At 44.7% G+C, this 120,063-nt stretch overlaps 2 protein-coding genes across 2 annotated transcripts; one reads left to right on the top strand and one right to left on the bottom strand.

Moving 5' to 3' along the window:
- Window positions 1–3,074: 3,074 nt before the first annotated feature.
- ZNF488 (zinc finger protein 488) lies at window positions 3,075–4,046 on the bottom strand. The gene has a single exon (XM_065920431.1). The coding sequence runs from the start codon at window positions 4,044–4,046 to the stop codon at window positions 3,075–3,077; it is 972 nt and encodes a 323-aa protein (XP_065776503.1).
- Window positions 4,047–17,293: 13,247 nt separating this feature from the next.
- Window positions 17,294–97,625, top strand: LOC136157243 (myb-like protein D). Its single transcript, XM_065919209.1, has 3 exons — window positions 17,294–17,550; window positions 43,108–43,602; window positions 95,762–97,625. The coding sequence occupies exons 1-3, from the start codon at window positions 17,294–17,296 to the stop codon at window positions 97,623–97,625; spliced, it is 2,616 nt and encodes an 871-aa protein (XP_065775281.1).
- Window positions 97,626–120,063: the final 22,438 nt, after the last annotated feature.

Here is a 120,063-nt window from a genome sequence, read left to right as displayed (position 1 = left end):
CACATCAGCTCTTGGTGGACCTCATTGCTCATTGCTATAAAGTGAGGGGATGGACCAGAAATGCAGAATTCCTTACAATTCTAAATTTCTATTTAGAAAATTTTTTTTATTTTAGTGTACTTATACCTGTCAAACTGATTTCAAAGAAATCATGGAGTAATCCAACAAGCCAGAGGAGGACAGCCGTGCATGCAGTTTAACAGATGTCAAAACCCTTGTGAGAAACTGGTTTGTCAGGGGTGAGGCCAGACCAGGCATCTTATTCATTCCTCCTACAAAGGTCTGTTGAACACTTGCTTTGGCCTCCATCGTTCTAGTTGCTGAGTGCTGGGGACACAGCAGTGAAAAACACAGCAAAAATTCTTTACATTCTAGTGATGGGAGATACAATAAACAAGATAATTCAGTAAAAACAGTATGCAAGAGAATGAAAAGTGCTCAAGAGAAGGGCAACGGAAAATGTTGGGGAGGGCAGGGTGCAAGTTGAACTTTTAGACAGGGAGTCGATGCCTGGTCCTAAGTCCCAGTTCTTCAATTGTCCACAATGCCACATGACCCAGCTGGGCTGAGCAGACACAAGGCAGGCTGGGAAGGATATGAGCACAAGTGGGGCAGTCTGGGTTATTCTCGTACTGCTTCTCCAGAACCCATAGTCTTAGGAAAATCAGTTGACCTCTTGGAGTTCAGTTTTTTCTGCTATAAAATGGGAATTAAGTATCTATCTCCAGGGCATATCATGTGAATTAAATGACATAATGTATGTTGCTGCACGATGTGGAGTCTCAGGTTCCAACCTCATGAGGTGTCCTTTCCTGACCCGCATGGGACAGTAGGGGAGGGAGACTCCCCAAAGCTTCAGTCTCCTTCTGGGCAGAACCTCTCTGTGGGCAAATTCCAGCTTCATGCAGTTTCCAAAGGGACTCAGCCTATAGGGCTCCTGGGCTCCAAGCCTCTCTGTAGAAATGGGGATGCTTCCTTGGTGCCTCTAGGGAACCCTGCTTCTTCCTTCCAGATGGAGAGGAAATGGTTCGGGAGGTACATCTTCGCTCCTCCAGCCCACTTTACATGTTACAGTCAGAGGCCCCCTGGAAGGGCTTCTCAGAGCCAGCCCTCCAGGACCCTAGCTCAAACTCCTTTCCTTCAATGCCTTCCTACCGTTGCATCTCCAAGAGTCGCATCCTCACTGTCTGCCCATCTGTGCCTTGTAGCAGCCTCAGACACCTATATCTCAGGACCACCTTCTCCCTAGCATTTCCTGCCCTTTCTGAATTACCAGTTCTTGCTGGACTCTGCAGCTCAGCTTACACCCCCACCCCTCAGGGTAGGGGTACCCCCACCCTTACCCATAGGTTTGACTCGGTCATGCCCCTTGATGTGACTGATGCCAGCACAGGCCTCTGTTCTGCATCTGTCATGCTGCACCTGAATCATCTCACATTCCAAACAAGGACCATGGGTTGAACTCATTGTGGCCCCACCAGGGCCTGGCACACAATCTGGCACAGCCCAGATACCCAGGGAGGTCAAAAAACGAATGAATATATGGGTGGCTATGGCAAGTGGATGGGAGGGTAGGTAGGAAGTGGGGGGAGTGGGAAAGAGAGGGATGGGGCAGGGTGGGCAGGAGGGACAAGCAGCTGCCTCGGGCAAGGTGGGAGCCAGACACGGAGATGGAGAGAGGTGGAGTCTGGGGGTGTTTAGATGGATGGCTGCCGGCCGAGACCCCCACCAGCTCCTTTCTATCCACAAGCCTGAGTTCTGCAACTGAGGCCTGCAGGTCAAATGAGCAGATCTTGAAAGTGAAGTGAAAACCAATTAAAAAAAAAAAAAAAAAAAAACAGCACTGACTTGAAAGAAATTCCAACAAATGGCTTTCACACAAACTAGCTTGTGTTATAGCAGAGTTTATGATCTGAATTTTGCATTATTAGGAATAAGGAAAAATGTGGACAAACAGCATAGGTACTGAAACAACATGCATTAGATAATAAATGGTATCCACAACTCTCCCAGTCCTCACAGTGCTTCAAGCCTTAAGGTTTTATAATCGCTTCCTGAGAACTAAGGGTGTGTGTGTGTGTGTGTTGTTTCATTTTCCCATTTTCACATATTCACAATGTGAATAACCATGGACCAGGTGTTGGTTGAATTATTGGTCCCAATTCCTCCAACCCTTGTAGGATTATACACTCACTCATGACTTCCCTATTGGCCCCCATGCACATCTCACCCCTTAACTTTGGGTTTGGCCATCAACTTGTTCTGGCCAAGCAGATGTTAGTGGAAGTGACCAAAGCAGAGGCTTGAAATGTGTTTGTGTATTTGGACTTGTCCTACTGTGCTCTTGGCATGACCATGAGAGAAGCATGATGTGGTAGCCCGTGAGTCCTGAGAGAAAAAACAACCTGGAACCAAGATCAGCCAAGCCCAGCTCAACCCCAGCCAACTCACAGACCCATGACTGAGAAACAGGGGGCCTGCACTGTTTCCCACTGAAATTGTCAGTTAACAACAGTTGACGAATCTGGACCATGAGAACTGCACTCTTTACTTAGTGATGACACTGCCTGGCATGTGCTGGCCATTTCCCACACATCTTCCCATATAATCCTGACAACATCCCTCAGACACAGGTGTCACCATCTCCACTTTACAGATAAGAATGCTGGGACTCAGACAGAGCAGTTTGCCCAAGCTCAGGGCTAGTATGTGAAAGGGCCAGGATTCCGACCCACATCTGTCTGCCTCCAAAGCCCACGTTATGTGCCAAACTTGCTTCCATGTGGAGCAAAAGTTACGCTGACAGGAGAAGAGCCCCCGCTCCTGCAAATGTCAGAAACGGTTGGTTCCTATTCTTCACCATATCCTGTGATTAGCAAAGTGCACTGTTTCACAACTTTACTTCCTTTAAAACACATCATGGGGACTGGTTGTCTTTTTCCAATTATGACTGAGCTGTTCATCCTCAAATGCCCAAGAAGACAGTCCTGCAGACAACTGTGACCAGCCTTTTCAGAGGAAGGCCCCGTGAGCCATCTTGGCCTCATGGCCAAGTGCTTGCTCCAAACCACCTGTTAACTGTGCGAAGTCATGTGCCGGGAGAGGTGGTGGCGCTCGCGGAAGTACTCGTGGCAAATGGGGCACGTGAGGGCCTCTGCTCTCAGCCTCTTAGAATGCAGGTCAGGCCCCGCACGCTCCTTTTTGTGGTGAGATCTCATGTGGAAAACCAGGTCGGAGGTCAGGCGGAAGGACAGGTTGCACTTGGCACACCAGTTCTGGGTGGACAGGCCCAGGGAGGTGAGCGTAGGGGGCAGCAGGGCCCAAGAGTTGGTGGAGGAGGAGGATGGGGGCGTGGGGATCTGGACCATGGTATGCTTGAGCCACAGCGTGGGGGCACCCAGGAAAGTGCCGCAGAGAGGAGCATTTGGTGGCACAGTTTGCAGGTTCCAGAAATCACCCAAAAGCTTGGAGTTGGAAAGTCGACCCCAGCAAGTGACATCAACCGTGTTGATGAGTCCCAGCAGCTCTCCCAGGGCATCTGCAGGTTCACCCACCTGAAAGACACAGGCTGGTCCCAGTCTCCCTGCTGGACCCCTGGCTGGCTTGCTGAAGGCACTTCTCTGCTCCCTGCGGGCTCCACTGGGCCACACAGAGACACAGGTGCTGCCGGTTAGGTCCCTGGGGATATCGAGGGTCAGCTGCTGGGGGCCAGGCTGGCCTGCAGGGCCACTGTGCTCCCTGTCCTGGGCCTGCCCGCCCCCGAGCCTCTTCTTGAGCCGAGGCACCTCTGTGAAGGCGCTCTGCCCCTGTTCCCACCAAGTCTTCCGGGGCATCAGCTTTCCCAGCCTGAGCTTGCCTGGGGCCACTGACAGTACCATCTCGGCACAGGCCTCATCCTGGCCACTGCCGCCCAGGACAGTCTCAGAGCCCAGGCGGTTCGTTTTCTCCAGTAGCACTGACTTCCGGCCCCAGCCCTGCTCAGATTCACTAAGCTGTCTTCTGTTTTCAGCTGAAGGGCTCCGCAGAACTCCCTTCCCAGTAGCCATGGGGGCCACAGGGCCTGAGCCAGCTGAGTAAGGTGGATCCTCCAGCAGCTGTCAGCCCCCGGAGTTTCTGGAGGGCTTGGCCAGGGGAGTGGCTGTGAGACTGAAGGACTCCCCTGGGGCCTGGGCCAGCACACTTGGTCCACGGGGCTCTGCAGAAAGACGAAGCAACAGGCCATGAAGTGTGCTCTTCACTCAGGGACATATCATAGCATGCAGGCTGTAGGAACTTATAGAATTCCCCTCACCTGGGACCTCAGTATCTTGGGCCAATTGCTGATAAGAGCATGAACTTGAAGGCAGACAAGAGTCCATGTGAGTCCAAACTCTGCCAATCTTTAGCTGTGTGATGTTAGATGAGCTACCCTTCTAATTAATCTTCTCAGCTAACTTGACCAGAAATAGTTTTTCCTCCTTTGCATCCAAAGCATCCTGACTACTACAGATGCAGCAACTCACCGTGACTCAGAGCACAACGTTTTCCCCACTAGGACTCCATCAGTGAGCAAGGACCTCATCCGTGAGGAAGGACCTCATCAGTGAGGAAGGACCCCAGCGCACAATGCTGCCACCCAGAGGCCAGACTCAGTACTGCCCTGCATCTATCAGCATGCAGGTAGGAGCTGCTGGGTTAACAGCGGCACAAGGCTTCCACCAGTCAGTTGTGACTTGGTTGACACTCTAACATCTCTGCACCCTGATATACATCAGTTTTTGTTCCTTGCTGCTCAGTGTGCTGATTTTTTTTTTTTTTTTTTTTTACAAATCATCACACACGCCAGGACACTTCAAACACTTGATGACAGGAAGTCTGCTGCACAGGTGACCAGAGGGTAAAAACTGGACAATAAACACCCAGGCAAGGCAGGTTGGGTCTGGAGCTGTTCCTGGCCCCTGCTCCCACACCTGGGGGCAGGCACCTTTCTACCAGGCCCTGACCCTGCCACAAGTGTGGGTCTCCCCTCTCCACTCTCCTGACTACACTTGTTCTTCACACATTCATCCACTTGCTTCTCCTCTGCTCACCTGTCAACTTTCAGAGGTATTCTTGTGCCAACCTACTTGCCACTAACAGGGGAATCAGCCTCTGCTTTGCCCACAAGGTGCTCATGGCTGCAGGGGAGACACACAATGGCCATATGTGATGGCACCTGGAAGGAGAGGGAGCCATCAGCCCTGCTGGGGAGACATCTATCCCTCTTCTTCCCTAATCAGCCCACCAGCAAGTTCTTGAAGCTTGCAGATTCATCTTTAAGTGTCTCCTCAGCTTGTGAGAGGTTTGCTGGAGCACACTCCACTGAATGTTCTGAGCTTTTATCATTAAGAAATATGTATCCTGAGCCCAGGAGGACCTGAGGAGTGGGCAGCTCTGATCCTTCCTCACAGGGACATCATTTGGGTTCAACTCAGCTTCTTCTTCTTCTTGGCCTGCCTCTTGCTCCACCTGTAAAAGGCATCACAGATACCTGCCCTCCTTATCACTATCTTGGTAACAGAAGTCTGTGACATGTGTTTTGTATATGTCACCTCCTTTCATCAATACACCTGGAGGGTCATCATCCTTGTTAATGAGTGAAGAGGACCCTGGTCCTGCAATATAAACATCCTGCCCAACGTCCCCTACAAAGAGGAGGCACAGCTGGGACTGAAACCCAGGTGTGTGCCCCCAAAGCCTGCTTGGTTGCACTGGCCATGTCGCCTTCCCAGAGTCCCCACTGATGAACAACCAAGTCAACTATGTGACCCAAATACCAAAGGGGGGTATATAGAAGGTTTAAGCTTCCTTTTCCAGTCTTCTCTCCAATTTTTCCCAAGCTTTTACCCAATCAAGAAGTCAGATTCTTTGTCTAACCTGTGAAGTTTGAACAGTTCATGAGGAAACACATGCCAGCCTTACCCTTCAGCCCACTCCAGTGTGACTCGGGTCTCCTGTTTGGTCATCCTGAAAGGACTTCCAAGATGGGCCACCAGGGGGAGCTGAGCCTCTCCAAATATCTTTTCCAAACTTGAGTCCTCAAAGGGGATGCCACTGACATCAGAATTAGTGCCGGCTACTTGAAGAGGCAGAGTGGCCATATCACCTCACCGCGTGACCCTGAGCTGTCCTTCCCGCCTCTCTCGGCTTCAATTTCCCATCAACTGGGGTTGGACTAAATCATCTCCACAGTCCTTTCCAGATCTAACCATGTGTGACTCCAGTTGGGATGAAGCCATTTCTTCCCCTTTGTCAAAGAATAAACAGTCTGCTTGAAGCCCTGTTGCTGAGCTTCCATAAGCTCACAAAGACACACACACACACATCCAGGCACACTCACACCCTCACATACACATACATTCACAATACATATACACCCACAATCTCACATGTATATACTCTCACGTACATACACACACTCAAACACATACACACTATTACACAATCAAATGCACATACACCCTCACACAAACTCCCCCTTTCTCTCTCACTCTCTGTCCCTCACTGTTTTCCAGATGACAGTTTAAACCCACCTGATATGTTTCCCACAGCTGGACAGGAGGCTGCCTTGCTGACCTATGTCTGGCTGCACCCCTGTACCCCTCTGCACACAGCCCCACTGCGTTGCCCTCACAGCTCAGGCAACATTGTCCAACCACAGCCATGTAGACCCCATTGACAGAACTTCCAGTGTTCTGAAAGACAGATGAGATGACTTTCTCAGCTATAAAATTTGGAACATGCCGTCTTCCTGCAGGCTGGAATGTTTGCTACCAGATATAAATATACATCTCACCATTTATTGACTACATAAATGTACATGCCAGAGATGCCAAGAGCTTAACACATCTTATATCATAGCATTTTCACAACAACTATTGCAGGTCTCAATCCAAATGTGTTCAGCTACAACCTACAGATTCCATATCAATAATAAACTCTGTGCTGCTCCAGCTTTTTGAGACTCTTATAGATCTGGATTCTGTCAACTACTGAATCCACCCCAAATCACTTGTCAGTGTTATCATCCAACTCTTACTAATGATAATGAGAACAAAGAGGAGAAGGAAGAAAAGGTGGAGACCAAGGTACTGAACTGATGAAGACCTTAGCATGCTGTCCACCCTCCCTGAGGGTCACCACTCTCACATGCACCAACACTGCCAGGTAAGGTCACTCAGGCAAGTGCAAAGAATGACCTACCAAACTCCCTCTGGGGACCCATCTAACCTCAGTTCACTGCATCTGTGACAATCACCATAAAGAAGTCTTTCAAATGAAAAATGATATGAGTCTGTTGTGGCTTGTTTGGGGTCAAGGGACCACAGGCACAGCCGCTCAGTGCTGCTTCTGTCCCTTTTTCCTACATGGACCTACCAATTCCCTTTGTAACTGGAAGGGGATTCTCTGTCCAGACAATCACTGAGCAAAGCAGAGCTGCCCCCTCCTCTTTCTCCTTCCACCGACACCAGCTGTTCTGGCAGCAAGTAGATCTATGCATCCCTTGATTTTTTTCCTCCCATCCAGTATTAAAGGAACTTTGCTGTCGTCCACACTCCTCAATAGTCTAAGTCCATTCCGGGCTCTTGATCCCTGACACTATTTACTCATCCTTGTCACTCTGCTGTGTATGTCCTGAGATGGGACTCTTCTTGCCTTCCTCGGTTCTTTCAGTCTGAGCTCAGCAAGACAAACCTCTGAGCCATACAGACATCATTCAGTGCTGGCTTCCCTCATAGCTCAGATGGTAAAGAATCTGCCTGCAGTGCAGGAGACCCGGGTTCGATCCCTTAGTCAGGAAGATCCCCTGGAGAAGGAAATGGCAACCCACTCCAGTATCCTTGCCTGGAAAGTCCCATGGACAGAGGAGCCTGGTGGGCTGCAGTCCATGGGGTCACAAAGAGCCGGGCACGACTGAGCGACTAACACTTGCACTTACACACCTGTGGTCTTCCTATTGAAACAATCTGACTTCAATCCCAGACTCTCCAACCTTTTCCCAGCCTTTAGATGAAGTAATGATCTTGGCAGACTTCTGAAACTGAGCCTCCCAAGTCAAGAGTTGGTCTGACCATGTCTATGCTCCCCTACCACTGGGAATACTTCTCCCTCAGGACTCAGTCCTTCTGGGCCATCATCCAGGGTTCTACTGACCAAAACATGAAGTTTTCTGAGAGGTGAAGCCTCACCTGCCCCATAATGTAAAAGCCCTTGCCTCTCTGTTTATTATCTACTGCTGGGGCCCTGGCTGCAGACTCCAATCATTCCTTCATCTGAGCAGCACTGGTCACATTCTAGCTTTCTGTTCAGGTTCTAACCAGGCTGTCCCAGGAACCTTCCAGCCTCACATTCACAGAGAATTTAAGTGTGTGGGTTTCTAGGTCAGAATGCCTGGGTCAAATACAGCTCTGCTCTTGCCAATCACGTGACCCTGGACAAGGTGCGGATCCTCTCCCTGCCTCTGTTGTCTCACTATGGACCACCTTAGTGCCCACTTCATGAGGTGGTTGTGAAGATTAAATGGATTAACATACGAGAGCCTGCCTCAATAAATGTGAAAGTGAAAATGTCAGTCACTCAGACATGTCCAACTCTTTGCCACCCTATATACTGTAGCCTGCCAGGCTCCTCTGTCCATGGAATTCTCCAGGCAAGAATACTGGAGTGTGTAGCCATGCCTTCTCCAGGGGATCTTCCCAACCCAGGGATCGAACCCGGGTCTCTTGCATTGCAGGCAGATTCTTCACCGTCTGAGCCACTGGGAAGCCCAGGTTTATCATCATACTCGTAATTTATTATCATACTAGTTCTGAAGGTTAAAGACAAGCTCAGTGCTGCCTTCCCTCCACTTATGCCCCGCCAGGGACCTGCACACAATAGTGTTTAATAAGGGACCAAATGGCCTGGGCAGTTTCCACCTTCCCCCTCCATTTACAGGAAAAAGAACTCTTTCTCAAGCAATGGAATGATAGCATGTTACTGATATCTGAACATACTCACCACCCCAAGCTAACCAGCCAGCCTCCAATTGTCCCAAGATGCAGCTCAGAAACTAGGTCTTATTCGGTGAAACCATCTCCACCAACAGTGCCTTTCTCCACAGCTTCCTCTTCAGCTAAAACAAATGAGAACAGAAAAAAGTCTTCTGTGCCCCAAGACTTTGGTTTCCTCAGACTCTGGAGATGCTTCTCATACTTTTTTGGAAGATTTCTAAGGATAATCATCTATCTACCTCTTCTATATGTGGATTGGGTGTTGCTGGGTTTTCCTAAAAGGGAAACATACATGTTTTCTAGACATCCTGTGGCCGCAGGACCCCGAGAAAATGAAAAACTGCAGACTTGTCCAGGCCTTCCTGGAGGCTGACTACTGGTGCCATGTGGTGGGAAAGAAGAGGACTTCCCAGCCAGCCCTCGAAGGCTCCACATTCAATTATGCCTACATCCCTCTAATAGCAATGCCTGCTATGATCAAGCAAAACCAAATGCAGGATTCCCAGGATGTAGCCAGCCCCTAGGCCCACTGTGAGGTCAGCTGCAGTCCTAACACAACTTGGCCAGTTCCAGTGGCAGTCTTCAGAGGAAAAGTCCATGGTTTGTACAATAGACTGCATAGTCAGACTCTACAAGAACATCATTGGCTAGAAAGAAGAAGAGATGCAGTCTATTGGAGAAGGAAAAGAAACACAAAAGCACTGCAGCTCAAGATTTTGCCTAGAATAAAAAAAATTATGTGATCATCTGTTTTAAAGAAAAGTTGTCACCTCAGGTTTTTTGAAAAAGAAATCTGCTAATCAAAGCAGACATGATGGCACTGGAAAAGCATCCCTTCCCTCTCCCTCCCCAAATTCTAATACCTGGGAAGTCAGAGGTTAAATGATGCAAAAGACAATTTAACTCTTCAGTCCAGAAAACAGTCTCCCAAATCAAAGTGTCATGCCTATACCTACGAAAGTGTCCAATGTTCTTTGACATAAAGTAGGAAAAAAGATTTTTTTCAGTAAACACACTGAAATCTTCTTCCATCACTTTAAATTTTTGTTCAATTCTGTGTGATTTATCTACTGACAAATTTCCTTTTGCATATCAACCAAAAGTTAAATAAGCTGAATTATCACTAAAAATCATAACAAACTCAAAGAGCAGGTTAAATTAATTATGAAAAACAAAAGCCTCAAATGTTGGGCAGTAATTAGCAGCTTTAAAACCAAGCAAGTTTCCTTTTTACAATTTTATATATATATATATATATATATATGTATATATATATATATATATATATAATGTATGTGTATGTGCCTGTTTGAACATACATGCCACAAAAATATCATCAAATAATGAAATCATGTCTGATTAAATTTTTAAGAAGCAAAAAACTGCTTTGCTATATAATATTTTCTATTTCATTTCTCAAAAATGAATCATTTGTTTTTCTGTATTTCTTCACTTAGTATCTTGGATATGAAAATGAGACCTTTCTACTGTAGTCTTACCTTATGTACACAAAAACATTACTCTCCAGTATCACAATAATTGTTATAAAAAGGCTGGATCATTCAACAGTAATTATGAAACCTAATTTCTGCACACCACCAGCATTGACAAGTATACACTTTATAAATTTATAGTTAACTTCCTGTTTCAACTCTCACCCAAATGTTTCCCTTGCAAAGCTCTGGCCTATTGTCTTCCCACAACTGCTCTCTGAATCCCACCCTCGCCCTCCCCACCAACCTGGCCTTGTACTGCCTGCACATAAGGATGGTATGGGCCCCCATATTCCCTTAATGTTCCTGCAAAATTTAGCTTCCTGGTGATGTCTGTGTCTATTACTAAAGGCCAAATACCAAGAAAAGCATTCAATCAATGCCTTGTTTCTAAAGCCGAGTATTTCTTTCAGCTCACCCTGAAAACTCAGAGATTTATAACTTGATCCTTTATGTATTTTCCCAAACTGACACTGAATAGGTTACATGCCTAGATCTTTGATATAATCAGTTGGAGAAAGGATCTGGAACAAATGCATCATTATTACCCTAGTACCAGAACAAACTCTGGTTAATAACGGAGTGGCAGAGGATGGGTGAATGGCTGAAAGGATGAATTAAAAGAATTGCAGCCCAGAAAGTCAACCTAGGAGAAAAAAATATATATAAAAATCCAAGGTGGAATTCTTGTTGGGGGAAGGAAATTGGGAAGAAGGGAGGAGGAGAGAGAGAAAGAAGAGAGAAAAGGAACGGCGGGGGACACAGGTAAAACAACAATGGACAAGAAAAGGTGAAACAGATGAGAGAAAAATTCAGAAAGAAGCAAGGAGACAAAAGACAGAGGCAGAGGGCAGGGAGTGGAGTGGGGAGAAAAGGAGCGATGGAGAAAGCTGGTGACAGAGCGAAGAACCGAGCAGTTAAAGGCAGGGCTGAGAACCTGCCCCAGGGTAAGGCCAGTAGAAATGAGATGACTCCCGACCCCCACGCCCATTCGTGGCCCCGTCCCGGGGGCAGGACAGCGCGTCTCACCTCGGCTCTCTCGCGGCGCTGGGGACGCGCTGGCAGCCCCGGCCGCCTCCAGGTCGGGGCAGTGACACGCGGCTCGGAACTTGGCGCGCGAGCCCCGGGGGCCGGCTGGTCCCCGCCTTCCCGGACTGCCCCGCCTCTGGGGCGGGGCCTCGGGGGCGGGGCTTCGGGCCCCTCCCACAGGGGGCAGAAGGGTTTCTGGGAAGGGCCCTTGAGTGGGCTGAGCCCTCAGAAAGGGGCGCCTAGGAGACCCGCTCCGCGGCACCGCTCGCCGCAGATCCGGACGCCGCGCCTCACGCCTTCACCTAGCCCTCTTGACTGGGCCTGGCCCGCCCGCGAGCCCCGCTCCGCATGTCTCGACCGGCCGTCCCGGCTGGCTCAGGTCTTGCCCCATGCCTCGCAAGCTCAGGACTGAGGAGAGTGCCCTGTCGGGCTTGCCTTTGGAGGTGGCACTTGGACCACGGCAGAGGCTGTACTTGATCTGTGTGCTGCGACTTCTACCCTCTTAGTTCTCCGAGACCCAGGCGACAGACACTCAGTACAGACGGTCAGTGCCAAGCCGCTGCAGATCCTCCGTGCGCTGCCCAGAGACCCCCATCAGCGTCATGGACTCTCCTTCCCTTCCAGGCTGAGCGGCCGTGCAAGCTCCATATTTGTTGCTTCCCCGAGAATCTCCCAGACTTCACTGGAGCTGACCCTCGGCCTCTCAGCCTTTTCTGAGCCACCTCAGTTCTGAAATGGCAGCGTTTTGCCGGATAACGGTGAGTTCTGTGACTTCACAGAATGCACAGATGTCAGGGAACTTAATTACCCACGGAGGGTGGGAGAGGCCAGGGCCTAAAGGGTTGGGGACAAGAGGAAATACCAAGAGATTGCATCCATGCCAGATCGTGGACTAAATAGGACATATCCCTGGTGTGAGGGTGAGAGGAGGTGGGAGTGGAGTCTCAGGTAACCTGAATGGTTGCAGTGGCATCCAGGTGTGTGGGGCACATTGTTTGAGCCCAGCAGAAGGGCAGAACAGATTAGATAGGGGAAGAGAGAATCCTTGAGGAACTAAAGGGAACCTTCCTTCCTTCAGTCACTCAATAGCTGTTCTGGATGCCCGTGAAAGTGTGGATTCATAAGGTGACTAAGCTCTGTGCTTTTTTTAGATTTGGGAGCATCTATTACACAAGGCAAGATTGTAAAGGAACAAAATTATGATGAGTCTGAGGTGGGCAAAGTGAAATTCAGAGCAGACATTGAAGTTCTGGTAACAGTCCCCAAAGCAAAACTTTTCTTCTGTGAAGAGAGCCCACTAATTAATATAAGCATGAGAAGTCAAATCTCTAATGTGCAGCTCAGTCAGCCTTCGTGGAATTACAGGACTTCTAGGACAACCTCGAAAATAATCTGTCCACCTAGAATTCTGTATCTAACCGAACTGTTAATCAAGAGTGGACGCAACACAAATATTTTCAGGTGTACAGAGCCTAGGTTGAACACCCTCACAACCTTGGTGAGAGAACTACTGAAGAATGTGTTTCAGAAGGAAGGACACGGAACCCAGAAGAAAGGAGAGAGTTTCAAGAAACAGTGACTGGAAGTCCAAGATCAAGATGTCAATAGGGTTGGTTTTTGATGAAACCTCCCTGAATTATAGGCAGCCTTCCGTCTGTGTCCCAAACACTGCCTTTTCACTGTGACTGTTTGAAGGCCATCTCTGGTGTCTCTTCCTTTTCTTATGAGGATACCAGACTTAGGCCCAACACTTAAGACCTCATTTAACCTTAATCACCTCCCTAAACACCCAACATCTAAATGCAGTCCCATTAAGGATTAGGGCCTGATAAATGCATTTGGCAGTAAGGACACAATTCAGTTCATGCTGCTGCTGCTGCTGAGTTGCATCAGTCGTGTCTGACTCTGTGCGATCCCATAGACGGCAGCCCACCAGGCTCCCCCATCCCTGGGATTCTCCAGGCCAGAACACTGGAGTGGGTGGCCATTTCCTTCTCCAATGCATGAAAGGAAAAGTGAAAGTGAAATCACTCAGTTGTGTCCGACTCTTAGCGACCCCATAGACTGCAACCTACCAGGCTCCTCCGTTCATAGCACTCAGTAAATATCAAAGAAGTTATCAGTACTTAAAAAACTTCCCACAAAGAAAATACCATAGGAGATATAGGAGATACCATATCAAACATTCATGAAGCAAATCATTGTGATCATGTTCAAAATCTTTCCAAAGACATTGTAAAACCCTCCCAAGTGCATTTTAGGAGGCTAGTCTTACCTAATAGCAAATCCAGATAAGAACAGCACAAAAATAGGAAATTACAGACTAGCCTCTCTCATGAGCATAGGCAAAAAAAAAATCTGAACTAATACTAAATTCAATCCAGCAGTTACAAAATATCATAGCCAATTTGAATCTATTAACAATATGTTAATGTTGTTTCAGCTGCATTAATTTAATTAGCCATATTAATAGATTACTGGAAAAATATGTTTCTCACAAAATATACAAAAAATTTTAGTTAAAATTCAGCATTCATTCATCTCTAGCACACCAAGAATATTAGTAAAATACCTTTATCTGATAAAGGATTTCTACCAAAAACTTTCAGTAAGTATCATTCTTAATGGTGATGTGTTAGAGGCATTCTCTTAAAAATCAAAAATGCCTCCATCATAGCTCTACTCTTTGGAGTAGTCAGGACAATGTTTTTTATTTTTGTGCTGACCCAGTGGATTTTATAGTTATATTTTTAAAATAAGAGAGCCTAGCAAGTTGAGTGACTATATCAATCAATAAGTACCTTAAAACTTAAACAACTTAAAACTCTATTTAAAGTACTGTTTACACTAGCAGCAAAAAATGTTATTTAGAGAAGGTATTTGACAAAAGAAGTGAAGATCTTCATAGGGAAATGAAAGGTATTGAGAAAGACCGAAGTAAATGAAGATATTCCCATGTTCACTGAGGAGTCCCAACTGCAGATTCAAATACCTCAAAATGAATCATAAACAAATATTAAGAGGGTTTTGGTGGAATGGAGAGTCAATTCTAAAATCAAGAGTTGATTCTAAAATGTGCATGAACAAACAAATGGCCAACAATTACCCTAAGAAAAATTCGATGGGTGATTTACCTTGTACTATCAAGGCTCGCTCTGGCTCTCTGTGTATGTTAGGCTAGGTATAATAATTGAACCCTGTGTGTATCAGATTATAACAAACCCTACCAAATCTTATCAGCTAAAAAGCACAAACTTTATTTCACTCATATATCTCACTGTTGCACAAATACCTGTCCATCCCAGATTCCCAAGAGGGAGCAGCACTTCTCACTTACTCAGCTACTAGGCTGTTAGTTCTGCTTAAGTCACACCTGGATTCTTAAAAATTCTGTTCAGAAGTGGCACATGTAACTTCTATTAATGTTTCCTCGGTGGAATCAAGTCCAAGTCTGCCATGAATATGGCAGGGAAGCAATCCTCTACAAGAGGAAGGGACAGTGAAAAACAGTAATACAATCATTCACATGATAATAATTCAGACAGTGTGGTATCAACACTTTGGATATAAACCAATAGATGGATAAAGGTAATAGAACAGAGAGCACAGAACCAGGCCCACAACTTATGGATTTTGAACACATCAGAGGTGATGTGTAAATCATGAAGGAAAAAATAGAACAGACAGCAAACGATGTGGGGACAATTTGCTCTATATATGGGAAACATGAAATCAGATCCGTACCAAGAATCATGCTTATAAATTAATTCCAGGTAGATTCAAGATGTCAGTGTGAAAGGCAAATCTTTAAAACTTTTAAGATTAAACCTCTTTCACCTTAACAAAGAAGAATTTCTTAAATAAGACACAAGCTGTGCAAAACTTAACAGCTTCTGAAAAGTGACAAATTCAACTACATTAAAATCGAGAACTTAAAAAAGAGTACATATGTACACATAGAATACAGATATATTTATATACACACACTTATTCAGGAATACATATATTTACATATATAAATCACTTTGTTGTACCCCTGAAACTACCACATTGCAAATCAACTATACTTCATTTTTATAAAAACCAAAAATTTGTTTTATTAAAAGGCATTAAATACAGTGAAAAAAGAGCCACACACTGAAGAAGATCTTTGCAACAATTGATAAAAGATTAGTATCCTAAACAAACATGGAATTTTAAGGAATCAATATGAAAGAGAAACAACTGAATTGGAGAATGGATACATGCAGAAACAGACATTTCACAAAGGACAGAAAATGAATGACCCAAAATCTGTTGAACAGAACATCAGTCCCTTCAGACTGAAACAGATGTTGAATCAATATAAAAATATATAAAAATATTACAATAGCAAGTGTCATGACAGATATGGAGCAAAGAAAACCTAATAAGCTGTAGGGAGAAGTATACTGGATTTCATCAATTCAAAATATCTTTTATTTAAGATATTCCATTATTTAAAACACCACTTGAACAACAACAAGAACTACAAAAATCTCCAACACAATGCATAAACATTTGTAGTTTTTGTATTTTTGTTATACATATTTGAAGATCTATATTTATTACAGAATGACTTGCAGCATATTTCTCTCTTCTTTTGTGCCAACAAAAGAAAATAAAATAAATTGGTAAAATTATTTCTAAAAATGTTTATATTCACAATCGGAGTTTTTGAAACACTTTTGACTCAGAGTTGTTTATGTCCAAGGTTAGTCTATGGAGTCACAAGTCACCCCTTTCTGATTTCTGGTCTCAGAAACTATGAGCATAATAAAAGCTGTGCTTGCTTGCTTAGTCATGTCTGACTGTGACCCCATGGACTATAGCCTGCCAGGCTTCTCTGTCCATGGGATTCTCCAGGCAAGAATACTGGAGTGGGTTGCCATGCCCTCCTCCAGGGGATCTTCCCAACCCAGGGATTGAACCCAGGTCTTTCACACTGCAGGTGGATTCTTTACTGCCTGAGCCACCAGAGAAACCCAAGAATACTGGTGTGGGTAATACATCCCGTCTCCAGGGGATCTTCCTGGCCCAGAATCAAAGCAGGGTCTCCTGCGTTGCAGGTTGAGCTATCAGGGAACCCCCGTAATAAAATAGCTCTTGTTTTATGTCACCCAGTTTGGGGTGATTTGTTAAACAACAGAAAATAACTGACATGTCCTTCATTCACAAGGTACTTTGACATCCTTGCAGTACCTTCTTCCCCTTCTTGATCCTTCCATCCACTGAGTCACAGGAATGACCACTGAAACACTCTACACTCCCACTTTCCAGACTTCCTCCCAACTGTGATGTCCTCATCTAAGCCATCTCAGCTGCCCTCTTTCAGTTGACAAAAGGGTAGCATTTCTCCAGGATTTTAATGGCCCCCTGAGAGGGATGAGGGACAGAGGTCTCGCCCTACTGCCCCTCCAAAGACCCCCTGTCTCCCCCCAGGATTGCCCACAAGCAGGACACTGAGTAGAACTGCAGGTCATAAAGTCACTATGCCAACCTTCCTGTCCATTATAAGGGTCATCGCAGGGAATTCTGCTTCCTTGGGGTGGGGGAAGGGCCCCAAAGCCATCCATCTTTGCCTCTTCACCCTCAGGGGAGATACCAGGGGAGGCTCACTGTGCACTGTGGTTAGAGGGCTAGAGGGGTGGAGGCCCCTGGGCAGCAGAGGTCATGGGGGCTGTGGCCTGAGGGGGCCTGGAGTGGCCCCGGTCCAACAGGACCGTAGGTATGGCCAGGTAAATGGAGAGCAGTGGGCCCTGGGTACCCGGCCCCGGGCTCTCCCTCTTGCTGTTGCTGCTCCCTCCACTGCTGAGCGCAGGGAGCTTCCAGCACGATGTCCTGAACTGGAGAAATTTTCGCCACCTTGACTTTGGCTGGAAAACCATTCACCGCTACCTCAGCCCAGACTGGGGAAGCCTCCACAGGAGCATCAGGAGCAAGGCGAGCAAGTTGCATGACTGTGATGGTGCCTTTGACCTCTATTTAGTCTTGGATGCGTGAGTAGCCCTCCCATCTAGCCCCCTGTGCTTCTCAAGACACCTCTGTCACCAAGGTCACTGACGGGAAGAAGGGGTTCCAGGGGTCCCCAGGCTCTGTGAGAGAGGAGGTGAGGACAGTCTTGGTCAGACCCAAGAATTAGATCTCTGTGGCCTCCTTATTCCTAGACAAAAAGAAAGCCCCAAGCATTTATTTCCTGGGATTTCTACTTCTGGAAAGGAAAAGGGGCACCATAAGGTTTCCCAGTGGCTCTGTCTCTCTTTCTTCAGCTTGGCCTGGATCTGTAAGGCACATGCCTGACCTTTAGCAGGTGATTGCTAGGCACTGCCTTCTCAGCAGTTGTGAGGAGCTCACAGTGCATCTTGGTTTTGTTTTCTTTCCAGAGAGATTACTGTGTCCTCTGTTAGGCATTCTTGTAGCGCTTCTGCTTGGAAAGTCCTTCGCTTTGCTGGTTCCAACTGTTTTGCTGCTTTCTTCAAAAGCTTGGAGAACCACGTTTTAATTTGTGTGCACTTTAAGAACAGTTTGGTTTGTCTGCTTGTGGCCCTGGGAAACTTGGCCTGTGCACTAGGTACCTTCTGACCCTCAAAGGAAACGGCGGGGTAAATCCTCAGGCTGGAGAGATTGCCTTGGTTCCATTTTCAACTCCTCTGTGAGACTGAGGATAAACTTTACTTATTTAGTAATAACAGTGGCTTGACTCTCAGTATCACTGAAACGTTTTACAGTTTCCAAAGCTCATCTCTGGCATCTGTCATCCTCAAGACAATCCTGGAAGACACAGTAGGAATGTATCTGCCTATGCAATCTCTTAGAAAAGAGAAATGGACTCCTAGAGGTTGGATGAGGTATGACAGAGGCTGGTGGCGGTAACAGGGCCAAATCCTGCTGGATTCTGCAAATGGGTGGAAGAGAAGATGGTGTCCAAGAAAGGGACCTACATACCCATTCCCCAGCCTCAGGCCATTAGAGTAAGAAGAGTAAACCCAGAGCACGTCTATAGTGGGCCAGGCAAGCCTTGTCTGAAACCACAGCAAATTCTTGAGTCCCAGAGAAGTAACCTTGACTCCCTGGGAACCATGCTCACTCAGTCCAGTTTTAGAAAGCCTTGGTACCTTCAAAGCCATCTTGATGAGAATATTTGGAGGATGAGGGCAGCCTTCCTCCTGTGGCTGCTTCCTGCTACTCTTGGGGAGAGTAGCACTCTCCCCAAGACCACTGAGGAGGCAGCTCCAGTTTTGCAGTCAAGCAGACTCCACTCATCAGTCATGCAACTTGGGCAAGTTGCCTCACCTCTCTGCCTCAGCATCCCCATCTGTACAATGGGATCTTCATACCTACCTCACCTGGTTGTGATGAGGATGAATGGGAGTTTGGTTTGGGAGTATGGTTTGGGAGTTTGGGAGTATAGTTTTCCTAGCATGTGTCAGATGAAGTCATGGAGGATGAGCATAAAATAAAGGGGAAGGCAGAGTCACACACCCTGGGAACTCCCCAGCACTGCAGGGGCTCCTGATCCAGCCCTGACTCCCTAGCTCACTCTCTCCCATGTGCCCTTTGTGGGGAGGTGGGATTCGGGTCAGACTTCTGTGGGTGGCACTCCCAAAGTTGTCTGGATCTTTCATCCATTGGTGAGCAGTCTTATTCGCTCTCTGTTCCCTTGCTCATCCACTCACTGAAATAATTACTGGAAAACTTCTATACACCAGTCACTGTTTTGGGCAGTGGAGATAAGGTAGCAAACACAACACAATTTGAAAAGTCCTTTTCCTCTTACAGCTTTCATTTTAGGAGGCAAGGCATAAATCAAAGAGGAGCTAGGATATTAGATGGGGATAAACACCAGGGGGAAAATCAGGACAGGAGAATGAGAAGTTTTGAGGGAGGGACTGTTCTAAAGAGGTACCCAGGAAAAACTATAGTGACAGACTGAGAAGGTGTCAAGAAGACTTGGATGACTTTTGAGTAGAGTAGGTGTGTGATTGGATCATGTTTAAGAGTCACAGATGAAGGGCATAAGAATAGAGCCTTCTAAGTGAGGGGTCTGGTGCAGGAATCCAGGGAGGAGATGATGGTGGTGTGGACCAATAGATATGGGTGGCAGTGATGAGTGGACAGATTCTAGAGCTATTTTGAAATCAGAGGCTACAGGATTCCAGAGTGTGGATGGTAGGCGGCTGGGGGAGCCAGGTGTGTTGCTAGATTGGAGATAGGGGTAGGAGAGGAAAGCAGTTTCTTCACCATGTCTTCTTCATAATGTGAATAAATATTATCTCCATTTTACACATGAGGCCAGGAGGCTGCTCAAGGCCTGGGGATGAATGACCTACCAAAGCCTCAATACAGAATACATGGATCCAGAATTTGAACTTCAGCGTCCTAGCCGTTGTCTTCAACAGTATGATTATAATGTATCTTGATGTGAATCTCTTTATTTTATTTCATTTGTACCTAAGATCCTTGGAATTATAGGATAATATGTTTTATCTAATTTTGGACATTTTTGGATGTTATTTCTTCAAATAATGTTTCTGTTTCTTTTTCTTTTTGCTTTATTAATTCACACAGTATGTATATTGTTCTGCATAAGTGTGTCCTGCAGGTCCTTTAGACTCTGACCACCTTTATTCAATCTTTTATCTTTATGCTCCTAACACTAGACAGTAGCAATTGTCCTGTCCTCCACTTTGCTTATTCCTTTCTCTGCCTAGTAAAATTTTTTATTGAGCCACCCTAATTATGATTTTTTCAATTTATTATTATACTTTTCTGCTCCAAAATTTCCTCCTTGATTTGTTAATAATTTGTTCTTCATGATATTTATTTTGCTCATTTATCACTATCCCGATTTCCTCTATTTCTTTGTCTTTCTTTTCCCACTGTCTGAGTATATTTAAGATGATTTTAAGTGTTTTTCCAGTAAATCTGATGCCTTGGCTTCTTCAGGAATGATTTCTGTAATTTTATTTACTTCCTTTGAATGAACAATGGTCTGGTTTCTTTGTATGTTTTACAATTATTTTTGTTGAAGATTAAGATTTTTATTACTATAATGTGGTACATCTAGAAAGCAGAATTCATCCTAGCTCACTGGGTTGTATTTGCTTTTATCTGTTAATATAGACTCATGGAATAGTCCATTTATTCTGAAACATTTCCAAACTACTTTTGCAAAGAATATTCCTTGTTGTGTGTGTGTGATCACTAGAGTTTCTGTTCCTGTAATTCTTATTCACTGAATGTATTGACAGAGACTTCCCAAATGCCAGGATCTGAAACAAACATGAAATCATTACAAAACTGTAAGAAGACATGGGAGTGGTGGGGAGAAGCCACCTCTTCCATTCTTTGTAGAATGCTTATTACTAGGACATTTCTTTAGCACTTAGCCAGACTACCACTGAGCCTAGGGACCAGCCTGAGGTGAAAACTGAAAGTCTTCTCAAGACTTTCCTGAGCATTCTCTTGAGCTGCCTGTTTCTAAAGTCACCTATGCCCACAGCTGATTTTAAACATCCTAATTGACACCGGTCAGGTAAGGCTGGCTTTACAAAATAACTTGTAAGTAAGGTCAACATTCCTCCCTCTGGATCAAAGACAGCATGGGACAAAGTCAGTGATCAAAACCAAAATTATCACCATGCCAGAGAAGGTGTGGGAGACATGTGATGAAATATGCAACAGAACTTTCCTACCATTTTGAAATGAACTATTTGTTGACTGCACATTTCCTTTATTGTTGAGTTTTGTTTTTTAGAACTCCTAGAAAGTTGATGCTGATAGTGTCTGGTTGTTTGTTCAATGTGTCCCTAGCGGAATGAGGGCTTAGATTTTTTAGAATCTGCCATTTTGATGACATCCTTCATGCTATAAGTTTTTGTTTGCAATTTTATTTTCACATTTGGGAGAAACTACTTGAACAGAAATTTTAAAGCAAACACTATTACTATTCACGGCAAAAGTCTTGAGGTTCCTAACCCTTTCCTCCCCATTTTTGATCTCACTTCCAAGAGTCAGCCACATGATCTCACTTCCAAGAAAAATCTTCCAGATTTTCCTTCTGATAATATGATCATGTTTCCAATGCTGTGCTTGTACTGACTACAGTTTCCTGCTTTTTGAGGTTTACACCTTCTCTACTGAGTTCTTACTAGGGGAGGAAGAAAATTTAGCTTTCTTTTAGGTCAGCTCTCCTACATGACCCTGCCCCAACCACTTCCAATGTCCCATCATAGTTATCTCAGTAGAATGTTTTGGTCTCAAGCATAATATCAAAGATATCCTCAAATTGCTGGTGAGCCTTGTCTCCATTCTCATTTCACAGTAGGGCATTAAGTCATTATTGAAACTTGGTTTGTCAGAAGCCCATGTGGTTGCTCGGTTCTAGAGTGCCTCCTTCCTAGGGACCTGAAACTCCCTGTCATATTTTCCACTGCCATAAACACTGGTGTTCTTCTACATTCTAGAATCTAAAGCCTCATTCAAAATAACCCCACACCGAAACCTTTTCCAGAGTAGGTGGGTGGGTTAAAGACTTAAGTTTCCTTTATATCTTCTTTGGAAAATCCTCTCCAGTGAGGGAGAACACAGTGGAGAAGAGTAATGAGAAGGAAAGCAGAATGTGGTGTGAATAGTTAGGAAAGGAGTTGCCTTGCATTAAAAGTATAGGAGCTCCCAAGAAAAAGTATGTATTGTGGGTAGGTTGATTGTCTCATGCTTTGTCACCCACAATTGTCACACACAGCAGTGTCTCCTAGGTTCGCTAAGTTGAGGGGGTAAATCATGGGGTTTACAGCTAGTTCTTATGGTTCACATCCATGGAAATTCCTTGATCTGTAAGCACTTCCATTTTCTCATCTGTAAAATGCAAATAATGATGATTTCATAGAAGTGTTTAGCACTGGAAATCATGCATGTATATACCTGGTATATACATACTCCATGAATAATAACTATAGTATTGTTAGAATTATATATCCTTAGTTTACTCACCATCTCTTAACAGTTTTAGATACAGTCAAGAGGAGTCAGAAGGAATAGTAGAGAGGAGAAAGATGCTCTTGGGTATATGGGAATTACACATTTAAACATGATATTCAGGGTGTTTATGGGCATGGTGATCACTGCAGGTAAAAATAAGGAGCTCCTGGTGGTTTTCTCAGACTCACAATCCATATCAAAGACATGAACCAACATTCACCAAGGAAGAGCCCAGAACACGGCAGCAGCCTCAGTTTCTCTACTACTTTGTGCAGAACCTTGACAAAACAATTAGCCAGAGAGACCCACATTTGCCCTTCATAACCTGGAGTGCAGCCTGCAGAGGTATGGGATTGCAAGGACCTTTGAGCCCTGGCCAGCGGGGCACATGGAAGTTCTTCCCACCTAGACATAAGGGGTCATGAGGCTCTCCAGCCTCTTCATTATCCATTCAGGTAACTGAAGTCAGAGCCAATGGCAGTGAGAAACTGAAAGTGGGGATAGGAAAGTCCTGCAACTTTCCCTGCTAGTGTGGTATCATGGCACCAGAATAGCAGTATCCTAGACCTAGTTCTGCCCCTCCCCATGAGTGTTCCCAGAAAAGACCTTCAGTGTTCAGAGTCACTCAGCTTTGCAGGCTGATAAGAAAGTAGTAAACTAAAATAATCTAAGTAGTACATCCTTCTTCTGCCTGAGGCCAGGGCTCTTATTGTTGTGTCAAAATTAGGGGACCAGGAATGCAAACATATTAGAATTGCTCAGACTTCTCCAACCAATGTATCCTCCCTTATTCCTTGTGTGTCAACCAACCTGGTTTGCTACCCAGAGTGTCTCATCCCCAGCATGAGTCAGGTTGGTCACCTTCCCCACCACCCACGCTGGTGAAAGTCACCACCAAGGTGACCCACTGAGGTTGCTAACAGAGTATGACAGCCTTCAGCTACACAGGGTGGGGAAGAGTTGCTCAAGCACCTTCTGGAAACTGGAGAGGCAGAAAATCTCCCCACCACAAGGAGATGCCTCATCCCTCTTAATCAGGTCTTCTTTGTTTTCAGGTCAAAGAGCGAAGGCAACACTTGGAATGAAGTTTGTGATTTAACAGAAAGGTTGCTGAAGAGGTTTACAAAGTATGGTTGGTGTTTTTCTCTGCCAGACAGAGTACACAGCTCTTTACAGTCAGTGAAAATGGGAGTCCTTTGGTTTCAGGAGCAGAGAACCCTAGGTGGTGTTCTGAGGCATAAAGAATTACCAATCACACTGATTTTACCAGGTCTCAATAGCTCAGTCGGTTAAGAGTCTGCCTGCACTGCAGGAGGCCTGGGTTTGTTTCCTGGGTTGGGAAGATCCCCTGGAGAAGGAAATGGCAACCCACTCCAGTATTCTTGCCTGGAGAATCCCATGGGCAGAGGAGCCTGGTAGGCTACAGTCCATGGGGTCGCAAGAGTCGGACACGGCTGAGCGACTGAGCACATGCACATCTTTCTTGACTCCTGCCTGGGAATCAGGTCACAATGTAGGGGACACACTCTGTCCTGAAGGACCTCACAGATTAGGAAACAGGCAAGTCACATACCTACACACGGAGTTAAAGGGTTCCAAGGACCAAAAGATAAGATCAAAGGAGTTACTTGCAACTTTAAGGAAAAAGCAAGTATTCTTAGATAAAGAAGAAGGCAAGCTTGACTTCCTAGAGACTGTGGACTGTTGAACTAGATCTTAAAGGATGAGGAAAGACAGGGTAACAGAAATCATCAAGGAGACTTCTTCTGTAGTGAGTGGTCTGTTTGGTTAGAAAGCAGAGTTGACTCAAGGGAAAGCTGAGAGATGAGGCTAAACAGGACAGTTTGGGAGGCTCATAGTGCCAGGTTTATGATTACCTGCTGTGAGCAATAGGGAGCTATAGGTTATTCTAGAGTGGGGATCTGACATGATCAAGGTTGTGCTCCAGGAGAAAAATCTGATAATTATGGATTAAATGAGATGGAACTTGAGCCAGGAGAAGTGGAGAACTCAGCTAGGTAGCAATTTCATGAAAAGATGAGTCAATAGACCAGAGGACAGTAGGGGAAAGAGAGAAGGATGTGTGTATGAATGGCTGCTGAGAGGTAGAAAAATTTCCCTGAGATAAAAGGCAAGCATGGAAGACAAGAGAGGAAGGAAGTGTGGTAAGGTTCGAAGAATTTTACATTAGAGGAGAGGTCCATGGAGAGGCCCTCATGCACAAGCGCATAAGTGTCTACTTTCTTGTGCATTCAGGAAGTGTATGCATGTTTCTGTGTGTGGGGGGGGGGGGAGAGAGAAAGAGGCTTTGGGGGCTTGAGGTGGGGGATATAGAAATGGAACAAGATGACATCTTAGCACCAACTTTCAGCAAGATCCTACATCTTACAGGCCTCTGAACCCTTCACAAAAGTATTGGAACTTTCAGGATTAGAGAAACGCACACCAAAGCAAAAGAGTTGGGATGAGTAGGACAGAAATTGACATGCACTGCTGCCTCTCTGGCTGCTCATTGATATTAATTTTGACCAGTGTTCATAGCTTCTTATGAGCCCTTGCTTCCTTCCCAGCCCTAAACTGAGGATTTCCCTCATCACCTACTCTTCAGTCAGTTATGTCCTTCTGCCACTCACCTCCGACAGGTAAGTGTCATTTTAAATCTCCAAGGTAGGCCTGGTGGGCAGGGCCACAGAGAGGCCCAAGAAGCTGAGGATCTCTGCTGGGTGCAGGCTGGGCCAGTCTGGGCTCTCGTGAGTGCCCACTCTGATCCCAGTCCTGATTCCTTGGCTCCCACTGACCCCTGACTGTACTGACACTAGTAGACTCCTGTGCTACTGGACCATCTCAACTCCCTCCAAGCCCTGCCCTCCACTCATCCTGTCCTATCAGCCCTCTTCACTTTTTTTAGAACTGGCTCACTGTGAGGACTCCTGGGATCTGGTGGAGCAGATGTGTGGATGCTTTGTGAACACTGGCCTGTGTTGGGCGCCTCCCCTGGGTGTCAGTCTCTGCTCTGGGCCATGGGGGAAGAGGGCAGGCAGAGTCAGAACCAGGAGGCAAGGGTGGGTATGCTGAAGTGCTGGAGCTTCACTGTGTGGGAGCTTGGCCCCTTGGTGGATCTGATACAAGGGAGCCCATGAGTGTGGTTCCAAACACCAGGCAGAACTGGATGTAGGAAGGAAGCGCAACACACCAGTATCCTAAGTGTGCCAAAAAGCCTGAAGGTGAAAAGACATGCTTCTAGTAGCAGGGAGGTAAAGATGTTCCTGATGCACTGAGCCCAGTTCAGTGGGTGAAATACCAAAGAGAGGTTAAGGTCATTTAGAAATAAGTGGATCCAGGATTTGTGGCACAGAGCCCTTTTCAGGACCTTGGAGAGAAGCCAAGCCACGAGCCGCAGATTAAATCCAACAGCAAGGTTTCAAAGGAGGAAGTGTGATGGTGTCAGTTCATGGAGACAGCACTCCCCAGGCCTGGCTCCCAGGATAAGCAGGGACCAGGCTTCCTGTTCAGTGAGCTGGGGAAGGCATGGTTTTGTGCATGTTTGAGTTTAGAAGAGAGAGAGCAGAGCTGATTGGACATGGGAGAAAGTCCATGGGGAGGGATACTGGCAGGTGGCAGAGAGGTGTCCAGTGAGGACTGGAAACACACCTCTGGGGGCGGAGCTGCCCATGGAGGAGAGGAGGACAACTGCCTCTTCCAAGGCATGGGGCTTGAGGCCCAAACCAAGAGAGGTTTGGTGAGGCTCATGGAGAGCCTCCATAGTCCTCTCTGGAAAGTGGAGAGAAATCATCCATAACAAGAGTGTTCAGGAAAGGGAACAGAGCTCAAGGGAGAGCAAAAGAAGTGAAATCCTGTGTGTGTATGTGTGTGTGGGTTTGGATGGGGAAGGGAATACATACCTAGGAAAACAGGTCAACATCAACCATGACCCTCATGCTTCCATCTCAGGAGGACCCGACAGAATCTTGCTGGGAGCTGGTCTCAGCCTGGGGTTGGGCATTTCCAAAGCTGCCTAGGCACTTAGGAGAATGTGGCAGGGAGCTGGGGTGGGTCTTGCTGTACAAGTGAGTCCAGAGTGACTCAGGGAGCCTGGTAAGAGGTGCAGCTCTAATGGGTCTGCAGAGGATTTGGGGGCAGGACTGGGGCCAGGGCTGATGCTTTCTGAGCCCTATCTACTAGGGCAAGCAGGCTGAGAGGGCACCGTCCACATAGGCCTTGCTCCGGTGCTGGAGAAACCAGACAGTACAGAGCTAGGGAGCCTCAGGTGTGCTGGTGGGGGTGCGTGAGAACTGGGAAGAGGTGCAGGAGCTCCTGTCATTATGAGTGGGATACTTTAAGAGCAGGAAGGATTGTTGAGGGTACTAGGAGCCTGGTGTCATGGTATGAGAAGAGCTGGAAGGGCAGCAGAAGAGAGAGCCACTCAGGTGAGAACTTTGCCTGATGATGTGAGTCCTAGGCAGGAGACTGTGAGCACTGAGAGTTCCAGCATATTTTGAGGTGTGAATGATAAAACTGAAATCTTCTAGGAAGTGCCAAGACATGTGTTTCTACTCAACTAGGCAAGGTCTGCTTTGGCCCGCCCTGGCAGTGGGCCCCAGGTCTCCTCTTCTCATGGGCTAGGTTGCATAGGTCTGGGGCTCTCATATTTCACTGCACATTGAGCATCTCCTCTGCCCGCAGTGAGAAGCCAGCCTTCAGGGACCACATCCTCCTTAGACTTGCTGCGACAGCTCAGCCCATCACACTGGATAAACCTGAACCTAAGCCTGCACTCCCTAGTGTATCCTACTCCTATCCCCTGCAATCTGCTTTAGCAGAGGACGACATCCCATTGTCATGGCAGCCTGGAGTCACTACTCTTTCCCCCTTCATGGACAGCCCTCAGGTCACTTTTCCAGCTTATGGTCTGTTTCTTCAGGAACAGATGAAGGCCAAGAGCCCTAGACTCTAGCAGAGAAGCTTGACTACTTCTGTTAGTACTGGTCCAGAGGGAGAAGTGGCTGGAAGGAACCAAGTCCACCTCAGGGGTCTGTGGCTGAAGAGGAGGGGACAGGGCAGGAATATTAGCAGAGTGACTTCGCCAAACTCAGCCTTGCTTGTTGGAGGATAATGTGCCCTCACCAGGGACCCCTTAGGTGCCAGCAATACCCCCAGTCATGTTGGGGGTGCCGGATCCACAGGTGCACATCCGTGGGTGCTCCCCTCTCACCATGGATGGTCAAGGCAGGGCCCTTGATGAGTCCCCTGAGGCCTGGATGCCCGAGACAGGGATGAGCACATTGAAAACCAAGTCCTACTTATGGGACAGAAAAGCAGCATCCTCCACACTCACTGAGTCGGGAATGAAGGGTTAGGGCTAGTCCCGTCAGTGGCAGAAACATGGGCAGAAGAGTCAGGACAGGGCCACTTGTGCTCCCTCAGGTCCAGGCAGGTCTGCACAGGGCAGAGTGGTCCCAGGACAGCTGAGGCTGTTTTATTGCCATCAATCCACTTTCTTCCTCTACCCTCTTTTCGAATTGTTTTCAGAAATGAACTAAAAAAAGGTCTTCAAAAACTTCGGGAGATAAGGCCCTCAGGAACCAGAAGATTGCAGGATGGATTGAGAAAGGTACGGACTCTATAGCTCAGAGGATTTATTCTGCTTTGTCAAGTTCTTAATGAATTATTGGATCATCTCACTGTACTCCCCCAACTTTCCTTTATTTTGTTTCAGGCAGGTGATGAGATTGCAAAAGTTTACGCTGCTAGTAAGTTGCCCGCTGACATCACTGTGCTCAGGTGGGACAGAGCCAGGCCCGGCCTCAGCAAGGGCTGGTGCAGACCCTCCTCGGCCAGCTCCTAGCGCTGACTCTTGGAGCAAGCTCCTTGACCTCTTTGTGCTGCAGGTTCCTCCTCCCCACAGTGAGGATGCAAAGCTCCTCCAGGGATGTTCCTGAGTACCACATGGGATCATACATTACATTCCTGGTTCTTACTAGATATCAAGTGCATGACCTACAGTTGAGCTGCATGAAAAAGAAAAGAAAAATTCCAGGGACAGTGAGCAGATGGAGTTCAGTTTAAGGAGCAGAGACATTGGCGTCCCCCTTATTGCCCACACACTGTCCACCACAGTTCTGGGTCTGCCTCCTTTCCCTTCAGCCTCTTCCCTCTGGTAGACTCTTATCCAGTAACTGTGTTTCCAGCAGTGGGAAAGGTTGTTCTTGATCCAGAACCATCTGCATGTAGACTGTAGCGTTGCAGCCCTCATCAGGAAAGAAGCATAGGCTGCTGGGGAAAGGCAGGGAGTTGGGCGGGGGCCACTGCCCAAGCCTCTGACAGTCAGTCTGGCTGCTCCTCCCTGAGCTGTAATGAGAGGCTTGTCCTTGCCAGAGAAATAGCTGCAGTTGCCGTTCAGGATAAACGCTGTCCACCTGCCCCTTGTGAGGGTCCACCAGGAAGTGCTCTGGGCCAGGCACTTCATCTGTCAAGTGAGTCCTAGACCAAGGCTCTTTCTCCCTCCAGGTGCTCTGGGTGGTGGGTACTCAGGTCAGAGTGGCCCCTCCCCAGGAGGAGATATGGGAGCAGCACTGTGGGCCTGACGGCCTGCGGCAGGTGCTTGCTGACCAGGCCACTCCCTGCTTGTTCTGCAGACAAGAAAGCTGCCAGCATGGTTTATGCTTTGACGGCTGGACAACTGGACCAATGGACAGTATGGGCTTCTCAGAGAGAAGTAAGTCCAGTCCATCATTTCCAACTTTGTGTTCCATCTAGTTGTATATTTTGTCCTCACAGTCTTTTTTCTATTAGGCCAGCAGGTTTAAGAATTTTAAGACCAAATTTTACGCCATAGGTATGAAAGACTCTCAGAGAAACCAGGTAATTCAGAACAGGTAACCAGGTGCCACTCTTGAGCCCAGCTGGGGAAAACTTTCAAAGGCAGCTGTCCCAGCATCTCCCAGTGAATGTCCCTCTACCCCAGCCCAAGTGTTTGGACAACAGGTAGTCACGGCAGATGAACAGCAGGTGTTGTGTAAACTATACCCCAGAGATGTGGGTGGAGGAGCTTTTCGCTCCCTGAGGGTGGGCTGGTGACAGATGCCAGGTTTGGAGTTCAACATGGCAGCAGGCAAGAGCCTATTTCCCGGGACAGAATGCTGTGTTCTCAACCCTTGGCTGTTTGCCAAGCCATCTTCTCTTCCTTGTAGTTGATTCAAATTGTGGGTGGAAAGACCCAGGCATATGAGGTACCCAAACCCAATGACATGGAAGGCTTTATTATATCGGTGAGTGTGGGATAAATGTGAGAAGGAGGTTGGGGTAGCTTCTCACCATGCTCATGCGTGTCTCTCTTCCTGACCCTACCACCCATTATACTCTCTTCCAGCTCGTGGGAAATTCCTGTAAGCAAGTTATGGGTGGAGACAGCTACTTTGCCTGTGTAGGAGGTACGTGCTGGGGTCACTGTTCCAGAGTAAATGACATTTGCGCATGCGTGGTGTGAATGTGCCTGAGTCTGAGTGTGGTGTGTGTCTTTGGTGTAAGTGTGAAGTGTGTGTGTGTGTTTGTGTGTATGTGTGCTGTGTGTGTGCATGGAGTGTTGTTACAGAAATATGTCAGGTATGTTATTGTGCATTGAGTATTTAAGTAAGTGTGTGTTTGTGTGAGTCATGTCTGCCATGGATTATGGTGTAAATATTGGGTGTAATTACCTTTTCTTCTGGTTTTATTGAGATATACTTGACACACAGCTCTGTATAAATTGAAGGTATATACACCACCAAATGTCTTCACATACTTGTGTTGGGAAATAATCACCCTAGTAAGATTAGTGTAATTACCTTTTTAAAATTCAAAACTAAAAAGTTTTACTTAGATATAAGAAAAATAAAGCACATATTAATAAGAAATATATTTTAAGTAATAAGAAAATTTATTTTTAAACTCTGAATAGAACACTAGCAAATGTAATCCAACAATATATAAAAAGGACAATACATCAAGACTAATTAAGGATCACCTCAGAAATGCAAGTTTGATTCAGTATTTGGAATATCAGTGTAATTTACCACATCAGCAAAATGGAGAAAGAAAATATGATTTTTTTCAATGGATAAATAAAAGAATTGGGCAAAGTTCAAGTCATAAGAGGACCATAGTCTGACAGAGGCAACCACACAGATTCTCACAGCCAACACTGTACCCGGTGATTCAATGAGGATGGCCTCTCTCTGAGGTCTCGAACTTGACAAGGATGCCCTCTCTCCCCTGGGAGGGTCCCTGCATCAGTGTGGGGAGGGTCCTGTGCCATCGTGTTTCTCTTAGAAGCCCTCTCTCTGAGTGAGCTCTGTGTGTGCCAGCTTGTGCCTCCACATCACTGGGATTTGTACAGCTGAGGCAGGTGGATAACACAAGCTCCCACTGGTAAACAGCTCCCAGCTGGATGCAGCTGGACGCAGACCCAGGAAACTGGTCCTAGTTGTGGTACTCCAAACTGCAAGAATACAATGCAGTAGGCTGTGGTCAGACAGAGCAGTGTTCATATCTGAGATCTGTTGCCCACAGGTACAAAACCAGGGCAAGTTGCTGAGTATCTGGCAGCTCCAATTTTCTCTTCAAGGAGTCTAAATAGCAAACATCCACTGTCACATCTGCAATGAGATGTAGATGCAGTGGGATTCACAGTGACTGGCACAGTATCTGGAAGCTGGTGGCCCTTACCAACAGGAGCTGGTACTAAGGCTTCTATCACTGACCCCTGACTCTGCCCCCACTCTCATGCTGAGCCCAGGTTGGGGAAGGAAATGGTTAAAGAACACCCAGGATGAAAACATCTTCAGCTGCACCCACTGTAGGTCATGCCTGACCCTGACTCCTCCTGTCTCTGACCCTGTGACCTGCAGTGCGAAGTGTAGATGTGAGGAGGGACCCACACACATGTGCAGGGTCTTTTCCTGCTTCTCTGGTGTCACTGCCAGCTGTGTAACAGCCTGACAGCTTCCATTCTGTGATCATGTCCCCAGGACACACACGGGCCTGCAGACCTCAGGGGAGGAGGCCTGTTGTCATTCATGCCCTGGGGTGGCCCAGCAGGGATGACAGGTGTCCACTGCACACCCTCTGCCAGGGAGGCCCAGCGGTGCTGCTCTAATGTTTACAACTGCCGTCATCTTGTCAAAAGCTGTCTCACAGCATGACTGTCACTGGAGGAAAGCTCAAGGCAGGAACCTAGCTAGACCTGAAACAAATAGAAGCTGTCATTCTGAATAAGTCAGTAGGCCGGGTGTGAGGAAGCCTGGAGGAGGGGAGCGTGATGCAGGTCACTTCTTCAGCCTCTCAGGACTAAGACTCTACTCCAAGACTAAGCAGAGGCCTCTGCTGGCCTCCCTGACTCCACGCTTGTGCTCCAGTCCCTCTGCACAGGGCCCGAGGGACTGAGAAGGCCACTACCCTTCCCACCTGACCACAGAAGCTGAGGCCCTCAAGCTGAATAACCAGACTCTCCAAGGATCAGCCTCTGCTATAAGCTCACCTGCTGCAGAGGCTATGGGGTCAGGGGACTGAACTTCCTGAAAAACCTCCCTCAGTTTTACAGGGTTCAGCTTACCACCCTTTTAGATGTTACTCTCTTGGTGCCTCAGTCCCAAAGCCTCTCCTGGTCAGCTGCTCACTCCAGCTTCCCACAGCTTTGATATTTTTCTGTCATTTGTCACTTACGTACCATGACTTCTGCTTCGTTGTGTCCATGGCTTTATTATTTCATTTTTATCATTCACCTCACTTTTTCCTACCTTTCATTATGGAAAATTTTCATAACTATAGCAAAGTGACAACAGATGTACTCCTCTCTCCACTACCTGGATTGACAGCATTTCTATTGTCATTTATCATGGGGTTACCTCACCTCCAAACCCTTCATTGTGCATGACTTTACCTGGTAACTGTTTTTGGTTGAGTTCTCTTTTTGAAATGCAGCAGACCAAAGTGTATCATTTGATGAGTTCTGACAAATGCACGCAGCACTCATGTAACCCCAAACCTCCTGAAGACTCAGAGCATTACATTTGCACCTAGAATGGCCCCTCAGCTCCCTTCCCAAGCAATCCCTCCTCCACCCTCTGGAGGCAGCTACTCCCTGATTTCTTCCCCTGCAGTCTAATTTGCTGCTTTAGAACCTCTCCTCAATGACTCACACGGATGAGCACAGGATCTGGCCCCGGGCACTCGCCACTGTGGTCTGGGGATTCACCCATCCTGTGTGTTGCTGGGTTTGCTCGGAATTTGACCCCAGAAGGCAGGCTGGAGGCGGCACCCTGTCACCCTTTTTCCTGTATGTGACCAGACCAGAGTGAGTGTCTGCAAGAAGCCCAGCAGCAAAGGCCATAGTAGGACACAGTGCAGAGCAGGACTTTCCTCTGAGGTCCAGCGTCCAGCTATGCATCGTGGTTGGAGACCCTCTGTGGGGGCGAGTGGGGCAGGAGGACCTGAGGCATGAAGGATGGACACGCTGTGCCAACAGGGACACTCCTGCAACCAGCCTGGGTAGAGGCTGCCCCTCCTCCAGGATAAGGTCCCCCCTTGTCCCATCCCACTATCTCCTGAGTTAACAATCACAAGGAGTTCCGCTTTTATATCTAAATTCCTACCTAAATATACTTTATAAAGATATTTTTACTTTAATGGGATCTTGCAGTACATAATGTTTTCCAACCTTCTGCACAGTATTCCATTGCATGAATGGACCAATTTATTTCATTAGTCTCCCTTGGTCAATATTCAGATTATTCCTAATAGGTATACTACAAGTCACATTGCAGGAACTGTCCTGATGGTTACTCCTCTTGGGTCAGAGTATCTCTGGGATCAAGACCAGAAGTAGAATTGATACCTTAAGGGGCCACCCAGCTCACTGTGGGCAGTGTCCAGTTTGTCTCAAAATAATTGTGCCAAGCTGCATGGGGTGCTCTGCCGTCTGCCCTCTCCAAGGCAGGTCACCTCTATCCGTGCACCCTAGTCAGTCTCATGCAGGTTGCATGCCCTCTTCAAGCTCCTCTCCATCTGGCTTTCTCAGGGAGCCTGCCTTCCCATAACTCTGTCTAGCGGCCCCAGGTGACCTGGTGTGTAACTTTTCTTCCAGAAAGAAACCTCTCTCCTCCAGAAAGGATCAGTATCCCTCAGGCTGTTGGTCCTTCTGCCTCTGGTGGGCAGCTGCACTGTGCATGGGAAATGAAACCTTGTGAGCTGATTTTAGTTCTTCTTGCAACTTCATTTTCGGGGCTAACTGTTAAGAGGAATTAGGATAAAGGGTGTTGGGAAACAGAAGAGGCTGCTGCCTGCACAAAGAAAACTTGTTTATTTTGAACTCTCTTCTGCTCAAAAATCTGAAACCGTCACCCTGCCTTCCACTTTGGAGACTTTCCAGAGTTTAGAAGCCCTCCTTTGAGAGCAGCGCTGCCTGGGACAGAAGGGCTCTGCTGCAAAGGTGAAGCAGCACCTGAGTGGGGCTGAAGGCAGCAGGAGATCCAAGGAGGAAGGAAGGGACCCAGGCAGAGGGCAGTGTGCACTGCTCCTGAAGATGCTGCCATGGTCTGTGCTCTGGGCTGTCAGCTGGCCCTGCCCTCAGCTGCTGCCCTCCCTCCTGTCACCTCAGTGGAGGAAGAGGCGGAGTCCAATCTTTACCATGAGGCTGGGACTGACCAGGTCCTCTCTGGTTCCAATTCAGTCCAATGAGCTGAAAATCCACGTATCAGAGTATCAGAGAGGATGTGTCCCTGGAGAGGAATGTGACAAATGTTTAGAATTAAGACAGGAATGGGCTTCCCTGGTGGCTCAGCTGGTAAAGAATCCATCTGCAATGCGGGAGACCTGGGTTTGATCCCTGGGTTGAGAAGATCCCCAGGAGAAGGGAACGGCTACCCACTCCAGTATTCTGACCTGGAGAATTCCATGGACTGTATAGTCCATGGGGTTGTAAAAAGTCGGACACGACTGAGCGACTTGCACTTCACTCCAAGACGGGAGCAGAGGTGGTGTAAGTAGGTGCTGAGTTAGGTACTTGAGCTCAGATTCTGGCCCTGTACCTGCAAGGGGGTAGGGGGTACCTCTTGCCCTATATTAGCTCCAATTTCTCTCTCTGTAAAATTGGGAGTAGTAGATCATGTGTACCTTGTGGATTCAGGAAATATAAAGGAATAAGTATAAAGATTGATAGGCACACTGTAGATGCTTACTTGTGGAAAGCATCATTTTGAATGAACACAGCAGGTAGTACCTTGCATGGATTTTCCCACTTCTGGTTCCTCTTGTCTTTTTGTTTGTGGCAGGAAGGCTACACTGTCTATTTTTGCCTCATCTAGAGCCTGACCTCTCCATATTCTGGCAGTTAAGGTTTCCTTTCTCTGCCTGTATCTACTTACAATATGGTTTATTAGTTTAGAGCTATGCTTCTTTGCAAAAAGTAATCCTAAAATGTAAATTGTAAGCAATCCTCTTTGAGACTGAGGGGCAGCTGCCCTGCTCAGGTGGACAAGTTGTGCTGGCAAAAGTGTATGTGCAAGACACAGTCCCAACTGCTTTTTCCAGGACAAGTACAGATTCCCATGTCTTGGTGAGCAGTGAAGGTGCTTGGACTTTTGTGTCATAGTTCAACCGACCATATGTGCATGGGTTTACTTTGGGGCTCTCTATACCTATGTGTCTCTTTCTGTATTGGTACCATACTGTTTTGGTTACTGCAGCTTTGGAGTATAGTCCGAAAATAGGAAACATAATACCTCCAGCTCTGTTCTTTCTCCAAAACTTTTTGTTTATTTGGTGTCAAGAAAGTATGCAGGCTTTAAACATGGGGTGCAATTTTTGGAGAACCCTTGAAAACCTAAAAAGCTTATCATCAAGCCAGCTTCAGCCCAGAGGCTGAGAATATATTTTCTGCAAGCAGAGAAATTGCAAACTTGGCCCTGATCTGATGGGAACTGCAGGGATACCTGAAGCAGGAGGAATCAGGACTGCCAGATAAAAGTCTGTGCTGACATTTCTGAGGAATGCTTCTCAAGTTAACTGACCTTGGGCAAATGAAGCACCTGGGATTGAAATTCACCAACTTTGGCCAGGAGGCAGAGGTGGAGGCTAATGACCTTGGGCTTAGAGCAAGAAGACTTGCATGTTATCCTGAACAATTCCCCAGGTTGTTATGCTTAGCTTCTTAGTTGGGTCCAACTCTTTGTAACACCGTGGACTGTAAACTTCCAGGCTCCTCTGTCCATGGGGATTCTCCAGGCAAGAATTCTGGAGTGGGTTGCCATGCCCTCCTTCAGAGAATCTTCCCAACCTAGGGATTGAACGCAGGTCTCCCACATTGCAGGTGGATTTTTTACCAACTGAGCCACCAGGGAAGCCGTCTTCTCTGGGTCCCCTGGTATTTGCCTCTGGGACCAGAAATTCCCAGCAGCCTGGAGAGATACGATGGCCCAGAACTTCACTTTAGCATATCAATGTCTGTCACCCTGACATAGGAAGTGCTTGGTGAACCCTGGGGGCATTGTGTGAGGAACATGAAGGGTCAGGAAGAGGGAAGGGAAGAGCAGTCATTGCATACTTCAGAACCACATCTAAGACAAGATTTTATCCTCCATGGGGGATTCTCCTCTGCAGGGCCCTTGCCCCTTTGCTTGCCTCACCCAGGTCCTGGCCTTGCTCCTGGGGTCTCCAGCCTACTATAGGCACAGAGAAGCACAGGGAGGAGTAATAGACCCCAAGTGCGAGAAAGTCCTTCAAGCACCAGGCTTGTGTGCTCAGCTGAAGCAAGGGTCAGATCTATCTTCAGCTTGCTTTATCTTGGTTCCTGTCCTTTGTGTAAGGGAGGGCCTGGTGGAGAGCACTGCCTGCAACTCCTAGGGAAGACTCTGGGACAAATGGGTCAGAAACCCATGACTGGGTTTGCCTCTGTGGTGGGGATGACACTGGGTGCCTTTAATGAGTTTGATGGGTCAGGGGAAGTAGTGAGAGGCCCCCTGAGTTCTCAAAGCCCAGCCCCGCTGCCTCAGAGTGGACCATCAGTGACAAAAGGTGAGCCCAGAGGACAAATGGGTTATTCAGACCCTGGTTCCTTAGGGGTGTCCCCTGGGAATGCAGTTATAAGGTGACCTGTAATAACTGTGAAATCAGAAGGAAGTCAGGACTCAACCACCTCTAACACAGAAATTTGGATGTTGCCCTTGCAGAATCCTACCATCTCGGATTTTATGCACCTGGACTGAGTCCAGACAGAATGAATGAATATACTTGCAGATATAAATTGGACAAAAACGAAGTCTACAGTAAGTAACCCACCTTGGTGCCTCTAAGTGACAAACTTTCCACACCACACTGCATTCCCTCAGCCAACCAAGCCGTCAGATCCCTTCCTTACCATTCGCTTAGACACTCTGAGGATAGAAATAGTGCGGATAAGTGGAGGCAGGGACCTGGCTAGGAAACCTGGCCACTTTGTCCTTCATCTCAGGCTGGGAAGTGATCAATCCCCAACAAGTCAAGAAAGTCTTAGATCAGGGCTTATCCCTGCAAAGGCTCATCCCTGCTTGGGGTGCTAGTTCTACCCTCACTGCTATGTTCTCCCACAATTTCCTTGGCCTTCACTCCCCTTGAGAGAAAGGACTTGAATCTTATGAGTCTGTTGGTGAGAAGTGCAGGCAACCCCAGGGCCCTGAGTCTGGGCAAGGTGCACAGAGCTCTCCAAGGAGAGTAGGGTCACCGGGATTGAGAAAGGATGCCAACGGCCAGACCTGGGCCCTGGAATCTTGACTCAGGCCCATTTTACATGTGTGATTTTGACCTAATGAATGTTCTGTTCTCAGCCTCTATTATCTGTACTGTAAAATGGGGTCAGTATGGTAGGTGCACTAACTAAACCCTACTGTATACATAAAACTACTATTTGGAAATATTCAGGCACTAGATGTTCCTCCACAATGGGGGGGTGGCCTGCAAAAGTACACAGAAGGGGCAGGAGATGTGCCCTCATCACTGAGGTCGGTCTGATTTCCCTCAGAGAGTGCCTGGGGACAGTTGGACTTCCTCTGCCTGCTCAACTCTCCCAGTTAACCCCCTGATACATTGATTGGATATGATTATATTATGTTCTGTGACTCCTCATTCCAGGGCTATCTGATAAACCCAGAGCGAGTCCTCTCCACCAGCACACTTCTGGACCATGTCTCCTTACATGGGTGCATAGAATGGGCAGGGCTCTGCCATTTCCACACACTCACACCACACAGGGTGTAAATGGCCTCAGGGGTTTAGATTTCCTTTGGTCGGTACTTTCTCAGGAGTGATTTGTACTGAGTCTTTGTATGGAAAACTTATGTGTATTGAGCACCTGCTGCATCAGGTTATGTCTAAGTGGCTTATATGCACTATCTCAGTTAATTCTCAAATGTGACCTAATTGTATGTAACTGATGCAGCAAGAGCTGGAAAGCAAACACAGGTGATCTGACTGCCTAGTCTGGGTCTTTGGCCTTGCTGATGACAGTTCTTGAAAAAGGTTGGGAACGACCTATCATCCAATAAACATGTTCAGACACTTCTGGGTTTGGTGGCTATACTATTTTCTCACCCACGGTGTCATCAGTTTCTCTCTGAGGTGGACCAGCACAGAGATCTCACATGGGAGAGCTTATCCCACAGTTCTGGGCTCCTCTGCTGACCGCCATGTTGGATATGGTTGGAAGCTGACCGGAAGTGGCAGATCAGCACTGTTTATTGCCATGAGCCCTGAGGATTCCCATGAGCGCCAATGAGGACTCATTTGGTAGTCGCTCTTTATATTTTACTCTGATTAAAACATCTGGGAAAACTTTTTAGTAAATACAGAAAAGCATAACAAAGATTAATTTTAAAACCAACATTCCTTTATGTTTTATATTATTTATCTTAAGTGCGTCATGATTTCACATATTAAGAAATCTTTATACATGCTGTTCTTGTGACCCTCGGTATATGAGGTGGCTGCCATTACCTCACTCTCCCTGCTGTGTGAACACTGTGGAGATTATACTACATTTCCTTGTGATTTTTTTTTCACTCTAATCCCAACCATTCTACCCCTCAGACACAAATCCTTCCCCTTAAATAAACTTAGTAATTAGTTTTTTAATATCAGTACCAATAAAGGGGGAAAACTTCATAGCTAATGTGAGAACTGAGTTATGGCCAAAAGCTGGTCACTGGGAAGGAAACCATCTGAGAGGGAAGGCCTGATCTGTGGCCACAGTCAACATGTGAGAATAGTTAGGGTTCAGGAGAGGGAAGCTACTCACTCTGCACTGTCAGAGGCTCCTGAGGGCCGTCTCCCAACCCCCATAAAATTTTAGAACAAACACAAACACAGAGGCCTTGTTCCCCCTCAGGCTTCCCTGTGTCCACAAATGGCACCACCACCCAACCAGATGTTCTGCTCACTAACCTGCATGTCGTCCTTGACTCCTGTTTATTCTCATCCCACATCCAGGCCACCTACAGGTCCTTCTGCCTCTGTGTCCAAACTCATCTGGACTTGGACAGCCCCTTGACACACTCACTGTACTTAGAATAAAGCCCACACCCCTTCCCAGGGTCCACGAGGCCCCCACCACTCATCTCTTTCTGTCAACAAGTTCAGCTAATTATGCCACAGGCCATGGCACAGGTGCCCACAGCCTGGACAGTCTTCCTCAGAACTTTCCTTGCCTTTCTCCTCCTCTGGTTTCAGCTCCAGGAACATTGTCTCAGAGACCTTACCTTTAATGAGAATTCTCAATAACATGCAAAAGTAGCAAAAATTGTATAGAGCCCTTGAAGCAGTCTTACCTACTTTCATTAATTATCAACCCTGACCAATCTGGTTTTGCTCATATTTTCACCATTGATTATTATAAAGCAAATCCCAGATATCCCATCATGTCCTGTGTAAATATTTCATTTTCTTTTTTGTTTGTTTGTTTTTTATTTTATTTTATTTTTTCAGTGGGTTTTGTCATACATTGATATGAATCAGCCATAGAGTTACACGTATTCCCCATCCCGATCCCTCCTCCCACCTCCCTCTCCACCCGATTCCTCCGGGTCTTCCCAGTGCACCAGGCCTGAGCACTTGACTCATGCATCCCACCTGGGCTGGTGATCTGTTTCACCATAGATAATATACATGCTGTTCTTTCGAAACATCCCACCCTCACCTTCTCCCACAGTGTTCAAAAGTCTGTTCTGTATTTCTGTGTCTCTTTGTCTGTTTTGCATATAGGGTTATTGTTAGCATCTTTCTAAATTCCATATATATGTGTTAGTATACTGTAATGTTCTTTATCTTTCTGGCTTACTTCACTCTGTAAAATGGGCTCCAGTTTCATCCATCTCATTAGAACTGATTCAAATGAATTCTTTTTAACGGCTGAGTAATATTCCATGGTGTATATGTACCACAGCTTCCTTATCCATTCGTCTGCTGATGGGCATCTAGGTTGCTTCCATGTCCAATATTTCATTTTCTTTTAAAGAGAAATTGTGTCTCTAAAAGGGTAAGCAGTTATTCCTTCCACTCCCTTCCCTATTCCTTCCCTTGATTATTGACATCATGGCACTTTTTTCTCTGGCATTCATTTTGTTGTTTGTTACTTTACTGTCTGTCTCCCTCTCCAGTCCCATAAATGTCAGGCCCTTGCGAGCAAAGCTTCTGCCTGCCTTGTTCCCATTAAACACCAGAGCCCCTGCATAGTGCCTGGTGCATGGTAGGTGTCAGAAGAAGGCAGAGAAGAGAAGCTGCTTCTGCCAGAGCAGTAGCTCTGCTTATCAAAGACAGGCAGAAAGGGAGGGGTGGATGGATGGACAAGTCCATTGACACTCTTTTCATATGATTGTCTTTTAGCTAAACCACCTGACTCAGTGACTGCAGAAAAATTAGTCTGCCTAGGACATGTTTTTCTTAAGGCTGGACAGTAAGTGTTTATGTTCCGGGGCCCTTTGGGCAGGTTTCCCCACTGTGAGGAGTCCAGCGTGTGGGATACCCCATTTACTGAGGGCAGCACATGTCTGTTTCCAGGAGGGCTCAGGCATCCTCCACCCCTGTCCTGGTTGATAATCCCCTGAGGTACTCAGGGATCCGCTGTGGGCTGTGACCCAGGCTCTGCTGAGGAGGGCAGGATGTGGGAGATGGTGTGTCCCAGGGATGGTACCTTTACTCCAGGGAGCTTTTCCAGATGAAGCCAACATGCTGTGTACATACAGAGTCGGGATGGGGACACATACAGCCATCCTTAGTCACTTAGTCCATGGTCATGAGGGCATCTAACCCCCTGCAGGGCTCCCCACTGCCTGGCCTGCCTTCATTTCAGAGGTCAATCTCATGTTGTCTGGGCATGAGCTTTCCTTGCCCATGCTACCTGCTCCCTGGAAGCTCCAAATGCCTGATGTTTGAAGTCATTACAATGAAGAGATCTGGGGAAAACAGATTGAGACAAGTGCAAGAACTGTCACTTGTCACCTTGTCACCATTTGCCCTTTTTGTGCCTCAGGGTGGTCGAAGTTGATTACTCTCTGGACAGGGAAACTACCTGGAGTGAGCGAAGCCTGAAAATTACCAGCAGGGACTGTGTGAGTGAATGTTGGGCTGCAAGAGAATCTGCTTGGGAGGAAGAGACAACCAGGGATGCAAGACAGGAGAATAACATCATTGGGAATGGGTCAGCAAGTAATCTGTGCAGACATGCACTTCAGGTAGCATTTTACAACCAGTTTGGTGCCTGAGTTCTTTATCAGGGAGCTGTCCCCACAACTCTGGTTTGTGAAATTCACTGGAATGCCTCTATGAGTGTCTCAGGGTACAGCTGGCTATCCGGGTCCTACAGAAACTGCCTTCTCTATGAACCAAGTATCGTTGAAGGTATGTGCAAGGAGCCGACTCAAGCTCTAAGCTACTCCAGAAATGGTTCTGAGTTTCTGCCCACCCTGGACCCACGTTGCCACCTCTCCTGGCCCAGGACTTTTGGTGGGTAACTCCAGGCTCCAGCCTGGATTCCAGCTGGAGTGAATGTAAGAGGCTGGGACACTGCATACTAGGAGACAGAATCCAGGCCCTCTGAGAACCCCAGGCCCTCCAAATTGGAGTCCCAAGCACGGGGGTCTGGAGGGTGGGAGCAGCTGTGGCCATGCCCAGGGTGTGTCTTCACTGAGTTGGTGCAGCAGCAGGTAGGGCTCTGAACCCACTCATTACCTTCACAACCCCAGCCTCCCAAGACTGGGGAACACAGGTGATCACTTTACAGAGGTCATCAGTCTCCCTTCTGCCTCTCCTCTTTTCTCATGTTTCTCTTTTGCCCCTCTCTGAAAACTGGCTCTGACCTCTGCAGGGGGTCTCTGCCCTCTATTCCTGGGGAACTGGCAGGGTGACAGGGAGGTTAGGGCTCAGCACAAGGAGACACAAGGAAGCACAAGGAAGAAAGTGCTGCTCCCAGGGGTTTGCTTTTCCCAACTCTACAGTGTCTAGGCTGCTTAGCCTGGGGCAGCCCTGCGTGGATGACAGAGTCTGTCGGCCTGGAGTGAGATTTCTCTGGGAGGAGGGATGCTTGTGCTAATGCCACTACCCCTGTGTCCAATCCCAGCTGGTGAGGGTTCCCTCAATGTGATGGTCCTTGTGTGTCCATTTCTTCTGGTCCCTGCACACCCTCCTGAGGATCTGAGCCTGAACCTCCACATTTCCCACCAGGAGTCCCTCCACCTAACTCCTGTCTGTCCATGGGCACATTGAGAAGAAAACTCTGGAGCTGCCTGTGGCTCCAGGCCCAGCAAGGGTCACTCTCAGCCTGACTGGGCCTCTCCTTTCAGCAGCCCTATTTCCTGGACAGGGGCTTTCTCTGTCCCCTTCCCTTCTGCTTCTCTCCAGCAGAGCTATTGATGTGGGGAAGAGCTGCACAGTGCAGGTCCATGTATGTAGCATTCGCACCCTTGGTTATGAACAAGAGAACAGAGCTCACTCCTTAAGGTCCCATGTAGACATGTTCTGTACTACTCTGGGCTTTCTAAAGCCTCTCTCTAATGCTTTCAAGTGCCTGCACTTCCTCACCACAGATGTGAGCTGGAACCTCAGAGAGTAGCTTTGTCCAAGGTTGCAGAGCTGGGAAGTAGGGAAGAGAAACTACGGGTAGGTGATCAGGTCTCCCGCCTCTTCTCTCGAACCCCCGCTTCTCAGGGGCCCCGCAGCCCTCTCTCACACATCTGTGTGTCATCTTGTGGTCCTTGAAAAATCCCAGTGCTCTCAACCAAAGCAGGTAGTGAGAGCTGGTCTGTCATCCCTTGGAGGGCTGGGCTTCTTTGACAGCACTCTGGGGAGAGCCTCTGAGCAGGGTCAGCAGTGAGGGTCTGTGGCCCAGGGCTCCACAGTGGCTCTCTGGGTACCAGTCATGATCTTCTAGCCCAACTCTGGTCCCTATAGATGAGGCACCCTGAGGAGAAGGGGAACTGTGGGGTCTAGTGTGGGAAGGGCATTTTGGGTGCATAAGAAGTGGTCACTCAGGCTAACCCGGGGACTTTGGCATGTGTGCTCTCTACAGTATGAGCCTACAGAGCCCACAACTATCCCAACAACTACCACAACGACTACAAAGCCTACCACAACGAGGAGGACAACAAAGAGGACAACCACAACCACACTGCCTACAACAAGGAGGACAACGACAACAACGAGGAGGACAACGACAACAACGACAACGACGACAACGACAACAACCACTACGACAACCACGACGACAACGACAACCACAACAACCACGACGACAACAACCACCACGACGACGACGACAACGACAACAAGGAGGACAACGCAAACAACAACAACAACAACCACCACAGTGCCTACAACTGTCACAACAAGGAGGACAACAACGACAACAAGGAAAACAACAACCACAACGAGGAGGACAACAACCACGACTACGACTACAACGACGACGACTACTATGACGACGACGACTACTCCCACAACAACAACGACTACGACGACGACAACAACCACAGTGCCTACCACTGTCACTACAACGACAACCACCACAACCACAGAAAGTACAACTGTCCCAGAGACTACAGTGTCCATTGTTGTCACCCAGAGCCCGGTTCCTCTCTTGTACCCTACACTTGTCCCATCCCTGGTCGTGATCCCGTTGCTGCTTATCTGTATCTGCTGCTACAAGAGGGTGAGTGAGCCCTGCCTGCACAGCCTCTGCACAGCCCTCACCAACCCCCTGAGGCATGTGCTGGCCCCAGAACCCTGCCTGTGGGAAGGTTTCTTTCAGCTCCAGGGCCCTCACACCAGCAAACAAGGTGCAGACTCTATCCTCCCATTCTGGACACAGACATAGCCTGGGCTTCTAGGGGGCCACCTGCCTCATGCTTTAACTTCACAGGGAAGGGGCCTATGAATTGTCCAGACCCCTGATACCAAGGCTGCCCCACAGCAGTCAGATTCCTGAAGGACTCAGGTAGACCAAAGCCCCAGAAGTCTCTGCTGTTGAGGGAAGAAGAGGGATCTACATGGGCACTGATGGCCCAAAGGGAGAAGGGTACTGGTCTGGAGAGTGCTAGCCTCAGAGGTGGCTGTGCCTTCCAAAGCAGCATGGATCCCTGTCCATCTCTGGTACTTTCTGTCACTCCTTCAGCAGTCATGCTAAGTCACCAGGATGTGCAGCTGCCACCTTTGCCCACAGGAGCTCACTGTCCAGTGTCTGGTCTGGTATTGGTACCTGGGGGACATTAAGGGTAAATGTCACCTTCAGAGGGTGTGTCAGGAACCCTGATAATGAAAAGAGTAGAGACTGGCCCTGGGGAGGGAGGGGAGACAGAGGGGATGGCCAATTGGATTTGCAAAGACACAGGCCACAGCGGGTGAAGAAGAGGAAAAAGCAGAGCTGAGAAAGGATAAGCAAAGCAGCATAGAAGCTAGCAGATTAGATTTCTGCAAGAGATGAGACGCGAGGAGAGAAAGCATAGGGAGATGCAGGGTGGACCATCATCCCTGAGGGCTGGGAGGCAGGGAGGGCTACAGGGGGATGGGAGAAGAGGGGAGGTTGGAGGGGTGTGGGAAGAGTTCTCTTGTCTTCCCATTATGTCAGGGCTGCTGATGAAAACTCCCATGTGCAGCTTTTACCAGGGACCAGGGGCCTTGATCTGGGCTTTCTCCACCTTGACCCTACATGGATGTATTGATTCCCCTTTGAAATCTGAGAAGTCTAAGGCTTAGGAAGATAGTCACAGGTCATGAGCACCTAAGAGATACCCTAAGGCCTGTTTTTTGACCATTTACTGTTGCAGAGCAGAATCCCAATGTCTGCATAGCTGAGTCAGACTTGTCCATGCCCTTTCCACATTAATTATGTCTCTTTAACATCCTAGGTAAACAAGGAGCCACCATCAGCCCAGAATCCAAAAAAAGTGAGTGATGTGTTTGGCTGATGTTGAGAGCGCACCTGATGCACACACTGCCCTGCACAGTGCGGCCCCCTGATGTGTATGGGGCTGTGCCCCCCGACCCTTCCAGCTCCCGCCTATCTGAGCAGAGAGAACTGGCAGAAAGAAGAGGGTGATGGGGGGCAGAGAGGGATGCAGATGAGAAATGGACTCACGATATGTCACCCGCAAAACACCATTCCCTTGTTCCCAACACCACCTGATATAGGGCCTTTATCAATGAATTAGCAATGTGGGGTAGCCTGTTTTAGAAACACCTATGATCCCTCCTGGAATCAATGAGCTGTTTGTCAGTTCTCAAAGGACTGTTTGTAGGATGGTACTTCCAGAACGCAGGTGAACTTTTGGAAAAGGATCCTCAGGTTTCAGGGACTTGGTCTCTCTCCCCGCGCTCTGATGTATGTTGTGCTCTGTTTCCCTGATCTTCTTTTCCATCTCATTTCAGGGTGGAGGTCTTGGCAGGGTTGGGCCTTAGGGACTGGGGACTAAGGAAGGAGAAGGGAGTTTTACCTGGCATTGAGCTGTGAGGGGGGCGCAGCCCAGATGAACACAGAGACAAAGGGTCAGGAGAAAATGCTGTGACTGACCTAGGGTGGGGACCCAAACCAGGGCCCATAAGAAGTAGAGGAGGGGCTCATGTCCCAAGAAAGGGAGACCTGGGTCTGAGATCTAGTGGCAAACAGGATCACTGCCAAGACTGGCATCGACACTGGCTGCAGTGGGGCCTGGGGAGGCTGGATCTGTCAGAGGTGGGTGAATGCAGTCCTGTAACCTGCTACTGCTACATCCCTGACAGCCTCCATCATATGGCACAGCCTCACACCCAGTTTACCCTACCAGGGAAGCCTCTGGGAACCAAGCGGACAGGATGAAGTTTGTTGCTATTTGGAGAAGAGCCATCTTTGTAAACCAAATGAGGTTGGTGTGCTTACATATGGAGGCCACTATCTTACTGTGCCAGGTGTTGCTCATTTGTCCTTGATTCTCCAACAAACATTTGCTGAGTGGCCAGTACTTGACAGGTGCCAGGGCAACAGATGACATGTGTCTGCATCCAGGAGCTGTCAGATGAGAAAGCCGACAATTATTTCTCTTTCTCACAGCCATGCCCTGTACAGACCACAGTGATTGTCTCCCGCTGTGACTGCCAAGAAGACAGAATAAGACAGATGGAGGTGAGAAGGACCCATAGGAAGGGAAGGATGACCCCCTCAAGGCTGGGGGTTTGGAGGAGTGGGGGAGCCAATCAACCCACATGGGCTTGGGCCTAAAAGACCTGGCTTGGATGGAGATGAGCTTTATGGGCTCTGGTCTCCCACCACTTGGTGACAGAGCAAATTCAGAAGCTCTTCTCATCCTAGTGGCTCAGGGTGAAACAAAGAGTTGAATGTTCAGGCACTCACTGCCTCCAGCTATCCCAGCACTAGGGTCTTCCCCTTGAACAGGTCCAGGATTCTGGATGTTGGTGGCTGACTCACAGCCGGTCAATTCCTAGTTCTCACAGAGATTGTCATCAGCTCTGACAATGTCCTGAGTTTCACCAGAGAGTGATTGGATGAGTGAAAAGAAACAGTGACAAAGAGCCACACACAAGTCAGGAAAAAAATAAAAAGAAACTTTTGAGCCAAGATCCTACCACCATTAAAATACCAGGAAGTGCCCACAGCTCCTGTCTGCTCAGTGAGAGAGGCAAAGGGCTTACTGCATGTTCTTGTGGCACCTGAGATGGGGTGACAGGAAACTCCAGGAGGTGGAAACCTGAGGACACTTCCTTCCCTTGGGTGACTGAGATCCTCACTGGCAGGAGGCTGAGAGATGACAGGGAGGGCCCCAGGTGGCAGGTGTGAGGAAGAAAGAACCACGATCTCTGGGTTCAGTTTTGCCCTCCTCCTCCTGGTCCTGCCTCTGTCCCTATGGGGTCTATTGCTTCCTTCTGGGAGCTCCAAATGGCAGCTGGAAGGCCAGCCCCACATCTTCCCTGACAGTCACTGTGGGGGCCCAGGAAATCCAGAGCTCACCTTCCAAGAGGGAGGAAGCCATCAGCCAGGGACTTATTCCCACTCAGAGGACCGGCTCCACATCCTACCTCCACCAGGTCCACTTTCTGGCCTGTTCTTTGTTTTCCTCATCTTTCTCTTTCTCCCCAGTATCAGGACCCTTCCCCCTGAGCAGGGAGTGGGTCTCTTCCCTGCCTTCTCCCTTTGTGCCCCCAAATGGAGGCCCTCTTCCCCCTCCTTCAATCTCCTGCCCGGTCCCCATGCCCACCATGTTTCTCCTTGAGGACCTCTCCTTGGCTACTGCATACCTCCTCCAACCTTTGACATTTTTCTTTTTTTCAAAAGCAGCCCCAACATTTCCTCCTACACCAAAAGTACTGATTTGTTCCAGAATCCAATACGGTCTGTGACCCATAGAGACCATCTCCCAACAAACACAAAAGGTTTTCCAGCCCCCTGCCCCAGGTGAAGGCTGCACTGCTGCCTCAGCCAGTGTGTGGGGACACAGCCCTGGGGACTTGTGGGAGATGGAGGCGATGCTGCTCATCTGGAGGCGGCGTCGGTGCCTGTAGCTTCCTTACAACCACATCTGCTTTTCAGGGAAAGCTGGATGTTTTTTATAACTTTCTTCAGCGCTGCAGTCTGGTGCCATGGATGTGGTGTCCACCCAGGGACATGGTAAGATGGGTACAGGGTGCTCCCCATGGGCTGGGATCTTTTTTTTGGTCTTGACAGTTACTGCCTGTGACTGTGGTTCAGACAGCCTTGTGGGGGCATCTGCTAAGAGGAAAGCCCAAGACATGGAGACCTGGACATCATGAGCCTCCAGATAATTCTCAACATGGTGCCCATGCATTTTCCCTGCATGGTCATCTCAAGGATGTCAGGACCTTTTTTCTCCAGAGTAATGCCCAGAACTTCCAATCCTGAGTAAAAAGGGCTATGAGGCCTATTGGCCTCCCATCCATCGTCCCTCCCCACTACCTACCCACCCCTGTGGGACTGCTGGCTGCACCCCACCCATGAGACCCTCCTGGGCTGGTTGCTCAGGTACCAGGAGTGGTGGAGGACATGGTGACACCCCCTCCCCAATATTATCTGGCCAACACTGACTGCATTTACCAGGTTGTAAAGATGCCTTCCTTGTGTCAGTGTCTGTGACAATGGAGAGAAGCCAATCATTCCAGTTGTCATCCTTGGAATTTACTAATGATGAATAATAATGGTGCATCCTTTCCGTGGGTCAGTTGCTAGACCAATAATGTTCAATGCTTTAATTCTCCCAGTAACTGTGCCAGTACCATTATCCCAACTTTACCAAGGGGGTACTGACCCACAGAGGCTGAGTGACTTGACCCAGGTCACAAAGGCTGGGAGGGGCATAGCTAGACTTGGACTCTGAGCCTGGCTTCACCCTTCTCACTGCTCTGCCCCCCTTTCAGTTCAGCATTCATGGTCTCATGATGGTTATTCCCAAGCCACCAGAGATCTGCCCTCCTCAAGACTGCAGATTCAAAGAGGTACTGCTCCTGGTTCACCTGGGAAGCACCTGGGCATCATACTTTTGGGTGTTCTCCTGCACAGACCTTTTGTACAGACTGGGCCAGGGGTCTGGAGGATATTCTGTTTCTAGGGTCTATAGTTAGGGCTGCACTGACTATATTCACTGAATCAGGCAAACACTGGCTCTTGGTGCCTGGTCAGGTGGGTGTTTAGAAGCTCTGGACAGGCGTGAAAGCCTCTGGACACTGTTGAGGACACACCTGAGGCATGCTCATGCCCAATAGAGATGTTGTCTGGTGACAGAGGTGTCAGGGTGCAGCTGGGCTCCTGGCTGTGAATCAGAATAGAGCTCTCAGTCCCAGCCTTGCTTACACAGAAGCCCCATTTTCCACTTATTTCTCAATAGCTCTCTAGAGACTTGAAAGTTATCATTGTATCAGTGAGTGCCTGCTTGGCCAGATGACAGTCTGTGACAGGGTGACATTTAAGCTAAGAAATAATTGATAAAAAGGAGTTGGTGAAGTGAAAATCCAAAGTTCTTCCCAACCGAGGAAACATTCAGTGCTTCTGCCCTGGGGCTGTTAGGCTTGGAGACCCAAAAGGCTGGAAATTGAGTGCTGTCCTCATCAATCCAAATGGTCAAGATATTCCCAGGTTAGCAATGTCACCCTGTGGTGTGTGGGGAACAGATGAGCACCAGCCCTGCAGATCAGAGCATCACAGGAGCACCAAATCCAGACTGCACATGGTCCACACATGCACTGAGTCCTCTGGTGGTGAATGAATGAATGGACATGTCCAGTCATATGTGTTTCTTTGTAGATGCTTTTGGAGAAGGCAATGGATACCCCACTCCAGTACTCTTGCCTGGAAAATCCCTTGGACAGAGGAGCCTGGAAGGCTGCAGTCCATGGGGTCGCTAATAGTTGGACACCACTGAGCAACTTCACTTTCATTTTTCACTTTCATGCATTGGAGAAGGAAATGGCAACCCACTCCAGTATTCTTGCTGGGAGAATCCCAGGGATGGGGGAGCCTGGTGGACTGCCGTCTATGGGGACTCACAGAGTCAGACATGACTAAAGTGACTTAGCAGCAGCAGTAGATGCTTTAGTCCGTTTCTCTGATGTGCAGAGGCATTTGGGGATCTAGTGAAATAAGGCACAGATACCTGTTTTGCAGGCACCGTGCAGGGATGAAGCAAGGTCCATGTGGCCTTTTCTGGAGTTACTGACTTCAGCCTGCTACTAAGTCTGCAAATTTAGTTTCTTAAATGTTCCAAGACCTACAATTTGTTTCTCAAAACAGGGATAAAATAATAAAATACCACTGAACCAACAATAATGCACTTATGAAGAATGTTAGGTCTATTTTTGGTGAGGGCAAGGGAGGATTCAGGTGAGTCTGAATAATCCAAAGTCCAGAGGTCCTGGAGTTCCATTGACAAATCTGATCCATGGCTAACTACTAAATGTTACATCTGGTGGTGGTTACCACTGTGGCATCCTTATAGACAGGGGTGACTCTGGCTCCCCATTCTAGCTCACACAAACTTCAGGAGAACAGCAGCATGTCTAAAATCTCCCACGCTCACTGATGCCCATGTCCTCTCATTGCTTGGAGCGGAGGATAATGGAGAAAGGGACCCACTCTCTGCCTCCCATTCTGGAGAAGAACTTGTGCTCTGGGTTCCCATCTTGTCCTACCCTCCCTCCTCACAGTGGGACAGGGAACCAACTTAGCTCCCACCCCAGAAAAGTCTTCCATCACCAAGCATTATATTCTAATTTGTGTATCTCAGCCTATGCTCCTGTAGGGCTTTTTCCTAAGAAATAAAAAAAGAGATATGGTGTGTGAAAGCACCTAGCATGAAAAAGAATATGGGGATGAAGGAAGAGAATCTTAAAAGCGAAGGAAATGGAAAAAACATGGTCTGAGTTAGACCATGTGTGGAAGGAGGTGGTAACCGGGAGACAGAGCACTGGCATTGTGCTTGGTGGAAACCATGGGGAGAGGTGAAGTGGTCAGCAGTTAGCAAGTCTCTTGGGCCCTCGAGGCCTGTAGCTATCACCTCCTCTTCCTCACACAATGACTAGCACGGGTGGTCTCCTCTCAGTATCATCACAGACTCTACTGCTGCTCAGGAAGAGGTTGAGGATGATAAGGGCCTACCCTTTCATGGCTCTTACTGTACCTCCCCCACATGCTTAATCAATTATTGCTTTGAGGGTGATGAGTCACAAGGATGATGAACAAAGGATGGATTTATGGGCCTCAGCCTTCCAGTATACTTCAGAAGGCTTCCTGCTAAGGTTCAGTTTGTGCTAAAGATACAATGGTCTCAAACCTGTGCCTTAAAATAAGTGCAAACAAGAAGGCAATTAATGAGGGGGATTTATTCTGCAGGAAATTGGTTCACATCGTGGTCCAGTCTTTTATTGAACTGGACCATGTGATCTAGTGGTCACTGTGACAGGCCTCTCCTCAGCCTGCAGGCCATCCAGGTCAGATGTCAGGAGCTCAACCTGGCCCACTCCCCTGTTTTCACAACACTCCAGGGACAGACAAGTAATGAAGGAATCTCAGAGATCAGACATCTTGTTAGAAAAGAAACATGCAAGGTTTATAAGATTGAGTAGGAATAGTCATTTTTGTTGGAAATGAAGTCAACGGATAGTTAAGGGAATTCATGGAAAAGATAGGGCTTAGGGTGATTCTTAAAAGGTGATTAGGAGTTCGCTAGGAAAACACGGTAAGGAAGGATATTCCAAAGAGAGATAATAGCCAATTATCTCTAGGTTATATAATAACTTAGAAATGGTAACCTAAGTTGTTCCAAGAAAGATTTTAACCCGATTGCCTTCATCCTGAGCAGCCCAGAGTTGGTGTCAGTTGGTCAGTGTGCTGAGGCTTCCCTTCTTGTCCCATCCAGGATCCTCAGCAGGGGACTAGTGAGACATGATGGCAAAGCTAGGAGCAACTGATACTGCAGATTATGCTGTCCCAAAGGGTCTATGGCCATTTCTACCCAAACCGAAAGATCTGTCTGTACTGCTGCCTTAACAGCCCATCACCCATCTGAGGGCACCATCGTCTACCCTTGCCCTGTGGGCCCAGAGCTCAGACTGAAGGCTGTGGTGAGGACTCATCCTTTGAGCACACAGTTACCAAGAGAGCCTGCTCAGTGCTGGGGCTGCTGTGGCAATCAGCACTTATCCTTCCACGGGCTCCCAGTGCACAGGGGAGCGGACAAGTTCAGTACCGAGCAAAGGGGATCCACAGTCAGAAAAACAGGGCCCCGTGGGAAAAGGGAGAGGAGGTTCCAATGTCTGAACAGAGTCTAGAAATAGGAGCACAGCCTGGAGGCCAACACCCAGAAAGAGGAATGGCACTAACAAAGGCTTGCCCTGGGAATCCTGAGTGGGTACTGAGCTTGATCTCCTGAGTCAAGGAAACCACAGCCTTCTGCTCCCAAGTCCAGCGGCTTCTCAGTGATATTCTGTTTCTACTCTTCTTCATATAGGGGAGGTGCATCGACTTTGCCTTAATGAATCATCAGTGCATGCCAATGCTCCATGACTCAGAGATCTACCTTCAACCCAGTGAAGAGTGCCTCCCCCTCAACATCTGCTGCTCACGTTGTCAGCATCCCCCACCGATATGCTCTCAGCCACCATCCAGGATGTTACCGTTGATCCCTCCCCCAGAGGTCTACAGAAGTACTATATCTCTCCCGCCCCCATAGCTCAACATCTAAAGAACTTAAAACTGAACATTAAGAGCCCCTTTTGTACCAATTAGACATATATATATATACACATATATAATATAATATATATCTTGTGTTTTGGATTATAGTCAAAAGGAGCTGGAATTAGTTTCTGATCAGCAGGAGAGTTCCTTACCTGGGGAGCACTGCTCCTCTGTATGAGACACAACTGTACTCTCCTACCAGGACAAGGCATCCTAGTGTCCTGTGGATGTAGACATGATGAGTCCCATTCCCACAAGACAGATCTCCATCTGTCACTAAGGGTTGAGATGCATGGGGTGTTAGACAAAATATGCTCTTTAAAGAAACCCCAAAATATCTGATATATGGAAATAGTCTGGTGTCCATTACTCGCTTGCTGTTACTTAATCTCCTGGGTGAGTTACTTAATCTCCCTGTACTTCAATTTCCTTACTGAAAAGATGTGGACAATGGTGTCTCTTCTAAAAAGAGGGCAACAGTAACTGCTGCAACATGCTCAGCACAAGGTCAGGTCACTTGTAAAGACTCAGGGGCCAAGTCTTTAAGATGTTCTCCCCTTCCCCAGGGAAGGAGACAATGATGAGCTCAGAGACATCAGGAAGTGTGTGGTGAGTGAAAAGATGTTAGAAAAAATCATGACTGGAACTTTAAGCGCTGGATACCATGACAAAGGGTTGGCATACATGAGAATTCTCTGAAAACTGTTAACCACATGTAAGTTAACAACAAAGGCCACCACCCATGTAATCTCCAAGATATCATCAGAAAAGGTCTTTATACCTACTTTGTCTTTCAAAAACATGAGTTCCCTTCCTGTACCTTAATTTTTCTCATAAAGTTAATTCCTAGTTTCCAATTTCCTATCAGCTCCTTTGATAATAGACGGACCTCCCAATTTTCCAGATTCCTTTTGAAGAAGCCTTTGAAGACATGAGCAGGTTTCCTTGCACTCTTACATGCTAGAGGACTATCAGTAGACAAGAATTCATTGTGAAGATCAAACAACATATTTGTCAAGATGAATCAACACCCTGGACCAAAGAGTCCAGGATGAGTAGAAGTGGCTACTACCTCAAATTCGCACATACCAGTGCAACAAATAAGGGACTGTTAAGAATCAAGTAAACATGAGATGATGAAAAGAAGTGACTAAAATTCTCTAAATAAATAGAGATCTATGAACTCTCTTATAAAAAATTCAATCCTCTTAAGGTAGTTTAGTGAAATGCAAGAAACATGGACAGACAATTACATGAAATTCAGGGGGAAAATGCATGAACAAAATGAGAAGTTCAACAAAGAAAATCAAAAGAATGACTGAACACTAGAGCTGAAAAATAAAACACTATTGAAGAATATAATAAAGTATTTCAACAAAAGCAAGCAGAAGAAAGAATCAGTGAACTAAAAGGTAGATCATTTGAAATTATCCTGTCACAGGAGTGAAAAGAAAAAAAAATTATTAAAAGGTGACAATATACTCTGGGACATCATCAGTAGAAACAATAGTGAATTATGGAAGTCTCATATGAGAAGAGAGAGAGAAAAGAAGGTATATTGGAGACAAAATGGTTGAAAACTTACCAAACATGGAATGAGAAATATACTCAGATTCATGAGGCCCAAAGAATCCCAAATAGCTTGAGCCTGCAATGGTTATAGGAAATCACATTGTGAGTAAATAGTCTGTGGTCAAAGACACAAGCAATTTTTAAAGTAACAAGAAAAAAAAAAGTCACTACATATAAGACACCATCATAACACTCAAGAGAGACTTCTCAATAGAAACTTTGCAGACCAGAAGAGAGGGATGATGTATTCAAACATAGAAAGAAAATAAAACTGTCAAGGAAGAATATCATATCCAGGAAATCTACTCTTCAGAAATGAAAGAGATATTGAAAACATACCAAAGAAACAATAACAAAACAAAGCTGAAAGTGTTCATCACCAGAAAATCTGCTGTATAAGAAATGCTGCTGGAATTTCATCAAGCACAAATAAATGACTAATAATTAGTATTGTGAAAATGTAAAAAGTTTGTAAAACTCACCAGTAATGGCCGATCCTGTAATATTGTCATGATAGTGCATAATTCACTCAGAATACCAGTTAACAGGTTAAAAAATATATTAAACAACCATAACTACAATGATTTCTTACTGGACACAAAACATAAAGTGTGTGAGTTGTCATATTGATAACCTAACATGAAGGAGGAAAAAATAAAGGACAAATTTAGGTATACTATCAGCTTAAAATAAGACATTATAAATATTAGATATTTTAGGTTTGCTTCATGATAACCACAAAGAAATAACCTCTGGTAGATATACCAAAGATGAAAGAGGACTCTTTGCATACCCCCTACTAAAAGTTATAAAATAACAAAAGACAGCACAATAAGAAGCTAGGAAAAATGAATTTAGAAAACAGTTGAAAAAATTAACAAAATGGCAATGGTAAGTACTTACATATCAATAATTACTTTAAACATAAAATAAATTCAATTAAAAACACATAAAATAGCTTAATGTATTAAAGCTTAATAAGCTTTTTTAATAGCTTAAAAAAGAGGTCCAGCAATATGCTGCCCATAAGAGAATTACTTTAGCCTTAAAGACACACAAGTACTAACAGTGATGGAATGGGAAAAGAGACTCTAGCAAATGGTAAGCAAAAGACAACATCAATACCTATACCTGATACTTATAGGGAACATAGACTTTAAGCTAAAAACGCTCTAGGGGAAAAGTTCATTGTATAATGATTAAAAAAAGTCAATCTATCAAGAAAACAGCAATTGCACACATTTATGCACCCAGCCTCAGAGCATCTAAGTATATAAAGCAGTTATTAACAAAGCACATGGAGAAATAAGGGCCTCCCCAGTGGCTTAGCAGTAAAGTATCCGCCTGCAATATAGAAGCTGCAGGTTCAGTCCCTGGGTCGGGAAGATCCCCTGGAGGGGGACATGGCAATCTACTCCAGTATTCTTGCCTGGAGAATCCCATGGACAGAGGAGCCTGGTAGGCTACAGTCCATAGGATTGCAAAGGGTCGGATACAACTGAAGCGACCCAACATGCATACAAGGAGAAATAAATAATACAGTAAAAGGTGGAGATTTTAACATCCACTTTAAACAATGGAAAATTCATCCAGATAGAGAATTGATAAGGAAGCAGCCGATTTGAACAAAACCAGACCTAAAAAGCCATATACATTATATTTCATCCAATAGCAGCAGACTACACAATTTTCTTGAGCACCTATGGGCCATTTTCTAAAGTAGATCATATTTTAGGCTCCAGGTAAATCTTGATAAATTTAAGGAGATCAAAATCATGGCATGTATTTTTTCCAAACACAGTGGTATGAAACTAGAAATGAATATCATGAAGAAAGCTGGAAAATTCTCAAACACGTGAAAATTACATACCACACATGTCTGTAACCAATGGATCAGAGAAGACTTTTTCAAAACAAAAATAGACAAATATCTTGAAAAATGAAAAAGTAAAGACAGTATATAAACAATCATGTGGTATGCATCAAAAACATTTCTAAGGATGACATTTATAGAAGTAAATTACTATTTTAAGGAAAAAGAAATAGTTCAGCCTAAGGAACTAAATAAGCACACAGTTAGTAGAATGCAAGTATGGTTCAACACACACCAAACAGTAAACATGATGTCACATTAATAGATTGAAAGAAGAAAGTCATGTGTCCATGTCAGTAGATGCAGAAAATGCATTTAAATGAATTCAACATCTATTACTAATAAAAACTCTCAACGCATATATGGAAGGACCATACCTCAACAAAAAAGTCCATATATGACAGTTCACCAATTAACATCAACCTTGATGTTGATCGAACCCAGATCTCTTGTATTGCCAGCAGATTCTTTACCACTGAGCCAGAAAATCTTAGAGACTCCACAAAATAACATTAGATATTATCAACAAATTCAGTAGAGTTGCAGAATAAAAAGATCATAGAAAAATTACTAGCATTTCTATGGAGTAACAGTGAAGGATCTGAAAAAAATAAAGATAGCAATCCCATGTACAATACCATCAATAAAATAATTAAAGATAAATTTAACCTATAGATGAAAGATCTGTATATTAGGAGTATAAGACATTGATAACTTAAACTGCAGAAGGCATAAATAAATGGAAAGATGTTTTATGTTCATGGATCAGACTAATCAATATTGGTAAATTGTCCAGACTCCCTAATGCTATGTATGCCGTCAGTGCAATCTCTGTCAAGATTGTTTTAAACATGGCATTGCATTCATCCCTGCCTTTCCCTGATCAACTCCACAAGTGAGTTCTTGAAGCTAGCACACCCATCTTGAAGCGTTTCTTCAGTTTGTGTGACGTTTGCTGTACCACACTCCACTGAGTGTTCTGAGTTTTTATCATTAAGAAATACGTGTCCTGAGCCCAGGAGGACCTGAGGAGTGGGCAGCTCTGCTCCTTCCTCATAAGGACATCATTTAGGTCAACTCAGCTTCTTCTTCTTGCCCTGCCTCCTGCCCCACCTGTAAGAGGCATCACAACTACGTACCCTTCTCACTATCTTGACAAAATGTGCTTGTGACACGTGTTTTGCATATTTCACCTCCTTCCATCTTCCATATGCCTGGCATCATCCTCCTTCACAGATGAGGAGGGCCCAGATCCTGCCTTACAAAGCATCTTGCCCAATGTCCTCTGCAAGGAGGAGGTGCAACTGGAATTGAAACTCAAGTGTGTGTCTCCAAAGCCTGCTTTGGTTGCACTGGCCATGTTACTGGTGATGGATGGCACTGGCCATCCCAGAGCCCTCAGTGATGAATAGCAAACCAACCATGTGACCCAAACATCAAATGAGGGCACTTTGAGAGTTTAAGCATCCTCTCCTACCTTAACTCTAACTTCTCCTGAGTGTTTATTTACTCCATGAAAAAGTCAGATTCTTTGTCTAACTTCCTTGCACTTCTAACAGCTCCTGAGGAAATATAGGACACCCAAATATGTGTCTTTGGGTCTCATAAGCTTTTTCATCCTGAAAGGACATCTAAACTGTACCACCGTAAGCATCTGAGTCTCTCCTAATATCATTTTGAAACTGATTCCTCAAAGGGGATGCCATTGACATCTAAGATTAATGTTGGCCAATGTTCCTTGAAGAGAGACAGAGGCAGACACATCACTGTACTGAGTGACCATGAACTGATCACTCACCTCTCTCAGCCTGAATTTTTCATCATTATGCTGAATTTGGGCTAAACTATATTCACAATCCTTTCCAGATCTACCAGTGTATAACTAGAGCTGAGATGAAGCTAGAGTAATTACTTTTTTTAAAACTCAAAGTTAAAATTAAAAAATAAGAAAATATATATTTTAAACCCTGAACATAACACTAGCAAATGAAATCCAGTCAAGTACGAAAAGGGCAATACATCAAGACTAATTAGGGTTCACCCTATAAATGCAAGTCTAATTCAGGTTTGTAGTATCGATATAATTTACCACATTGGCAAAATGGAGAAGGGAAACATGATTATCTCAAAAGAAGAAGAAAATAGTTGGAAACGGTTCAAGTTCAACATCACGATAGGAACAGGATAATAAAAGGCACCCACACAAAATGCACAACTAACATTACACTCAGTGCTCAATGGGGGTGGTGTCTCTCTGAGATTTGAAACTTGACCAGGAAGCCATCTCTGCCTTGAGAGGGTACATGCATCAGTGTGAGGAGGATCCTGTGTAGTTGCTTTTCTGATCGAAGTCCTCTCTCAGAAACATCAAGTGGTGTCTGATGAGGACAGGGCTGTAAGAAAAATCATGACTGGGACTTTCAACTCTAGGTACTAAGACGTGGGGTCCTACACATGAGCATTCTCTGTAAAAGGCTGCTGATCACATGGAGGTTCACATTCCAGGCTTACCAAGCACATAGTCTTTCAAGAACTAATTAGAAAAGGCTCTGGCATCTGTTACCGCCTTCAGAAAGGAGACTAAATCTCAAAAAGACCAATCACATCATAATGAGGGAAATACAAATGACGACCACAAAGAGATGCTAAATTGATCAGAAAATATATAAAATATGACAATATCAAGTGTCACGAGGAATGTGAAGCTAGGAAAATCTAGTAGGCTCTAGGGAGAAGTACACCAGATTTCCTCAATTCCAAAACACTGCATATCAGGTACTCCATTATTTTAAATACTACTCCAAAAATGCTCTTGATCACTTCTAATGTTTATTTTGCATGTTGAAAGATCTAGACTTATTAGAGAAGGATTTTAAACATATAACACTCTTCTTTTATGCACAAAAAATAAATTGGTTAAGGTGTTTCCGAAAAGCTTTAAATTCACATTCTTAGCTTTTTAATCATTTCTTATTTAGATTTGTGTATGCCCACATAGAACAGAGAGAAGCCATTGCCACTCAACCTTCTCTGATTTCTGGTCACAGAACCTAGGAGCATAATAAAATAGTTCTCATTTTTGTGGCTCAATTTGGGGTGATTTGCTACACAGAAGAAGATAACTGAAAATGTCCCACATTCACAAAGAACTTTGACATCCTTGCAGGCCTTCTTTCCCTTCTAGATCCTTCTATCTATCCACTGGGTCACATACAAGTGATCACTGCAGCACTCCAGGGTACCAATTTTTGACCCAACAGTGATGTCCTTATGTAAATCACCTCAGTTGCCTTCTTTTAGTTGACAAAAAGGCAGGGTTTTTGAAGGAATTATGGCCTCCTGAGAATGTTTGGGATAAAGAACAAATGGAAGCTTTGTCTTCCCCCTCCCATGCCTCCCTATGGGGATTGTCAGTAGGCAGGACACTGAGTAGACCTACGGGTCACAAAGTCACCATGCCAACCATCCTGGCCCTCATAAGGGACATCACAGCAAATTCTGCCTCCTTGGGGTGGAGGAGGATTGTGCAGATAGTGGCACCATCCCCCAAGGCCAGCCTCTTGCCTCTTCTGCACTCAGGGCAGATATCAGGGGGGCCTACAGCACCAGTACACCTTGGTGAAAGGGCTGGAGGAGTGGTGGTCCCTGGGAACCGGCAGAGATAGCAGATGCCATGGCCTGAGATGGCCTGAAGTGGCCAGGGTCCAGTGGGACCACGGCGGGTGCCAAAGAAAATGGGGAATGTTGGGGCTGGGATGCTGGGCTCCATGCTCTTTCTGATGCTCGGGCTGCAGCCTCTACCGCTAAGCCAAGGGAGATTCCTGCACCAACCCCCAAGCTCGAGAAGCTTCCACCTGGGCACCAGACATCACGGAAGCACCTGGGAGAAGCTGAAATCCTGCAAGGCTGCCTTTGACCTGTACTTCATAGTGGACGCGTGAGTGGCTCTCCTACCTGGCCCAGGTGCTCTTCAGGGAACCTCTGTCTACAGAACCACTTCATGGCAGTGGCAGGGCCACTTATGAGACAAGAATAGTCTTGATTAGACCCAAGGAACAGACCTCTATGTCCTCCTTGTTCCTGAGTTAGAAGGAGTGCCCTGGGCCTTCGTCCCTACTAGAACATTTATATTTTGGAAAGTAAACAAAACACCATAGGGTTTCTAGATGGTTGTCAGTCTCTCCATCAATTTGACCTGGATCTGTGACCTGCATGTCCCTTAATCAGCTGGAGGGGCAGCTGATTGCCAAGTGCTATCTTCTCAGCATTTGGGAGGAGCTCATTGTGATTTCTGGGTTTGTTTGGTTTCAGTTTTGTTATTTACCCCAGTGACTTCTATTTCTACTGCCTCCAGAGAGATTGACGTGTCATCTGTTAAAACATTCTCATGGTGTCACTACTTACAAGTCCTTTGATTTGCAGGTTCTAAATGTTTTGCTGCTTTCTTTAACAACTTGGACACCCACATGAATGCTTGTGTTCACTTTCTGAACAGTCTGGTCTGTCTGCCTATGACCTTGGGAAACCTGGGCTCTTATTAAGTATCTTCTGGCAAACAAGGAAGAAAGGGAGGGGCAGGTCCTCAGACTGGAGAGATTGCCTTGGTTCCATTGTCAACACCTCTGTCCCAACTCTGTGGGACTGATGATGTGTGTCTGTGTGTTCATCAGTCAGTTGTGTTCTCTAGGTTTCTCTGTCCGTGGATTTCTCCAGGGAAGAATAATAGAGTGAGTTGCCATTCCCTTCTTCAGGGGATCTTCCTGACCCAGGGATTGAACTTAGGTCTCCTGCATTGCAGGCAGATTCTTTACCATCTGAGCTACCAAGGAAGCCCAGGGCTGAGGATAAATTTTATTCACTCAGTAGTAACAATGATATGACTCTCAACATCACTGAAGCACTTTACAGTCCCCAAATTGCTTTAATGCACATCTGCTATCTTTAAAACATATGGAGGGAGAGTAGGGAATGTATTTGCATTTATAATCAACTGGAAAGAGGGCAGGCTCCTAGACATTGGATAAAGTAACCCAGAGGCTGGTGAGAGTAATAGGACTGAATCCTGAATTCTACAAATGGGAAAAGGAGCTGAGGGTCAGTGAGATGTAAGTCTAGAGTGTGGCTACAGTGGAATAGGCCAGGCTTATCTGAAAGCACAGCACTTTCCTCAGGCCCCACTGTCATTTTTTTTCATTTATTTTTATTAGTTGGAAGCTAATTACTTTACAATATTGTAGTGGTTTTTGTCATACATTGACATGAATCAGCCATGGATTTACATGTATTCCCCATCTCGGTCCCCCCTCCCACCTCCCTCTCTACCTGATCCCTCTGGGTCTTCCCAGTGCACCAGGCCCGAGCACTTGTCTTATGCATCCAACCTGGGCTGGTGATCTGTTTCACCATAGATAATATACATGTTTCGATGCTGTTCTCTCGAAACATCCCACCCTCGCCTTCTCCCACAGAGTCCAAAAGTCTGTACTGTACATCTGTGTCTCTTTTTCTGTTTTGCATATAGGGTTATCATTACCATCTTTTTAAATTCCATATATATGCATTAGTATACTGTATTGGTCTTTATCTTTCTGGCTTACTTCACTCTGTATAATGGGCTCCAGTTTCATCCATCTCATTAGAACTGATTCAAATGAATTCTTTCTAATGACTGAGTAATATTCCATGGTGTATATGTACCACAGCTTCCTTATCAATTCGTCAGCTGATGGGCATCTAGGTTGCTTCCATGTTCTGGCTGTTATAAACAGTGCTGCAATGAACATTGGGGTGCACGTGTCTCTTTCAGATCTGGTTTCCTCGGTGTGTATGCCCAGAAGTGGTATTGCTGGATCATATGGCAGTTCTATTTCCAGTTTTTTAAGAAATCTCCACACAGTTCTCCATAGTGGCTGTACTAGTTTGCATTCCCACCAACAGTGTAAGAGGGTTCCCTTTTCTCCACACCCTCTCCAGCGTTTATTGCTTGTAGACTTTTGGATAGCAGCCATCCTGACTGGCATGTAATGGTACCTCATTGTGGTTTCGATTTGCATTTCTCTAATAATGAGTGATGTTGAGCATCTTTTCATGTGTTTGTTAGCCACCTATATATCTTCTTTGGAGAAATGTCTGTTTAGTTCTTTGGCCCATTTTTTGATTGGGTCATTTATTTTTCTGGAATTGAGCTGGAGTTGCTTGTATATTTTTGAGATTAATCCTTTGTCTGTTGCTTCATTTGCTATTATTTTCTCCCAATCTGAGGGCTGTCTTTTCACCTTGCTTATAGTTTCCTTTGTTGTGCAAAAGCTTTTAAGTTTCATTAGGTCCCATTTGTTTAGTTTTGCTTTTATTTCCAATATTCTGGGAGGTGGGTCACAGAGGATCCTGCTGTGATTTATGTCGGAGAGTGTTTTGCCTATGTTCTCCTCTAGGAGTTTTTATAGTTTCTGGTCTTAATTTAGATCTTTAATCCATTTTGAGTTTATTTTTGTATGGTGTTAGAAACTGTTCTAGTTTCATTCTTTTACAAGTGGTTGACCAGTTTTCCCAGCACCACTTGTTAAAGAGGTTGTCTTTGTTCCATTGTATATATTTGCCTCCTTTGTTGAAGATAAGGTGCCCATAGGTTCGTGAATTTATCTCTGGGCTTTCTATTCTGTTCCATTGATCTATATTTCTGTCTTTGTGCCAGTACCATACTGTCTTGATGACTGTGGCTTTGTAATAGAGTCCTCCAGTTCCATTCTTCTTTCTCAGGATTACTTTGGCTATTCGAGGTTTTTTGTATTCCCATACAAATTGAGAAATTATTTGTTTTAATTCTGTGAAAAATACCATTGGTAGCTTAATAGGGATTGCATTGAATCTATAGATTGCTTTGGGTAGTATAGCCATTTTGACAATATTGATTCTTCCAATCCATGAACACAGTGTTTCTCCATCTGTTTGTGTCCTCTTTGATTTCTTTCATCAGTGTTTTATAGTTTTCTATGTACAGGTCTTTCGTTTCTTTAGGTAGATATACTCTTAAGTATTTTATTCTTTTTGCTGCAATGGTGAATGGTATTGTTTCATTAATTTCTGTTTTCTCATTGTTAGTGTATAGGAATGCAAAGGATTTCTGTGTGTTAATTTTATATCCTGCAACTTTACTATATTCGTTGATTAGCTCTAGTAATTTTCTGGTAGAGTCTTTAGGGTTTTCTATGTAGAGGATCATGTCATCTGCAAACAGCGAGAGTTTCACTTCTTCTTTTCCTATCTGGATTCCTTTTACTTCTTTTTCTGCTCTGATTGCTGTGGCCAAAACCTCCAAAACTATGTTGAATAGTAGTGGTGAGAGTGGGCACCCTTGTCTTGTTCCTGATTTTAGGGGAAATGGTTTCAATTTTTCACCATTGAGGGTAATGTTTGCTGTGGGTTTGTCATATATAGCTTTTATTATGTTGAGGCATGTTCCTTCTATTCCTGCTTTCTGGAGAGTTTTAATCATAAATGGGTGTTGAGTTTTGTCAAAGGCTTTCTCTGCATCTATTGAGATAATCATATGGTTTTTATCTTTCAATTTGTTAATGTGGTGTATTACATTGATTGATTTGCAGATATTAAAGAATCCTTGCATTCCTGGGATAAAGCCCACTTGGTCATGATGTATGATTTTTTTAATATGTTGTTGGATTCTGTTTGCTAGAATTTTGTTAAGGATTTTTGCATCTATGTTCATCAGTGATATTGGCCTGTAGTTTTCTTTTTTGTGGCATCTTTGTCTGGTTTTAGAATTAGGGTGATGGTGGCCTCATAGAATGAGTTTGGAAGTTTACCTTCTTCTGCAATTTTCTGGAAGAGTTTGAGTAAGATAGGTGTTAGCTCTTCTCTAAATTTTTGGTAGAATTCAGCTGTGAAGCCATCTGGTCCTGGGCTTTTGTTTGCTGGAAGATTTCTGATGACGGTTTCAATTTCCTTGCTTGTGGTGGGTCTGTTAAGATCTTCTCTTTCTTTCTGGTTCAGTTTTGGAAAGTTATACTTTTCTAAGAATTTGTCCATTTCTTCCAAGTTGTCCATTTTATTGACATAGAGCTGCTGGTAGTAGTCTCTTATGATCCTTTGTATTTCAGTGTTGTCTGTTGTGATCTCTCCATTTTCATTTCTAATTTTGTTAATTTGGTTCTTCTCCCTTTGTTTCTTAATGAGTCTTGCTAATGGTTTGTCAATTTTGTTTACTTTTTGAAAAAACCAGCTTTTAGCTTTGTTGATTTTTGTTATGGTCTCTTTAGTTTCTTTTGCATCTATTTCTGCCCTAGTTTTTAAGATTTCTTTCCTTCTACTAACCCTGGGGTTCTTCATTTCTTCCTTCTCTAATTGCTTTAGGTGTAGAGTTAGGTTATTTATTTGACTTTTTTCTTGTTTCTTGAGGTAAGCCTGTAATGCTATGAACCTTCCCCTTAGTACTGCTTTTACAGTGTCCCATAGGTTTTGGGTTGTTGTGTTTTCATTTTAATTCATTTCTATGCATATTTTGGTTTCTTTTTTTATTTCTTCTATGATTTGTTGGTTATTCAGAAGCGTGCTATTTAGCCTCCATATGGTTGAATTTTTAATAATTTTTTCCTATAATTGATATCTAATCTGACTGCACTGTAGTCAGAAAAGATGACTGGAATGATTTCAATTTTTTTGAATTTACCAAGACTAGATTTATGGCCCAGGATGTGATCTATTCTGGAGAAGGTTCCATGTGCACTTGAGAAAAAGGTGAAGTTGATTGTTTTGGGGTGAAATGTCCTATAGATATCAATTAGGTCTAGCTGGTCCATTGTGTCATTTAAAGTTTGTGTTTATCTGTTAATTTTCTGTTTAGTTGATCTATCCATAGTTGTGAGTGGGGTATTAAAGTCTCCCACTATTATTGTGTTACTATTAATTTCCTCTTTCATACTCATTAGCGTCTGCCTTACTTATTGCGGTGCTCCTATGTTGGATGCATATATATTTATAATTGTTATATCTTCTTGGATTGATCCTTTGATCATTATGTAGTGTCCTTATTTGTCTCTTTTCACATCCTTTATTTGAAAGTCTATTTTATCTGATATGAGTATTGCGACTCCTGCTTTTTTTTGGTCTCTGTTTGCATGAAATATTTTTTTCCAGCCCTTCACTTTTAGTCTGTATGTGTCCCTTGTTTTGAGGTGGGTCTCTTGTAGACAGCGTATATAGGGGTCTTGTTTTTGTATCCATTCAGCCAGACTTTGTCTTTTGGTTGGGGCATTCAACCCATTTACATTTAAGGTAATTATTGATAGGTATGGACCCATTGCCATTTACTTTGTTGTTTTGGATTCATGTTTATACAACCTTTCTGTGTTTCCTGTCTAGAGAAGATCCTTTAGCATTTGTTGAAGAGCTGGTTTGGTGGTGCTGAATTTTCTCAGCTTTTGCTTGTCTGTAAAGCTTTTGAACTTTTCATATCTGAATGAGATCCTTGCTGAGTACAGTAATCTAGGTTGTAGGTTATTCTCTTTCATTACTTTAAGTATATCCTGCCATTCCCTTCTGGCCTGGAGGGTTTCTATTGATAGATCAGCTGTTATCCTTATGGGAATCCCTTTGTGTGTTAATTGTTTTTTCTCCCTTGCTGCTTTTAATATTTGTTCTTTGTGTTTAATCTTTGTTCATTTGATTAATATGTGTCTTGGGGTGTTTCGCCTTGGGTTTATCCTGTTTGGGATTCTCTGGGTTTCTTGGACTTGGGTGGCTATTTCCTTCCCCATTTTAGGGAAGTTTTCAGCTATTATCTCCTCGAGTATTTTCCCATGGCCTTTCTTTTTGTCTTCTTCTTCTGGGACTCCTATGATTCGAATGTTGGAGGCCCCACTGTCTTAAGCGTCCTCAGTCTCCATCCTGGCACTAAAGTTACAGACAAAGGGAGCAAGTGGAAGAAGAACCAGGAATGGCCTGTAGCTTTCTCTGCTGGTGGGGTATCATGATGCCAGGACAGCAGTATCCCAGGCCATGTTCAGCCCCTCCAAGACAGTGGTCCCAGAAAAGGCCTTTAGTATCCAGAGTGGCTCAACTTTAAAGCTGATGAGAAGAAAATGGAAATAAAATGCTATAACACCCTCCCTGGCCTGAGGCCATGGTGCCTGTTGGATTGCCCATAAGTGAGGGGCATGAGAGCCAACATAGCAGAATTTTTTAATGCATCTTTCCTTATTCCCTTGTCTTGAAGCCTTAAGTAAAATGATTGACCCTCCTGGTTTGCCACCCGAAGTTCCTCATACCCCTGCCCATGGGTCTTGTTGGTCACCCTCCCTAGCACTCACAGTGATGAAAGTCACCATTAGGGTGACCCACTGAGGTCGCTGGGGTAGTGTGGCAGCCTTGCACTACCTGGGATGGGAAGGATTTGCTAAAGTTTCTACTGGAATCTGGGGAGGCAGAAACTCTACCCACTAGATGGATGCTCCTTATGTCTCTGACTCAGGTCTTCTTTGATTTCAGGTCACAGAAGGCAAAAGATATTTGGGAGGACATTTGCCAATTAGTGAATGAAATAAGGATGAAGTACACAAAGTATGGCTGTTTTCCTCTTCTGGGCTGGGTACATAGCTCTCTAGATTTGGTGGTCATAAAAGTCTCTATGCTCAGGAGCACAGAGCCTGGAGCAGGGGTGTTCTGAAGCAGAAAAAACAGATCAGTCTGGTTCTATCGGGTCTTAACAGTTTTCTTGGCTCCTGCCTGTGAGTCAGGCCACGTTGTAAGGGACACAGTCTGCCCTTGAGACCTCACAGATTAAGAAACAGGCAAACCAGTAACCAAACACAGAGTTAAACAGTGCCAAGGGTTAAAAGAAAAGTGCAAAAGAATTACTTCCAACTTTAAGGAAAAAGCAACTCTTCTTCTTTTTTGAAAGTCAAGTGTGATGTCCTAGGGGATCTGAAATTTTGGACTAGATTTGAAGAATGGGGAAAGACAGGTTAATGTGAACAAATGGCAGATTTCTTGTCAAATGAGTGGTCTGTTTGACTAGAGAGTACAGTTAACTATGGGGAAGGTTGAAAGGTGAACTGGGACAGGACAGCATGGGGCCAAAACCTTTAAGGCTCATGATGCCAAGGCAAGGGACTTAAAATTCCTGCTGTGAGCATTTGGGAGCTATAAGTTGATTCTTGAGCAAGTGTCTAATATGATGCATGATGTCCTCCAGGTACCAAAGTCTGCTAACAGTGGTTAAAATGATTTGTAACAAAAACCAAGAGCAGCAAGGAGCATAGCTAGGGACCTATGGTAGCAAATAAAATAAAAATAAAGTGGGTCAATGAACCACAAGACAGTGGAAGGAGAGAGAAGGAAGAGATGTGTGAAAGGCTGAAATGAGCTAGAATAATTTCTTTGAAAAGGCAGAGGAACCAGAGATCAAATTGCCAACATCCACTGGATCATCAAAAAAGCAAGAGTTCCAGAAAAACATCTATTTCTGCTTTCTTGACTATGCCAAAGCCTTCGACTGTGTGGATCACAATAAACTGTAGAAAATTCTGAAAGAGATGGAAATACCAGACCACCTGACCTGCCTCTTAAGAAACCTGTATACAGGTCAGGAAGCAACAGTTAGAACTGGACATGGAACAACAGATTGGTTCCAAATAGGAAAATGAATACATCAAGGCCATATATTGCCTGCTTATTTAACTTATATGCAGAGCACATCATGAGAAATGCTGGGCTGGAAGAAGCACAAGCTGGAATCAAGACTGCTGGGAGAAATATCAATAACCTCAGAGAATGCAGATGACACCACCCTTATGACAGAAAGTGAAGAAGAACTAAAGAGCCTCTTGATGAAAGTGAAAGAAGAGAGTGAAAAAGTTGGCTTAAAGCTCAACATTCGGAAAACTAAGATCGTGGCATCTGGTCCCATCACTTCATGGCAAATAGATGGGGAAACAGCGGCTGACTTTATTTTCTGGGTTCCAAAATCAGTGTGGGTGGTGATTGCAGCCATGAAATTAAAAGATGCTTGCTCCTTAGAAGGAAAGTTATGACCAACCTAGCTAGCATATTAAAAAGCAGAGACATTACTTTGTCAACAAAGGTCCATCTAGTCAAGGCTATGGTTTTTCCAGTAGTCATGCGTGGATGTGAGAGTTGGACTATAAAGAAAGCTGAGCACTGAAGAATTGATGCTTTTGAACTGTGGTTTTGGAGAAGACTCTTGAGTCCCTTGGACTGCAAGAAGATCCAACCAGTCCATCCTAAAGGAGATCAGTCCTGGGTGTTCATTGGAGGGACTGATGTTGAAGCTGAAACTCCAATAATTTGGCCACCTGATGCAGAGAGTTGACTCATTTGAAAAGACCCTGATGCTGGGAAATATTGAGGGCAGGAGGAGAAGGGGATGACAGAGGATTAGATGGTTGAATGGCATCACTGACACAATGGACATGGGTTTGCTTGAACTCCGGGAGTTGGTGATGAACAGGGAGGCCTGGCATACTGCAGTTCATGGGGTCGCAAAAAGTCGGACATGACTGAGCGACTGAACTGAACTGAACTGAATTTCTTTGATATAAACTGGAAATGGGGAAAGTGGGCAAGGAGGGAAAAGGAGTGAAGTTACAAAGAATGTTACAGTAGAAAAGAGGCCAGTTGAGAGGCTCATGCAGAAGTGGATAGGTGCCTATCTTCTGGTGCATGTGCCATGTGCATGCCTGTGAGAGAGAGAGAGAGAGAGAGAAGGAGATTTGGAGTGGGAGTGGGAGTATAGGGATGGAGCAAGAAGGTCCCACATCTCCATAGGCCTCAGAATTCTTCACTAAGTTATAGGAACCTCCAGGGTTCAGGAAATAACCCCAAAGCAAAAGAGTTGGAATGGGAGCAGAGAAACTGGCAAGCACCCCCTTCCTGGCTGCTCATTGGCTTCGTTTGCATACTTCTTCTCCAGTCCTAACCTGCGGATGTCCTTCATCACCTACTCCACACAGGGCAACATCATCATGAAGCTCACCTCAGACAGGCAAGTGCTATTTTAATCCGCCAAGGCAGACATGGTAGGAGGGGTCACAGGAAAAACCAGGGAACTGAGGTTTCCCTGAGACATCATAAGGACCCATTAGGTGCAGATTAGGCCATCCTGAACTGTCAGTGTCCACCCTGACCCCCAGTCCTGGCTCCCTCCCACTGATCTCTGGCTGAGCTGACATTGGTAGACCCCATGCTGCTAGATATCTCCACCTCCTCTAAGCCCAGCACTCCACTTGTCCTGTCCTCTCACCCATCTTCTCGTTCCTTAGAACTGGCTCACTCCGAGGACTCCTGGGACCTGGAGGAGTAGATGCGGGGCCCCTTGCGAGCACTGTCCTGTGTCGGCTCCTGCTCTGTGTCAGCCTCTGCTCTGGGCCATGGGGGAAGCGGGGAGGCAGAGGCAGAGCCAGGAGGCAGGGATGGGCATGCTGAAGTGCTAGAGCGTCACTGGATTGATCCCTTGGTGGATCTGAGCCAAGAGAGCCCATGAGTGTGGTTCTGAGTACCAGGCTGGGCTGGGGTCAGGAGGGAAGCATGGCACACCAGCATCCTATGTGTGCCCAGAGGTCTGGAGGTGGCAGAGAGGGAGCTCATGAGTAATCAGAGCTTAAGATGCTCATGGTGCAAATGACTGAAACCCAGAGAGTGTGGGGGTGTCAGTACATGGAGACAGCACTCCCTGGGCCTGGCTCCCAGGAGAAGCAGGGACTGGAGCTTCCTATTCAGTGAATTGGGGAAGGTATGGTTTTGTGTGTCCCTGTGGTCTGCATTTTGGAGAGAGACCTGAGTGAGCGTGAGCTGCAAGCAGCAAGTGAGTGGGGAGTTTCAGGCAAGTAGCAAAAAGAGAGACAGGGGCCTCTGGTAGAGGAGCTGCCCGTGGGGGAGAGGAGGACCGCTGACTCCTTTAGGCAGAGGATTCAGAGTCTGAACCAAGGGACCTGTGGGGGAGGCTCCTAAGGGGCTCCCAGTCCTCTCTGGAGAGTGGAGATGAGGCTGTCTTTCTCAAGGGAAAGTGTCAGAAGAGGAGTGGGGATGAGGAGACAGGAAAAGGGTGATGGAGTTTTAAGAAGTTAAGGGCTTCGTGGGGACACAAGCAGGCTAGTGTCCACTTCATGCATGGATCTGGGAGTCAAGACTGAGCAGGTGGCAGGGAGGGCAGTCCAAGAAAAAGGCTGGTGGATCAGAGTTCCAGCATATTTGCAGATGTTGTCAACGAAACAGAAATCCTTCCAAAAGTGACAGGACGAGTGGGATGGGCAGGGCCTGGTTTGGCCTCCAGTGGCCCTGGTCACAGACCTCCTCAGTTCCCATGCTAGGTCAGGCAGGGCAGGACCAGGGGCTCTCAGATTTCAGCTCATGGCAGAATCCCTTCCGCTTGAGTCAAGAGCCAGCCTTCAGGTGCCACGTTCTCTAAGACTTGCTGTGACAGGTCAGCCCATCACACAGGATAAACCTGAACCTAAGCCCCACCTCCTGGCCTGTCCCAGTCCCATCCCTTGTAACCTGCATTAACAGAAACCAACAGAGATACCTGTGGCAGCCTGGGGTCACTGCTCTTCAGCCCACATGGACACACCTCAGGCCTCTTCCCCATTTATGGTCTGTTTCTTCAGTAGCACATGGAGCCCAGGAGTCCTAGACTCTAATAGAGCAGATTGACTATTTCCGTTAGCATCAATTCAGTGAGGGACATGGCTTGGAGGGACCAAGTCCATTACAGGGGTCTGCGGCAGGGGAGGAGGGGTCAGGGCAAGAGTATCAGCAGAGTGACTCCCCAAACTCAGGCTTCCCTGTTGGAAGATAATGCTCTTACTAGGGACCCCTTAGGTGCCAGCAGTACCCACAGGTGGATATGGCACCATAGATAGTCAGAGCAGGGTCCTTGCTGAGTCTCTGAGGTTTGGATGCCTGAGACAGAGATGAGCATGTTGAAAGGTAGCCATATTCATGGGACCAGCAAAGCAGCATCTTCCATACTCACTGAGTAGGGGACAAAGAAGGATTAGGGTTAGTCCTGTCAGCATCAAAGACATCAGCAGAAGGGTCAGGACAGGACCACTTATATCCTCTCTGGTCCAGGCAGGTCTGGTGCCAGGACAGCTGGGACTGTTTTGTAGTCATCAATCTTTATTCCCTCTCTACCCTCTTTTCCGATATGTTTTTAGAACAAAAATACGTGATGGTCTTAAAAGACTTCAGAATATAGTGCCTACAGGAGCCACAAACATGCAGGAAGGATTGAAAAAGGTACAAGACAACTCTGAAATTTTATTCTGCTTAGTCAAGTTCTTAAGAGTATTATTGGTTCATCCGTCAACATTCTTTCAATTTTTTGCAGGCAAATAAACAGATTCAACATGCTACCTCAGGAAGTAAGTTGCCTGCTGACATCACTGTGCTCAGGTGGGACAGAGCCAGGCCCGGCCTCAGCGAGGGCTGGTGCAGACCCTCCTCGGCCAGCTCCTAGCGCTGACTCTTGGAGCGAGTTCCTTGCCCGTTCCATGCTGCAGGTTCCTCTGCCCTGCAGTGAGGATAAAAAGCTCCCCCAGGGATGTTTCTGAGAACCACAAGGGGTCATGCATTACATTCCTGGTTTTTACTAGATATCAAGTGCTTGGCCTACATTTGGGCTGCATGAAAAAGAAGAGAAATTCCAGGGACAGTGAGTGAGCAAGCAGAGTTCAGTTTAGGGAGCAGAGACCTTGGTGTCCCCCTGGCTGTCCACACTCTGTCCACCACGGTCCTGACTCTGCCTCCTTTCCCTGCAGCCTCTCCCCTTTGGTTGACTCTCGTCCTCTGTTGGTGTTTCCAACGGTGGGAAAGGCTGTGCTCCACCCAGAACCATCGGCATGTAGACTGTAGGTTTGCAGCCCTCATCAGGAAAGATGCAGAGACTGCTGGGGAAAGGCAGGGAGCTGGGCGGGGGCCGCTGCTCAAGCCTCTGACAGTCAGTCTGGCTGTTCCTCCCTGTGCTCCGCTGAGAGGCTTGTCCTTGCCAGGGAAGTAGCTGCAGTTGCCATTCAGGATAAAGGCTGCGTCACCTGCCCCTAGTGAGGGTCCACTAGGAAGTGCTCTGAACCAGTCTCAGGCTCCTAATCTTTCACATAAGTCCTAGGCTAAGTCCTCTGTCCCTCCAGGCGCTCTGGGTGGCTGTTCTGGGGTCAGGGTGGCCCCTCCCCAGGAGGAGGAGGTACAGGAGCAGAGCTGCAGGCCTGACAGCCTGAGGCAGGTCACTTCAGGTGCCTTGCTAACCAGGCCATCCCTTACTTCCTCTCTAGACAGGAATACTTCCAGCCTGATTATCACCCTAACTGCAGGGCCACTGCTACCAAGGACATTAGAGGACACAAAGAAGGAAGTGAGTCCTGTCCACCATTACCAGTTTTGTACTCCATGTGTTTGGGTATTTCCACTCAAAACTTTTTTTCTCTTAGGCTCAACAGGCTCGGGATATGGGGGCCAAGGTTTACTGCGTGGGTGTAAAAGACTATGAGAGAGATCAGGTAATTCAGAACAGATAACCAAGTGCCACGTTTGAGCCCAGCTGGGGAAAGTTTTCAAAGGCAGCTGTCCCAAGGTCACCCAGACAATGGCCCTCAACCCCAGCCCAAATGTTTGGACAACAGGTAGTCATGGCAGATGAATAGCAAGTGTTGTGTAAACCTACACATCAGAGGTGCGGGTGGAGTTTCCACTCTCTGAGGGTGGGGTTTCCACTCTCTGAGGGTGGGCTGCTGACAGACACCAGGGTGTGGCTCTTGGAGTCCAACATGGCAGGAGGCAAGAGTCTGTCTCCTAAGATGAGACTGCTGTGTTCTCAACTCCTGGCTGTGTGACAACCATCTCCTCTCTCTTATAGTTGAATGATATTGTAGAAAGAAAGGACCAAATGTATGGGACAGAGGAATTCAGTTCTTCAGAATCATTTGTTACGTCGGTGAGTGTGGGCTAAACATGAGAGGGGAGGTGGGCTGTCTTTTCCCCATGTCCCTGCTATCAATCTCCCTGACCCTGCCACCCCTCTCTCCAGCTCGTGAAAAATTCGTGTATGGAAGCCATGGCTGGGGACACACACTTTGTCTGTTTAGGAGGTAAGACCCAAGTCACAGATCTAAACAAAAGTGCGTGTGTGTGTGTGTGTGTGTGTGTGTATGTGATGCATTCAAGTGGTGTGGGTGTTCTGATTGTGGCATATGTGTATTAGTGTGTTTCTGCATGTCGCTTGATTGTATGTGTGGTGTCTGTGTGGTCTGAGTGGATTGTATATGGTATGTGTGTGCAGTGTGCATGCGAGTATTGTGTGAGTGTGTGATGTGTGTGTATATATGACATGATTGCATGGAAATCTGTCCAGCATGGAAGTGTGCATTGATATATACCTGTGTGACTGTATGACATGTGTATGCCAGGTGTTTTGTGTGGATGTGCGTAATTACTTTTATCTCAAAGATTGATTGAGAGTTTATTGACATAGTTCTGTATGATTTTAAAGTATACCACATAATGGTACAGACTTACATACATATATTGCAAAAAGGTGACCATAAATAAATTTAGTTTTTAAAATATAAAACCAAAAAGTTTCTTTAAAAAATTAAATATATATTGATGCTTAAAACTCTCAACAATACTTACCACATGAATTCAAACTACCCATAAAAACATAATACATCAAGATTAATTAGGGTTCACACCAGAAATGCAAGCCTGATTCAATATATAAAATATCAATGTGATTTTCCTCATCAGGAAAGATGGAGAAGAAAAATATGATTACTTTGGTGGATAAAAGAATTGGACATATTTCATGGTCAGTGTCATGCTAGTAACAGAGCCTAACAAAGGCATCCAAGGAAGTCATGTCTCCCCCGAGAGGGTCTCTCCATCAGTTTGGGATGATCCTGTGCAGTTGTGTTTCTATTAGAAGCCCTCTCTCTGAATGAGCTGTGTGCGTGCCAGTTTGTGCATCCATATCACTGGGATTTGTGGAGTTGAGGTACATGATAAGCACAAGCTCCCACTGGTAGCAACACCCAGCTGGATGCAGCTGGATACAGACCCAGGAAGCTGGTCCTGGCTGTGTGCTCTGAACTGTAAGACCACAGTGCAGAAGGCTGTGGTCAGAGAGAGCAGTGCTCATATCTGAGCTCTGCTGCTCATGGGTACAAAACCGGGGCAAATTATTGAGTGTCTACCAGCTCCAATTTCATCTCTAAGCAGTTGAAATAACAACACCCACCATCCACTATCAGTTCTGCAGTGGGACATAGAAGCAGTGGAGTTCACAATGACTGCACAGGATCTAGAAGCTGGTGGCCCTCACCAACAGGAACTGGTACTAAGACTTTCATCACTGACCCCTGATTCTTCCCCTACCTCTCCACTGGGCTCAGGTAGGGGAGGGAAATGGTTAAAGAACATCCAGGGTGAAAGCATCTCCAGCTGAGCCCACTGTGGGTGGAAGCTCTTTGACTTCTCCTGTCTCTGACCCTGTGACCTGTGCAAGGTGTGGACATGGAGAGAGACCCCACACATGTGCAGGGTCTTTTCTTGCACATCCCAGCTTGCAAGCAACCTGGGAGCTTCCATTCTGTGATCATGTCCCCAGGACACACACAGGCCTACAGACCTCAGGGGAGGATGCCTGTTGTCATTCATACTCTGTGGTGGCCCAGCAGGGGTGACAGGTGCCTGCTGCACACCCTCTGCCAGTGAGGCCCAGCGGTGCTGCTCTGACCTTTACAGTCACTGTCATCTTGTCGAAAGCTGCCACACAGCATGACTGTCACTGGGAGGGAAAGCTCAAGGCAGGAACCTGGACCCTAAATAAAGTAGAATCTGTCACTCTGTATAAGTCAGTGGGCTGAGTGTGAGGAAGCCTGGAGGGGGTGAGCATGAGACTTGTCACTTCTTCAGCCTCTCAGGCTCCCTCCAGGACTAAGTGGAGGCCTCTGCTGGCCTCCCTGCCTCCAGGCCTGTGCTCTAGCTCATCCTCTGCACAGGGCATTAGGGGCTGAGAAGGCCACTTCCCTAACCCACCTAACCCCTAACCCAGCTGAGGCCCCCATGCTGGATAACCAGACCCTCCAAGGACCAGCCTCTGCTCTTAAGTTCACCTGCTGCAGAGGCTGGTATGTAGGGGCCTGGGCTTTCTGGAAAACCTCGTTTAACTCTACAGGATCCAGACCACCCAGGTTTGAGACTTCACTCTCAGAGCACCTTAATCCGAAGGCATTCCTTGGCAGCTGGCTCCCCTGGTTTCCCACAGCCCTTGATCTCTCATTAGTTGCTTCTCACCTGGTATGAAGCATGACTTCTGCTTGGCTATGTCCATATCTTTATTTTTTTCATTCAGTAAATTCTTTTGCTTCAGATTTTATTATGGATCATTTCAAACCCCCAGCAAAGTAGAAACAATTGTTTAGTGGGCAATCCAATCTCCACCACCTGGATTTGCAATTGATATCTCACTGTATTCCCTTTCATATTAATCTGTCTAGCTCTCTTTCTATGTCTCTCTTTATCAGTCCATCTTATTTTTTGATACATTTCAAAATAAATTACAATCATCAGACTACTACACCACATATCTTTAATTGGTAAACAATTTTATGAAGATTTCTCTTTTTGAAATGCAGCAGAACTAAGTGTATCATTGGATGAGTTCTGACAAATGCACACAGCACCAAAGCCCACGAAGACTCAGAGCATCACATTTGCACCTACAGGGCCCCCTCAGCTCCCTTCCCAGGCAATCCCTCCCCCACCCCCCAGAGCCAGCTACTCCCTGATTTCTTCCTCTGCAGTCTAATTTGCTGCTTTAGCACCTCTCCCCAGTGACTCTCAAGGGATAAGCGTGGGCTCTGTTCTGGAGCACTAGGCACCGTGGTTTGAGGATTCATCCCTCCTGTGTGCTACCGGGTTTCCTCAGACCTTGACTCCGGGAAGGGGTGCTGGAGGCAACACCTGGTTATTCTTTTTACTCTTTGTGACCAGACCAGACTGGGTGTCCTCAAGAATACCAGCAGTGAAGGCCATAGTAGGCACCAGTGCAGAGCGGGGCTTCCCTCTGCGCTCCAGCGTCCAGTTCTGCATCATGGCTGGAGACCCTCTGTGGGGGTGAGTGGGGCAGGAGGACCTGCGGCATGAAGGATGGACACGCTGTGCCAACAGGGACACTCCTGCAACCAGCCTGGGTAGAGGCTGCCCCTCCTCCAGGATAAGGTCCCTCCTTATCCCATCCCATTGTCTCCAGAATTAACCACAAAGAGTTCATCTTTTATGCGAAAGTGTTAGTGGCTCAGTTGTGTCCAGCTCTTTGCAACCCCATGGATTGTACCCCACCAGGTTCCTCTGGCCAAGGAATTCTCCAGGTAAGAATACTGGAGTGGGTAGCCATTCCCTTCTCCAGGGTATCTTCCCAACCCAGGGATCTAACACAGGTCTCCTGCATTACAAGGTCAATTCTTTACCAACTGAGCCACTAGGGAAGCCCTTTTATATATACATTCCTACCTAACTATACTTTACAAAGATATTTTTACATTCATGGCATCTTGTAGGACACAGTGTTTTCCAACCTACTACACAGTATTTCATTTTATGGATGGACCAGTTTATTTCATTACTCTCCCTTGGTCAATATTCAGATTGTTGCTAATTGGTAGATACTAGAAGTTATACTATGGGACCATCTTGATAATTACCTCTCTGAGCTTGGGAAAGGACAAGAAGTTGACCTGCCACCATAAGGGAAAGCCAGGTCACAGTTGGTCAGTGTCGAGTTTCTCTCAAAGTGGCTATGCCAAGTAGCATGTGGTGCTCCAAGACCTGCCCTCCCCAGGGCAGGTCATGTCCATCTGTGTACCCTAGTCAGTCTCAAGCAAGTCAGATGCCCTCTTCCTGGGCATCTGCTCATCTTCATCTCCTGCTGATCTCCATCAGCCTTCTCAGGGAGAGGCCTGCCTTTCCAGCTCCTCTCATTGGAGCCTCCGGGTGGCCTGGTATATACATTTTCTTTCAGAGAGAAAGCTCTCCATTCCAGAAAGGATTAGTCTCCCTTTGAGAGCCTGTCAGTCCTTCTGCCACGTGAGAGCTGGTGGGCAGTGGACTGTATGTGGAAATGCAGCAAATGTAGCCCTGGAAGCTGATTTTAGACCTTCTTGTCACTTCATTTTCTTACTGTGGTTGACACTGTTGGAGGAATTGGGGTGCTGAGGTAGGGGTTTAGAAACAAAAGGAGCAGCTTTCTGCATAAAGCAAAAGTCCTTTACCTTTAAATCTCTTTTGCCGAAATATTAAAACCATCACCCTGTCTTCCACTTTGGAGACTTGCCAGAGTTCATAAGCCCTCCTTTGAAAGCAGCAGTGCCTGGGACAGAGGGACTCCACTGCAAAGGTGAAGCAGCACCTGGGCTGGGCTGAAGGCAGCAGGAGATCCAAGGAAGAAGGAAGGCATCCAGGCAGAGGCCAAAAGCCAGTATGGCCTGTGCCCTGGACTATCAGTTGGCCCTGACCTCTGCTGCTGCCCTCCCTCATCTTCCACATGGAGGAAAGGCTGGGCTCAATCTTCACCATGAGGCTGAGACCACTAGGTCCCTTATGGGGGTTTTTGCTTTAAAAAGTCTGTCATAACATGTTAGCAGGCTAGTGTCAGCCAACTGGCCAAGAATCTATTTACTTCTAAAGAGAATTTGCAAACCCCACCTTGATATGATGGGAGACTCAGGAACACCTAAAGCCGGAAGAATCAGGACTGCCAGGTCCAAGGCTGTGCTGGCATTTCTGAGGAATGTTTCTCAAGTTAACTGACCTTGGGTAAATCAAGGATATGCAATTGGAACTAGCCAAGCTGGGCCAGGATGCAGAGGTGGAGGCTAAAGACCATGGACTTGCAGTAGGATGACCTGCACTTATCCTCGCCAACTCCCCAGGGGCTGGCTCCCTACCTGCCCTCTCTGGATCCCCTGGTATTTGTTTCAGTTGCCAGGAAGCACCACTGGGGACCCAGTAGTCTGGCAAGGGGCTCTGGCCCAGAACTGCATATCAGTGTCTATCTGCCACCCTGGCCAAAGGAATTGCTTGGTGAATCTCTGTGGTGGGGGTAGAGCGTTGTGTGAGGCACATGAAGGGGCAGGAAGAAGGAGGAGAAGAATAGTCACTGCAGACTTCAGAGCCACAGCTAAGACAGGATTTCACCCTCCATGGGGGATTCTCCTCTGCAGGGTCTTTGTCTCAATGCTTGCCTCACCCAGGACCTGGTTTTGCTCCTGGAGTCACCACCCTACCATAGGCACAGAGAAATACAGGGAGGAGGAACAGATTCCCAAGTGTCAGAAAATCCCACAGGCACCAGGTTTGTGTGCCCAGCTCAGATGAGGGTCAGGACTGTCTTCAGCCAGTGTTGTCTTGGTTCCTCTGATTTTCAGAGGCCAGCACTGTCTATACCACTTAGGGAAGAGTGTGGCTTTTCAGGGTCTGGATTTACACCTGTGGAGGATATGAGACTGGGTGTCTTTTAGCTCAACTGTTCAGACGGGTTTGTAGCAGCACTCCAAGGTCTCAAACCCCAGCCCAGTAGCCTCAGAGTGGACACTCAGTGAGGATCTTGCATAAGAGGTAACCAGAGTTTGGTTCAGACAGAGCTGCTTTCTCATAGAAGTCACCTGGGAGTTCAGTTTTGGGTGAAATTCTGTAACTGTGAGGTCAGAGCGAAGACAGCACTGAGCCCCTCCTAAAACAAACCTTTGGATGTTACTCTTGCAGTAGCCTATGAAGTGACATTTTTTGCATCTGGCCTAGATCAAAAAAGGAAGGATGAAATTGTTTGCAGATATCATTTGGGCTCTGGCAAAGTCTATGGTAAGTAAGTCCCTTGATACCTCCAAGTAAGAAATAGGCCACAACACATTGCATTCCCTTCATCCAACAAAGCCTTCAAAGTTCTTACTGCCCTCTCACTGTAGACACTTTAATGATAGCAGCAAACTGACAAGAGGAGGGGGACTTGGCAGGAAGCCTGGTTAACTCTCCCTTCATATGGAAATCCTGAAAATAACCAATCCCTTAGCACCTTTTTTTTTTTTTCAGTTTTTTCTTCTTTTTTTTTTATTTCTTTCTTTTTTATTGAAGGATAATTGCTTTACAAAATTTTGTTGTTTTCTGTCAAACCTCAACATGAATCAGCCATAGGTATACAAATACCCCTTCCCTTTTGAACCTCCCTCCCATCTCCCTCCGCATCCCACTCCTCTAGGTTGATACAGAGCCCCTGTTTGAGTTTCCTGAGCCATACAGCAAACTTCTGTTGGCCATCTATTTTATGTATGGTAATGTAAGTTTCCATGTTACTCTCTCCACAGATCTCACCCTCTCCTCCCCTCTCCCCATGTCCATAAGTCTGTTCTCTATGTCTGTTTCTCCATTGCTGCCCTGTAAATAAATTGTTTGGAACCATTTTTCTAGATTCCATGTATGTGTGTTAGAATACGATATTTATCCTTCTCTTTCTGACTCACTTCACTGTGTATAATAGGTTCTAGGTTCATCCACCTCATCAGAACTGACTCAAATGCCTTCCTTTTTATGGCTGAGTAATATCCCATTGTGTACATTTACCACAACTTCTTTATCCATTCATCTGTCAATGGACATCTAGGTTGCTTCCATGTTCTAGCTATTGTACATAATGCTGCAATGAACAATGGGATACATGGGTCCTTTTCAACACTGGTTTCCTCAGGATATATGTCTAGGAGTGGGATTACTGGGTCATATGGTGGTTTTATTCCTAGTTTTTTATGGAATCTCCAAACCATCTTCGATAGTGACTGTATCAATTTACATTCCTATCAACAGTGCAAGAGCGTTCCCTTTTCTCCACACCCTCTTCAGAATTTATTGTTTGTAGACTTTTGGATGAAGGCCATTCTGACCAGTTTGAGGTGGTATCTCATTGCGGTTTTGATTTGCATTTCTCTAATAATGAGTGATGCTGAGCATCTTTTCATGTGTCTGTTAGCCATCTGTATGTCTTCTTTGGAGAAATGTCTGTTTAGGTCTTTTTCCCAGTTTTTGATTGGGTTGTTTGTTTTTCTGGTATTGAGTTGTATAAGCTGCTTATATATTTTGGAAATTAATCCTTTGTCAGTTGTTTCATTTGCTATTATTTTCTCCCATTCTGAGGGTTGTCTTTTCACCTTGCTTATATTTTCCTTTGCTGTGCAAAAGCTTTTAAGTTTAATCAGGTCCCACTTGTTTACTTTTGTTTTTATTTCCATTACTCTAGGAGGTGGGTCACAGAGGATCTTGCTTTGATTTATGTCATCCAGGGTTCTGCCTATGTTTTCCTCTAAGAGTTTTATAGTTTCTGGTCTTACATTTAGGTCGTTAATTCATTTTAAATTTATCTTTGTGTATGGTGTCAGGAAGTGTTCTAATTTCATTCTTTTACATGTAGCTGTCCAGTTTTCCCAGCACCATTTATTGAAGAGGCTGTCTTTGCCCCATTGTATACTCTTGCCTCCTTTGTCAAAAATAAGATACCCATAGGTGCATGGGTTTATTTCTGGGCTTTCTATCTTGTTCCATTGGTCTATATTTCTGCTTTTGTGCCAGTACCATACTGTCTTGATGACTGTAGCTTTGTAGTATAATCTGAAGTCAGGAAGGTTGATTCCTCCAGCTCCATTCTTCTTTCTCAAGACTGCTTTGGCTATTTGGGGTCTTTTGTGTTTCCATGTTAATTATGAATTTTTTTGTTCTAGTTCTGTGAAAAATGCCATGGGTAATTTGATAGGGATCACATTAAATCTGTAGATTGTATTTGATAGCATAGTCATTTTCACAATATTCTTCCTACCCGGGAACCTGGAATATCTCTCCATCTGTTTATGTCACCTTTAATTTCTTTCATCAGTGTCTTATAATTTTCTGTGTATGGTTCTTTTGTCTCCTTAGGTAAGTTTATTTCTAGATATTTGATTCTTTTTGTTGCAATGGTGAATGGGATTGATTCCTTAGTTTCCCTTTCTGATTTTTCATTGTTAGTATATAGATAGGCAAGTGATTTCTGTGTATTGATTTTGTATCTTGCAACTTTGCTAAATTCACTGATTATCCCTAGTAATTTTCTGATACGATCTTTAGGATTTTCTATGTACAGTATCATATCATCTGCAAACAGTGAGAGCTTTACTTCTTTTCCAATCTGGATTCCTTTTATTTCTTTTTCATCTCTGATTGCTGTAGCTAGGACTTCCAGAACTATGTTGAATAATAGTGGTGAAAGTGACACTCTTGTCTTATTCCTGATCTTAGGGGGAATGCTTTCAGTTTTTCACCATTTAGAATAATGTTCTTTATCACCTTCTTTGAAAAGATAAACATTATTGATAATCCTTTAGCCATGCTAATTAAGAAAAAAATAGACTTGAAATAAAAAAAGAAGTGAAAGAGAAGAAATCACAACTGGTATCACAGATATACAAAAAGTCATAAGGGAATACTACAATCAGTTATATGCCTACAAATTGAATGAAAAATAAATGCATAAACTCCTAGAAACTTATCATTTTCCAAGACTGAATCAGGAAGGAAATATGTAATCTGTACAGAAAGACCACTAGTATTGAAACTGAATATGTAATTTAAAAAAACTCCCAGCAAACAAAAGTCCAAGGAGAAAAGGCTTTAGAGGGGATTTCTACCAAACTTACACAAAAGAACTAATACCTATCCTTATCAAGCTATTTCAAAATATTGAAGAGGAGGAAACACTCCCAAAATCATTGTGCAAAGCCACTATTACCAAGCTAGCAAAGGAAAACAAGGAAAACTTTTTCACTACAGAAAAAGAAATTAAAGGCCAATATCTCTAATGAATACAGATAGAAAAAAGCTCAACAAAATATTAGTAAACTGAATTCAAAAATATATAAAAAGAGATCAAACACCATAATCAAGTGGGACTTATTCCAGAGATGGGAAGAGTGATTCAATATCCACAAATCAATGAATATAATTCACCACACTAACAAACAAAAGATAAAAGTTATTATAGACCATCTCAATAGACAAAGCATTTGACAAAACTAGCATACACTCATGATTTAAAAAAAAAAAGTCCTTATCAAAGGTGGTACAGAATGAGCACAGCTCAAGTTAGTGAAACCCACTCATGACAAACCCACAGCTGACATAATACTCAACAGTGAGAAGCTGAAAGCTTTTCTTTTAAAATCAGGAACAAGACAAAGATGTCCATTCTCATCACTTCTATTGAACATATATTGGAAGGCCTAGAGACAGTAAGCAGGAAAGAAAAACAAAAGATGCTCAAATAGGAAGGAAAAAGTAAAACTCTCACTATTTGCAGATGTATAATACTATACACAGATAATAATAACAATTAAAAACTCCACCAATGAGACCATTAAACATAGTAAATGAATTCAGTAAAGTTTAGGAAATAAAATTAACATACAGAAATCTGTTATATTTCTAAACACTAATAATAAACTATCAGAAAGAGAATTTAAGAAACCAATCCCATCTACAATTACATCAAAAAGAATAAAATACCTAAAAATGAACTTAACCAAAGAGGTGAAAGTCATCCACTTAAAAACTATAAGACATTGATGAAGGAAAATGAAGAAAACACAAATGAAAAGAAAGGCCACGTTCATGGATTGAAAGAATTAATATTGTTAAGATGTCCATATTACCCAAAACAATCCTAATTTAATGCAATTCCTAGGAAAAACTCTGCGACACTTTTCACAGAAATAGAATAAGAATAAATAAACAAACCCAGTTTGTTTAATCTATATGCTGAGTATATCATGAGAAATGCCAGGTAGATGAGTTACAAGCTGGAATCAAGAAAGGTGGGAGAAACATCGACAACCTCAGACATGAGGATGATACCACTCTAATGGCAGAAGTGAAGAGGAACTAAATAGCCTCTTGATATGGTGAAGGAGGAGAGTGAAGAAGCCAGCTTAAAACTATATATATGTGTGTATATATATAATAAAACTAAGATCATGGCATCCGACCCCACTACTTCATGGCAAATGTAGGGGAAAAAAGTGAAAATAGTGACAGATTTCCTCTTCTTGGGCTCTAAAATCAGTGCAGATGGTGACTGTAGCCTTGAAATCATAAGATGTTTGCTTCTTGGCAGGAAAGCGATGACAAACCTAGACAGTGTGTTGAAAAGCAGGGACATTACTTTTCTGACAAAGGTACATACAGTCAAGGCTATGGTCTTCCCCAGTGGTCATGTATGGTTGTGAGAGCTGGACCATAAAGAAAGCAGAGAGCTGAAGAATTGATGCCTTCGAACTGTGGTGCTAGAGAAGACTCCTGGGAATCCCTTGGACAGCAAGGAGACAGTCAGTCTTAAGAGAAATCAATCTTGAATACTTGTTGGAAGGACTAATACTGAAGTTGAAACTCCAGTATTTTGATCATCTGATGCAAACAACTGACTCATTGGAAAAGTCCCTAATGTTGAATAAGATTGAGGGCAGAAGAAGAAGAGGGCATCAGAGGATGACATGGCTAGATGACATCATGAATGCAATGAACATGAACTTGAGAAAACTTCAGGAAATGGTGAAGGACAGAGAGGTCTGGCATGTTGCAGTCCACGGGGTTGCAAAGAGTCAGACATTACTGAGCAACTGGACAACAACAACAGAATAAATAATCCTAAAATGAGTACAGAGCCACGTACATACAAAAAATCCCACAAATAGTCAAAGCAATCTTGAAAAAGAACAAAACCAGAGTCATCATGCTTCTTGTGTTCAGATGATAGCACAAAACTACAATAATCAAAACAAAAATTGACACATAAATCACAGCATAGGGATCCCAGAAATAAACACATGTACATATGGTCAATTAATCTATGACAAAGGAGGTAAAAAAAAATACAATGGAGAAAAGACAGTCTCTTCAATATGTGATACTGAGAAAATTGGACACAAGCACACAAAAGAATGAGATTAGAACATTTCCTCACAACATATATCAAAAAATAAATAAAATTGCATTTAAAGAATAAGTGCTAGAGAGGATGTGGAGAAAAGGCAACCCTCCTACACTTCAGTTCAGTTCAGTCGCTCAGTCATGTCCGATCCTTTGCGACCCCATGAACCACAGCATGCCAGGCCTCCCTGTCCATCACCAACTCCCAGAGCCCACCCAAACCCATGTCCATCGAGTTGGTGATGCCATCCAACCATCTCATCCTTTGTCGTCCCCTTCTCCTCCTGCCCTCAATCTTTCCCAGCATCAGGGTCTTTTCAAATGAATCCACTCTTCGCATCAGGTGGCCAAAGTATTGGAGTTTCAGCTTCAACATCAGTCCCTCCAATGAACACCCAGGACTGATCTCCTTTAGGATGGACTGGTTGGATCTCCTTGCAGTCCAAGGGACTCTCAAAAGTCTTCTCCAACACCACAGGTCAAAAGCATCATTTCTTCTGCGCTCAACTTTCTTTATAGTCCAACTCTTACATCCATACATGACCACTGGAAAAACCATAGCCTTGACTAGATGGACCTTTGTTGACAAAGTAATGTCTCTGCTTTTTAATATTCTATTGGTGTGTATATGTAGCTGATTCACTTTGCTATACAGCAGAAATTAACACAACGTTGCAAAGCAACTGTGCTCCAATTTTTAAGATGCATTAAAGATGTTAATATAAGATCTGAAGCCATACTACTCCTAGAAGAAAATATAGGCAGAATATTCTTTGACATAAATTGTAGCAATACCTTTTTGGATGTGTCTCTTAAGGCAAAGGTTAAAAAAATAAAAGATAAACAAATGGGACCAAATGAAAGGACAACCTACTGAATGGGAGAAAATATTTGCAAATAATATGACTGATGAGTCAATATCCAAAATATATAAATAACTCGAAAACTTCAGTATTGAAAGAAACAAAGAACCCTATTAAAACATTGGCAAAAAACCTGAATAGAAGATATACAAATTGACAACAGGTACATAAAAGATGCTCAACATCACTAATCATCCAAGTCAAAACATAATGAGTTTATCAACTCACATCTGTCAAAATGACTATTATCGAATGTTGGCCAGAATGTAGAGAAAAAGAAATCCTAGTATGTTGTTGGTGGGAATGTATTGTACCAATAAATTGGTACAGACAGTAAGGAAAATGATAAGGAGATTGCTCAAAAAAATAAAAATAGAATTGCCATTGATCTAGCATTTCCATTATTGAGTATGTATCTGAAGAAAACAAAAACACTAATTGAAAAAGATACATGTACCCCAATGTTCACAGCAGCATTATTTATGGATATGGAAGCAATCCAAGTGTCCATCACAGATGAACTGATAAAGATGAAGTAGTATACACTCTTATACACACACACACACACACACACACACACGAGAATATTAGCCATAAAAAATAATGAAATTCTACAATTTGCAGCAACGTGAATGGACCTGGAGGGTATTATGCTAAGCGAAAAACGTCAGACAGAGAAAGAAAATACTGTGTGTTCTAACTTACATATGGAGTCTAAAACATTAAAAAAAAAACGATTAAATATAACAAAACATAAACAGAGATATAGAAAACAAACTACTGGATACCAGACAGAAGAGAAAAGGGAAGAGGGGCAGGTCCTCTGGTAGGGGATTAAGAGGTACAAACCTATGTATAAAATAAACAAACTACAGGATGTACTGTATAGCACAAGGAATGTACCCATATTTTGTAATAACTTTAAGTGCAGTATAATCTATTAAAATTTTTTAAATCACTATGCTATACTCCTGAAAGGAGTATAATATTGTTTTAAAAAAACAACCCACAATACTTCAATTAAAAGGAAAAGAAAAGAAAACTTTGCAGCCAATGTTGATTTTCTTGGTCTTCATTATGTGAGGTGCCTGCTGTCACCTCACTCTCCCTGCTGTGTGAACACTAAGGAGATTACGGCACATTTCCTTATGATTTTTTTTCAATTAATCCCAATCTTCCTACCCCTCAGACACTAATCTTTCTCTGTAAATATACTTGGTGATTAGTCTCACTATCAGCACCATTGAAAGGGAAAAGAGTTCAGAATTTCATAGGTATCTGAGAACTGAGTCATGGCCAAAAGCTGGTCACCTGAAAGTGAGGAATCGGTGGGAAAAATCTGTGTCTGACCTGTAGCCACAGTCAAGGTGTGAGGAGAATCAGGGCTCAGGAGAAAGAAGGCTCCATAGCTATTAGCTATGGACTGTCTGAGGCTTCTGAGGGCCACCTCACAGCTCCCACAAAACTACAGAGCAAGCACAAGCACAGAGGCCCTCTTCCCCTTCAGGCTCCCCAGTGTCCATAAAAGGTACCAACGCCCACCCAGATGCTTTGCTCACAGCCTGCACATCGTTCTTGACTCCTCTTTGTTCTCATCCTACATCCAGTCCATTTGCAGACACTGCTGCCTCTGTGTCCAAACTCACATGGACCTAGCCAGTCCTTCAACAGGTTCATCGTGCTTAGAATCAAGCCCACACCCCTTCCCAGGGTCCATGACATCACCCCCCAATTCACCTCTTTCAATCAACAAGCTCAGCTGGTATGTCTCAGGCCTCAGATTAGGCACCCACAGCCCACACCCTCTTCCCCAGACCTTGCCCTGCCTTTCCCCTCATCTGGTTTCAATAGGAACCCCACCTTGGAGAGACTTCATTTTAATGGGAATTTTCAAAAACACGAAAAAGTAGCACAAATTGTATAGAGTCCTTGAAGCAGCCTTCATCTACTTTTCTTTATTATCAGTACAGTTCAGTTCGGGCTCAGTTGAGTTCAACTCTTTGCAACCCCATGAACTGCAGCACTCCAGGCTTCCTTGTCCAACACCAACTCTCAGAGCTTGCTCAAATCCATGTCCATCAAGTCGGTGATGCCATCCAACCATCTCATCGTCTGTCATCCGCTTCTCCTGCCTTCAGTTTTTCCCAGCATCAGAGTCTTTTCCAAAGAGTCTGTTCTTCACATCAGGTGACCAAAGTATTGGAGCTTCAGCTTTAGCATCAGTCCTTCCAATCAATATTCAGGTTTGATTTCCTTTGGATTGACTGGTTTGATCTCTTTGCAGTCCAAGGGACTCTCAAGAGTCTTCTCCAACACCACAGTTCAAAAACATCAATTCTTCTGTGTTCAGCTTTCTTTATGGTCTAGCCCTCACATTCATACATAACTACTGGAAAGACCATAGCTTTGACTATTCAGACCTTTGTTTACAAAGTAATGTCTCTGCTTTTTAATATGCTATCTAGGTCGGTCATAGCTTCTCTTCCAAGCAGCAAGTGTCTTTTAATTTCATGGCTTCAGTCAATATAGGCAGTGATTTTGGAGCCCAAGAAAATAAAGTCTGTCAATGTATCCACTCTTTCCCCATCTATTTGCCATGAAGTGATGGGACCAGATGCCACGATCTTCATTTTTTTGAATGGTGAGTTTTAAGCCAGCTTTTTCACTCTCCTCTTCCACTTTCATCAAGAGGATCTTTAGTTCTTCTTTGCTTTCTGCTATAAGGGTGGTGTCATCTGCATATATGAGGTTATTGATATTTCTCCTGGAAATCTTGATTCCAGCTTGTGCTTCATCCAACCTGGCATTTCACATGATATACTGTGCATATATGTTAAATAAGCAAGGTGACAATATACAGCCTTGAAGTACTCCTTTCCCAATTATGAACCAGTTGTTCCGTGTCCATTTCTCACCGTTGCTTCTTGACCTGCATTCAGATTTCTCAGGAGGCAGGAAAGGTGGCCTGGTATTCCCATCTCGTTAAGAATTTTCCACAATTTGTTGTGATTCACACTGTCAAAGGCTTTGGCATAGTCAATAAAGCAGAAGTAGATGTTTTTCTGGAATTCTCTTGCTTTCTCTATGATCCAATGGATGTTGGCAATTTGATCTCTGGTTCCCCTGCCTTTTCTAAATCCAGCTTGAACATCTGCAAGTTCTTGGTTCACATACTGTTGAAGCCTTGCTTGGAGAATTTTGAGCATTACTTTACTAGCATGTGAGATGAGTATTATTGTGCAGTAGTTTGAGCATTCTTCATCTTTGCCTTTTTGGAACTGGAATGAAAATTAACCTTTTCCAGTCCTGTGGCCACTGCTGAGTTTTACAAATTTGCTGGCATATTGAATACAGCACTTTCACAGCATCATATTTTAGGACTTGAAATAGATCAGCTGGAATTCCATCACCTCCACTAACTTTACTTGTAGTGTTCCTTCCTAAGGCCCACTTGACTTTGGACTTCAGGATGTCTGGCTCTAGGTGAGTGATCACACCATCATGGTTATCTGGGTTATTAAGATCTTTTTTGTACAGTTCTTCTGTGTATTCTTGCCACATTTTCTTAATATCTTCTGCTTCTGTTAGGTCTATACCATTTCTGTCCTTTATTTTGCCCACCTTTGCATGAATTTTTCCTTTGGTATCTCTAATTTTCTTGAAGAGATCTCTAGTCTTTCCCTTTGTATTGTTTTCCTCTATTTCTTTGCATTGATCACTGAGGAAGGCTTTCTTATCTCTCCTTACTATTCTTTGGAACTCTGCATTCAGATGGGTATATCTTTTCCTTTCTCCTTTGCCTTTTACTTCTCTTCTTTTCTCAGCTATTTGTAAGGCCTCCTCAGACAATTATTTTCCCTTTTTGCATTTCTTTTTCTTGGAGATGGTCTTGATTGCTGCCTCCTGTACAATGTCACAAACCTCTGTCCATAGCTCTTCAGGCACTCTGTCTGTCAGATCTAATCCCTTGAATATATTTGTCACTTCCACTGTATAATCATAAGGGATTTGATTTAGGTCATACCAGAATGGTCTAGTGTTTTTCCCTACTTTCTTCAATTTACATCTGAATTTTGCAATAGGGTGTTCATGATCTGAGCCACAGTCAGCTCCTGGTCTTGTTTTTGCTGACTTATAGAGCTTCTCCATCTTCGACTACAAATAATATAATCAACCTGATTTCGGTATCAACCATCTGGTGATGTCCATGTGTAGAGTCGTCTCTTGTGTTGTTGGAAGAGGGTGTTTTCTATGACCAGTGCATTCTCTTGGCAAAACTCTGTTAGCTTTTGCCCTGTGTTAGCCTTCGCCTTTGTACAATTCATTTGGTACTCCAAGGCCAAACTTGCCTGTTACTCCAGCTATCTCTTGACTTTCTACTTTTGCATTCCAGTCCCCTATGAAAAGGACATCTTTTTTTGGGTGTTAGTTCTAGAAGTTCTTGTAGATATTCATAGAACTGTTCAATTTCAGCTTCTTCAGCATTAGTGTTTGGGGCATAGACTTGAATTACTGTGATATTGAATGGTTTGCCTTGGAAATGAAAAGAGATCATTCTGTCATTTTTGAGATTGCACCCAAGTACTGCATTTTAGACTCCTTTTTTTTACTGTGAGGGCTACTCCATTTCTTCTAAGGGATTCTTGACCACAGTAGTAGATATAATGGTCCTCTGAATTAAATTCACCCATTCCAGTCCGTTTTAGTTCACTGATTCCTAAAATGTCAGTGCTCACTCTTGCCATCTCCTGTTTGACCACTTCCAGTTTACCTTGATTCATAGACCTAACATTCCAGGTTTCTATGGAATATTGTTCTTTATAGCATTGGACTTTACTTCCATCACCAGTCACATCCACAACTGGGCATTGTTTTTGCTTTGGCTCCGTCCCTTCATTTTTTTCTGGAGTTATTTCTTCACTCTTCTCCAGTAACATATTGGGGACCGACTGACCTGGGGAGTTCATCTTTCAGTGTCCAATCTTTTTGCCTTTTCATACTGTTCATGGGGTTCTCAAGGCAAGAACACTGAAGTGGTTTGCCATTCCCTCTGGACCACATTTTGGCAAAACTCTCCACCATATCCTGTCTGTCTTGGGTGGCTCTACACAGCATGGGTCATAGTTTCATTGAGTTAGACAAGGCTGTGGTCCATGTGATCAATTTGGTTAGTTTTCTGTGATTGTGGTTTTCATTCTGTCTGCTTTCTGATGAATAAGGATAAGAGGTTTATGGAATTATCAACCCCAGTCAATTGCATTTTGCCAGTACTCTCACTGTTGACTTCTTGTTGTTGTTCAGTTGCTAAGTCCTGTCTTACTCCTTGCAACCCCTTGGACTGCAGCATACCAGGCTTTCCTGGCCTTCACTATTTCCCAGAATTTGTTCAAACTCAGGTCCATTAGTTGGTGATGCCATCCAACCATCTCATTCTCTTTTGCCCTCTTCTCCTCTTACCCTTAATCTTTCCTAAGCATCAGGGTATTTTCCAATGAGGCAGTACTTTACATCAGGTGGCCAAAGTATTGGAGCTTCAGTTTCAGCATCAGTCCTTCCAATGAATATTTAGGGTTGATTTCCTTTAGGATTGACTGATTTGATCTCCTTGCAGTCCAAGGGACCCTCAAGAGTCTTCTCCAGCACCACAGTTCAAAGGGATCAGTTTTTTGGCACTCAGCTTTCTTTATGGTCCAAATGTCACATCCATGCATGAATAATGAAAAAGCCATAGCTTTCACTATACTCAACTTTGTTGGCAAAGTGATGTCTCTGCTTTTTAATATGCCATCTAGGTTTGTCACAGTTTTTCTTCCAAGGTGCAAGCATCTTTTAATTTTGTGGCTACAGTCACTGCCTGCAGTGATTTTGGAGCCAAGAAAATAAAATCTGTCACTGTTTCCACTTTCCCTACATCTATTTGCCTTAAAACAATGGGAGTGGGTGCCATGATCTTAGTTTTTTGAATGTTGAGTTTTAAGCCAGCTTCTTCATGCTCCTCTTTCACCCTAATCAAGAGGCTCTTTAGTTCTTCATTTTCTGCAATATGGATGGTGTCATCTGCATATCTGAGGTTGTTGATATTTCTCCTAGCAATCTTGGCTCCAGGCTATGATTCATACAGCCTGATGTTTGTCATGATGTACTCTGCATATACTTAAATAAGCAGGGTAGCAATATACAGCCTTAATGTACTCCTTTTCCAATTTTGAACCAGTCCATTGTTCCATGTTCAATTCTAATTGCTGTTTCTTAGCCTGCATACAAGTTTCTCAGAAGACAGGTAACATGATCTAGTATTCCCATCTCTTTAAGAATTTTGCAGTTTGTTGCAATGCAGTCAAAGGTTTTAGCATAGTCAATGAAGCAGAAGTAGATGTTTTTCTGGAATTCCCCTACTTTTCTATGATCCAATGGATGTTGGCAATTTGATCTCTAATTCATCTGCCTTTTCTAAATCCAGCTTGTACATCTGGAAGTTCTCTGTTCACGTACTGCTGATGCCTAGATTGAAGGATTTTGAGCATTATCTTGCTAGGATGTGAAATGAGTACAATTGTACTGTAGTTTGAACATTCATTGACATTGCCTTTTTTTGGTATTGGAATGAAAACTGACCTTTTTCATTCCTATGGCCACTGCTGAATTTTCCAAATTTGCTGACATATTGAGTGTAGCATTTTAACAACATTACCTTGTAGGGTTTTACATAGCTCAGTGGATTTCTATCACCTCCATTAGCTTTGTTCACAGCAATGCTCCCTAAGGCCCACTTGAATTCACATTCCAAGATGTCTGACTCTAGGTGAGTGGCCACACCATCATGGTTATCTGGGTCATTAAGATCTCTTTTGCACAGTTCTTCTTTGTATTCTTGCCACCTCTTCTTACTCTGCTTCTGTTAGGTCCTTACCATTTCTATCCTTTATTGAACCCATCTTTGCATGAAATGTTCCTTTGGTATCTCTAATTTCCTTGAAGAGATCTCTAGTCTTTCCCATTCTGTTGTTTTCCTCTTTTCACTTCCTCATTGATCACTGAGGAAGGCTTTCTTTATCTCTCTTTGCTATTCTTTGGAACTCTGTATTCAGATGGGTATATCTTTTCTTTTCTCTTCTCTTCTTTTCTCCGCTATTTGTAAGGCCTCCTCAGACAGCCACTTTGCCTTACTTTTTCTTAGGGATGCTTTTGGTCACCACCTCCTGTACCACGTTATGAACCTCTGTCCTTAGTTCTTTGGGCACTCTGTCTACCAGATCTAATCCCTTGAATCTATTCATCACCTCTGCTGTATAATCATAAGCAATTTTATTTAGGTCATACCTGAATGGTCTAGTGGTTTTCCCTACTTTCTTCAATTTAAGCCTGAATTTTGCAATGAAGAGCTCATGATATGAGCCACAGTCAGCTCCAGTTTTTTTTGTTTTTGTTTTTTTACTGACTGCATAGAGCTTCTCCATCTTTGGATGCAAATAATATAATCAATCTGATTTCAGTACTGACCATCTGGTGATGTCCATTTATAGAGTAGTCTCTAGTGTCGTTGGAAGAGGGTGTTTGCTATGACCAGTGTGTTCTCCTGGCAAAACTCTGTTAGCCTTTGCTATGCTTCATTTTGTACTCCAAGACCAAACTTGCCTGTTACTCCAGGTATCTCTTGACTTCCCAGTCCCCTATGATGAAAAGTACATCTTTTTCTTTTTTTAGTGTTAGTTCTAGAGGGTTTTATAAGTCTTCATACAACCATTCAACTTCAGCTTCTTTGGCATTAGCATTTGGAGAATAGACTTCGATTACTGTGATTTTGAATGGTTTACCTCAAAAATGAACCAAGATCATTCTGTTGTTTTTGAGATTGCATCCAAGAACTGCATTTCAGACTCTTGTTGACAAAGAGGGCTACTCCATTTCTTCTGATGAATTCTTGTATCTACTCCACAGGAATAGATACAATGGCCATCTGAATCATTATTTAGAAGAAAATCCCAAATATCCTATCATGTGTTTCTCCCAAAAAGAACCTGTATCTCTAAAAGACAGGACAGGTCACTTACTCCTAGGCAAATGTGCCTTTCCCTCCTTCCCTTATATCTTCCTGTGTTTATTGGCATCACAGTACTTTTCTCTCTGGCATTTTTTGTTCATTGTTTCTTACTTCATTGTCTCTCTCTGTCTCCAGTCCCACAAATGTCAGGCCTTTGAAAGCAGGGCCTCTGTCTGCTTTGTTTCCATTAAAAATCAAGGCCCTTTATAATAACTATATAGAGTATAACCCTCAAAAACTGTGAATCAAATTATTGTACATTGGTAACCTAGGAAATATTGTATATCAAGTGATCTTAAATAAAATAAATAAATGAAAACATAAAACCTAAATACCAGAGTTCTACATAGTTCCTGGTACATGGTACATGTCAGAAGAAAAAAGAGAAGAAAAGTTGCTTCTGTCCAAGTGTTAGCTCTGCTTCCAACAGCAAACAGAATGGGAAGGACAGACGAGTGAACATGTCCACTGACTTTCTTCTCGTGTGGTTTTCTTTTAGATAAAAAGCCCATCTTTATGAATCAAGGAAAGTTAATTTGCCCAGGACATATATTTGACAAGCCTGGACAGTAAGTATTTAGGGTTGGGAGACCATTTGGGCTAAGAATGTAGGAAGTAACCTCTGCTGGGCAACACATGTCTTTCTTAGGACAGCTCAGGTCACTCTCTGCACTTGACCTGGTTGGTGGTCCCTCAAGGAGCTCAGAGACCCACTCAGGCTCTGCTGAGGGCAGGATTTGGAAGATGTGCAACCAGGGATGGTAACTGTGTTCCAGGAAGCTTTTCCAAGGGACTCCAACATACTCTGTACATATAGAGGAGTCAGAATGGTGACACAATACAGCCATTCCTGGTCACTTAGTTCATGGCCAGGAGTACATCTGACCCCATTCAGGACTCCTCATTGTCTGATAACCTTCATTGCAGAGGCCAATCTCATGGTGCTTGGGGATAAACTCCCCGTAACCCTACAGATTACTCTCCAGTAACCCTGATTGGCTAATGTTCAAAGTCATTACCATGAGAAGAACTGTGGGCTAGAACTGAGCCAAAAAACTGTCTCTTTGATCTCGTGGTTACCCTCTGCCTTTCTGTGCTTTAGGGAGGTTTTCATTGATTACAGCCTGAACAATGGTGTCAGCTTTGTAGGCGAAGACTTGAAAATTGTCAGCAAGGATTGTGTGAATGACAAGGTGGGACTGCGGGAACCTCAGTGGACTGCAGCTTGGGAAGAAGAAACAGGAGGTGAAGACGTGTCCTGGGAAGAGGAGGTGAGGGGAGCAAATTCTTCAAGAAAGACCAAGCAAGTAGCTAATGAGACAGGCATCTCTGGCAGCACCTCACTGCCAGATAGGTGGCCTTATCCCTTCACCAGGTTTGCAAAATTCACTGTAAACTCTTCTATAAGGGCACCTAGGCTGGAGGCATCTGTCCAGGCCTTGCAGATACTCTGCTCTCTCTGTGAACCATGTTATTGAAAGCCCTTTAAAGGGGCCAATTCCAGCTCTAAGCAGACTCCAGAAACAGTGCTGAGGCTCTGCGTGCCCTGAACCCACCATGCCACCTCCTCTAACCCAGGGCTTGTGCGGAGCTCAAGGCTCCAGCCTGGATTCCAGCTGAGGTGAGTTGGAGAGGGTGGGATACTGTGTACTAGGTGCTGTGAGACCCCTTGGCTCAAATCAAGGTGCAAGGCACAAGGATCTGGAGGGTGGGAGAACTGTGGCCATGTCCACTCAGGGTGTGTCTTCACTGCATTGGTGCAGCAGCAGGCAGGGCTCTGAACCCCCTCATGACCATCACAGCCCCAGCCTCCCAAGACTGTTTGGGGAACACTGGTGGTCACTTTGCAGAGGTCATTGGCCTCCCTTCTGCCTTTCCTCCTTTCTCATGATCCTCCATTGTCCCTCTCTGCTAACTGGCTCTGACCTCTGCCCTCTGTTCCTGGGGAGTTTGCAGGACTGTGGGGAAGGCAGGGCTCATTTCAGGAAGAGGAAACTGAAAACAAAGTGCTGCTCCCAGGGGCTGCTTTTCCCAGCTCTACAACATCCAGGCCGCTTCACCTTGGGCAGCCCGACTTGGGCAACAGAGCCTGTCAGCCTGGAGTGAGGTTCCTCTGTGAGGAGGGATGTCTCTGCCTAATGCCACTTCCCTGTGTCCAGTCCCAGCTGGTGTGGGTTCTTGTAGTGTGACAGTCCTCATTTGTCTGTCTCCCCTGCACCCTGCATATCCTCCTGTCAGTCTGAGACTGAACCTCCACTTTTCCCACCAGAGTCTTTCCACCTGACAGCTGCTTGTCCACAGGCACATTGAGAAGAGGACTCTGAAGCTGCCTGTGGCTCTGGGTCCAACACAGGGTCACCCTCAGCCTGACTGGGCCTCTCCTCTCAGCCTCCCTGTTTCCTGGGCACAGGCTCTCTCTGCCCCCTTCCCTTCTGTTTCCCTCCAGCAGAGCCATTGATGAAGGGAAGAGCTGGGCAGTGCAGGCCCATGTATGCAGCACATGTACCCTTAGTTAAGAACAACAAGAGTACAGAGCTCATTCCTTAAGCCCGCATGTGGACCTGACCTAAAATGGACTATGACCTCTGTCTAACATGCTCAAGTACCCACTTACTGCCTCACCACAGATCTGAGACCAAGGCTCTAAGACAGGGAGTAGCTTTGTCTGAGGTTGCTAAGCTGGGAGATGGGGGAGAGAGGCTATGGTAAGGTGAGTTGGGTGTCCTATCTCTGCTCCTGCACCCTCACTCTCAGGGGCCCTGCAGCCTCCCTCTTACTCATCTGTATCTTGTAGTTTGTTGTGGTTCTCACAAAATCCTAGTGCTCTCAGCCAAAGCAGGTAGTGAGGACAGGGCTGTCATTCTTTGGAAGACTGAGCTTCATTGACAGAGCTCTGGGGAGAGCCTCTGAGCAGGGCCAGTGGTAGGGTATTTAGCCAAGGGCTGCACAGTGGCTCTCTGGGTACCAACCATGATCTCCTAGCCCTACTCTGGTCCCTGTAGATGAAGCAACCTGAGGAGAAGGAGACTCGTGAAGTCTAGTGTGGGAAGTGCATATTGGGTACACAGGAATAAGTCACCCAAGTCAACCCCTGATCTTTGGCATGTGTGCTCTCTACAGTATGAGCCTACAGAGCCTACAACTGTCCCAACAACTACCACAACAACCACAAAGCCTACCACTGCCACAACGAGGACAACTACAACTACAATGCCTACCACAGTCATGACAGCACCAACAACAACCCAGAAGACCACCACCACCACAACAACAACACGGAAGACCACAACACCTACCACAGTCACAACAACAACAACAACCACAACCACCACCACAACAACAACAACCACAACCACCACCACCACAACAACAACAACACGGAAGACCACAACACCTACCACAGTCAAGACAACAACAACAACAACAACAACACGGAAGACCACAACGCCTACCACAGTCAAGACAACAACAACAACAACAACACAGAAGACCACAACGCCTACCACAGTCAGTACAACAACAACAACAACACGGAGGACCACAACGCCTACCACAGTCAGAACAACAACAACAACAAGAAAAACAACAACAACAACAACACAGAGGACCACAACCCCTACCACAGTCAGGACAACAACAACAACAACAACACGGAGGACTACAAGGCCTACCACAATCAGGACAACAACAACAAGAAAAACAACAACAACAACACGGAGGACCACAACCCCTACCACAGTCAGGACAACAACAACAACCACAACACAAAGGACCACAAGGCCTACCACAGTCAGGACAACAACAACAACCACAACACGAAGGACCACAAGGCCTATCACATTCTGGACAACAACACCAAAACCATGGATGCCCGTAAGGCCTATCACATTCTGGACAACAACACCAAAACCATGGATGCCCGTAAGGCCGATCACATTCTGGACAACACCACCAAAACCATGGAGGCCCGTAATGCCTATCACATTCTGGACAACAACACCAAAACCATGGAGGCCCGTAAGGCCTATCACATTCTGGACAACAACAACAACATGGAGGCCCGTAAGGCCTATCACATTCTGGACAACAACAACAACACCATGGAGGCCCATAAGGCCTATCACAGTCAGGACAACAACATGGAGGCCCATAAGGCCTATCACAGTCAGGACAACAACATGGAGGCCCATAAGGCCTATCACATTCTGGACAACAACAACAAGAACAACAACAACAACACGGAGGACCACAAAGCCTACCACAGTCAGGACAACAACAACAACAACAACACGGAGGACCACAAGGCCTACCACAGTCAGGACAACAACAACAACAACAACACGGAGGACCACAAGGCCTACCACAGTCAGGACAACAACAACAACAAGAACAACAACAACACGGAGGACCACAAGGCCTACCACAGTCAGGACAACAACAACGACAAGAACAACAACACGGAGGATCACAAGGCCTACCACAGTCAGGACAACAACAACAACACGGACGACCACCCCTACCACAGTCAGATCAACAACAAGGACAACAACAACCACAACACGGAAGACCACAACGCCTACCACAGTCAGGACAACAACAACAACAAAGACAACAACAACAACAACACAGAAGACCACAACGCCTACCACAGTCAGGACAACAACAACAACAAGGACAACAACAACATGGAAGACCACAACACCTACCACAGTCAGGACAACAACAAGGAAAACAACGACAAGGACAACAAGGATTACCACAATGCCTACCACTGTCAGGACAAGCAGGACGACAACAACGATAACAACAACAACCACAATGATGACAACGATGATGACAATCCCTACCACTTTCACAAAGACAACAACCTCTGTGACTACAGTTGTCACCCAGCGACCAGTTCCCAGCAATCCTTTCTTATATGCTACATTCATCACCTCACTGATTGTGATCCCATTGGTGCTTATCTGTATCTGCTGCTACATGAGGGTGAGTGACCTGGACAGCCCTCCCCAACCCCCTGAGAAACCAGGCACTTGCCTGCCCCATGATACTGCTCTTTGGCAGGTTCCCATCAGCTCTGAGGCCCTACACCAGCAAACAAGGCGCAGACTCTGTCTTTCCATATCTGGGCATAGACACAGCCTGGGCATCTAGGAGACTGCTTGCCTCATGCCTTCACATTCAAAGGGGAGGGATCTGTGGGCTGTCCCAGCCCTGGAGAGAAGGGACACTGGACCCTCTGAGACCAAGGCTATCCTACAGCAGTCAAGATTCTGAAGGACTCAGGTGTACCAAAGCCCCTGTAGTTTTTGCTGTTGGGGGAAGGAGAGGAGTCTGCAGGAGTGGCTGTGTCTTTGAAAACAGAATGGATCCCTGCCCGTCTCTGGTGCTTTCTGTTACTCTTTGATTAGTCTTCACTAAGTCACCAGGATGTGCAGGGCCCTATGCTGGGCATAGAGGGGCAGAAATGAAGCACCCACCACACTTGCCCACAGGAACTCACTGTCTGGTGTCTCCTCTGACGTTAATACCTGGGGGGGGGGGGGGAACATTGAGGGTAAATGTCACCTTCAGAGGATGTGACAGGTGCCCTGGTAATGAAAAGAATAGAGACTGGCTCTGGGCAGAGCTGGGTGAAGAAGAGGAAAAAGCAGAGCTGAGAAAGGACAAGCAAAGCAGCATAGAAACCAGGAGATCAGGTTTCTGCAAAGAGAGAGAAGTGAGGAGAGAAAGCTTGGTGAGATGGAAGTGGACCATCTCCCTGAGGGCTGTTAGGCTGGGGGCAGGTTCAGGGGGATGAGGGATAGGGAGAAATGTGGGGAGTGTTTTTTTGTTTTCATATGATGTCAGGGCTGCTGATGAAAACTTCCTGTTGGGGCCTCTACCAGGGACAAGGGGTTTTAGACTGCCCATCTCCCCCTTGAGTCTACACGGAGGGATGAATTCCCATTGAAAATGAAGGAGCCTGAGGCTCAGGAAGGTGGAACTTGTTGGCCAAGTCACTCAGGCAACATAGGCTGTAACCCCAAAACCCATGTTTTGACCCCTTACTGCTGCAGAAGAAGGTGCCTTCCTGTCTGCATGGCTGAGCCACAGTCCTTCATGCCCCATCCGCCCTATTTATGTCTCTTTAACATCTTAGGTCATCAAGGAGCCACCATCAGCCCAAAGACCAGAAAAGGTAAGTGAAGCGTTTGGTTCAGATGTCATCATGCCAGCTGCACACACTGCTCTGCTCAGAGAGGCTTCTGCTGCCTGTGGTGAGATGTCCTCTTGCAATCCTCTAGTTCCCACCTACCTGGGCAGAGAGAACTGGCAGAAAGAAGAGGGTGAAAGAAGGAAGGGAAGGACCCTAGAGAGGATGTGAGACTCATAAATGTCACCCAGACAACACTGTTCCCCAACCCCCAACACAGCTTGATCCAGGATCTTTAGCACTGAATTCAACAATGTGGGGTAGCCTGTTTCAGGAACAGCTATATTCTCTCCTGGTATCAATGGGCTTTTTGAAATTCCCAAAGGACTGTTTGTAAGATGGTCCTTTCCAGGACTCAGGTAAGTTTTGGAAAAGGATCCTCAGGTTTCAGGGACTTGGTCCCCCTCCCTGGGCTCTGATGTATGTTGGGCTTTGTTTCCTTGTTCTTTATCCCTGGCTCATTTCAGGGTGAGGGTCATGGTGGGGTTGGCCTTTGGGGACTGGAGGCCTAGGAGAGGGAAGGGAATCTTACCTGACATTGAGGTGTGAGCCCAGATGAGCACAGGGACAAAAGGTCAGGAGAGGATGCCGTGGCAGACTCAGGGTGGGGACCCAAACCAGGGCCCATAAGAAGCAGCTAGAGCAAGGGGCTCATGTCCCAAGTCAGGGGGACCTGGGTTTGAGATCTACTGGCAAACAGGGTCTCTGCCAGGGCTGGCATCAACACTGGCTGCAGTGTAGGGCCTGGGGAGGCTGAATCTGCCAGAGGTGGGTGAATGTAGTCCTGTCACCTGCTAATGCTACACCCTGGACAGCCTCCATCACATGGCACAGCCTCACACCCAGCTTCTCCTATAAGGGCAGCCTCTGGGAACAAGGGAACAGGATAGAGTTTGTTGATCTTTGGAGAAGAGCCATCTTCATAAAATAAATCGGCATGGTGTGCTTTTACATGGAGACCACTGTCTTACTGTGCCAGATGCTACTCATGTCTCCTTGATTCTCCAACAAACATTTGCTGAGTGGCCAGTACTTGACTGGAGAAGGCAATGGCAACCCACTCCAGTACTCTTGCCTGGAAAATCCCAGGGACGGGGGAGCCTGGTGGGCTGCCATCTATGGGGTCGCACAGAGTTGGGCATGACTGAAGCGATTTAGCAATAGCAGCAGCAGTCCCAAGACTTGACAGGTGCCAGGGCAACAGATGTCATGTGTCTGCATCCAGGAACTGTTGGATGAGAAAGCCGACAATTATTTTCTCTTTCTCACAGCCATGCCCTGTACAGACCACAGTGATTGTCTCCTGCTGTGAGTGCCAAGAAGACACAATAAGCCAGATGGAGGTGAGAAAGGCCCATAGGAAGGGAAGAATGATCCCCCTCAAGGCTAGAGGTTTGGAGGGGCAGGGGGGCCAGATCGATCCACATGAACTTGGGTCTAAAATATCTGGCTTGGATGGAGATGAGCTCTATGGGCTTTGGTCTCCCACCACTTGGTGACAGAGAAAATCCAGAAGCTCTTCCCACCCTAGCGGCTCAGGGTGAGACAAACAGTTGAATGCTCAGGTGCCCACTGCCTCCAGCTATCCCAGCACCAGGGTCTCCCCTTGAACAGGTCCAGGATTCTGGATGTTGGTGGCTGACTCATAGCTGGCCAATTCCTAGTCCTCACAGAGATTGTCATCAGCTCTGACAATGTCCTGAGTTTCACCAGAGAGTGATTGGATGAGTGAAAAGAAACAATGACAAAGAGCCACACACAAGTCAGGAAAAAAAAAGGAAAAGGAAAAGAAACTTCTGAGCCAAGATCCTACCACCATTAAAATACCAGAAAGTGCCCACAGCTCCTGTCTGCTCAGTGAGAGAGGCAAAGGGCTTACTGCATGTTCTTGTGGCACCTGAGATGGGGTGACAGGAAACTCCAGGAGGTGGGAACCTGAAGACACTTCCTTCCCCTGGGTGACTGAGATCCTCACTGGCAGGAGGCTGAGAGATGACAGGGAGGGCCCCAGGTGGCAGGTGTGAGGAAGAAAGAACCACGATCTCTGGGTTCAGTTTTGCCCTCCTCCTCCTAGTCCTGCCTCTGTCCCTGTGGGGTCCACTGCTTCTTCCTGGGAGCTTCAAATGGCAGCAGGAAGGCCAGCCCCACGTCTCCCCTGACAGTCACTATGGGGGCCCAGGAAATCCAGAGCTCACCTTTCAAGAGGGAGGAAGCCGCCTGCCAGGGATTTGTTCCCACTCAGAGGACGGGCTCCACATCCTACCTCCACCAGGTCCACTTTCTTGCCTGTTCTTTGTTTTCTTCATCTTTCTCTTTCTCCCCAGTATCGGGACCCTTCCCCTTGAGCAGGGAGTGGGTCTTTTAATCTGCCTTCTCCCTTTGTGCCCCCAGATGCAGACCCTCTTCCCCCTCCTTCAGTCTCCTGCCCGGTCCCCATGCCCACCATGTTTCTCCTTGAGGACCTCTCCTTGGCTACTGAACACCTCCTCCAACCTTTGATGTTTGTTCTCTTTTCTTTTTTCAAAAGCAGCCCCACATCTCCTCCTACACCAAAAGCACTGGTTTGTTCCAAAATCCAATACAGTCTGCGACCCACAGAGTCTGTCTCCCCACAAACACAAAAGGTTTTCAAGCCCCCTGCCCCAGGTGAAGCCTGCAGTGCTGCCTCAGCCAGTGTGTGGGGACACAGCCCTGGGGACTTGTGGGAGATGGAGGCAATGCTGCTCTTCTGGAGGCAGCATCTGTACCTGTTCGCTTCCTTACAAACACATCTGCTTTTCAGGGAAAACTGGATATTTTTTATAACTTTCTTCAGCGCTGCAGCCTGGTGCCATTGATATGGTGTCCAACCAGACATATGGTAAGCAGGACACAGGGATGATGTCCGTGGCTGGGGTCTTGGTTTTGCCCTTGAAAATTGTCCCCTGGGACTGTGAGTCAGAGAACCGTGTCCCAGCATCTGCTGAGAGGAACACCCAAGATGTAGATACCTGGAGGTCATGAGCCTCCAGATGATTCTTCACATGGCACCCAAGCATTTCCCCTGCATCCTCATCAAGGATATTAGGGCTGTTGTTCTCCAGAACAATTCCCAGAGCTCCTAATCCTCAGTAAAAAGGGCTGAGAGGCCTATTGGCCTCCCATCCATCGTCCCTCCCCACTACCTACCCACCCCTGTGGGACTGCTGGCTGCAGTCCACCTGTGAGACCTTCCTGGGCTGGTCGCTCAGGTACCAGGAGTGGTGGAGGGCATGGTGACACCCCCTCCCCACTGTTGTCTGGCCAACACTGACTGAATTTACCAGGTTGTAAAGATGCCCTCCTTGTGTCAGTGTCTGTGACAATGGGGAGAAACCAAATCATTCCTGTTGTAATCCTCCAAAATTAATAATAATTATGGATAATTTTGTTGCATCTGTGGGTCAGTTGCTAAACCGAGTGTTTTCACTGCTTTAATAGTCCCAGTAACTGTATGGGTAGATACTACTATTATCCCAGCTTTATCAAGGGGGAACTGACCCACAGAGAGGTTGAGTGACTTGACCCAGGTCACAGAGGCTAGGAGGAACAAAGCTGAACTTGAATTCTGAGCCTGGTCATTATCACTACTCTGCCCCTCTTTCAGTTCAGTACTCATGGTCTCACAATGGTTACCCTCAAACTATCAGAGAGCTGCCCTCCTCAGGCCTCCAGATTCAAAGAGGTACTGCTCCTGATTCACCTGGGAAGCACCTGCCTGGGCATTGTATTTTTCAAGGTTCCCACTCACAGGCCTTTGGTACTGGGCCAGGGGTCTGGAGGATGTTCTGTTTCCAGGGTCTGTAGTTAGGGCTGCACTGACTATATTCACTGAATCAGGCAAACACTGGCTCTTAGTGACTGGTCAGGTGGGTGTTTAGAAGCTCTGGACAGGCCTGAAAGCCTCTGGACACTGTTGAAGACACACTTGAGGCATGCTCACACCCAACAGAGACATTGTCTGCTGACAGAGGTGTCAGGGTGCAGCTGGGCTCCTGGCTGTGGATCTGAATAGAGTTCTCAGTCCCAGCCTTGCTTTCATAGAAGCTCCATTCTCCACGTATCTCTCGATAGCTCTCTGGAGACTTGAAAGTCATGAATATATCAGTGAGCACCTGCTTGGCCAGTTCAGAATCTGTGACACAGTGACATGTCACAAGCTAAGAAATAATTGATAAAAAGAAATTGGTGAAGTGAAAATCCAAGGTCCATTCCAACAGAGGAAACATCCAGTACTTTTGCCCTAGGGCTGTTAGAGTTGGAACATTGAAAGGCTGGAAATTGAGTACTGTCCTCATCAATCCAATGGTCAAGATATTCCCAGGTTACCAGTGTTACCCTATGGTGTGTGGGAAACAGATGAGCACTAGCAGATCAGAGTGTCACAGGAGCACCAAATCCAGACTGCATGTGGTCCACACACACACTGAGTCCTCTGGTGGTGAATGAATGAATGGAAAATGAATGAATGGACACTTCTAGTCACATATATTTCTGTGTAGATGCTTTTGGTCATTTCTCTGAAACAAGGAAGCATTTTGGATCTGATGATAAGGCACAGAAATCTGCATTGAGGGGTGCTGTGCAAGAATGTAGACAGATCCCTTTGCCATCTTCAGGGGTGATTGTAGGAACATACTGGCTTCAACCTGTTACCAAGTCTATGATCTTGACCTAGTTTCTTGAACACTCCAATCCTAACATTTTTATCTCAAAATCAGGGATAAAATAATAAACTACCACTGAACTTATAATGCAGCTATCAAGAATGCTAGGTTACTTTTTTGTTGAGGATAAGGGAATATCCAAATGAGTCCAAACAGCCCAGAGTCCAGAGGTCCTGGAGTCCCTTTGGCAAATCCAATCCAGAGATGCCCAGAGATGCTGTCAGCTAATCAGTATGCTCAGGCCACCCTCCTTGTCACATCCAGGACTCTCAGCTGGGGACTAGTGGGAGAAGACAGAAAAGCCAGGAAGAGCTGGTACTGCAGACAGATTATGCTGCCCCAAAGGGTGCCCAGAACAAAAGTTCTGTATGTGGTGCTGCCTCAACAGCCCATCCCCCATCTAATGGCACCATTGCCTGCCCTTGCCCTGTGGGTTCAGAACCCAGGTTGAGAGTTGAGATGAGGACTCGTCCTTTTGACACACACTCACCAAGAGGGCCTGGGCAGTGCTGGGGCTGCTGTGGCAATCAGCAGATATCCCAGTGCAAAGGTGACCAGACAAGTTCAACACTAGAGCAAAGGGAGTCCAGAGTCAGAGCAGGGCTCTCTGGGGAAGAGAGAGCATATGTCCAGGGCCTCAATAGAGTCTAGAAATAGGCATCCAGACTTGAGGCCAGCACCCAGGAAGATGAATAGCATCAGCAAAAATGGGGATCCTGACAGGTACTGAGTCTGATCCCCTTGAGCCAAGGAAACCATAGCCTTCTGCTCCAATTCCAAGGCTTCTCAGTGACCCTCTCTCTCTCCTCTTCTTCACACAGGGAAGATGCTCCAACTTCGCCTTAATGAATCCTCACTGTGCACCAATGCTCTGTGGCCCAAATATCTGCCCTCGACCCAAGCAGGAGTGTTTCCCCCTAAAGAGCTGTAGCTCTCACTGGCAACATCACCAACCCATATGCACTCAGTCATTCTCCAGATTCCTGCCGCTGAGCCCTCCCACTGCCCAGAAGCTCTGCAGAAGTCCTTTGTCACGCCCACCCCCATAGCCCAATATCTAAAGCACCAAAAACACAAACTCTTAAGAACCCCTTTTGTACCAAATTAAACATATATATTGTGTTTTGGATTACAGTCAAAAGGAGTTGGAATTTGTTGCTGATCAGCAAGAGAGTTTCTTACCTGGTGAGCACTGCTCCTCTCTATGAGACAGCTGCACTCCTCTTACCAGGACAAAGCACCTGGTGTTCTGTGGATGTAGACATGATGAGTCCCATTCCCTGCAGACTGGTCTCCATCTGTCATCAAGGGTTGAAATACACGGGGTGTAGGCTGAAATATGCTCTTTCAAGAAAGCCCAAAGAATCTCTGATGTGTGAATACAATCTGTGTCCATTACTCACTTGCTGTTATTTAATCTCCTGGGCAAATTACTTAATCTCCCTGTGCTTCAATCTCCTCACTGAAAAGATGTGGATAGTGGTGTCTCCTCTAAAAGGAGCCACAAGGGTGACGGTAACTGCTGCAACATGCTCATCACATGGCCCTGTCACTTGTGAAGACTCTCACTTGTGAAGACTCACTTGTGAATACTAGTGCAACAAATAAGGAACCATTAAGAATCAAGTAAACATGAGATGATGAAAAGAAGTGACTAAAACTCTCTCAAGAAATAGAGATCTATGAACTCTCTTATAAAGAATTGAGTCCTCTTAAAGCAGTTTAGTGAAATGCAAGAAACATGGACAGACAGATACATGAAATTCAGGGGGAAGATGCATCAACAAAATGAGAAGTTCAACAAAGAAACAAAACTATCTAACAGCCAAACTGGAAACTAGAGCTGAAAAATACCATGACTATTTTTGCTGTTGTGTGGTCACTAAGTCTTGTCCAACTCTTTGTAACCCCATGGACTATAGCATCCCAGGCTCTTCTGTCTTCCACTATATCCTGGAGTTTGTTCATATTCATGTTCATTGAGTCAGTGATGCTATCTAACCATCTCATCTTCTGCCACTCTCTTCTCCTTTTGCCTTCAGTCTTTCCCAGCATCAGGGTCTTTTCTAATGAGTAGGCTCTTTGCATCAGGTGGCCAAAGTATTGGAGTTTCAGCTTCAGCATCAGTCCTTCCAATGAATATTTAGGGTTGATTTCCTTTAGGATTGACTGGTTTGATCTCTCTGCAGTCCAAGGAACTCTCAAGAGTCTTCTACACCTACCTGTACAGTGCAGGAAATCCAAGTAGAAGGGGAACCAATAGACAGTACCTGTCACTGTAGCACTGAGTAGATGACCACAAAGGAGAGGCTAAGGGGACACATTCATGCAACTCTGTCCCCCAAAGTTGCCCTCTCTCCCCTCAATTCTCTTTGAGCAAAGAGGTTTTTGTGTCATGTGGCCAGCAGTGGTCTGGAGCTAGCTCATAGGGCCTTGTAGGATTTTCAAGAATTTTGTGAGCCTTCTATTTTAACACAGCCATTATAGAAAGTCATATTAGGTAAACTATTAATAAATTATATATTTTTAAAAGGCAATAAATACCCCCAAACTCAGAACTTCCTAATGCTTTTACTAGTTTTGGCTATTGAATATCTTGCTACAGATGGAACCGCATCTGTGTTTGTGTATGGTAGTTCTGGTGCTCTGCTCCTGTGCATTTCTGCCCAACTCCACATCTAATGACATCAGGAGAAGAGAGAACCATAAACCCTGATAGGGAGACAGTCATCCCTGTCCTTCCCTGAACGGCTCCACCAGCAAGTTCTTGAAGCTCACAGATCCATTTTGAAGTGTCTCCTCAGCTTGTGAGAGGTTTGCCAGACCACACTCCACTGAGTGTTCTGAGTTTTATCATTAAGAAACATGTGTCCTGAGCCCAGGAGGACCTCAAGGAGTGGACAGCTCTGCTCCTTCCTCACAGGGACATCATTTGGGTTCAACTCAGCTGCTTACTCTTGCCCTGCCTCCTGCCCCACCTGTAAAAGGCATCAGAGCTACCTGCCCTCCTGCTCACTATCTGGGCAAAAGGAGTCTGTGACATGTGTTTTGCATATGTTACCTCCTTCCATCTTTCATATACCTGGAAGGCCATCACTATCTTTCACGGATGAGGAGGATCCAGGTTCTGCAATACTAAACATCCTGTCCAATGTCCTCCTATAAGGATGAGGCACAGGCTACACACACACCATGTTATGATCCCCAACTCCTCTCAGATGACCTCTGTGGATGTGTGAGGTTATCTCTGGGTCACTCCTGGCCCTGGACTGTAAGTTCTGGGTCAGGGACCACATGCACAGTCACTCAGTCCTGCCTCTGTCCCCACTTCCTACGTGGACCTGCCAATGCCCTTTGCAACTGGAGGGTGGTTCCCTGTCCAGACAATCATCGGGCAAAGCAGAACTGCTCCCTCCTCTTTCTCCTCCCAAAGACACCAGTGGTTCTGGCAGTGAGTGGATCTATGCAGCCCTTGTTGTTTTGCTCCCGTCCAGTATTAGAGGAACTTTGCAGAGCTCCACACCCCTCAATAGCCTCAGTTCATTTTGGCCTTCTGTTCCCTGATACTATTTACTCCTGTTGCCCTATTGTATGTGTCCTAAGAAGGGGTTCTTCTTGTTTTCCTTGTGTCTTTCAGTCTGAGCTCAGCAAGACAGCCCTCTGAGCCACATTGACATCCTTCAATACCACCCATTGTCTTTCTGTTGAAAGAACCTGATTTCAATCCCAGGTAACCCAACCTTCTCCCAGTCCTTAGATCATGGGCTCATGGAGTAATGATCTCGGCAGCTTTCTGAAACTGAGCTCCGCAAGTCAGCAGTATTGAGGAGTACATTTTCATGGACCCCACTAATAAATGAACTTGACTTAATAGTTAAAGAAGAGTCAAATCAAGTTGTTTTTTTAATTCTAGGTACTTATTAAAGGAAAGGTAAAACATCTAATATATAAGAACATTAAAAAGTTGATTATAAAAGAATATGCCGCGATGCTGGACAAACCAAAAGAAGGCTGGAGTCTTTAAGAACAGTAATGAAAACCAGTATGAGGGTTAAAGAGGGCAAGTTCTTGATGGTTAACATTTTATTTCTTAGAAAGCTACATTATTGTTTAACTGGCATTCACTTACAAAAGAAAAATTATAACTGATGAAGAAAAATTGTCAAATTCACTTTATACTGAGAAACTGGAACAACTGTCTGTTAAAAAGACAAAATATTACTTAAACTGTAGAAGGTTTGAACAACACAATAAACTTAGAATAATGGGATTTATAATGTAATAATATATATAATTTAATAATAAGGTATCTTCTATTCAGTCATGTATCAAAATAAGCCCAAATAAAAGTAAAAGAAATGGGGACTTCCCTGGTGGTCCAGTGGTTAAGACTCTGTGTTTCTAAGGCATGGGATGCAGGTTCCATCCCTGGTCAGAGAATGAAGATCCCACATGCCACATGGAATGACCAAAAAAATTAAAAGTAAAAGAAATAATCAAAAGACCATATTCTCTGATTACAGTGCAATTGGTTTGGATATTGATGATAAAAAGAAAGTTTGAAAAAATGCATACAATCAAAAATTTTAAACCATACATGTAAATAATTATAAATCAAAGGACAGATCAAAACTAAAATTAAAATGTTCTTAAAATCAAATGATAGTAATTATTACTTATTAAAATCTATGAGATACAGTGAAAGAAAAATTTAAAGAAATATTTGTTTATGGGATTTGTTAAGTGTTAAAAGTCAAAAGGAGGCAAGGAGACAGAATTAAATGCCTCATCTTCCCTTTCTTGTCAGAATGGAAAGGAGCATTTCTTTGGTGAGGTTAACAGACATGTCGTGACCTGACTGTGACCTGACCTCAGGAACAAAGGATCTGACACCAAGAAATTTGCAACAACTAACCATGTCCCAGCCTCAGCTTTCCTATAAAAGAGTTTTCCTGAAAGCTTTCAAGGAGTTCCAGGATTTTTAAGGCCTGAATCACCTGTCTTTTTGCTCTGCAAAGGCACTGCAATAAACCTTTGTCTGCTCCAAGCTCCAACATTTCGACCTTGTTTGGCTTCACTGTATATTGGGCACATGGACTTGTGTTCCATAACTATTTTAGATTTATTAAAGAATAGATTTTTATATATATCACTCTTTCGTGCATACAAAAGGAAACAAATTGGTTAAAATACTTCTAAATATTTTTACATTCAAAAGTGTTTTTGAAACACTTTTGATTCAGAGTTGTTAATGCCCAGTGTTGCTCCATGGAGCAGAGATAGGCCATCCCCACTCAGCCCTTTCTGGTTTCTAGTCACAATTTGTGGGCATAATACAAAAGTTCTTGTTTTATGTCACTCAGTTTAGGGTAGTTTGTTAAACAGCAGAAGATAGCTGGCATGTCCTTCATTCACAAGGAACTTTGACACTCTTGCAGGACCTTCTTCCCCTTCTAGATCCTTCATCCACTGTGTCACAAGAATGACCACTGCAACACTCTACATTCCCAGTTCCTGGACGTCCTCCCAAGGGTGATGTCCATATCTAAGCCACCTCATCTGCCCTCTTTCAGTTGACAAAGAAAGGAGGATTTCTCTGGGATTTTAATGGCTGCTTGAGAGGATTTGGGATGAGAGACAGAGGCCTCACCTTACCACCCCTCCAAAGATCTGCCCGCCCTCTGGGATGATCAACAGGAGGACAATGAGCAGAGCTGCAAGTCACAAAGTCACCATGCCAACCTTCCTGTCCATCATAAGGGTCATCACAGAGAAGTCAGTCTCCTTGGGGTGGGGGAAGGGCTATATCCCAAGGCCAACCATTTTGCCTCTTCACCCTCAGGGCAGGTACTGGGGAAAGCTCACAGTGCACTATAGTTAGAGGACTGGATGTGCCAAAGTCCCTGGGTACAAGCAGAGATGATAGTGGCACTGGCCTGAGGTGGCCTGGAGTGGTTAGGATCAAGTGGGAATCCAGGAGTGGCCAGTTAAATGGAGAGCAGCGGGCCCTGGATGCTTTGCCCTGGGCTCTTCCTTTTGCTGTTGCTGCCCCTTCCACTGCTGTGTGCAGAGAGCCTCCAGTACAGTGCCTTGGACTGGAGAAATTCCCATCAACACCTTTGCAAGGATTGGGGAAATGTTCATTGCTACTTCAGCCCAGATGAGATAAGCTTCCAAGGCAGCAACTTTCAGCACAGGAGCAAGTCGAGCAAGTTGTATGACTGTGATGGTGACTTCAACCTCTATTTCGTCTTGGATACGTGAGTGGTCCTCCCACCTGGCCCCGGGTGCCCCTCAAGACACCTCTGTCATTAACCTTACTGATGGCAGGAAATGGTCCAAGGGGACCCCAGGCTCTGAGAAGGAGGAGGCAAGGACAGTCTTGATCAGACCCAAGGACAGACCTCTGTGACGCCCTTGTTCCTGAGGCAGAAGGAATGCTAAGTGACAGACGACAGACGCAAAAGTACACATACTGTATGATTCAATTTATATGAAATGTCCCGGATAAGTAAATCCATAGGGACAGAAAATAGATGAATGCTCACAGGGGATAGAAAGATGTGGGGGGTGGGGGGGTTGGCGGCGGGGGATGGTGGCTGGGGATTGACTGCTAGTAGTGACAGATTTGGGGGGAGTGATAGAAATTTTTTACAATTAGTGGTGATGGTTGCATGACATAGTGACTAAACTAAAAACCACTGAATTGTAGTCTTTCAAATGGTGAAAGTGAAAGTGAGGTCATTCAGTCGTGTCTGACTCTTTGCGACCCCATGAACTATAGCCTACCAGGTTCCTCTGTCCATGGGATTTTCCAGGCAAGAATACTGAAGTGGGTTGCCATTTTCTTCTCTATTCAAATGGTGAACTAGATGTTAAATAAATGTTGTGCTCGGTCATGTCCAACTCTTTTTTTACCCCATGAACCATAGCCTGCCAGTCTTCCCTGTCTATGGGATTTTTCAGGCAAGAATACTGGTGTGGGTTGCCATCTCCTCCTCCAGGGGATCCTCCCAACCCAAGGATCAAATACGTGTCTTTTGCATCTCCTACATTGGCAGGAGGATTTTTTACACTGAGACACCCAACAGTGACTTCATATAAAATATAAATTTTATCTCAATTTTTTGAAATATTCAGAGAAAAGAGGAAGGGGAAAACATTGTAGAGTTGTGTCAGGCAGCTAAATGATAAAATTTATAATAATAAAATTTATCACTTTTCTGAAAAAAAATGGGCAGAAGACTTAAATAGATATTTTGCAAAGAAGACATGTAGATGACTAACAGGCCCTTGAAAAGATGCTCAGCATTGCTAATTGTTAGAGAAATACAAATCAAAACCACAATGAGGTACAATCTTACCCCTGTAAGAATGACTATCATCAAAAAGTCTACAAAATGTTGGTGAGGATGTGGAGAGAAGGAAACCCTGGTACACTATTGATGGTAATGCAAATTGGTATAACCACTATTAAAAACAGTATTGAGGCTCTTTAAAAAACTGGAAATTGAACTACCATATAGTCCAGCGATTTCACTCCTGGATATAAATTTGAGAAGATAGATGCACTTCATTGTTTATAAAGAGTACAATTTCCAATTGACAAGGCATGAAAGCAAACCAAATGCCCATCAACAGATGACTGGATTAAGATGATGTGTGATATATTTATAAATACATATATGAATATTACTCAGCCATAAAAAATGAAATAATGCCATTTGCAGCAACATAGATAGACTTAGAGATTATTATACTATGTGAACTTAAGTCAAACAGAGATAGACAATATTGTATGGTATCAGTTACATGTGGAATCTGTTTAGATTATTATTGTTTTTTTATTATTTTATTATTGTTTAATAATACAAAAGAATGCATATACAAAGCAGAAACAGACTCACAAAGAAAACAAACTTGTGGTTACCAAAGGGGAGAGGAAATGGGGGAGAGAAAATTAAGGGTATGAGATTAACAGATACAAACTACTATATATAAAATAGATAAACAACAAGAAATTATAGGAAATTATACCCATTATCTTGCATAATTTATAATGCAATATAATCTGCACAAATACTAAGTCCTATATTGTACACCTGAAACACAATATTGTAAATCAACTACACTTCAGTGAGAAGAAGAGTATTCTGAGCTCTTTGTCAGTCTAAAGACCTCCATTTTTAATTGAAATATAGTTGATTTACACTGTTGAGTTTCAGTCTATAGAAAACGGATTCAATATATACATAATCTTTTCCATTATAGATTATTACAAGATATTGAATACAATTCCCTGTGCTATACAGTAGGTCCTTGTTTATCTATTTTGTATATAGTAGTGTGTATAAGTTAATCCCAAACTCCTGATTTATTCCCTCTTCCTCCCTTCCCCTTTGGTAACCATAAGTTCGTTTTCTATGTCTGTGAGACTGTTTCTGTTTTGTGAGTTCATTTGAATCATTTTCAAGGTTCTACATATAAGCAACATCATAAGTGATCTCTTCTCTATCTGTTTAACTCTCAGTGGACATTTAGGTTGCTTACACGTCTTGGCTATTGTAAATAGTGTTGTTATAAACATTAGGGTATATGTATCTTTTCAAATTAGAATTTTCATCTTTTCCAGATATATGCCTAGGAGTGGGATTGCTGGATCATATGGTAACTCGATTTTTAGCTTTTTAAGGAACCTCCGTACTATTCTCCAGAGTAGCTGAACCAATTCACATTCCCATCTACAGTGTAGGAAGGTTCCCTTTTCTCTACACCATCTGCAGCATTTGTTATTTGTAGACTTTTTGAAGATGGCCATTTTGACCAGTGTGATTGCATTTCTTTATCAATTAGTGATGTTGAGCGTGTTTTCATGTGCCCAGGCTCTTCTTCAGGAGATGTTTCTGCTCAGGAGGATCCTGGAACCTTTTCCCTAAATGCTCAGGACTCTAGCAGCCCCGTGTATTACACCTGCTCCATGGCTTCTGTGGTCTGACCTCCTAAATTTAGAATATAGGAAAATAGGCTGGGCAAGCTGTGAATTTGGAGGCAGTAGATAATTTTTCTTCTCTCTCTAGTTCCTTAGATTTCAGAGTTCACAGCTATTAGAGTGAATAGATGTGTTAGACTGTGAAGACCTCATAGATCATCAAGCCCAATTTCCACCTGTCCCCTTTCAGGAAAAAGACTCGTTTTTGCCTGCTTACATGCACCCAGTGGCCAGGGTCACGCTTCCTATCGATCCAGTCCACTCTTTTTGGAGAGATAACTGAATTTTAGATAATACTTCTTGCCTGGAGCAACAGTAACATTATTATATAGCTCAAAAATGACCCTATCTGGATAGAATGGATTCTGAGGTCCACTAACAGCGCATTATTTGTTTTCTACTTTGTTTTGTTTTTCTTTTAATACTGTGTGTTCCCCAAGATTACTTCCTGCTCCAGGCTGAAAGTGCTCACTTCTCTGCATTTCACATCCCTGTGCTTTCTACCTTACACTCACTCCCTCCAGCTTTTCCTTTGTTTTCAGATGACCTAGTGACTATACACTGGTTACTTGCTTAATATACTAACTGCACCAGCCCCTCTTTTCCTCTTCTAGTTCATAACTAACCCCATTAGGTGGGTGGGTTAAGACTTAAGGGAAAACTGAGCCTCAGAGGGTCAAGAACCTGCCTGCCAATGCAGAGGATGTAGGTTTGATCCCTGGATAAGGAAGTTCCCTGGGGAAGGAAATGGCAATCCATTCCAGTAGTCTTGTCTGGGAAATCCCATAGACAGAAGGAGCCTGGTGGGCTACAGTTCACGGAGTCACCAAAGAGTCAGCCACAACTTACCAACCAACAGTGAGCCTCAAAAAGATTAACTAGCATGCTCCAGAGACTCAGTGGAGATTCAAACTTGGGTCTTCCAACTCCTGGATGCCTGGCTACATGGTACATGGTATTTGTTGTTCTTTTTAAAGCTCTTTCTAATATAATACACGTAATATAAAATTTTCCTTTTATGAACATTCACAGTGTTATGCAACCATCACTACTATTCATCTCTAGGATGTTTTCACCATCACATATTGAAACTGTACACATTTTTTTCACATTTAAGTTAGCTCTATTTCTTGCCCTTGACAAATATCTCCCCAAACCCTCTTCCCCCGAGTCCCTGGCAATCACCATTCTCCTCTGTGCTTCTGAGTTTGCCTATTTTAGATTCCACCAAAAAAAAGAGAAATTGTATAATATCTGTCTTCTGTGCATGGCTTATTTATTTAATGTAATGTCTTTAACATTTGTGTCAATGTGTGTTGACACAAAAAGCAAAAATTTTTTTCTTTTTAAAGACTAAATAATATTCTATTGTTTGTGCATATCATGTATTCTTTATCTGTTACCGGGCACTTAGATTGTTTCCATATCTTGACTATTGCAAATAGTGTTAAAATGAGCATGAGAGCACACATACATATCTCGTCCAGACCCTCGTTTTATTTTCTTTGTGTCTATACCCAGAATCCCACGTATATTTTAAGAAAAAAGAATTGAAGGAAAGACTTTTCCATTATTTTCATCCTCATTTCCCACTTTTTTTTGCTCTCCTATGATGAGCATGCCTCTAGCAGAGAAAGACCAAATAAGTAGAAATGGGTCAGTCATTGAGGCAGCACCACATGCTGCCTGGTTCACTGTTCCATCACATATTCATCACGGATAAATGGAAAGTTAACAGCATCCAGAAAAATGCATCACAAGAATCATTCTTCTGTCGGGCACGGAGACATCCAGGACAATCACCATCTGTTTGAAGGCTGACTCTCCGGGGCAGAGCCTTGCTTAAGATATAATACAGTCACATAAACCTGCCTGTCCTTTGCTCTCTTGGAATCCTTCTTTCTGAGCCTTCCTTTTTTTTTTTAATTGGCGAATAATTGCTTTACAATGTTATGTTGGTTTCTGCCATATAACAACATGAATCAGCCATAAGCATACATATGTTCCACTTGAACCTCCCCCCTCACCCCCAACCCTATCCCACCCGTCTAGATTGTCACAGAGTACCAAACTGAGCTCCCTGTGTTACCCAGCAACTCCCCCCGAGCTATTTTACATATGGTAATATATATGTTTCAATGCTACTCTCTCAATTCATCCTACCCTCTCCTTCCCCTATGTGTCTACAAGCCTGTTTTCTACGCTTGCGTCTCTATTCCTACCCTGTAAATAGGTTCATCAGTACTGTTTTTCTAGATTCCATATGTGTGCATTAATATATGATATTTGGTTTTCTTTTTCTGACTTACTTCACTCTGTACAACAGGTTCTAGGTTCATCCACCTTGCTAGAACTGACTAAAATTCATTCCTTTTTATGACTGAACAACATTTCATTGTGTGTATGTACCACAGCTTCTTTATCCAGTCATCTGTCGATAGACATCTAGGTTGATTCCATGTCTTAGCCATTGTGAATAGTGCTGCAATGAACACCGGGGTACATGTGTCTTTTTCAATTACGGTTTTCTCGGAGGTATGTGCCCAGTAGTGGGATTGCTGGGTCATGTCGTAGTTTTATTTCTAGAAACTGCACATATTTTTAAAACTCCTCTTTCACCCCAGTTCCTGGTAATCCATGTTATATTTTCTGTATCTGTGAATTTGTCTAAGATACCACATATAAATGGGGTGATACAATAACTGGCCTATTGAGTCTCATTTATTTCATTAGCAAAATGTTTTTGAAGTCCATCCGTGTTGGAACATGTATCAGAATTTCATTCCTTTACATGGCTGAATAACATCCCGTTTTGTGTACGTATATTTTCTTTATTTTTTCATCTGTTGATAAGTACATGGGTTGTTTTCACTTTGGGGAATAGAGCTGCTGTGGACATAGTGTGTATATATATCTGTCTGAGTTCCTACTTTTATTACTTTTGGTCATATGCCTGTGCGTGGAAGTACTGAATCATGTGGTATTAATAATTCTATGCTTAACTGTGTTAATTATGCCATACTATTTTCCACAGTGGCGGTACCATTCTACATTCCCATAAGCAATGCACAAGTGTTGTCACTTCTCCACATTTCTCCAGCATTGTTAAGTTGTCTGTTGTTTTCTTTTGGTAACAACCATCCCCGTGAGTGTGAAGTGGTATCTCGTGGTTTTGTTTGCTTTTCCTGATGACCAGTGATGCTGAGCATCATTACGTACTTGATAACTGGCCATTTTTATATGTTCTTTGGAGACACATCTATTCAAATCCTTTGCCCATTTTTTAAATTGCATCCTTTGGGATTTTGTTGTTATTGTTCTTGGGCTGTAGGTGTTCTTTATATATCTGGACATCAATTCTTTATGAGATACAATTTGTGAGTATTCTCTCTCATTCTGTGGATTATCTTTTCACTTGATTAATTGTATCCTTTGAACAGTAGGTTTAAATTTTCATTAGTTTGATTTGGTTTATCTACTTACATCTTTTATTCCCTGTGCTTTTACTGTCACATCTAAAAAATAACCACTACCAATCTAATGTCACGAAGCTTTACCCTGTGTTTCCATCTAGGAGTTTAATACAGGCATACCTCACTTTACTGTGCTTTCCTTTGTTGTTCTTCACAGATGCTGCGTTTTTTTTTACAAGTTGAGGGGTTTTTGGCAATTTTTCATTGAGCAAACTTATTGACTCAGTTTTCCTAAGAGCATTATATTTTAATTATGGTATGTACATTATTTTTAGATATAATGCTATTAAACATGCAATCAATTCAGCTGAGTCGCTCAGTCATGTCCGATTCCTTGCAACCCCATGGACTGTAGCATGTCAGTCCTCCCTGTTCATCACCAACTCCTGGAGCCTACTCAAATTCAAGTCCATTATGTCGGCGATGCCATCCAACCATCTCATTCTCTGTCATCCCCTTCTCCTGCCTTCAATCTTTCCCAGTATCAAGGTCTTTTCCAATGAGTCAGCTCTTCCCATCAGGTGGCCAAAGTATTGGAGTTTCAGCTTCAGCATCAGTCCTTCCACTGAATATTCAGGACTGATTTCCTTTAGGATGGACTGGTTGAATCTCCTTGCAGTCCAAGCACTCTCAAGAGTCTTCTCCAACACCACAGTTCAAAAGCATCAATTCTTCAGCGCTCAGCTTTCTTTATAGTCCAACTCTCATACCCATACATGACTACTGGAAAAACCATAGCTTTTACTAGACGGATCTTTGTTGGTAAATTAATGTCTCTGCTTTTTAATATGCTGTCTAGGTTGAAATAGAACATGTAATAGGTTGTAATAGAACATGTAACAGATTACAGTAAAATATAAGCATCACTTTTATATGCTCCAGGAAATCAAAATTCATGTGACTCACTTTTTTGCGATATTTGCTTTATTTCAGTGGTCTGGAACAGAACCCACAATATCTCCAAGGTATGCCTTTAGTTTTAGGCCTTCTTACATTTAGGTCTTTGATCCTTCTTGAAATATATTTTGCATATGTGCAAGGTAAGAGTTTAGGTGCACTCTCTTGCATATGGACATCCAGTAAAAATGTGTAGAAATACTAAAAATACTCTTCTTCCCCACATTAAATGCTCTTGGCACCCTTTTCAAAATCATTAGCTGCATTTACAAAGATTTGTTACTGGAAACTCTGTTCTAGTCTTTTGTTCTGTATGTCTGTTCTTATGGCATTACTACACTATTATGATCACTGTAGATTTGTAAAAAATTTCTAAACCAGAAATGATGTGAGTCCTCCTATTATGTTCTTCTTTTTCAATACTTTTCTAACTCTTTGAAGGCCTTTTGAGATTCATATACATTTTAGAATGCATTGTTTAATTTCAGCAAAAAAATGCTACTGAGATTTTGGTAGAGATTTCACTGAATCTGTAGGTAGCCTTACTAGTAATTTCAGCTTAACAATATTGTCTCCAGCCCATTTCTTTCCAATGATTTATCTTCTTGAATTTCTTTCAGCAATGTGTTATAGTTTTTGTGTACAAATCTTTTGTCTTCTTGGTTAAATTTTGTTTCTGTTAGATGCTATTTCAAATGAAATTGAATTTATTTCTTTTTTTGGAATGTTAATTGCTATTATATAGAAATGCAATGATTTTTTATAGTTTGATTTTGTATACTGAAACTTTGATGACATTTTTTATTAACAGATTTTTTTAATGGAATCTTTGAGAGTTTTTACATGTAAGATCATATTATCCAAGAAGAGAAGCACTTTCACATCTTCTTTTTCAATCTGTATAATTTTTATTTCTTTTCCTTGCTTGCTTGTTCTAGCTAGGACTTCCAATGCTATGTTAAATAGAATTAACACAAGTGGCATCCATATGTTGCTCTTGATTTCAGGGTAAAAGCTTCTCATCTTTGACCATGATGTGATGGCTTTACACTTTTCATATATAGCTTTTGTCATGTTGGGGAGTTTTCTCTATTCCTAATTTGAGTGCTTTTTTATCAAGAAAGAGTGTTGGATTTTATTATACTCTTCCTACTTGAATTGAGATGATCATGCATTTTGGTTTCTTCATTTGATTAATGTGGGATATTACACTTATATGATTTATGTATGTAGAACCAATTTTGAATTGTAGAAATCCTACTTGGTAACAGTATGTAAACATTTTAATATTCTGCTGGATTCAGTTTCCTGGTATTTTCTTGAGGATTAATGCATCAATCAATTAAGGACAATTGGTATTCTGCACTTGCAGTGTTTGGCTTTGGTATCATGTAATACAGCCCTCATAGAGTGAATTTGGAAGTGTTGCCTCATCTTCAATTTTTTGAAGAGTTTAGGAAGAGTTGTTGACTCTTCTTTAAAAGTTTTGTAGAATTCACCCTTGAAATCATATAGTTCTTGGCCACTATTGTTGGGATATTTTTCTATTTATGATTCAATCTTTCACTAATTATTGATATATTCATATTTTTCATGATTGGATTTTGGTTGATTGTATATTTCTAGTAATTTGCCCATTTTGTTTAGGTTATCAAATTTTTTGAATAGAAATATTCATAGTATTACCTTATAATCCTTTTATTTTTATGTAATCAGTAGTAGTGTTTCATTTTCTGATTTTAGTAATCTGAGTTGCTCCATTTTTGTTAAAATCAATCAATCAATCAGAATAGGATTGTTATAGCTATTAACTTTCCCTCTTGGCACTACTTTTACTGCATCCCAAATGCCTTGATATGTTGATTTTTCATTTTCATTTGATTTATGGTATTCTTAAATTTCTCTTGTGACTTCTTCTTTGATCTATTTTGTTTAAAACTGTACTCTTTCATATCCATACATTTTTCATTTCTTCATGTTTCTTTCTACTATTGATTCTCACTTCATTTGTGCTTGGAAAAAACATTTAGACAATTTCCATCTTTAGAATTTGTTTAGACTTACATTATGACCTAACTATGATCTACTGAGGAGAATATTCCATGAGCACTTGGGGGGAAATCTGCCTTCTGTTGTTATTAGAGTGTTCTGTACAAATCTGTTAAGTACAATTGGTTTATAGTGTTGTTCATGTTCTGTCTTCCCTTATTTCTCTATTTCTTTATATTTTGTCTAGTTCTTCTATCCTTATTGAAAATTTGGCATTGATGTCTCCAATCTTTATTGTAAATCTATTTCTCTCTTAAATTCTTACAGTTGCCTCATAAATTTTTGGTGTTCTAGTATTTTGTGCCTGTTTAAAAAATTGTTATATTTTCTTGTTAAATTAACCCTTTTATGAATACATAATGCCCTTCTCTGCCTTCCTAAAACTTATTTTATTTGAACCATAGCTGATTTACCATGTTGTGTTAATTTCTGTTGTACAATTAAATGATTCAGTTATATAAACAAACATTCATTTTCATATTCTTTTCCACTGTGTTTATCATGGGTTATTAAATATATTTTTCTGTGCTATACAGGAAGATCTTGTTGGTTACCCATTCTATATATAATAGCTTGTGTCTGCTAATCCCAGACTCCCAATCCAATTCCTCCCCATCCCTACTCCTTGGGAACCACAAGTCTGCTCTCTATGTCTGTCAGTCTCCAGGTATTATTTGACACGTAAATTTTTTCAGTATCAAAAATGATATTGGAAATGGACATCTTTTCAGATACGATATTTTTATCCTCCTTTTTCTTTCCTTTAGGATAAATGTTCAAAAATAGGATTACCTATTGTTTCTTAATTTTTATAATTCAGTATGTTATGCCAGTTATTTTGCAAAGGCAAAATAATCCTTTCTCCAACCATAGAGGAGCTTTCTATATTCACCTAAATTTTGCCAGCAAATGGACATCTATCCATCTGTCTCTCTGAAATTTAATATGCAAAAATGATATTTTGTTAATGCTCTTATTTCCATTTAATTGATTATTAATGAAATCACTTTAACAAATTAAGTAATAATTATATTTCCTTCTTTGTTTCTTACAACAATTTTTTACTTAAAATATACTTCATCTAATATAGTCACACCATCTCTCTTTAAGTTTCTTTTAACTTGGAATATTGAACCTCTTTCC

Source organism: Muntiacus reevesi, chromosome 2 (assembly GCF_963930625.1).
Source record: "Muntiacus reevesi chromosome 2, mMunRee1.1, whole genome shotgun sequence".
Lineage (NCBI taxonomy): Eukaryota > Metazoa > Chordata > Mammalia > Artiodactyla > Cervidae > Muntiacus > Muntiacus reevesi.
The sequence above is the reverse complement of the archived record's forward strand: the minus strand, read 5'-3'. Positions and strand labels throughout refer to the sequence as shown.

What these genes read in the sequence shown, in the direction of transcription:
- ZNF488 (XM_065920431.1), bottom strand. Translation starts at nt 4,046, where the DNA reads ATGGCTACTGGGAAGGGAGTTCTGCGGAGCCCTTCAGCTGAAAACAGA.
- LOC136157243 (XM_065919209.1), top strand. Translation starts at nt 17,294, where the DNA reads ATGGAGAGCAGTGGGCCCTGGGTACCCGGCCCCGGGCTCTCCCTCTTG. An exon ending in CTCTATTTAGTCTTGGATGC is followed by an intron (nt 17,551 to 43,107) that starts GTGAGTAGCCCT and finishes ATGAGCCTACAG; the next exon opens with AGCCCACAACTATCCCAACA. An exon ending in AACCACCACAACCACAGAAA is followed by an intron (nt 43,603 to 95,761) that starts GTACAACTGTCC and finishes ATGAGCCTACAG; the next exon opens with AGCCTACAACTGTCCCAACA.